Source organism: Diadema antillarum, unplaced genomic scaffold, assembly GCF_040938485.1.
Source record: "Diadema antillarum isolate AM-2024a unplaced genomic scaffold, OU_Dant_1.0 seq00000767_RagTag, whole genome shotgun sequence".
NCBI lineage: Eukaryota > Metazoa > Echinodermata > Echinoidea > Diadematoida > Diadematidae > Diadema > Diadema antillarum.
This window is the reverse complement of record NW_027271657.1, coordinates 63526-207704: the sequence shown is the minus strand read 5'-3', so window position 1 is coordinate 207704 and position 144179 is coordinate 63526. Positions and strand designations below refer to the sequence as shown.

Genomic DNA, 144179 nt, shown 5'->3' with positions numbered 1-144179 from the left:
GGTTATGTTTGTTATTCCGAAGGTTCATTAATCAGAAAATGAAAGAAAAGTGCGTACTAAATGAAAATGAAATCTTGTTCGAAATTTCTTCGGAATCACGAACAATATTTCGTTTTCAGATTAACGAACCCTCAGAATAATGAACCTTATTTCCTTTTCAAATTAACGAATTAACCTTCGAAATAACTATAAGTTGAAATAACGAGGTCTGTGTGATTGAAAAGAATGATCAATCAATAGATACATTAAGACGTCAAACATTTCGCTGATTTACTTAATACTTAAAGATAATTTGCCATATTGTACATAACTAATTTGGGACCGAGATGCTGTTAGTGATGTTACCTGACTAATACATATTTTATCAAAGCTCACACTCTGTGAAACTCTATTTATTATTCTCTAGACGATGTGAAACAATGTATTAATGCAGCGTATGAACTGTATCAGTCCAGGGACCAACATTGTGTCGTATTTCCATTCATTGGTTGTCAACATGGTATGAGTTTAACGGACAAGTTCACCTTCATGTACATGTGGATTGAGTGAAGGCAACAATATTAGTAGAACACATCAGTGAAAGTTTGGGGAAAATCCGACAACCCGTTCAAAAGTTATGAATTTTTAAAGTATCTGTGCAACCACTGCTGGAGGAGAAGACTACTACAGTGTATGATGTCAAATGCGTACAACAATATGACGAAAATAAAAAGAGAATTTCACAAAACTTGACTTTTTGAATAAAGTGCACATTTCTTCGACATGTTACTGACTTATGTTAGGGGTAATACTATTTGCCCTGATTTCTGAAAGAGAGAAGTCGAGTGTTCTTTTATTTTGTGAGAAAAGTGAGAATATCTTGAATTTTCTTTATACTTTCTTTATATGGTTGTACTCATATGACATCACAAGCTATAGTTGTCTTCTCATCCAGCCATGACTGAGCAGAAACTTCAAAAATTCATAACTTTTGAACGGATTGTCCGATTTTCCTCAAACTTTCATTGATGTGTTCTACTAATATTGCTGCATTCACTCAACCCATATGTCTATGAAGGTGGACTTGTCCTTTAACCCGTTTTGTTTATCTTTCTCTCCTTTCTCTCACATGAGATATGACATACAAATTTCAATATAGTACAGTAAAACAAGACATGATCATGTAATTCAAAAAGTTCTTGTATGAAGTACATCATAATAGCTGATTTACACCAAGGCTTGTTTAAATGACTCCCTTGAATTAGCATTTTGTGTTTATAACAACGTGATTTTATATCTAGAAATGCAAACATTAATTTACCATAATGATGATAATGATAACAACTCTTCGAATAATAGCAGAATAATGAAAAAATGCCAGGGATTATCCTTACTATATCATTGCCATCATTGTAGCAAATATTGTCTAACTTTATTGTCATTAACTTGGTCAACAAACAATAACAGCACAAAATCATGTCAAAAGGAAAAAGAAATGATAATTAGAGCTGGTCTGCGGTTGATAGAATTAAACATAGGTTTACCGTCTTGATTCCAAAGAAAAAAATTGTCTTAAACACCGTCACTTAAGTCGGAAATGATTCGAGAGAACGCAACTGCGCCAGGCTGATTGTAATCGCGGTACGATGATATGACCTTGTCGAAAAAAGAAATACGAGTTTTTGAATCAGTCACTGGATTTGTCTGTCGATTAAGGGTTTATTTTTTTGATGATTCGTTTCCATTTTGCCGCTCTAAATCCAAAGTGATTCATATCAAAATCCAGCAAAATTCACCCTTACCCCGTGGCGTCTCGACGGAGCATGTAGTGGAGAAATGAAACAACTTTGATCTCGCCTCTAGCCTGAACGATTCCTTAATCAGACCCTGCATCTTGTTGCGTGATATCCACAAATTAGTAATCTTCCTCCTAACGATTCATCCAAAAGCTATCTGTTCGATACCATCATATTCTCCAAGAGCAGTTCTAATCCCAAGATTTATCGCGTTGAAACATATTTTCCCCTTTCTCCGTGTTTTACATATTCATAATTTTTAACAACAGTGAACTCGTCTATGAACACTTCTCATTTTCCTCCTGACTTCGTTTCTTCCTAGAATGGAGATTCAACTTTTGTTGTCACTGCAATTAAATGGTGGATCTGGTAGGTTTATCTTGACATGGTGTATGATGTAGGCCTACATAGCAAGGGCCGTGGAATGGGGATGCTGGGGGTGCAGCCCCCCCCCCCCACACACACACACGCACACACACACACACTTGTTTGGCTCTTAAAAGACAAAAAAAAAATTGACACGACCTAACCACGAGCGCTCCCCCGATAACCCCCTCCCCGCCTTCCACACATTGCACACAAACTAATAAAACTTTCCGAGACCCCTGCATAGAAATTGGTCCTTAAATTTACAAATTAGCACCACCACATTAGCTGGGAAAAGAAAGTCAAACCTTTCTCTTGAGACATTATTGTTTATAGATCGTTTATTCAAAATACATGAAAACTCATTTTCATCTGATGAGTAAGAAGGCTTTCATGTTTTGCTACATTCAGACAGAATGACAAATATCTTTTGTGGGTCTATTCTCTCCTAGAAAAAAAAAATGCAGGGGCGCAATGTGCCACTGTGTATAGCGAGGCGTGAAAGTTCTCCTTAGCTTCCGTATTCAAGAAGTGCATAATCCAGTGTGTGCTGCCAAGATTCAGATCTACTCTAGAGACAGATTTAAGTCTGCTTATATGTTCTATGAGTCATTTGGTAGTGGGATAACTTCGTATCAAGGCTGTCGGCAAATAGACAGACAGAAATGAATCAGTAATCAGACTATAATCTCTCTGTATTGATTGATATAACATTCCATCACTCACTTCAAAAACTGACTACCGAATTTGTATATCAATTTACTATTACTGACTAACAAAACAGACTTTCAAAGAAATAGTCTGAATCGGTTTAGCCTCACATTCCATTATATTCCCGGCATTCCATAAATACACCTTAGTGTTAATGGAGATAATTTTATTTAAAGATTATGAATCTGATTCCGAATTTGATTCCATTGCTTGCGTATGAAAATTTACACTGCGTGAATATTCATAGTCATAATGCCATGTTGAATCAATTGCCTGCTGGTAGGTTGTAATTTCATTCAGATTGTTACCATTTTTTTGGACATCGCGGAAATGATGCCAAAACAAATATTGATGAAATAAACAGATTGATAATAAAACAAAAACCAAAAAAAAGATGCTGAGTGACTGAGTGACTGGCTAAATTGAATGAATGAGTGGATGGATGGATGGATGAATGAATGAATGAATGAATGAATGAATGAATGAATGACCGACCATTCTAGCTAAGAAACGAAGGTAATTGATAAGTGAATGAAAAATCAATTTACGTGACGAGACTCGGGGATAGGTGTATTGGTATAACATTGGATCTGTTTCCTAAATATTCAGCCCAGACAGACAAGGCTGCCGTTCAACTGAAACTTAATAATGTCGCATTCCTGGAGGCACGAGGTTTCAATAACCACACAGGTCCTACTTCCCCAGGCAGGTTTATAGTGAAACGTAGCTGCATGGCCTTTTCAACCACGTTCAACTACCACATGAAGTTCACGGTTAATATGAGGCCACTTGCTGATAACCATCCTCCAGCTTTTAATAACCGAACACACGGGCATCAGACGCTCGTGTTAATTAAAATCCAAATATGACACAAAGACAATGATATCGCATTGAGGCGTACCTTACAGCTGATGAAGCAAAAATGAAGCCCAAAATCAAGCTGTGAAAAGAGAGAGAAGGGGGCTGGAGGAGAGCTGATATTAGTCAGCTGTATCTAAAGCTATACCCTTTCTCGTATAGGCATTGAGTCACCGCTAGGTGGTTTGCTACCTTCAAGGTACACCAAGAATGCATCATTATGACGTCACTTTCCGAACCCTCACCTCAATCCTGATGGTTCAACTTCTCCGCTCAGACTTATTGCCTACCAACACACCCTGTATGGCCCACGGTAAACATACCTTGGAGTTTGTTCTAAGATCTCTAAAAATCAATAAATAAATAGTTAGATAGATAGATAGATAGACGGATAAATAGATAAATAAATAAATGATAAACATATACATATGAATAGATAAATAGATATATAGACGAATAGATAATAAATGAATAAATGATAAATATATACATATAGATAAATAAATAAATAAATAAATGAATAAATAAATAATGCTGGATGCTTCCGAAATATCATATATCTCTTTCCTAAATCTATATGGATTGAGTTTTCAGTAATCCTCTTTCTGATTGAGAAAAAAAAGTCCATAACGAAAAACATCAGTGTAAATATAAAGGCTTTTTTTTTTGCATGTTTCAGCATTTTTTTCTTATCATCTATAATAGTTGTTTCTAAATAGATGACGCAACATCAGTGTGTTGACCTCATGGTACACAATAGTCATGTTGTTATTGTTATTGCCATATTGTTTTTTTGTCTTCGAGTGATCCACGTTTTACATGCTCAGCTTTTCAGTATAGATCACTTTTATTCTACCTCTATATTTACTTAAGATCACTCTTATTCTACCTCTATATTTACTTTTTTTGTTATCATTGCAGATTATGCATTGTTTCTATGCATTCGTTCATATATTGTGTACTAAACTTTGTAATTTTTCCTTACAAATTGTTTACAATATGATTCACTAAATGTATAGTTTTTATTTGTATTACATACCCTTTCTTGGGTGGAAATAAAAGCACAATCAAATTGTCATCACTTTATCTCAGTTGGTGTCGTTACAAGAAAACGCAAAAAGAAAGAGAAATCTTGAAAAGAACTTGAAAAGGAAAAAAGATTTCATGAAATACCGCAGGTGAGCAAATTTCAGTGTGCCTGATATACCTGTGTAGTTCCTGAAGCTGGATTAGGGGTTTAGATACCAATCTTCCATCATCTTATCTTGTCACTCATTCATGTGTAAGACATTTACACCAACACAAGTTAGCTCACTCTAGATCTAAGAGAGACATAATACACGTTTTTATGTCCTCAGCTGAAAATAATACCCTTTGTAGCTGACAGTGTAATCATTACAAACACATACGCAGAACTTGTTGAAACTTTTTGCATCGCACATGTTTCTCATTCAGATGTACTTTTTTTTAAGCGTATCCTAAAAGATATCAAATGATCACCGAAAAGGTTCATAAATATTTAGTGAAGTATATTTATATTCACATGGTATACTGTTGTCTATCATGTCTATATCTCTTTCAGTCAAGACAAATATAGTGGCTATTGGGTTCAATTTATTGTCTACTTAAACCGCTTAAGTATCAGCATATAGTTCTTTGATTTATCGAACAATTGAAACAATAGAAGAAGAATATTGAAAATGAACGTTTGTTGCTCTTTATTGTCAGTCGTAGGTTGCCAAGAATTGGTTGTTGTGGTCATTATCTCTGGAATCCCAAAATATTCAGAGAGATCCAACTCGTTCATTCCTGGATCTAATAAAACGGATTAACGGACAATGCACACGCCTTGGCACAGAATGCCAATACACACACCAGTGTTGATCTCCCCATAAAATGCGATGCACTTTCGTTTAGTGTCTGATCTAAAATTAGATCGCATATTTTTTTGATAACCACTGAGGGCAAATTACGTCCCGTGAATGAAGGCTTCCTTTCTTTCGGTAGAAGATACTGTAATCATCACCTAAAAATAATCGTTTCTAAATGAATCTTGTTTCCCTATAGCTCCTTTCCTTTTCCTCATATTTTTGAGTCGAAACGAATTTGTTGTTGCTGTTTATCTTTGAACGTGCACGTGCTCAATCGTTTTCTGTTGAAATCAAAGGTCATGTTTAACACTCATTGCTACATGATAGTACCGACAGTTTCATTGTAGTATGACCAATTTCCGATGTCAAGTTCATTCCTCTGTAACATAGCTACACAGTGATCAGCCTATAGCTGAGTATACTATATATATATATATATATATATAGGACTGTCATCTCATAAGATGTTTTGTCGCTTCTCTAAATGTCCAGGGCTCTGTTGCAGAAAGGTTGAGATCAAACATAAGTCAAAATATATCAAACGTAAGTCTTTGAATTATACTAAATTCTGATTGGCTGATGTCTGACTTATGTTTCATTTTCTGGCACATGTTTGATTGCATCTGTTTATGCAGCAGGGCCCAGGTTTCATGTTTCTCGCTTTCAATTTGGTTTGTTTATTTACTTCATTTTCTTCTGCATTTTCAATGAATTCATGTGAGGAATAGTTCAAGTTCTAATCAAATCAAATCACATCATGTAAGAGGCAAATATGACCCTTTGTGTTGATACTACACCTGCTGACATGAGAAATAGATTTTGTATATTACCCTGCCCCTAGTCTTCCGTGCATCTCTCTCGAGCTCCCTTTGACCGGAAGTGGCCCTCTCGACAAGATTGTTTCAAAGGTGGCACTCTGTTGTCTGCATGGAAAGATAATTGTGAACTTGGACATGTAAAGTTCCGTTAGTTCATATCTGCCCTTGACACTGACCAGCCAGCATCATACTGGGTGACGGGCGTGCAGTGATTTGTCTTACCATATTCGGCGTTGACTTCTAAAGTTCTTAATAATACCCTTTGGATTTGTGAGCGAGTGTTTCAGAGGAAAGCTCCACTTTATCTTTTAACTGTCATCGATAAGAAAAGTCAACCAGACAAGACGGCAAAAGTTTCATTGTCATTCATTAAGTTAAAATCGATCAATTAGAAAGTACTTGAATTTTGAAGTGTAAGGTGTTTTCGAGAAACAATGCTATCAGTCACAATGACATATACAAAAACATATAAGACAAATGAAGCCGTGAAATAAATTTTCAAATTATTTTTGTCTATTTCCTTGGTTTTTCTGTAGACATATGCAGTTAACTTGAATACAGGATGGAGTGTCATTGTGTGTTACCATGAAAAAAAAGGGATACCACATTAGGGTCAGTGATCTGCTCTCTGTCCACCCCCCCCCCCCCTGCACCCCCCCACCCCCATCTATCTAATGCTTGCTTTTCACAGGATTCTCCTTCCTTCTGCCGATAGCATAAAAGGTCCAAAACATTATCAGAGTGAAGCCGTGCCAAACATAGTAGGTAGACAGGAAAACGTATGTAAGGCAAGTATCTCGTTGAGCAAAGAATAGACAGATATAACTTGTTGACATACGGTAGATATAGGATATCCTCCTATTCAATACGGAGTCATGTGATACGCCCCAGATGGGACGAAAAAACAAACTTCGAGCCTTAAAGGTTGCTTAACAGGCCAGCTTGAACCATTAATCAAGCTTATTCCACAATTTTCCAAACAAGTATCTCACAATGGTTTCACAGACAAAATATAAACATTGTAGAAGGGCGATTCTCATCAACATTAATTGTGTTCGTACCACAAGAAAGGGTTTTTTTTTCTATGTTGAGTATGTTGAACGCTGAAAGGCATATAAATGTGATAGAATTTCAGGCTTTAACTGTACAAAGTAGTGACTACAATCTCATTAGGACAAAAAAAAAAAACTTTTGTGCTGATGTTACATCAGGAAAGTGCAATAAGCGAGTACACGAATGTAACTCCGCCAGCCCTTAAAAAGGGTGGAAAATTTGTCCAATATCGACGGAGTACCAGCTGCATTTACGACATATCATTGCTTTGTTACCGTTCCTGATACCATAAAGGTGTTGTTTTACCACTGGGAGCAGTTTTGTTTTTTTTTTTTAATGTTCGAGTTATCACATTTGATGCATATGTGTATAGGTCAGTTGTATCACAGAACATTCTACTATATAAAATTTTGCAATTAAACTCAAAATATAAGGAGATATCAATATTATTCTCAATAAACCCTAACTGTAGACGGTTTATTCTAGAAACAATATTTTATTACAACTATTGTTCACATTTTGTATATTCAACAATACTTACCATTTATCATAACGTTTTTGCATTGGTTGTTTCTATCCCTAACTCACATTTTAGAACTATTTTGAAGCTCTAAAGTTGGGTTTTTGTTTCATCTGAAATTGGTAAATAGTGCCTTTAGGAAATCCTCTGCGGGTAGGGAATGGGGGGGGGGGGGACTCGGTACCCACTACTAGTCTGTCGCAAGGCCGAAAATGCAGTGATAGAATCGATAACGAATGATATTGTTTTCTTGGCATTGTGCAATTTCAATCCTTTAAGTTGTACCAACTAATTGCAAGCAAGCATATTGTATGCATATTACTTTGTATATTCTATTGAAAAAATTAATAAAGAAAATAAAGTTTGAATTGAACTGTTGAATTGAATTGACACTGCAAGGAAACAACTTTTTAAGCATTGCAGCATCAAAATTTGAGATTGCATTAATTGAGAATGAAGCTGCATTCATGTTATGTGTGTGTGTCTGTGTAGGTGTGCTTTAGGCTGTTTTTATTATTATTAGACATATTTATGCACAATTTGTATTTAGCAGTGTATTTTTAAAGCGCCAAATTTTTATCAGATAATCCGTAAAGCTAAAAATCTGCTACGTGGAAAGAGGGGTAAGTTGTGAAGAAAAACGAAAAAGCACAGAGGCTGTATTCTATCTCTGTAAAACTGATGTACACCATGAAAAATTGGGTGTCCCAATTTCATACTCTCGAACCTATGATAAGATGCGAATCCAGAGCTTGTATTACTCACAAAGTTTGAAGTGGGAATGTCCTCTAATAGCACGGAATGTTTAAGATCACAACATGTTATACAGTTTACTGCATATTAAAATGCTGGAAATAGGTCACAAATAAAAAGGTGAGTAAAATATCGATGAGTAAGTCGTTCACGTCACACACCACACTAACTAGGTAGGTAAGTTTCACTCCGGATATAGATCCAGCAAGGTTAGGAGCTCAAAGAGCGACCTGCGAGACCTCAAGTCACTTCTGCATCCTTTCAGGGCCCGTGCGTGCTTCCTTACTTCTCCACCTTAGTCCCGGGCTGATGGAGAAAAGTCCCAGGTAATTCCTGGCTGAAACTCACCCACAATCAACGGACACACTCCTTTCTATACCCCATCCCTATCATTGCGGTTAGGGTTTTGGCGGCAAATCGTAAACTTGCTGAAATGAAGCGTAACTCCGCACTGCCGATGGCAAATCTATCCAAAAACAAAACAAAATAAAACAAAATAAAACACGACAACAACTTTTGATTTTGCAACAGAGTTCGTGAGAGGATCGATCACATTAGACTCTCCATCCAGTCAATTTACGTTGATGGAAGAGACTGTCACAACAGGCAAGACCTCTGCTATGCACGTTGTAACTTTGTCACGCTCAATTACTGAATAGTTCCGATGGCGTACTGGTCTTTGTTTGATAACCATTCACGATTTTCCAATGGGCTTCATACAAATTCAGGTAGTGCAGCTCATGTAACGTATGTTGTGTATGTAAGTATACTGTGGTGTCTGAGAATGAATGAAATGCAAATCGACAGGAGGAAAAGTATTAAACATTCCTTTTGAGTAGTCAGTCGCAATACGGTACATTGAATCAGTATTATGGAGGATTCTTTCTATACTTACTGATATTCGTGGTTTCCAAACCCATTCAGAGTCTATCTGACAAACGCATACCTGGGACAAATTCTTCATTGAAAGTGAAGCGCGTCACTAAACAACATTAACTACAAAAAAAAATCATATAGAGATAATGGCGAAATGAAGGCAAAATATCCTTAAAAACAAAACGAGGCACTGCATGACGAATTGTTAAACACGGATGAGGTAAAAGAGCCCAGGAAATTTTATATGAGCAAGCGGAAGTAAGAGTGAATTGAACAAGATATCGCCGGATTCAATGAAACGATTGAAAAGATAATGGAGGAACTCCTAAACAGTGATCCCGGATACAGATATTCTGAACGTGGAAGTCTTTATGGAATACTTGATAAAGGGCGTTATACTGTGAAAACGCATATCTGTGAATTCTGTGGTTTTCGTCTCCAGGTACGTGTTTAGTGAGACTAAAAGGTCTAAGGAAAAGAGAAAATTTGTTGTGAGAAGAAAGAAACCAGGTACCTCAGGGAAAGCACCTGGCAACAACGTAGAATCCCATACCTCTGATATATGTTGTGAATAATATCCTTGCTCGCTGGTCCAGTCTGCTGTACTGTGATGGTTACCGAGCTCGATCATTCTCAATGGCAAACATACCAGAGGAAGAAATATCCCACCAGAAATGGAAGTCATTGGTGTTGGATTAGAGTGATTAGTCATGTTGAATTCAAAAGGAGATAATCATTGCAAGGTGATTTACCGTGACAGTGGATAGGGTTGGTTTTTTTCTTCGCAGCTTATACAGTATCTCCAGTCCCATTATGCTATTGAAACAAAATTTATTTATTTTTTTGCATTCTTTGTCATCTAGGACGATTTTTAGTATCTGTGTATTAACAAATATTGGATGATTGCAGGAGGAATCCCTGTGAAGATGAATTAACAAACACTGAAATTCCCTTGAATGATCAAAAATTCATGATAGGCCCTACTTAATTTCATGATATTAACAATAAACTACACGAAATAACAGTGGTGCTTAAGTTGACACTGTGTGCGGCAGTGGGTAGGGCCGCTGCCACACTTCAATATTCATTTCTTTGTTGAAGGACGGTAACAGGTGTTACAGCGTTTGAATTTCGGAGTTATGAAAGGAAATGCTCTAAATCACATTGCAGTCATGCACAATCATTGCACTCAAACAGTCATTTCCGTCGGTTTTTAACTCTCAGATTATGATTACTGGTCACAACCAAAATTAAATCAGGTGGTCAGTTTGAGGGTGATCACTGCCCACACCTGGTCAACCAAAAATAACCACGAACACGTTATTTTGTGATAGCCTTTCTTTGTTAAAGTGATATAATGTGTTTAACATACAGTTGTACTTAAAGGGATAGAATCTGACGACAATTGAATTAGATGAATTAGGCGCTAAAAATATTTTCGGATTGTCTGCGAATATAAACATCAAATCCGAGTGATGAATAAACTGTATTTACACGTGACACCTATACTTTCCCATGGATACACCCGGAGTTCATCTAATTGCGGGTGTGTGTGGCCGTTGGTCCGTCTTTTATTCTCTGGTGGAGTTATTGGAATTTGTACACAATATCTTGTCATCTGACTTTAATACACTACACGCCATCCTCGCACGACAAGAGATGAATCTCCGTTCCCTTACGACTCAATTTTGAGGGACAGCTTTCTTTATTGCTTTCTTTTAAACTTTCTTCAACAACATTCAATCATTAAAAGCAATAACAATGGACACAGTTGGCAACAATATAGGTTAGATTACTCCAGGTTTGGATGATATGACAGTCTTTGCCCTCTATCAAATATTTGTCAGCCGACAAAACATGGCCTGGTCGCCATTACAAGTTTACTTATTTAACCTACAACTGCAAACCCTTCCACCAAAGTTAACCCTAACTGCCCTTCCGCCAAAAATCGATGAATTTACGTGGCTAAAGACTGGATTTCTTCTTTACCATTAAGTTTAGGCTTCAAGCGTACGTATGTATCCTTGTTTTGCTACAATATTAATATAACAATTTCGAGCTGCAAAATAATCGTAAAGTTTCCTTTGCAGATGTGCTATCGCTGTCAACACAATGGTCACGAAATATGAAATGGGGACCGTAAAATTTGATCATAAGAAACTTGCTTTCACCTAGCAAAGGATGTGTGGCTAACGTCACTTCTTTTAACTTCTCCAGGTTTCCGAGGGGACTTTTTCTTTGAGAAAGAGAGAGAAAATTAATTCGCACCTGCGGGGCTATTAAATGTCCGGTCGTCTAGACTATGATTTGACATAAAGCAGGCGAAAATGGTGCAAGTTTGGGAGACGTGAGCTGTGACCCGTGTGAAGTCGGGGCAGATGTCGCTTATAATTACATCCTATTAATTAAAGGACTGAATTAATCTCTTTATCTTGTCGAAGGCTAATTTAAGGCAGAACTCAACTTTATTTCGAGAGTTCACTGTTGACTTGCAGTTTCCAAAATACTTTAAATGACCCGGCGTGTACAGGTATTGATTATGGAGTGGTGAGAATGGGCGCTTTCTGAAAATGTTCAACATCTGTAAAAATAAAGTATCGACCTTTGCCTGTTGGTCTCCACTTCCTTGCAAGGCTATTAGTTCAAGATGAAAACATTAAAAAAAAACTCTCCTAAAGTACTCTTGATATTCATCATTTAATGCTTTAGATTTTTTGTATCAAATGAACACAATCTCTGTCACATTGTTTTTGCTGAACAAATAACCATGCATTGCATATTCGGAACATGAAACGTTAATGAATTTAGTTGGTTTGAACAGTAATCTAATGAAAGTGGTTAACTAATGCGGTTTTTCACACATTTTATTTTCATTATACAGGAATGAAACCGTGTATCTCAGCAACGACTGGCAGACTTACTTACAATGCTGCTCACTTCTCCACCAAGGCTCGGCCTGTAACCTCGGTAAGAGATCTTAACACTTCGCTGTTTTGAGCATCGATGTACTGGCAGTTTCAGTGACACGTTTACTCTAGTTTAGATGATTAAAAATGATGGTATTGTTGACAGGAATGATGATTATGGGGGATGTCCCTGATTGGTAACAATAATGATGATAATAACATGGAGGTTGACGATAATGATGATGATAATGACAACTTTTTTCATTTGATTTGATTTGATTTGATTTGATTTCTTTATTTGTCCAAATTATGTATAAAAAACATGGCATGGAAAATTGGTTTTGTCACGCATTCATCATGGACACATCGTGACAACAGATAAAAAAAACAGATTACATTACATACAACATTGAATGGATACTCATAAAATACAAGGAACTAAACATTCAATCAAAACACAAACTATCATCGTATGGTTAACGTGCAAAAATAATTGAAATTGTGATCAGTTGTTTGATCATATCTAATGTCAACGACACTCGATATACTTATGACAGTAAGGTATAAGTAATGATTGTACTCACGAGCATGTCGATGTTAGTAACCCTATACAGCTTCCTTGTTGATTATTGAAACTCAGTGCTTCCAGGTATTGATTTGTCACGTGCATCAAGGCAGAAACAAGTAACACTAAACATGCCATAAAAATGAAGTAAACAACAAATTAACGCTACCATCATCTATACATCGTTGGCACATTTTACGACCTTCAAGGTCGTTCATGTTTTCAAAATGCATAATTTTGCGTAAGCAGTAAAAAAACATGAACATTTAGAAATAGAATTAGCAGTGGTCTATTGCATTCGATTGGTGACGTCATTGCGACGCGCCATGTCTACAGATACCTTACGAACTGTTAGTAATGTCACATGTGTAGTAACTATGTGATGTGGGGTTATAGTTTTACACTAGGAAGTCTACATCTACCAGTCCTGATAGATGGGGAAGTGTTGTGAAATAATGTGATGAGAATCTTAAGATTCCTATGTGTACGGAGAAAAAGGCTAAGATCATATCGTAGAGGTCTAGCAGATATATACGTCTGGAGATGATAATTGTTTCATGTGCAGTGTTGTTCCGGGAATATTACATTTAGCAATAGTGTACTTTGAATCACTACCTAGGCCCCTATCCCATACCGTTTGTATCGTGAATATTCACCATCTTTCGATGGTAAAGGAGGATGCTTCGCTTGGAATAGCTTTGAATTATTTGCTTCCATTTACGCAAACCTGCAGAGTAGGTATTGAATTCCGTGTGGTAGAATGTTATAGCAGCGTGGATTAACTCTTATGGGTCCACAACCCCAAACACTGCATATAAACAGGATGGGGTAGGACTGATAGTGTTAATAACCACAAAGCAGTATACGTAGGCCTATCTAAAGGGACTAAAGGAAAAATTTCGACTCATTAATTTTGACTTACTCAATATAGTTGACAAAATATTCATATCTATCGGGGTAGAATTTTTTTCGACTAAGCTAATATTTCGACTTGTGCGAGATCGACTGTACTTCTGTTTCTAGAGTTTTATGTTTGTTTGTCTGTCTGTCTATTTGTCTGTCGGTTAATTTCTGTCTTTCTCTTCGTCGTTCTGTCTTTCTAGATTCTATCTGTTAAGCTTTCTGTCCATCGATCTCTATCACAGTCCAATTGTCCTTATAGAAAATACAATTAAGGATAAGCTCCTATTACTAAAGGGGAGGGGCATCGGGAATAATTTTCAATCTCTACTCTCGGAACCTTGCAGAAATATCAGCTTCTATCAAATAGAAGTTGATATTTGTACCTATTTCAACTCAGTCAGGTATCAAGCTGCTATACAAATAGCCCAGGGATAATGAGATCATGACGTAATCTACAGAAATGACCTTGATCATAACTAGTAACTATCTTGCCCCACTATCTATAGCAAAGTTCATCTGCCGTAATGTTCACACAAGCCATGCATACCTATATAAACTCCTCTTTTCACTCGTGTGCTATATTTTGATCCAGAGATGAAAATATTAATGGGCAATAACAAAAATACACTCTTCGTTTTCAGTTACATAACCAGAGGGAAACGATATGCAATGCTCTTGGCAATTGCTATTGATTAATTTCCCGCTATCAATCTGAAACAAAGTCGGAATACACTTTGCTGATGTGAAATAGAACTGAAGTTCGACTACCCCTAGTGACTTTTCTTGTTTCGTGTTTCTTTTGCTGCAGCATTCCCGTGCAGAAATGGCGGCGAGAAGTCAAAGGATGGCGCTATATGCGTCTGTAATCCTGGCTGGACGGGTCGTCACTGCTTGACGCCGTGCGTCGCCGGGCGGTTCGGGCAGGATTGCAGCCGACGATGTAAATGTGGCGAGGATGCCGACTGTGATGCTATGACCGGAGCGTGTACTTGCCGAGATCCAAATCGGTTTGTCGCCACCTCTTGTTTCACACAGGACAATGTCATTTGCAGAAAGTAGATAAGAAAATAAAATTGCACTGTGTCAATGGATCAATACAATTCTACTTTGCTATCTTCTGAAACTAATCACAGAGCTCGATAAATCGACATCAAACTCTCCAGTTCCAAGATGTAGAAGCAGCACCGAGGCATTGAATTTTATTTGGCTCTATATAATATAATTATTCTACTGCCCTTCAAAGCAGTTTTGGTAAATTGTTTTAATTGTGTTTTAAATATTGGCAAGAACAGTTTCAATATCGGTATAAGTCATGGGATAATTCATGCAAAATGTGTCATGCAAAGAAATTCCGGCGCAAAATGTCTGCCAATGTGTTACGTCGTCACTTTCTCTTTAACGAATTATTTGATTATCCCGTTATATCTCTCTTGCGGAATAAACCAAAGAGATGTGGCTTTAGTACATCATATCTATCCCTACGGGGCAAACAGATCCCCATTTCCGACCCTCCTTCCACTCCCCTCTCTCTCATTTTCTCTCTCACTCTCCTACCCCCCTTCTCTCTCTCTTCCTCTTTTCCGCAATATTATGACAATACCCCCCCCCCCCATGTTAAAAAAGTTTCGTTTCTCATCCTGTTTAATGTTCTCAATATCTCTCACAGCTGCACAACTCGATGTCGCAGCGGCTATTGGGGTTCAAGCTGCCACATCAAATGTCGATGTTCAGAGGGATGCCAGTGTTCCCATGACAACGGAGAATGTTTTTGTCGCTCAAGACCTCCTCGGGATGGATTGTCCAGTCCTGCTAGTGAGTGGACATAACAACAGAAAAATTTAGGAAAACAATCGAAAACGCCTCATATGTATATAGCCTACATATAAATATGTACAAAGTTTGACCGCAAAATGAGCTAAGCGTCTTTTTTAAAAGTAAGTCCATCATAAGATAGAGCAAAATAAAACATGGTAAGAATGGTTAAGTCGTTTTGCAATCTAACTTTTCATATACGTGTGTATATAAAGAGTTCAAATGTAAAAAAGAAAAGAAAAAGAAAATATATCCATTTCTATCAAGTGGGGATTTTTAAGATTGAAACCGCTGGAAAAAAACGAACAAAGAAAACAATTAAGATATACATGATATAATTTCATGTGATCATTTTTATGATATCTTAAAAATATTTCCTGTTATTCAGTATCATTCAAAAGATTTCATTTTTCCATTCGATGACCTTGCTTCAAAGAATTGAAAATGGTGTTTATCTGCTTTTGCAATATAAACTCATCATACAATTAAGATGTAGGGACCTATAGATATATATATTTTATTTCTTTTTTGGGGGGGGAATTGCTGTCTATGCATTAATTCCTATAGATTACATACGGAGGGTTAGGAAATGGTCAAGACTCTTACAAGATTCTCAAAAGTTTAGCCATCCATTCCTGCCTTCAAAAAAAGGTGCTTAAATATGACATTTTATACATAAAGCTTCCCGTAGAGGTACACCGCCTCCCTTCCTGACGAGCATTGCACAGTTCACTTCTGAGGGATAAATCTTGGTAGCCCTTCTCTAGTCTCAGTATGGTTGTATTAGATTGTTTTCTGTCCTTATTATCTTACATCTTACGTAGTAACATGTAATAGATAGACTTTACATAATTGACCAGGTTGATGCAGTATCTTAGTTCATTATGGTGGAGATCACCCTATGAACCCCTCGTCTCATTCGCTTTTCTTCTTTTTTTTTCCTATTACACTATGATCTACGTTAGATCTGTACGTCGCTACACAAACTCAGTCGCAGAACGCATGTGGAGGTGAGTGTCGTAACGGGGGAAGATGTCGCCCAGCGCTGAGAACCTGTCGATGTAGGTCCGGGTACAGTGGTCGGTTCTGCGAGAATAAGTGCCCTCGGGGATTCTACGGCAAAAATTGCCAAAACAGGTGCAGGTGTGGGGAAGCTGCGACGTGTCTACCGGAATCGGGGCTATGTTTGTGCCCGGACTTCCCCACGTCGTGAGTACACAATCACTGGACATCGTACTAGTTAACATTTCCGTTTATTATCCCTACGATATATATATATATATATATATATATATATATATACTTGTATATATATACATATATAATCTATATAATATATTTTGAATTAGGTTACACATTATGACAATTATTTTACTTCTACTTGAAATGATTAGACTAAGGCCTTGAAAGGCATTTCGTCATTTTTGAAGAATATTACCGTCTAGTTGCCATTGAGGCTTTTACTGCCGTTGCCATGGCAACAACCTCCCAACGCAACATTTATAATAATCCACTTGGCTGGAAAATTTGTGTGTAAAATGCTTTGGTCCTCAACGCTTGATAACGTATCAATATCTAGAGTTGTCATGAGTTTTCATAACCTCCAACATGTGCTTATAATTATTCAATCTGTGTTTAAATCAGATGAATATAGATAGGAAAACACTAACAAACACACACATACACACACACACACACAAACAAACAAACACAAAGGAAACTAATCTCTCATATCGGCTCAGCAGATACTAACTAGTTTTCAAGGTAATGAATAGGCCTACTACTCGCCACCAAGGGAAGCGCAGTTTGAAAAGTGGAGAGAAAATAAAACGTTATTATAATGTAATAGGTTATTACCTCATCACAATTGATTTCAAATGTTGATTTTTTTTTGTTTGCCCTTGCACCATCTTCCCCACTCCACGCAACGCTATTCCACCCGATTCGAAAAATCTCATTCTCTCTGTTCACTAATCCAAATCCGCTTCCCCTAATGCTCCTTATCTTTCGAAATAACCAACCACTAAAACTCAAAGCCAATCTAACCAGTCAGGCGATATTGACGAAGAGGGCCATGTAGAGGACAGTCAAGATGATGATGACGATGATGATTCGGATTTTTACGATTCGTCGGCTAGTGATCTCGATGTAACCCAAGCCCCTTCGTCACCATCACAATACAGCATGTTTCACTGCACGGGTCGTTGCCCGATGGGCCGCTACGGGCCGTACTGTGGACAGCAGTGTCGATGTCCGGCCGGTCTGCTCTGTAACGACATCAGCGGCGACTGCGAGTGTCCCGAGGGGAAAGTTTGCACTGGTATCCAGACAGATTCGTCGTCCACTTCTTCGTCAACTTCGTCGACAACTGTGGGATCAGCTCCAGGTGAGACCAACCGTACTTTTGTAGTTCCTTTTTTTTTGGGGGGGGGGGGGTTATTGTGTATCATCCGCCGAAGTAATGTTTGCACCCATTTAATTCATAATGATTTCAATAAAACATTAATTTTAAACTTCTGGGATAAGCTTTGTAAATTTCTGACAGAGAAAAGTGGTATTCTCTTGCTCTTTCTATGTCACGCACCAACAGACAAAAAAATCGTAGATAATGCAGGGTCCAAAGGATTGAAACACTGTTTTTGTTTTTCATTTATATTTCATGTTGATATTTCCCAAATTCCATAACTTTTTTCTTCTCTTTATTATGTAAACGTTGTTTTCTTATGTTCTGTCGGAAACAGAAAAGATCATGAATCTGTACTTGCAAAAGGAAGTTCACTTTTATTGAATGCATCTTTTTCAAGATATCAATGCTTTTTAAGCTGGCGTTCTGACAACATTTCGTTCTGTTCCCATGACAACCTAGATATGCCATCGACTCCAACACGCCGTCTTCCTGTAACAGTCGTGCCAGCCGCAGTGAACCCCGACAAGGCAGAGGGAACAGCGCCCTCGGCGGCAGGCACAGCTTCGTCCAGTGTCAGTAGCAAGTTCCATCACGCGTCTGGGCAAGGCGACGGGGAGGGGACAAGCAAAGCCGCCGGCGCGCCCGAGATATCCCTGAAAGGCGGCGACGCCGTGCTGACGGGAGAGCGGCGGGGGCGCGGCGAGACGATGACGCTGTGGGCGGTGATTGCGGTGTCGAGTCTCCTGCTGCTCGTGGTCGCCTCGGTGCTCGTCGGCTTTCTTATCAAACGACAGCAACAAGGCGCTGTCGTCCACGCCCAAAGGTGAGAAGTCTTTCCCTCCCTATGCTATCTTATAACATCAGGATCGTAGTGTTTGTGTTCCTAACAGCTGTAGCCCTATTTACAATAATTTTGCCACAATGGATATTTGTAACAAAATTTTACTAAAAACGCAGTTATGGCTCTAATTGAATGAAACTATATATTATGGTAAATTGATGAATAACCAAGCCCAGACAGAAACGAGTTTTATCATTATTACTGGCAAAGTGATACAATGCAGATTTTATTGGTCTCCATAGCAACACGGGTATCACAGTACCGTAATTGTAACTATTATAAAGAGTGTACTAAGAATCTAAAAATGAAATTAAGTTACACTGTACTTTACAATAATGACCAATGACGATGTATCGTCGTCATTTTTGGCCAGTGCATGAATGGGTTCACCGATTGGCCATGTGAGGATTGGGAGCCACTAAGAAAAGCTACCGACATATAACACTGGGACAAGAGCTTGGTCAGGATGATTTACAACACATTTTGTTGTGAACAAGTAGTAATGATTTATATACCTAGTATGCTATTCAATCATACTAATTGGGTGATTTCAAGTTCGGTGCTAGTGCTAGTGCTAGTGCTAGCCCCCGAATAACAGCGTTAAATCGAGCTCCAACACCGACGGTCAGATTAACGAGGCGATACCGATCAAAATTATCGATCACCAGCACTAGGTGTTGGAATCACAGCACCGCGAGCTCCGCGGGAATTGCGCGACGAAAAAAGTGATTGCGCGTGATTACAGTCAAATATTAAAAGATGTAGCCAAAATTGCTTAGTTTTAGGGACATAGTGGGGAAGAAATATTAAAATGCCACAAATTTCATCCACTCCCCAAAATACAACTATCTTAATTTTGCTCCCAGGCTCAGATTTATGAAGCCATGTCGAGAGTGTTCGTGTACGTTACGTGGGCGACCACTGCATTAGCATAGACTTTGCATGTAAAACGTGCATCTATTATGGACGTGAATTTGAGTCTCGCACGGCAACGCTAACACCAGCACCGAACTTGAAATGACGAAAATGTTAATCCCTAGGGGCTAGTGTTAGTCAATGGCGAAAAAGCACGTAAATCGCTAACACAATCGGCGGAGCTCGGTTCAGCAGACGACATTCAACACCAAGCCCAGCACCAGCAACCGGAAATACGTCATAATTTTGAGGTCAACTCCCAACACCGACGTGATTTCAAGTTCGGTTTTATTGCCGGTGCTAGTGCTGAGATAGCACTAGCACTAGCACTAGCACCGAACTTGAAATCACCCATTGTCAACGGCGGCTTAGCGATTGAAAACATGTATGTGCGTATGTGTGTTTACTGTGTGTTCCTGTGAGCTTTTAGTTTCTATGTTGTTATCTGTCTGTACGTATTATATGTGGACATATATACATATATATATATATATATATATATATATATAGAGAGAGAGAGAGAGAGAGAGAGAGAGAGAGCGAGAGAGAGCTTGTCTCCAAAAGGCGCTAAATCCATCATTTTTCAATGGATTTAGCGCCTTTTGGAAGCAAGCTCTTCATATATATATGTATATACGCTTGTGTTGTTGTTGTTGCTTGAGTGGAGAAGGACTTCTAACTTTTGGATATAGCAAGTGGTGAAGCGGAAGTGACTCTAATACCGATCAATCATAATCCATGGTCGATGTATCCAGGCCCCTAGACGTGGAGGTACCATGTTATATCTACCAAGGCATTAGACATTCTACCAGGGATTGTAGGTCTCAGTCTGTTTCCTCTCTTGCCAGCAAAGAAGAAAACTTATCGACATAAACCTGGTTAATCTCTCACCAGGGGCCCGTTTCATAAAACTTGTCATAAGTGACAAGTTGTCATAGATGTGACAAGCTACTGAAATCCTTGCATCTGATTGGCTGAGAGCAAATTTGTCATAGAAATGTGGCACTTGTCACTGATAACAAGTTTTATGAAACGGGCCCCAGGGGTGGTAAATGGGTACCTGGTAAGATTAAAGTAGTCCAGGTAGTTGTTCGTTGATAAACAGTAAACCAGTGGTAAAGTCAGGCCGGTGATGAATATCATCATAATTATAATCACTGCCATGAATTCATTCACAACTTCCTAAGTAAGTTTAAGGAAAGCGGAAGTTGATGTGTAGAACCTTTTCATCGGGACAAATTTCGACCGACAATAGATATTATTGAGTCTTTTGTTCTGTATTCGAGAGCACTTAAGAGAAAGAAACTCATTTGCAGTGATTACCATTACTTCATTCCTTATACGTTGTGTTATGACGCATACAATCATGTAGGCGCATACGTGTGTGTGCGAAAAATCATGTTTTGCCTGTATGTGCGTGTGTGAGAGAGAAAGATGGTGTATGTGTATGTGTGTTTATGTACGTGTGTTTGGGAAGTGGGCCTTGTTGGTATACCATTGTGTTGTGTGCTGTCAAAATGAAACTCCTATTTCCCATGGCTGGTCTTGTTTGGCGCCATGCCAGAGCGATCTTGATGACGAAACTGTTTCTTGAAATTACGTCACGAGACTTTGTTGTTGTTTTGGTTCACCATGTGTCCCATTATGTTGCCAGTGTTGATAGGAGATTCATATCTACGCCATCCAGCAAACCACGGGTCAACGCGATGGCGCACCTCTTTCAGCTGCATCGAACTAATACAGGGTTGCACAGGTCCGCTCGAAATTTGCTTCAGAATCCATATAGATAGAGTACTCGTATGTCTCTCTCAATCTCAATCTTAATCAATCAATCAATCAATCAATCAATCAATCAATCAATCAATCAATCAATCAATCAATCAATCAAGCAACCAATCAATCAATCAATCAATCAATCAATCAATCAATCAATCAATCAATCAATCAATTAGTAATCAATCAATCAATCAATCAATCAATGAATCAATCAATCATCAATCTATCTATCTATCTATCTATTCACATATTTCTCTATGCATGCATGTATATATGAATGTATGTATGTATCTATCTCTTTATCTATCTATCTATCTATCTATCTATCTATCTATCTATCTATATATCTATATCTACTTATCTCTAGAGATCACATTGTCACTTTATCTCCACGAGACAATGAGTGTCACCCACCTACTCTAAGCCGTATATGTTACCAATCACGCCAATGGCTGAATAAAACTTAAAAACAAAGTGAGTCAGTATGTTTCGCTTTCACTGAGCTTACAAAGATGGATATAGCATTAATGTCATAAATTCTACACAATCTTCAAAACACAATGTGTTATGTCATACAGCATCACATTTTTCCCGTGAAGAATTCAGTACCTTATTCAATTCTGTTAGAGTTAGTGTTGATTTATCCCACAGAATACAAATTTTAGAAATGACAATGATGTGGTATACATTTGTAAATACAGGTGTTGTTTTAACACGTGATTACATTCATTCATTCATTCATTCATTCATTCATTCATTCATTCATTCATTCATTTATTCCTTTAGAATTACAAGCCAAGCTTGTCGCAAATGTGTATATTGTGATATATGTTTATTGTGAACCCCTGAGAGGTAATCTTTGAAAGAAAGCGTAATCATCATAAACGTAAAAAGAAAGTATAAGGTAAAAGAAGACATGAATGACTCTAGAATATAGAACAAGACGGTTAACAGGGTTATTAAAGCAGACACGAAAGCAAAACATGTGAACTATAATGCCTACAAACTCTTCATCCTACTTTAAAAGGAAGTCCCCCTTTCCGCGTAATTTCCACCGCTAATATATCTCACAAAGTACGATATTTTTATATAAATGAAAAGGAGGAACAATGCATACTCTGTAATGGTCACAAAAGTAATAGCGATAAAAAGAGTGATCTACTGAAAAGTGGAGCTTTTAAGACGTGGAACACTCTAGAAACAATACCAAAAGCCTAATTTATATCCAAGGTTCACTTATGTACAGTTAGAGCATTTTGTGATTTATTTCTCTCCTTGTTTCAGTTTTAATCCCCCAGGCAAACACTTTTGATGATTTTTGATGATTCTGTGTGTAATAACATTAATTCGTGAATTCATCACACTTCGGGGGAAGTGTTTATATACATTCTATCTTCCACTCAGGAGCAGTTTAAAGATTTGGTGAGATTTTGAAATTGTTAACTTCATAAGCAGTCACTTGAGTCTGTAAACTAGAATCGCTTTGGTTCACAATGAGCTCTTACAGATTTTCATTTTTAGAGACAAGTTAGCCGATATGTGCATTTAGCCATCGACTAATAGCAATTAATATTGTTTAGGACCTGAGCTCTCCTGGAATTTTACGAGAACAATAAAATTGTAATTTCTGTACTCTGTTTAGTTGTAAACAACTGGACAGAGATGATAAGGGTTATCGTTTCATATCAAAGATCAGTTTATAAGGAGAACCGGAAACGGCACCACATAAAGTTTAATCTCCACTCACAACATCGTTAAAAAAGACGTTAACAATTAACATTGTTTATTTCTAGAATAATGGGGGAAAATCTTAGGAAAGTCGTTCATCTGTATAGGCTGGAGCGTTGAGAGTTAAACATTCCTGAGGTAAATAGTGTGTATTGAGATTAAAAGTTTAACACCATCTTTTTTAAATTTCTTGTCATGTTTTTTGAAGATCAAGACTAGAAAGCACTGTGTCTGAGAAGCAAGATTTTGAGGAAGCAAATAAGAAGAGACTCCTTGGTTTCATATTCATGCTGGCACTTATAGCCTCTTAAATATCGGATTTACGAACATCTGGGTTTTAAGAATTTGAGTGTTTCGGAAAAATGAATAATGATAATGATAATGATATGACAAAATCATATAGCGCCTTTGACCGAAATGTTTCTAAGCCCTTTAAGGCCAAGTGTAAGCTGCGCTGTAGGGTGATCTGAGATTGTTGAGATTCATACGTGTAGTCAGTTTGGGTATAGATGAGAACGGGCCTGTCCATATAAGTACGAGAGTGGCAGCGCATAGTTATATTCATATACAGAACTTATATACCGCATATCGCTATACACCGTGAGTGTCTGTATGCGCTTTGAGGGAGAGGGTTGAAACTGGAAAAGGAATGTACTGTATGTACAGATGTACCGTAGATGTTGCGGTTTGCAAGAGCAAAACTCATTCTAAATACTTTTTTAAACAGAAATGTCTTGAGAAGACTTTAGAACTGTAACACTGTGGAAGCTTCCTTTATACAACATGGAACAGTGTTCCACATCGTGGGAGCAGCTGCATGAACAAAAGATCACTCGCCATAAAACTTAATGGTTATGGATGATGTTAATGTAGGTAGGTGATGAGAAGGATCTTGATAATGAACCTTCAGAAAAACAAACTTCATCCAGAAACACACCGGCGAGAAGAAAATTTAACTACCTGGTGATGTATGCGTGTACAAATGCACGTATGGATATAAGATGCGAGCAGCTTGCGGGTACCAAAATACTTTCAATCTTGTCTTCATTCTTTATGTTTTGTTTGCGAGATGTTTAGACAATGGAACGTGCCAATGTCTCAAGGACTCATACGGTTTGAAAATGAATTCAGCACTTAAGATCTATAGCTTTGGGTGTAGCGTTTTGAAATATCACAACGTTATACAAGTAATACAACGTTATACCCCGTTGAGGACGAGTCCCGAGTATACTCGGGCACGTGTCAAGGGGAAATGTGTGTTGTAGCAAAATCAGTCTGTCCTCAACGAGTTAAGAAGAACGCTTTCGACTTTCAATGCATCTGCCTCAACGAGATTTTGATCCTTTAAGAAGAACCATGAACCAGAGACCTCGTGCATCATTGTTGCAATGTTAGAATGTCCGCATCAGCTTTGCAAAGCAATGAATAAGATGTCCTTGATATCAAATCCTTCTTCTCCCCGCGCCATGGCCAGAATTAACTCTAATTGATTTAGCATGTCCTTCCCCTTTCCTTCCTCCTTTCTCTTTCTACTTCCGGGTTATGATAAGCGACACCACATCTTACTTCCGCCTCTGATAATGCTCGTAAATACATTGTCTTGTTGTGGTCCCGGATTATGAAGCAACCATCTCTAGCAAATGTTGCGTTAGTTTTGGCATGCCATCACTCTCGATAAAAAGCGCCGAATGTAAGGCAGTAATAGGACTGCATTTAGTTCCCGTGATGTGAAGCTGTCTCAATTGTTTACTTTCCATCTTTGGGGGAGGGGATATTGGGGTGGGGATCTGTACTGGAGTAGGATGGGGGATTCCCCCATCGATGTGTTCTTTAACGAAACTAACTTTTCAAGGATTATTTCACTCACTGGAAGTGTAAATCACGTGAAAATGTATAATTACATTGTGATACAGGCCTTAGTATCATAACTATAGGATCACTCGTCTGCCTGGAAAACAATGGACATGATAGGGATCTTACACTGACTGAAAAAAAAACTTTGTATGTTAAAATTCCCTTACTATTTTATGTAATGCTATGATTCTATATCATTTTACATACCGGAATATTGTCAGGGGAAATTGTGGTTCCACCAAAATAAATGCGAAGCTTACTCTCCCCTTCTTACTATTCCCCTTCTGATTCCCTTATTATTCTATTGTACTTTTATTTTTATTGACTGAATTATACCGATTGAAAACAGAGAAAATTAATGATTTTCCTATTTTTCAAACTGCTGTTTTTCTTCATAAGTTCACATTTAGTCGTTTTTCTATAACTTTGATTGTTTTTTTTTCGAACATTTTTATTTTATTTTCGCTACAAACTCAGCAGTACATTCATACCCATCCACAGAATGTCAGTCGTCTGATTATCTTTTAAACCCCTGGATCATCGTAGTCTAAAAATAATCAAAACATCATGGGCCAAAATGAACCCTTTGCTTTCAATCTAAAACAGTGCCCATCGCAAAATATTTTCGACAGGGAACTTTAAAAAAAAACTTTATATCCCAATATCCTTCCGATATTCCTACCTAATTGAGTATGATATTCATACCATATGTCCCAGCTACGCTAAACAATGATTTTACGACTATCATATTATTATACAATAATGATATGTTTCTCACATCACACTAGCATACATTATAGTAAAGTGCTTCCACAGAGCAACATTATCCCAGCACATCACAAGGTTCATGATGTATTTTACAATAGATTAATTAGTGTGTTTCATGTTGCAGCATTATAATATGGTCATCACACTCGTGAATCTATGCTTATGTATATGGTCCGCTACATTGCAGTTATTTTTCTATAAACTTCTTAAGTGTTCCCTCTTGTATTGCTGTATAAACATTCAACTTAGCATTGCTTTATTTCATCACTTTCAACGTTTTCTCGTGTACTGCAAAATAATATATTTTGATTTTGGATGAATAATACAATAATGCTAACACTTTCTGAGCTTTTGTTTCACTGTAATGCATTGGAATGCAGAAATAAAACTGAACATGAACTGAATTGAACTATGACTCCAATCTAAGGTGTACAATATCGAACACTAAATTGATTTAATGGCGGGAATAAAAGTGACAATTCGCCAGTATATAGAAGGAAACCAGGCTACAAAGTTCAAAATGGTTATTTTCTCTCATCAGCTGTGTTTTCCGCCCATGTCATGTCAAAGAAAAAAGTCAAAGCCGTATATTCAGTTGATATTTTTCATGTTTTCTGCAAGTATTGTGTATCACGCATTTCAGACGTCATCAGAAAGGTAGTCACCGGTTCATTTATTCGCTCTACCAAGTGACAAAACACAGCAAAATTGAGAACAACCCGTATATACTAATGATGAAATACTAGTACCAGGTCCTGTGTGTGTTGAGGGTGGTTCTGGTGTCATGATAGGTTAGATTTGCCACAAATCAGTCTTCATTTTAATAACATAAAGATGAGTTATGAAAATAATCTTTCGTATCTCACATCGTCACACTTATATCACTGTCATGTTAAATTAAAAATGTTTTGGTTTTTATATTTTACCGTCCTTCTGAATTGCAAAGCTATAAATTGTATTTATTGTGCGTTGCAATATCAATAAATAAGCACAAATTTCTGTAAGAATTCATATTCATGTTTCTGTTGGAGATGGAAAACAAACAAATGGTGTCAGCTATTCAAGAAAAAAGCATGTGAAAAAAAGAAAAAAAGAACAGTCTGCACGGAATCAAATTTAGCATCAAGGAAGATTATTGAAAGCTATTCATTTAAGAATGTAGTCTCCATAAAATGCACTTTCACTCCCTACATTCAAGTCGGCATAAGATATAAAGCAACAAGAGAGGTAAAATTTTCCTCGAAGTTGGACATATAAGAAATTTACATCAAAAAGTAGAGATTTCACTGGTTTTCACAAGAAACAGTGCATTTTATAGTAGGAACCAGAAATACGAAGAAGGTGAGCTGATAATGTTACGCCCTCTGAAGTCACTTACTGATTGATCGATTGATCGATTGATTGATTGATTGATTGATTGATTGATTGATTGATTGATTGATTGATTGATTGATTGATTGATTTGACTTGACTTTATTTCCGTTTTGTGTTCACAAAATGAAAGAAATAGACATAACTGAATAACAATGATTATTACTAAACAATAACATTTTGTCCTTTTGATGACGTAAAAAGGTAATCGAAACGTAGACATGCGCTCAATAACAAATACTTTTGTTACAAATAGTAATACGAATAGTCATAAGAGCAAAAGTGGGGGGGGGGAGACTTCAATTGAATTACACGCACATTTTCACCAGTTTATTTTCTTTAGACCTGAAATAAAAGGGAGTAGTGAACATAGATTTGTTATATGTTTATATATGTACACACACTCCTCACACACACACACACACACACACACACACACACACACACACACACACACACACACACACACACGTATATCTTTGTCTTTCAAATCATGCTTTTTTTATGATGGCATTCAAGGGAAGGACGGTAGGTGCTATGTAAAGTTGTCACAAAAAAGTCATCTTTTCTTTGTCACCCAAAACAGTGAGAGGGTTTGAGGTGACGATATCATAAGCTCATTTATCAATGTGGTTTTCTATTTGAAATCACAGAAAACTGTAAAAATACATGTAACCTATAAGTTATTATATTTTTCTTCTTCACGTCCGATTTTGATTAAACGTTATCATTGTCTGATAGTCTGTAGTCATTAGTTGTTGTAGTCATTGTCTGTAGTCATTAGTTAACATGATGTGGAATTTCAATGAAAGAGGAAGCGATGGATTTCTGTTTAATGAAAACTGTCCTTTTATTCTGATTCATCAGGGTTGACTCCAACAGGGGGGAAAAACTTCCCAGCACAATACCAACAACTAGACATTTTATTTTGATAACAACTCACATATAAGCTTAGTCTCAGTGGAATGGTGTAATTAGAATCTCTTGAATGTGTTGCCAAAACATTATACGTAGTACTATTTATCATATCTACGCGAATTATGGTCTAAACATGCTTACTGCGCAATTCGAGCAAACAACATTTGATACTGAATTACATATCTGTTCTACACAATTAATTCACTGTCGTGAAGGTTAGTCAACTCGTTATCATTACGCTAATCTTAAATACCCACAATACTGCTGAGAAACGGTACAGTAGCTTGATACACCTGTAACTGCATCGCAGTGTTGCAAGCATACATATGGTGGTGAATGCTATTAAAGCGAAATGATGAGGCTAGATGGAAATGGAAGTTATGACGACACGTGAAAAGAATTCCCACGCAAGATTCATTTCCATTGAAGAGACAAGCCCTCGGCAAGGTCAGCCAATTGTTCCCGTCCGCTTTTATCTTCAAGACACCGTGACAGCTTTTTAATGCGCGCTCACAATTGTTTAATTGTTGGCGGAATGTGTATTCTGTGTTTGAGAGCAGTAGACTGTATTGACAAAGGCGCGATACGGATTTACAAGGCGTACTGGAACAAATCTAATGAAGTCCCATTTAACGTTGAATGGACCATTTGTAGGCCCACATCCTACCGGGGATTATTTCTCAACCAATTTGCAGTTGTTAGCCTTGACTGTGGAGAACAGGTAAAATCATACCATTTCCATTTTCACTTTTCTCTCCTTGTTTATAGTGCTCTTCTGGTAAAGGTGTCGAACATCTGAAGCAGTAACTAACGTTTATGTCTTGATTCGTCGTTCTAACGAACTCACAAACCACCAATGATAATCCATACCTGTACTGCATGTATAATGTTTGTAGTGTACTGTTACTGTACTTATAGCTATATATCTTCATTACTTTATGATAAAGGATATCTATTCCAGAAACTGTTATGATCTGCAGCATGTGCAGTTATCTATCGATACTAGCTTCCATTTTCCTTAATTCTGATTAATCTACATAGGCATTCAAACCTCAGCGTGTGGTAAACAGATAAATGATGTGCTAACATGGCAAACTTGAGTGGGATTCACTGAGAAATCGCTGAGACATATAACCATCGGAAATGAAATGATAAACCCAAGGTACCTAATGTACCGAGTACAGAATAACAACCTTTAGTTTTACCTTTATCTTACTCTGAATTTGAAGATTGTTTGCTGTGTAATCTGTTCGATAGAATTATCTGCGGACAAAAAAAAAAACCCACACATTTCTATTATATGTTCATTGTAAAATTTTGGTATTTACGTCATTTTGAAGACCATCTGCCTAAAAGAGGGATCAGCTGCTCCGTCGTCACACTCGGCTGTTAAAGACATTGTTTACCATTTGCAGATGAAACAAAAACCCAGCTTTAGTGACTTCGAAATAGTTCTATGATAAGATGTGAGTTAGGGGTAGAAACAATCAGCGTAAAAAAAAAGTTAATCAGTATGATCAATGTTAAGTATTGTTGAATGTACCAAATGTGAACAATAGTTATGATAAAATCGTTTCTAGACTAAATCGTCTACAGTTATGGTTTAGTGAGAAAACAGTGATATCTCCTTATATTTTAGGCTTCATTGCAAAGAAAAAAAAGAATATATATGTATATATATATATATATATGGTAGGATGTTTTGTGATACAACTGACCTACACATATTCATCAAATGCGATAACTAGAACACTTTTTAAATTACTGCTCCAATGGTAAACAATATCTTAAAGGACAAGTTCACCTTCATAAACATAAGGATTGAGAGAATGTAGCAATATTAGTAGAACACATCATTGAAAGTTTGAGGAAAATCAGACAATCCGTTCAAAAGTTATGAATTTTTGAAGTTTTTGTGCAGTACCCGCTGGATGAGAAGACTACTGCAGTGTATGAATAACTTAGATGTCACATGCGTACAACAATATAAGGAAAATATAAAGAGAATTTCACAAAATTCCATCTTTTGAAAAAAGTACAAATTCCCCTGACTCGTTACCGATAAATGTTATGGGTAATATTATTCCCCCTGCCTTTAGAAAGAGGCAAGTCAATTGCTCTTTTATTATGCGAAAAAAGTGAAAATATGTTGAATTTTCTTTTATATTTTCTTTATTCTGTTGTACGCATATGACTCACAAGCTGTAGTAGTCTCCTCATCCAGCGGTTCCAACACAAAAATTTAAAAAATTAATAACTTTTGCATCGATTGTCCGATTTTCCTTAAACTTTCACTGATGTGTTCTACTAATATTGTTGCATTTTCTCAATCCTTATGTTTATGAAGGTGAACTTGTCCTTTAATAAGCACATACATTATATACCATGCAACGACAGCTAAACACAAGCACAAACACAAACACACACACACAAACACACACACACACACACACAAACACACGCATCATCATCGCCATCATCATCATCATAACACACGCACACATCATCATCGTTCATCATCATTATCATCATTATACATACAGTCACAGGACTCCAAAAAGCGTGTCGCCTTACAAGTTTATGTATCACATGGATGTATAATTTGAGGAGGCCTTTTTCCTTAAATGTTTCATCCTCGTCTTTTAGTCCTTATCTAAAAGAAATCGATTCTATGGACTATTTCTAGTCACATTTGAAAAAAAGAGAAAAAAAAGAGTAAAACAAACAGTTTCAGAGCTTCCTAAAACCGAATGATAACGTAAAGTTGAGGCGTTGACCAATCAGTCTTCTTAAAACTCCTCCTTCCCATTCAGATGGGTGAAAGAGAAGCTCTTAGGTACTGTTCCTCGCTCTTTTATGAGAACTGTCAGCATAGTATACTGATAATCATCATGCAAAGATGATGCAAGACACACATATCTTATTTCTTGGGGGGGGGGATATTCTATAATCATGTGTACCCCCTCGCCCCTCACACACACACACACACACACACACACACACACACACACACACACACACACACACGGGAAGACAAATATTTCGATAAAGTAAAACACGGCGTCTCGGGAGTGGAATTAACAGCGATGATACAGATTTATTGAAATCAATGATTCTTGTGTCGAGTTTTTTTATGGCAAATGAATGGCATCGTCATAATTGTTGTCGTAAAAATCGACTTGAATGACTTGAATGACTTGAATGACTTGAATAATCGGTGTTTTTTTACGTCCATGAAGGGCAATTTTTGTCAATCAGTTGCAATAACGAAACAGATTGCCTTAAGGTAATTTTAGCAATATGTTGAATTCACCATTTACCACATCTGGGACTTTTAAAATACATGACAAGGTCACAACGCATTCTGTGCCATTTCAGTTTGACTCACAATTCAATTATTCCCACATAAATCATAATGCGGTATCTGTGTATTTACGCAGCAAAGGAGTAAGATATGTAGTTCTAACTGGAAGTAAAATAAAAGACCTCAGGTTTAGACACAAGTAGCAAAGTCATTCTGTTATATAGAAGCAATTAGATGGGACCGGAGCTGCAAGAAATTAAAGTAAATGTTGTAAAACGCACAAATAAAGGAAAAAATACATTCCTATTGCAAGTGATGCTGCTTATATCACTGGTCAATCAATTTCAATCCGTGGTAATGTTATTGCTTACTTAATAAACGCAAATCCAGAAGAAGCGGATTTCCTTGTCACTGTTCGAACCCACAAAAATAATATTATGGTAATGTTACCTATAGAGGTGACTATTATTCGTTTTACCAACTCCTTGAGATGATATGGGTTACAAGCAATCAGTGTTTAACCCTGCGAGAAACTCAAGCTGGGTTTCATAAGTTCGTCATCTCTATTCATCTGTTTCCAACATTTTTTATTTTCAAAGAATCGAGTTCATTCTCATGAAAATGCTAGAATAATATGGTCTCGTCCAAGCTTATCACAACAATGCTCTAAGCAACGATATGATATTAGCCAGAAACATTATATATGTATCATACAGAAAAAAAATTAAACATTGTTTTGAGTCATGATCATGCGTTAGATATAAATTTTCTACGCAGTATATATGCATGGTATTAGATTTATTAAACTGGCAAGTAGGACTAAAAGAAAGAAAGAAACAAACAAACAAACAAATCAATAGCAAAAGAGTTGAAATTTGTTGAAGCCCGCTTACACCAATGATGATAATAATGATACATAGATACGATTTCTTTTGCGCCATCTTCCATTCTGATTAAATGCTCAAGGCGCTTTACACCGAAGAAAAAAGATTGAAAATACATGAACCATAGAAGAAGAAGAAGAAGAAGAAGGAGAAGAAGAAGAAGAAGAAGAAGAAGAAGAAGAAGAAGAAGAAGAAGAAATAATGAATGTCTGTCTTCTAAACGCAAGGTTTAAAACACTGTTAATGTACAACGTGACAAGGTTGTGTTCGTGTGGGACGACAATGCATTGGTCATCAGTCAAGTTAATTGTTTGGGAATAAAACGTTGACCTCAAAATGATTTTCTCAACGCCAATCTTCCAAAATGTGTTGGATTCTGTCCCATTTAACATTTAAAAGAACGGAGACTTCGGAATTGCCTGCGGAACTGTTGCCATGGTTTCATGGTTGTTTTAATTATTATTGTACCTAGCATCATGAAATCTTTCATGCATGCTTTCTTTTACTAGTCAAACAGATGAATCGGACCATACACGTGGTGAAATGCAACGTCCTTTGGTTTGCTGGATGTTATTTCAAATCACAGGACTTCAAAAATTTCCGCATATTAACGCGATTATATAATGTCATCACCAAATAGATGGTCATTGATTACGAAGAGGCTTTACTGTTAGATTTCGTTTTAATGTTTTGCTTGTAGGGTGACTTTCATGTCATTAATCGCAGATGAAAGATCGTAATAGTATTTTTGACATCATAACTTTGACGTATGAGCCGTATCATGATCATGATAATGCTGAGTTGTATAATGTCATTATAATCAGAGCATTACGTATCAAAACTAGGTTAAACTATAACTTTCATAACGCTATACATGATCGAACCCCACCAAAGAAACCATTGTGTAATGAGCAAACAACATCATTTTAACCTCCTTTAATTCCCTGGTAACCAGTCACAACAAGCAGTTTTGTTTCTTTCTTTTCAATCGAGCTTTCTTTTCTGCCTGATGATGGATAGAGGTTGCTTGGTTTACATGATCTGGGGCTCTCGATGTAAAGGAAAGTAATGGATTCTTTCTCAATCCAAACCTGATGGTGATCGTCATACCGTTAACGAGCAGTTCTTTTGTTTTACAACGCCTCATCGAAACAGTGTCGTTAAGTTTGTTTTTTATGTTAAGCACGCACAGTGCTCTCTCTCTCTTTCGATCTATCCCTCCCTCTCTTTTCCTTTCTTCTCTCCTTTTGTATGTCTCTATTTCCTCTTCTTTCCCTTCATTCTGTCCATCATTTTACTATCTCCCTCTCGAGGTCCCTCAACTCTTTCGAAATTATTGCGCAGTACTTGATGCCTTGTTGCTCCAATCTAAGTGCCCTTCTAGTATGCGTATCTCCTGTACTTGTGTTTCATCATTGTTATTCTGTTGTTGGTTTCGACAGCATCTTTTCACACGCATTCACATTTACACTCATCGATTATTGAACTCATAAGGATGACACCATGCACATCAAAAAAGAAACGCTCCGTTTAAATGAATGAAAATATCAAAAGGGGTTGCAAATCATGATTATTGTTGACTATACTACGCAGAAGTTCTTCCACGTGCAGTTATACGTGCAGCAATAACCAGGGTTGTGACAACTTAAACGGGATGAAATTACCTCCACATGACCTCAGCTAAAAGTGCATGTAGGCCTATGTGATTATCAGTTCAGTTTTTATCGGTATCGTTATTAGGTTATTTCTTTTATTATTCTTTATCGCTTCTCCCTCCTATCATTTTCTTTTTGTTTCTAATTCACTTTTGATTCATCTGTCCAGTTCAAGTAGCTACATAGAGTGCTGTGTATCAGCTGGTGTAGTCATGAGACAGACCATGCAGCCATGACAACCACCGTTTCCGGTGAAAGTTTTCCCCACCGTCCGTCTGGCTGCGGTGGGTATAAATGAGAAGTGCTGGCTTGCTATCCGAGGCATTAGCGCTATATCACCACCAGGAAAGGGGAAATTGCCAGTAGATCCAGCTTACACGGGTCTCGTGGCTATACTTGCTCGATTCGTATTTTTTCTGCTGGTAGATTGTTGTCGTACATCACGGTCACGACGCTCGAGATCGCTCAGCCCAAAGGAAGGATATTCGACGCTGAGCTGATCTGCTTTGTGGGTTTTTTTCACGGATTCAGTTGAGATATTCGTTTGCAGTGCGCGCTGCGTTCTCTGGACGCGGTTGCTTCGAAGAATGGCGCCGGAGTGTGTGGCGTACAAGAGAGAGTGGAAACATGAGAAGGGACGAGTTTCAGCTGGTACTAACCTGAGACAGTTGTTTTCTTGTTTCCGATCCTGTCTTCCATACAGATCACACAAAGTGGGACTGGAGGAGACAAACGTCTACGAAATCGTGGAATCAACGAACGGTAAGTTTTTATTATTATTACATAAATATTCCATGTTCGTTAGTACCGAAAACGTTTTAGTGAATGGCAGATAAATAATGTCAGCATATTTGACCCGAGAATGACACAAAACATGTTTAAAAAACATGCCAAGAACCACACCTATAGGTTTGCCTGTGTTGTAAACCTTCCAAGTCAAATTATCCCCTACCAGGATCATTCAGAGCGTAGCGACTTGTCACATGTACTCTGCACAGGAACACCAATATTCACTTTCACCGCGAATTCTATTTGAATTTCCATCCGAACTTGCAGGGATAGTTCAGTGGAAATGTTTTAAATTGTCTATTCTGTCTTTTCAATTTTCCTCGGCATTCTTGAAGTAAATAAGTCCCCTATCGTCTAAACGAGCACACATAAATCGTTTCTTTTATGGGTTTGACATCTATACTCCGTTGTTTACAACCGAGTACAGTGATTGATTGATTGATTGATTGATTTAAAATATTACTATGTAAAACTCATTTCTGCAATATGCGGTATACGATTCAGAGCAGCATGTATCATTTTGACAACCAGTGAAATGTTTCCCCTATGGGATATAAATTATGAGTTGGTCATACTAGGCCAGAAAACGAGGCGACTAGTTTTGATGACCTATATTGTTTCGTGTTACGTTGTGACGAGATCAAATCAAAACCAATTGTTCGCTTGTATAGCTAATCTGTGGGCAATACAATGAAGAATTTCAGAATTTTTATATGCGAACATATACTATGTCGCTGTATCCTATTATAAGTCTCGTAGGACATCGTCTAGCATTAGAACGACTGACTTGTATCAAACTTTGAACTCAAACTATTCGTGTTTAGCAGTGGGAAGAAATACATTTTTACCTCTTCTCATTTTTCTGTATCCTTTCAAGATAAAGAAATCTTACAGCTGCCAAACAAATGTTACTCGAAACCATTCGTATTTTCACGTTTTCCACAGAATATTATGGCACATCAACGATTCCATTTCTTTGCATTTGGTCCAACTTGTTTCTAACAGACTTCAAGTTGCAAATGATTGACAAATTGCCATTCATCGATCATTCTATGTTGTGAGTAATAGCCATGATGAAAGAAAAATGGACATACAACTCGGGTGAAATTCGAACCCACGACCTTCTGAGTTTGTATCTATCAGTGGATGCCCGTGATTTTTATCATGGCTATCACTAGAAAACGCTGAATAATCAGTGTTATTTGCGTCGATGAAGAGCAATAAATTGTCAATCAGTTGCAATAGAAAGTACTCGACGCAGGAATCCCTAATTTGAATAGACTAAAAGTTGTTCCTTCTCGTCATAATATTATGACGAAGAAAATTCGTAAGATGACATGTAGACGCAATGATATAAATCCAAAGTCAAGCATGTAAAGTGGGATAACATTCAAGAGCAATTCCACACCTATGACAATGACCACGTGGATTTTAAGAAATATGATGGGCATGACAAGATACGATGAAGAGAACGATAGAAGTATCTACAGGATAGGATTTGAATAAGAAAGATATGGAGTTTAAGACGAATCATTGAATAGTCTTACTTCAAGATTTGTGTTTCCCCAAGACTTCGCGAGCACATAACTACAATGGAATTTGCCTGCATGTGGGATTTTAATGTCTTCATGATTTGAGTTTCATTGCTAGTTTAATCATGTATACTTCGTTGTATGTAAACGGGTGCATGGAGAATCCATCGTAACACAGAAAACAGCTGTATATTATACTAAATAGCCAATACGCCTAGATCTGTTCTATTTGAATGTGCATGGGATGTTGATAAAGAGAGGGTGGTTGAAATGGAATATGTGTGAAAGGAAATGGGACTTGATATGTGTGTGGTTTTTTGTCACAAATCAGGAAATTACTCTTCGTGTGACCCTAGTTCATATTCTCATCAGGATAGGTATATTTCCTGGTGAAACAAGCGGGTTGCTTTTTTCCGATGGTAAGAAGAAAAATGAAATGGTTCTCATACATGTGGTATACATATGATACAAAGAAGGCGACAACTCTTTTTTTTTCTTGGATAGTGGCGCATATATGTCTCGCAGAAGGGAAAGATTTTTGTTCGATAATTTCCTATTTTTGCTAACTTCCTCCTTCCATACAGATCCCCTGCCACGAAGATAATTGCCTACGATTGCGTATAGAAGTTTAGGGTCTTGATTGGCTACGCAGGGGGTGGTTTGATATCCAACAGAGGAAAGTCCGGCGTCACCCCATCCCCCCCCCCTTTCCCCCCCCCCCTTCCTATCTTTCCCTCTTTCTCACTCTCTCCCTCCCTTCCCTGTCTTTTGCTCTCTCTTTCTCTCTACCTTTCTCATTCTGTCTATCAGTTTCTATGATATGTGTTCCTGTTTATGTTGTTTATTGTGTCGTGTTATTTTTGGGTGGATATAATATGTGGGTGGTTATGGGTAAGATGACACGCAAGCAATGTTCCCAGATTTGGTATAATTATTGAGTTGGGTTTAGAATGTGATATGATCTGTGATAGAAAAAAAAAGTGGAGTATTACTTTCAATTCCGTGGACTATCGGTATAAAAACAGATAATCATAACAAAACAAAAACCAGGAATAGTCCTGAATTGACATGACGGGTCGTAGCAGGACAGGGATGAAGTCTGTAGTCTATATCGCAGTGTCCTAACAATTTAAATTTTGATCAGGGAAATTTATAGGCAGTAAACATGTCTTGGAGTGATTTTGGATTGGATGTAAGTGTCTCAGGCAGTGGTTTATTGGCACAAAATACTGAAAGGGTTTTTACCACATTGATAAGTGTATTATGGCGATGACCAAATTAAAAGCAAATACACATTGATAAGTGTATTATGGCGATGACCAAATTAAAAGCAAATGAAAAAGTGGGATATTCGATAATGGGAGGGGGGTTATAACGCAGCCCTTGCATATTATGAGAATAGCTAATATGCATTTTTAAAAAATTATTTCTCATTGATTCGATGCAGCCCCCTCTCCAACTTCCCTCCAAACATCGCTCTCTGTGTCAGTGTAACACCAAACACCAAACACCAATACTCCAAAATCAACTCATCGTCCATGAACACTATAAACACAACAGAGAGATGTACATGACTCCCAACTGCTCATCTCTACGTAACTATCAAAATGTGTAACACTAAGTGTAAAACCTAAAGAAGAGCTTTGACACTTTAAAAATTGGGTGAATAATGATGATAGGACAGTTATGAACGTCCCGGAACATTGATAAAAAACGAAATGTAGTTTCAAAACAAAACCGAACCAACCAAAACATAATTAGTCAGGTTCAAGGCACTCTTTCAGTATAGGCCTACACTAATTAGAAGACGTCAGTTTGACGATCACTGGACCCATTAATGTGAAATGAAATATCTTTCAGTTTTCGTGCTTACTTTGCAAACATTTCTGTTTTCTTTCGGTCTGGTGAGGAAAATTTTTGTTTAGATAGTAGGAGTCCGCTGAATGAGAATTTTTGTGTAATATAAAGAGTCATAATCTTCCTGTTACACCATGCCGGTAAAGGCAAACAAAATACTTTATAGTCGAATCTAACTTGTAACATTCAATTCAATTCAGTTCAATTCATTTCAATTCATTTCAATTCAATTTAATTCAATTCAAATCTTATATCATTTTGTAATGACATGCAAAAACCTAAGCATATGACCCTTCAATGTCAAACAAGCATCAGGCAGTGGTGTGCTATATGTATAGGGAGATTTATTGTTTGGTACACATTGCTTTTTTTATTTTGTTTCTATAAGAACAAATTAAAATCAATTACAACATTTACAACAATCATTAAATGATTACAAATCACACAAAGACAAAATGGTTACGCAGAATACGTCAGCAAAAATATAATACCCTTAATTAACATCCCCCATCCCCCCGCCCCCCCCCCAAAAAAAAAACAAAAAAAAAACAAAAAAAAAAACAAAGTGATCATTTAATATAAGTTTAATCAAAACAAAATTAAGTGATTTAGTAAAATTTAGAAAAATTACAAAAAAAAAAATCATGATAAAAATAGCTGGAATTATGCAGTAGTTTTCTAGCAATTAAATGATAACATTGATAGACACTATAGCTGGTCATAAAAAAAAATATGCATGTATAAAAGTTTCAATTACTACATCAAATGAACTGAATTACAATTACTAAGCATGAGTTGCATGACAAAATATGAAATATGTCTACAATCAAGTACTGCTAAAATATACACAGAGTGCAGTATCGTAACAAAAAGGGAACACTAGACCTCAACAAATTGTTTTATTTGAAACATTAAATAAAACAATTATATCTTAATGACCTTATGATATGTTGACTGTAAGGAAAAAATTATATATCAAATCACCATTTTTTCAAGTGTGCAGGTAACTTATTTCTTTTCTTGGCTATCAAATATTCTAGGTCCTGTTGTTTTTTCACAAATACTTTAAATACAGCATAACTTGGGAGATTATTCTTAAATTTACAAATATAAATATGATACTTCAATAGTAAAAACAGGTATGAAATGAATTTATCAGTTGAAATTCCAAACATTTTCTCAAATTTAGTGACATTTATTTGAACATCATTTGGGGAAATTTTAGAAAGGAGGGCTAGCCAAATAGGAATAACCTTTTCACACTCACAAAATAAGTGGACCATTGTTTCCTCACTTTTATCACACAAAAAAAAAACACAATTAGGTGAATCCTTAGATTTAATCTTAAAAAGGATTGGTACACATTGCTTAACAGCCATGTATTATCATCACTCCTATAACAAGGGCCGGGGTGTCTTTGATAGCTGAAACTTGCTTTAAGCCTGTCTAATACAGCTTAAACTAAACGCAAAAATGCAAAGTTATGAAATGCATTCACAGGATCAGATAAATCAATATGATGCGTAACTGTTAAGGTCGGGGGTGTAAATATATGCATACATATAGCAGGGCTCGACACTAACGGTGGCCCGGTGGCCCGGGGCCACCAAAAATGAAAGTCGGGCCACCAAATTTCAAAAAAAAGGCAAATTTGGTGGCCCGAGGCGGGCCACCAAAATTTTTTGAAAAGTACGTACGTCAATTAATTCGTAACTTTTTGCGCCGGAAATTAGCAGTTATATTGTTTAAAGGATGCATGAAGATGACTGAATGAGTCCCTGAGAGTGAGTGTTGCGAGTTTGTTGAGGTTTATTTATGAGTAGATATGTCCAACTTCCAATTCTTACTGTGACTGGATAAAACTTAGATATCTGACTCATTGAAAAAACAGGACTTTAATGTGTTTTTTATTGTTTTTTCAGGGCCACCAAATTGTTCTCTCGGGCCACCAAAAATTTGAAATTGAGGATTTTGGTGGCCCCATCGGGCCACCAAACAAAAAAGTTAGTGTCGAGCCCTGCATATAGTTATTTGAATACATTAGTAAACAAACCTTTTCAACAATATATTCATACACATGGTGTCTTGCCCGCAAGTCGTGAATTCTTGGCACTTCCGTGTTTCACAAGTAGCATACGAAATCAGATATGTGATATCATTGACCTTATCGGACACCAACACTTTCAATGTTGTGGTATGGTAATGCCCAAGACTCAATCAAAGTACCGCAATTCGAATCCTGCCAAGTGCATGCGTTCTTGAACACAATCTTTTATTCAAGATCTTTGCCAGAAAGAACACAGTGTCCCACAATCTGTTCACAATGTGTTCACATGGTTGATTGTGTGAAAACACCCGAATTTAACAGTGTGAAGATGATTTCACACTGTGGTGTAGTTTTTCATAAAGAGTTCACTGCATAGTAATGTTATGTTTCACACCGTGTTTCACACCGTGTTTCACACCGTGTTTCACACCGTGTTTCACATTGTGTTTCAAACTGTGATCATTCCAGTAGGGACAATTCAACACTCTCAGCCTTGACCCTATAGGTAGGTACTCGGCTATGCTGGAGTAATACGAATGGTCCGGCCCTTTGGAAAAGCAGAGTTGTTTAACAATAAAATGGATACCCTTCATAGAAGAGAATAAGATCATTGTCATTATGGTGACGTTTGAAAGCAGCAAGCTAGTAAATATACATCACTGTGGGATGGCTAGAGGATTATTGGTTGACACAGCGGAAAGCCATTATACTCCTCCGCTTAACTCGACTCTAACTTTGGCGAGACTCCAAAAAAATGGTTATCCTCCCGAATACTGAACAGATTTCCATCTCTTTAGTTTTCATATAAGAAAGTTTCATATTTTTGGAAAGTTGACGCCAACAGTTCAGCACTTTGGATAATGCGGGCGTTAGGGTGTCTGGCCGTTGCTAGTGGTAACTGCTGTATATCTGTTAACGTATTCAAAAGACAGATATTAGAACGCTGATGCAGAAGTACAAATGCAGTATCGCTCAATCTCATTTTTTTTTTCAGATATAAAATTTCGTTTGAAAATAACAGTTTGTATGCAAAGATCCTGTGCTCCAGTATATTCCTTAACTCTCCATGGTCTTAGCAACTACACTGCAAATTTAGAATCTATTTAGTTTCATTCCACTGCTTTAAGTCATTGCATTAGTATCATTTGTCGTTTAACATGACCCGAAATCACAAAATGCTTGCATAACTGCATCAGATTGGGGTTTTTTTCTCGCGGCAGTGAAGTAGTGTTGAAATCTTGATTAAGTTTTTCAGTCCACAGTGTTGAAACTTCCGGCGAAAATTTAAGTACACCAACGCTGTTAACTACCATTTTAGAGTAGCTTTCATTAATTTGTTTCTTGTTTTAAAATATGTTTTGTGTAAAAGTTTGCTCTATAACTTACTTGGCTCCCATTCAGTAACGTAACAGGGGAAAATGAGAATTTCGTGTATAGAACTTTGCTGGATACTGCTGACTTATCTTGACTCGGTTTGTAACCCCAGGGGTTTGTAAACAGCTATAATCGTACAAACTGGGTCTGTCTTTTTCGTCCTTAATAAATGCATCGGAACCAGAGGATGTCTGTCACAAGATAAGTCAAGCTGTCGATATGGCATCCCGTGACAAAACTTTACAACGGAAAACTAAAATCACCCAATTGTGTGACATTTTTCACACGATCTTGCACGAGTTTGTCCGCGCTTTGGAGAGAAATCCCCTTGAAAAACGCCCGCGATAGGAAGAGCGCGGTAGATTCAGGCGGGAAGGACGATCGTCTGTTGTTGGACTAAAGAGGGGATGTTGTACCTGAATATATCTTTTGCTAGTGACGTTGAAGGACACTATTCGGTGTTCCAACTGGTTTAGCTAGCTTCCAAAGTTTGCCGGGCCTGGTACTTACCACATGGAGCCTGGAACCACTTCCTCTGTGTTTAGTTCACACAGACACAAACATCCATCACACATTTATAACAACACAGATATACTTGATGTAAGTACGCACCATAAAGAGAATCATCATGTCAATTATTATTATAATTATTATTCATTTGGCATTTAAGTCATATTACATGATATTTAAGAATATGGTGATTCTAGGTGCATACAACTGGTTGCCAGGGAAGGAAAAGGCAAACTTTATCCCCGCGGCTCGAGGCCTTCCTCCCCGACCAATGCATGCACCCAGAATCAGCTATACAACTGTTAAACAATAAAAAAAAAATACAAATGATATTTTATAACACAAAACAAATATACATTTAAAGTACAAATAAATTCAAATAGATATAGGCATACAAATGCAATCAGTCACATGAAAAATAATGAACGGTTTATGTAATCTCACTTCAGTAGGCTCAAGTCTGCATACCATGCTTTTATTTTGTTGAAAATCCAGCATTATACTTGGACCCCTTTGGGTGGGGTCAATGGCATCTTGGTTGCAGCAAAAAGAGTTAGACACACTGTAAAGTGCATCATGCTTGAAGTCAGGACCTCTTGGTTTACAGCCAGACCCTGGCAAAGGGCTTCCAAAATAGTATCATTAATACATCAGAATATGCGAAATGAATATTTGAAAACGGTTTGAAATGGAGATAAAATACCCTTTCAAATGCACTCCGAACTTTCCCTTTAAATCTAATAGAGAATTTTTTTTAACAAGTTACCATTATTAAGATGAATAGACTGTCATGATTCTCGATACCATTCATTGTGTAAGCTGGATTAAAGAATTAATGTTTTTAAAATGATATTGATATGAGACGGGCCCAAATTTCCGGCAGTATTTTGCTTGAGTGATTGTAAAAGAAACAATGATAATGAGAGTAATACTATATAGTAGCAGTGACGATATTAATGATAATGATAAGATATTTATTAGCCATTATCATAATGGCATTGATAATCATTATTGTACTAATAATGGTGATAGTAACACCGTATTTCCTCAGAGCGTGTGTTGTTCTTGGGCCTATATCCCTTCTCTAAATGATTGATGAACGAAATAAAGGTGACAATAGTAGGCGTGCTTTTACTGCATGCCATTTAATACAAAGGAAAGTACACTCACTCTATCATACAATATTCATTAGCCCAAGAAACGGACACACAATTGATATCCTTCTTACTTTGCATGGTATGTTCAAAATCATTTCCTGGATCATCTGGATTTAATAACAGTAGTGTGTGTGACTGCGATCTGCTATCCGGCAGACGTATGCACTATCATCGATTTCCTATTGCCCGTAGAAATAATCACATTTTAGAATCACGGGTGCTTTGTAGACGCTGTTATATGTAATGCCCTTTGAACCATTCTGAGTGCGAACATTTCAGTTAGATGACCGCGCGCGTGTGTATTAACACAAAGACTTCTCTCTAACTACCATCAGATTTTACCTTTGCACTTTTGCAGGAACCTTCATACTTGGTATAGCATGGCATGACACGGAGTCATTATTACCATCATTTATGACAGCTGGAATTGACATGCACATGTGGTAATATAATCCTTTCCGCTTTTCTTCCCCGCATTTTCTATCATGACTATTTACAGGCCGTGTGAGGAGTAATAGCAAATCACTGGACAAGCTCGCGAAGAAATCCCGGGAGCGAAGTGAATCAATCCGTGCCAGGGACAGCATCAGTTCCATCACCAAGGAGATCTACCTCCTCCGCACCTCCTCCCTGAGTAATATGTCCACCATGGATATGACGAGAACTGACACCAAGGCTACCGAGCTCTTCGCCAACTGGGCCAACAGCCTGCGTACCAACAAGTCTAACTCCAGCAAGGGCAGTGCCTCTCCAAGCCCGATGCGCTCCCGATCGAACTCGAATCCGAAGCCTAGCACCACCAAGGTCACGCTCGACAACGACTATGACGACTACGCCGAGCCAGTCGATCATGTCTCGACGCTCAGCTCGGACGCTCCTTCCAAGCGAGCTCTAACGATGACGCAATCTGATTCGAAGACGAGTGATCGCGGCTATCAGTCTCTCTACACGTCGTCTAGCTCGAACACCTCATCGAATCGGGTGTCAGAAATTTACAAGCCGACGGACGACAGCGACTACGACGAGCTTGATGAAGAGGTGCTCGAGAATGAACGACCAAAGCAGTTCCGCTTCACGCGCTCATATACCTACTCGACTCCTTCTTCGCAAAGCAGCGAATACAGCGTTCTCAACAGAGGGACGGATAGAGGGAGTGCGGGCAGACGAGCTGCCGAGGGCGGGAAGAACGCGACGCGAGGGAAGACAACGCGCGGAAATACAGGTTACAGCAGTGCATTAAAAGTTGCCGAGAACGATGGTCAGTATTCGCACCTCAACAGGCCGTCCCAAAGACTCGCTCCCGCGCCAGCCAAGCGGGTGCCGGCCCCGACGCTTCGTCATGACGACGAAGACGACTACGACTATCTGGAAGGAGACAACCAGCAGCCCGCAACGACGGGCGAGCAGACGAGCCCCAAAAAGCTCGGCGGTAACGGTCAGCTGAGACAGCCGCAGCCGTGCCCTGATGGGGGTTACGACGTACTGCACAGACAATTTAAATCTCAGAACGATCAGTACGAATCTATATGGCCCAAGAAGAAATGAATCTTTGATTCCACATCAAGATTTTGTGTTTCGACGAAACGGGGAAGCCTTAGTTAATCACGAGATTGATCATAACTTTTTGTTTAATTTGTAATTGACTCGCGCACATGGGAGAAGGCATGTCTTTCTAGATAACCCATGATAAAAATAGTCTGCTTTCACCATCTCATCTCTCTTTATTCCTAGCCGCAGCACTCGTCACGAACTCTGTAATGTCATCAGGTGTACACGTATTAATCCTCAGCCCACCTGCATATTATGATAATTTGTGAACCCGTTGACACAAACTGCTCTGATGAAACTATGCATCCGTGGAGATTTCTTATGTTACGTAATTGTCACGTGTACTGCGATTTGCGCTCATCGGCCGGACATCACAAAATGCTGTAATGATAACTGGAAGAGTGCCGTCTCTCTACGTTCACCTTACATCATAGCCCATAGTAACAATAATTACACGTATATCTCGCGGCGTCTCTCAGACGTACCGGTGTACTAACCTATGTCTTCCCACGTAAAATCAGACAAGTGTGTGAACATGAAATGTAAGGTTAAAGTTCAATGGAAGAGCATGGGAACATGCAACAAATATAATATAGCATCAATTTACAGTCATTGCTGCAAAAGAAAATATTTGGTTTGCTGTTGTATGCGGAAAGGGTTCTTTCACATTTCAAAGTCAGCTGTTTTACTGTCGAAAGAAAACAAAAATATTTATTTAGGTATTTATTTTGTTTAGTTTAATGTGTGTATTTATTAGTTTTTTGTGTGCTGATGACGGGGAGTTTCTTGTGACATCATCTGTAGCTCTAAATACAGACTGCATGAGCAGGCGTTAGTTGCTGAAACAGACTGAACATGTTCAAATCAGTGCTTGCCTGTTACGTTAAAATGTGAAGACTTAGGAAGACAGTTATTTGCATGTTGAGGGAAGCATTCTGGTCTAATTATGTTTTAATGCTTCGTCTTTGGCGAGGATTATACTGTCAGATGTTACACACACACACACAAGCACACTCACCATCATGACCGTGTGGTATAACGGGCAAACGAGATACAAACTGTGTGCAGGTATTGCGTTTGACTTTGGTGGTTCTGACAGTGCTTCTTTCAAGCTTTTGCTTATGCCATGTTCTCACTCAAGTCGCTGTTTATCAACTTTGTATTGTATGTGCCTGACTCCAGCATTCCTTAGATGCCAATGATGTTAAAGTGTCATAAAAGATAGAGATTCTTTCTACAAAATGAAATGAGATGAAATTATTTCAAAGTCCTTGGTGCTTTTGAAATATATTTTCTTTTTATTTCTGGGTGAGCAGCATGTCTTTTTGTGATTTGACCTTCAACAGTAAACTAATGATAATGTCTTGTGCAATTTTTGTTTCATTCGCAAGAGGGGCACAGAGACCTTTGAGGAGAATAAAGAGGACTCTTTCAGAGAGAGAGAGAGAGAGAGAGCAAGTAAATGTGATAAAGAAGAAAATAAGAGAAGATTGAGAGGAATAGAATGAGGCCCAGGGGTAGACGGGTTAAGACAAACCAGTCAAACGAATGTTTCACTAGACTAAGAGTCAGCCTTTGCTCGGAAATCACCCGTGACATAAAATTGATCGCAAAGTCATCACTAAGCATTATTTAATTCAAGAGCAATTAAATCCTAGCTGCGTCTAAGACTTTCCTGTATGTGGCGAGGGTCGCCATCTTTAGTCAATGTTTAATTACCTGAGATCGCTGTCCTATAGACCTAGGAAACATCCCTCATTCTCTATTTCCATGATTTCCCATAATGTCAAACCTAGATGTCAAAACTCGATTTATAATATTAGCATGTTTTTGCTCTTTTTGTAAAATTAAAGTTGTGATCCATTCCAGTCTTCCGGTCACGATATTGGTCCCAATCTCATCTCATTGTTATTCAAGATAGTCATGATTACAAATCGACAAAGCAGCCCGCATAGCTGTTCTGGAACTGCTTCAACTTGAGATGATCAGGGTTCAGAACGTCCGCCTCTCCCCTTGATTCTGCTTTCCCTGCATGGTATTGTCAAAACGATGCTACTCTTCACATCACGTTCATGTCCCACGACTTCAATCTGTTACAATTTAGTTTAGCCCAATATGCATGTAACATCAGACTAGATATCAAATGTATTTCATCATATTTTTGCTGCATTCGAAAAGTTCAAAATAATGATCCATTCTCCCCAACTCCTACGTTGTCTAGATGAATCAGAAGATGTCAGATTTTGTTAATTCTGATGATGTAGGAAATCTTTCTTGAGATATCAACAAATGTAATCCTTTGTCTGTGTCAAAATCATTCCTAAATTCACTGTGTCCGGTATTTTTTTTTTTTTGTGAAGATAAGGGAGAACGATGCTGAAAGATGTCATGTCTTGGGTGAGATTGTCTGACATATGGAAGTGAAGGAAATCTTTATCCAATCAACCTTGTTGCCTTATCTCTTAGTCGTCTTCCGTAAACCAACCGTGTGCACATTAGCTGTAGACTAACAGTAAGTCTGAGTACACGTTTCACCACGTCTGTCTATGGCGTGAAAGGCTATTGCAAGCTAACGCGCACGAATCCAAAGCCGCCCACCCGCAAAATTGCTTCCGAAATTCACAACGTAAATATCTAAATGTACATAATTATGTAATTACGCTCAAAGTTTCTGATAAACCCACCAGTCACACAGACAAGCGTTGAAAAAAACAAAAGGTGCTGTCTTATGAGTTGTATCTTCTTGCGTCACATCCTATATAACGTTTTGATATGATGCTTAGTGTGACAGATTTTATTTTGGTACAATTATGCAAGTGTCTTGTTTTATAGTAATCTCTTTTTTTCCCCTACGTGTGCACGGGTCGGCTGTGAAGTGCAATTAAGAAGTGTACCACCCATGCAGCATCACTATGTCGATGTGGCGGTGTGTATGTTCAATACTATGATCATTTTAGTAGCTTTCGTTCTCGCGAAGTGCATTATCTTTCACTACTTTATAATCCACAGATTTTGAGAAGGAGAGACTGTTTATATATATAAATTTGGATGTGTACTCTTTATCATATTGCTAATAAACGTTCACGATCACAATTTTAGCAGTCATTGTTTGTTTTCTATATTTGTCTATCCGATTAAATATGTATATCTATATGGATATCTGTAAATCTCCTTGCCTCGAGTTCTGAGTAAATATGTAATGATTGCCATTAGTTCAGAAGAGAAGAAAAAATACTTTCAAACTTTTGAACTAAAGCACGTCTAGTACATCATGATACATGATGAAATGTGCAGTATTAAAGTTGACAGCATCAAGTACACGTTATTGTTTTTGTTTTTGTCTTTTTTACACGTTTTGTAAAGTCGAATCAAGGGAGAGGAATAAAATTTTTCATTTCAAATCAAACAAAGACGAAGAAACCAAGGAACTACACCAACTGGTTAGTACGGGGACAGGGTGCTTCCTGTATCATGTGTATTATGAAGCCAATGAAAGTGTCTTTTTTTTAAAACACAGAATGGCTTGATCTGCCCAATCACATGGAATGTAAGTCATCTGAGTCATGTAAATAGAAATAGGGCGAGATACCAAACTATGCTAGGATCACAAGTCTCACAATAGATTCCACACATTCTTTCACTGAACTCTTGAAATTTTAATTCTAATTTAATGAATTGATAAAAAAAGACGTAATTCCATCCATCAACTTATTCTAGAGGTGCAGTGACGAAGCAGTGATGCTCATAACATTGGGAAAGTATAACTGTCAAATTAGTGCGAGAAATAATTGCCGTGGGACCATAATTTTGGATAGATTATCGGGAAATTTCATCTCTCTATTTCATTCAGTTTTACCCTGTTTGTTACTGTATGGCAACATGAAAACCGAGCTGAATTTCCTCTTTGGAAATGTTTATGTTGTGCAGGTGGTGGATAAAATAATCTGCGCATGCCCAAACGCTGAAGCGCATTCCGCATGCGCAAAAGGCGAAGATGTGCCCTCATCGACGGGTTGAAAAAAAAACAACAACCAACAAACAAAATACATGGTCTTACTTTACAATGCCTTTGTGGTGACGAAACGGTTGTGACATACAATCTATAGCATTACAGCTATCTTCCAACATGTCAATTCAGGACGATAACGATTCAAACATAATCAATTTTCACTTGGCCTTTGTAGCATAATGATAATAATCCTATGCCTCGAGATGACGTGCCATATCATTACTGGTGTCGGGAATTGATGATTTTCTTTCGAAGCAATGCGGTATACATTTTTTTTTTTAATACGGAATCAGACACATGCATTCCTTCACTATTACCACTATCAACATTATCCAGGCACACACACACACACACACACACATTACATGACAGTATTACAGACACAAGCGTGTTATAAACGGACAGGTTAGCATAGCCTGAGGTCATTAATTTTAATGATTGACAGAGTGTCAGCTTCATCACTTCTAAAAATGGGGTAGATTTAACATAATCAAAAGTCAGAAAATACTCAGTAATTTAAATTTAAATAATCATGTTATTATGCGTGCAGTGCACGGAAAAAATTTATAAAACTAACAACTGAAACATGAGCTGGCTAGACTTTCTTCAGAATTTATGTCCTAGAAAAGTGCAGTCAGTTTTTTCCCTGTTTTGGTAAGGTTGTTGTTCTTTCGTTCCTCCTTTGCTGTCTTTAGAATTACATTGGGACGGCCTTCTTCCCTCTCCTTTCCTTCCTTTTCTTCTCACAGAGTAAAGGCTAATCTCGATGCAGCATTCTGTGAACGTCTATCTAATTCAAAACATTCTCACAATTCCATACCACTTTAATCAAAATTTATTCACGTTTGTGTGTTGCTTGAGTACGTATTTTCTCCAAGTGGCAATAAAACAATCCAATTGGCCTACGTGGGGAATCCCCTGAAAGATATCATCGCCATAGTTTAAAAAAAAACACAAAAACAAACAAAACATACTTGAGTAAAAGGAGTACACGACATGCTATATGATACATGTATTTGAATCTGACAATACAGTAACATTCTAAACTTTTTATGATCCCCTTGATAAATGTTCTTTTTGATTTGTAAATAATATTTCAGCTACTCACACACGAAAATACTATGTAGGCCTACGTACCTACATAATACATTTTTATTTGTCTATTTGTATGATAATTTATAATTATCCTGGCTCATGATGAATAAGCGATATAACCTTAGAGCACATGAACATCGGCATTCTCGAAAAAAAAATCACCGAGGTTGTGCTACTGCACACATTGTTATACTGTGCACACATAATTATCTTTAAGAGAAACTGTAAGGAAAGGGTGATTGTTGTTGTTGTTGTTGTTTTGCTTTAACAGTACAATTTATCCTAGACAGAACTCATGACAAAAGTTATTTCACTTTAAAGTAGGAATCCACTCCAGAATTTTTTTTTTCAATTTCATAAGAAAGAGAGAAAAAAAAATATCCCTGCAGAACGTTCCAAAAATGCACACAAAATTCGGATGAGAAATTAGAAAGATATGACATTTTGAAATTTCACATTTGGGGGGAAAACATTTCTCGACCAGTCCTTATGGATATTCAAACGAGCGGGTTGATGATGTCATACGCTCATAACTTGTCATGTACATTATACAAATGATGCACAGGATAGAGTGCGTTAGTGGAGATGTAGCGCACTCGAGGGTATTTACAATTGTGAAACATGCACTACATTGTAAATACCCGAGAGTGAGCTGCATCTCCACTAACGCCACGAAATAATCCTGTGCATCATTTGTTTTATAAAATGGGTCGAAAACTAACAGCATTTTTCACGTACCTTTGTGGGTCAATACCAGTCAGCTACATGTAGCACTCGCTCAAGAATCGATGTCCGAAGATGTTCGTCCCAAACATTTACGCACGTCGCACTCGGAAATCCCGCACAGGTAAGTACTGTACGTATAAGAGTATACGTACGCCACACATGTTATGCACACAAGCAGAAAGGCCGGCCGGCAGCCCGAACTAGAAGTTGTTTACAGGATTGACAGCGCGTATAGTAGCGCGCGACGCACTTGTAACAACTGATTGAGTGCGCACTGCTAGTGTAAACATTGTGACGTCAGGCCGTGCATGTTAGTGAGGAATTAATACACGCACACGTGACTCATTTCAGCGCTTCCAATTGGCTGCATTCTTGAACCCATTTTATAATATGCTATATTTGAAATTCAGGAAAAAAAAGTATTATTCTTAGCTTATACATGTTGTACAGATAAAAGCATACTCCCATACCAAAATGTCCATCAGAGGTAACAGGTTATAGGCAAGTTTTATATACATGTATACACGGCTGAAATATGAGATTTTTGTCATTTCTGTATATGAAATGAAAATTGTGAGAGCATGACATCGTCAACTTGCTGATTTGAATATTCATAACGACTGGTCAAGAAGTGTTTTTGGAAAAATGTAAAGATTTCAGAATGTCATAACTTCCTTATTTCTTATCCGATTTCAATCATAATTTTCCACTGCTCTGCAGGAAACTTTTTTCTGTTTCGTATGAAATTGGTAAAATCCTGGAGTGGATTTCTTCTTTAAGAAAAAGGATCTGAAAGCTTTCATGAAACGTAATTTTCACTTCTTTGCTTTGTTTCTACTCTCAAATGCAGTGCACAGTACTTTCCTAATCAAAATGCATGGTAGCGCAAAAGCCTTACTGAAGTTGAAGGTCGGGGTGAAAAATTAATGTGCAAGTGTGTGTTGGTGCGTGGGTTGTGTGTATAAACGTATCATAACATTCTAAACACCAGCAGCAATGCAATACAAACACACACACACAGACACACACACACACACACACACACACACACACAAGATCAATTCACACCGTTTCGCTACAATATTTAAAACATGTTTTACGTGGGCCTCTGTAGCAACATACACAAAGAGAAAATAAAAACGAAAAGTAATTGGTGTTAAACTTTTGATCTCAATAAACATTATTTACCTCCAGAATTTTCAGCTGTCAACGCTAGAGCCTTCATCAGCGGAAGTTGAACACCAATTTTAGATGAATTACCAAAACAGATGAGCTGCTACTCTGAGATTAAAAGTAGTTTCAATACATGTGCATTGACTGAGTCAGCATGTATCACCTTAACAGGGATTCCCAGAGCATGACAAAACGTACAAAATGCACTTTGCTGAATATTTTGTGATTGTTGCTGTTTGGCTTCATCTTTGTTTCACTTTTCTTCCTGTCTTTTTTTTTCCTCTTAATGCATGGAGGAGAAATGTGGTATACAATGTAGTTGGTGACAGTGGCCCTGGTCTCTTAATACCCTGTGCAGGAGGTCACCACGGGTGTTTCCCAAAGCATTGAAGTCGATCTTAAAAGTTAAAATCAACTTAAAATTATGGTATGCTGTGTGTCTTCACTGGTACTCTAACTTTCCCATGAAAATGAAACATTTGGAGACTTTTCATGCAGTCATTACTATACAAAATAAAATAGGTGACGACAGAATTTGAAAAGCACTAAATAAAAGTGAACAGGGAAACCAATGGCATACTATAATTTTAGGTTGACCTTTAACTTTAACTTAAATTCTCTGTGAAACACCCTATTATGACTACTTGCCACCGCGTGCCGCCTGGGATAGATCGTTCTACCTAAGGTGTACCTCTTCACCAACCTGTAAAAATGCTCTCTTAGGTAGTATAGCTACCACTGCAGAGGCTACCCTGGGTAAATAAGACCATTATTACGATCTTTATCACTCATAAAAATAAGCAACAAAATAGAAACACAATATAACTTTGGTTCGACTTTTATCCACTTTATTCATTTATGTGGCACTGTGCAGATATATATTTAGTAAATACAGTGTTTGTAGAAAAGATTCAAGGTTGAAGGATGATAGGAAACCGTCTACGACCGAATCATTACAAAAATATGAATTGACTTGAAATCTATTTCAGCTGCACTTTTATATAAACTTCAACAATATATACAGCTAGGCCGTGTGCATACAAAAACAAGGTAAAGCAGGGCATAAGACAAGTTACACTGTTATATGACTTACCCACCAAATAAAACACTAGGCCAACTTGAGAACAAGGCAATACTCAAAGGGCTGATGGTGGAATTAATAACTATGCCGTGTTGGGGTACATTCACATGGCGATGCCTGGCCTGATAATGCTGATTCTGATTCTGATTCTGATGATTCTGATGATGATGATGTTGATGATGATGATGATGATGTTAATGATGATGATGATGTTAATGATGATCATGATAATGATATGATAATGATAATGACGATGATAATGATGATGTTATGATGATAATGATGACGATGATGATGATAATGATGATGATGATGATAATGATGATGGTGGTGATGATAATGATGACGATGATGATGATGATAATGATGATGATGTGGTGATGATAATGATAACGATGATGATGATGATAATGAAGATGATGATAATGAAGACAGAGAAAACGGTGATGATGATAAATCTTATGACAGTACCGAGAGATATCAATGCAGACAATTTTGATGGTGGCCGTGATGACAATGACTGTGCTGAATTAAGGGATAGTATAGTTTTGGTTGAGATGGGGAAATCAGATTATAAGTTTCATGAGATAATTAGAAACCACTTGTGAAATGTGAAGAGCATGCGATTCTAAGAGGAAGTTTAATTGATGAAAATTGGTTTTGAAATGGCTGAGATATCCAAAAACAAATGAAAATAAAGTGGTTCTAATAAAAGATGGGTCCAACCTCTTATTAGGACCTCTTTGGTTTTGGATATCTGGGCCATTTCAAACACAAATTTCATCAAATAAAACTTTTAATTCCTCTTAGAATTGTATACACTTTCATATATCATAAAAGGTTTGTCATTATCTCACAAACAAGTTGGAAAGCTGAAGTCCCATGTCAACCAAAACTACATCATCCCTTCAAGTGGGATTACAAATGAAGACAGCTTTCATCTGGTCATCACCATCCCATCACCATGCCAACACCACTCAAAATCTTGATGATGATGATGCTACTGGCAACCCTGAGAACGCTGGTAGCATTCTTTACTGCAGTTCTATTAAAGTCACTGATGCTACAGTGTACATTCTAAAGATAACCATTGAGCTTAGTAGACATTATTGCAATAATAAATACTGTGATAATATTACTTTTTGTGCAAAATGTTATGATCTTTACAATATAAGTCACTATCATTAGCAACACTCAAAGTAACCGTTTATGTGAGTGCCTTACATGTAATTATAAAACGCTCAACAATTTCAACTGCTATATTAGCAAGATAGCACATATAATTGGATGATTGTTCATTGTCCTAGTGAGAAGAAGTTATATCGACAAAAATCAAACACCATTTGCATCTTGGCAGTGATTTTGACTAGAATGAAGGTTGAAAGAATACCTATCAACCCTTATCATTAGATTTTGCAAATGATGACGAAGCTGTCTGCCAAAAGGAAAATAAAAATTACAGAATGACAAGTTATTTCCTGAAAGAAAGATTAAAATCATTTGGTCCTACGTCATCTATAAGCTGTGTCACAAATCATTTCTATCACTCCTTTATAATTATTCAGTACTTTATCAAAGTGACTTATTCTTCACAGGTGCTGGATTTCTACAAGCCTTGTATAGGCTTGGTGTCTGATTAAAGACAAATTACGACAAACGAAGACAATCTAAGATCATCCTTGACAATCTGAGACAATACAATACAATCAACATAATCAAAAACACAATCTTTCTCTTCAACACAAGACCACATGACATGTGGTATCATTCTCTGCTGAACTGAGAAATCACATTTTCAAGAATGATGTGATGTCACCATATCAGAGAAAAAAGAAAAAAAACTAAAGAACCAACAAAAGTACATTTATTCCAATGGTGAGAAAATTTTCAATACCTGTTTCTTCATTCGCATTCTCTGCATAGCCTGTAAGCAGTCTTGCATGACATCAGTTCATAGAATAAATACGACCCGCAGTCTAACCGAACAGGCATTGGTACGATGCCAGGCTCTGTAGCACACTTGAAAACACTTCATGACTTTTGAAACCACAACCATACTCAAATAAAAGGCCTCAGATTATCATATACTTGCCGCCCTAGAGGATATAGAAACAATTTGATGTTATGATTACACCGTGTCTTCGACGAAACATTGATACCACATCCAACGATGATCATTAATCAAACTTTTTAATGGCGTACTGTAACCTCGTTTAAACTTCACTTACAATTTTTCTCATGGGATCTTAAAAAAAGAGAGTAAATTCAAGCAAGGCTTTTTGCAATGATCTGGTCTTCTCACAATATTCTAGTCAAGCCATAACCTAAGCAAGGAGTCAATGATGATAGAGGATTACAAATGAAGTACAGGAATAGCTCTGGCATGGTCGATTTCTCATGAAAGGTAAATATTTCTAGCACTCCAATGAAGACAAAAGAGCACAAATCAAACCATAAATATCTGACACAGCATCACAAACATACTTACTTTTCTTTCATAATGTTCATAACACACAATAACATATACATAAGGGTTGTTTTTTTCTTCCAATCATAAATTCCAGCTTAATACATATCTTTGGCTAGACACACATTTGCATAACATGTAGACTTTAACAAAATATACAATTCAGATAAGCACATTCACACATTTCAAATGTAGGCAAATATTTCAATTTCACTTCTAATTCAAACGGAATATCCAATTCCATCAAACATTTAAGAGATAAGAAGCTGCCCTGTGGTAATGTACAGAAAATAACCTACAACAATAACATTTACCATTACTTCTCTGTTAGCAATAAAATCACTGGTCTGAGTGATTCAGATTTAGCTCTGAATTATGCACTCACACTTACATATGATCTCCATATTAAAATCACTAAATACTAGATTTTACATGAAAAAAAAAAAACTTCCCTAGAGAACAAATATAGTTCAGTTATTTGATCCAAATTCCCCTTTCAAGATATATACAATTCTGCCTGGGGAAATAGTACTGGCAACTTGAGCACAAGAATGCCCCATGGCAGAACGAGCATGTCGGGTTGCCAATTTGAGTATGTCAACATTGACATCCATGTGTAAGGAGATCATGACAAGACCTTCCATACTCGAATCAAAGAAGAAAATACAGGCACAAGGGACTCATCTTATGTGAATATTTCAAGAGAAGCAAATGATATGACAATGAAGACAAAGGCAAGTTGTATGAGAGGATGTATGACTGCTGAACACAAACATGAAAGGATGTCATAAATATTGCCTGCACACTTTGGGACTTTGTACCGCTCCTCCTATAATATGGTTTCATCTGTTTGGAGGTAGAAGGCATTAACTCCACAAAAATCTAATTTCCTCTGCAAACAAAGCTGAGACAAAGAAGATACTTTGACTTTTATGCAAAATTGTGTCATTACAGCTAGATAAAAACAGAGTGGTCTTGATGAGAAAAATGATGATGTGGATAAAAACAAAAATTATGAATTACACGTAATAATTGTATTGTGGGGGCACTTCATACCAAACAGATGCTGTGGCAGTCATTAAACTCACAAAGTATTAACACGTATATTGTTATTGCTAGTATGGTAAAATGTGCCATAGTGATATGCCTTATGTCAGCTCGTCTAGTCAAGACCAACTAATCACAGTGAATACCGGAGATAGAATTTGAGTCAAGGCCACTGTTATGGGCTGAAATACCATGACCTTCACTGCTGTGGGCAGCGATGTAGCACATTATTGATTGATAATAAATATCTTTGTCACAATGATACACAATTCATCAACAACACAATTCATGATTGTCTTTACTTTTTCCACTGTTGGACAGATATGCTTTACTTTCACATAGCACTATATAAGTATACACTTTGAGCTTTATCTTTGGTTACAAAAATTTCACTAAAAACAATAAAACATACACACATTATGTAGGGGTTTTTTTAAAATCAAAGTTTGTAAAAGTACATTTGCTGACAGTGATATGCAGCCATAACAACATGTAATGACCCTGAGCATTGTTACTCCCCAAACAGTTTATTAAACTGCTAATATTCAAAGTCGCTCTAAATGGGGTGTTCCATTTTACCTGTTTGTCACATACAGTACCTGTCAACTTTCTCTCTATCTATTTCTATCACTACTCTATCTCTTTCTCTCTCAAGTATCACACAAACTATCCCCACATAACAATTATACCTAATCTGCCTCAGAAGTCGATAAATTATAAACAAAACAGCAAAAACACACACATAGTGAAATAGAAAACATACATTCAGACTTGAAGGGAAACACATCCCTATGTAGACTCTTTTCTCTTATAATGCATAGAAAACTATCAGCCTCTATAATAGGAACAAAACGTTAAAGGAGTGTAAAGGGACAGGTGCTTCAATAGGCAAATGCCAAATGGTATGGAGCAAGCAAATGATTTTAGCCAGGGCAAGTGGCGTGAGATCTAATTGGAACTGCTAGCCCACACTTGGCTAGCAAATAGATCTGAAAAATGAATGATAGATAGATAGACAGATAGATAGATAGATAGATAGATAGATAGATATATAGATAGATATATAGATAGATAGATAGATGAGATGATTACAAATCATCACATTGACTTGCAGGCAATCCCCTACCTTTTCTCTTGTTAGCTGTAACCTTTGAAGTACAGAACACATTGTACCTGATGTAAAAACACACAAGGCACTTCACACACTTCCATTGAGAGAGTTCAATTCCTTGTTGTTTTGTTATGTCTGCTTGCTTATTTGCTTGTTGTAGTGTTTCTTTTCTGAGGTAGATATCTTCTGGCTTGGGCGAGTACATTGTGTGTACTCTAAACTCACTTGCCCACTTGGACAAGCACTAACTCTAAATTTCCAAAGTTATACATTACATGCACTATATGAATGGGTCTAGGGCAATTACCCAGACCCTTTCCCTGGCCCTAATCCTGAACCTAATCCTAACCCGAACCCTAACCCATAACTCCTAACCCTAAACCTAAACCTAACCCTAATCTTTACTCTAACCTTACCACTAACCAGTATTTAGCCAGGGGGTGATTGCCCGGATATGATATGAATAACTATTATTATCATTATTATTATTGAATTCATCATAATCATCATTACAAAGCCCTTTAGGGATTTGTTTTACAGCCTCTTTTGAGATGACGGACTCCATGTTTTTTTGCTGGACTGCATGGTTGGGGATCTAAATGAGGGAAGAAGTGGAAATGAAAGGCCTTGAGTTTGAGCCAGAACACCATGCACTAACTCATGATCACAAATGAATGCCAACTTCAGTCCAACCACCATCATCAGGCTATGTCGGGACCAGTGCTCATCCAGATAAATGATATAGCCAAATATGAAAGATGTGCTGAAACATGACACTTTGAGCTAAGTTTTGTAGGGGTATACATAAGGCATTGTTAGCTTTACAATATTTACTACGATGATCTATATCATACCTGCATGTTTCATAATTCAAACAATATGAAAATAAAATGGAATGTACGTGGAAATACCCCTTCCTCTTGATCTTTGTTCCTTCTAGAAACAGTATTTGGTTGGGTATAAATACATTGTATCATGGTGATCAATATTTTTGTGCCAATTTCCTTTTTTCCTACTATTTGCAAGAGAATAATTGTTGCTTTGTACTTCACGGAAAGTTTTGCAGTGAAAGTGCAGGGACAACAGTGTGCCAGTCCATGTCTGGATTTAAAGTGATCACGAAAAGTGACGGCAAGATTAACAGAGGTCAAACTGTATGTATATTCCAAGACTTAGTTAAGAAAGGAAAGGAGGGTGAGAGTAGGCTGGGAGGGTTCAGTATGGCTCTCTTCATTGATTGTTTTCCCCATTAACCCACCGGCTGTGGGTACGTGGTGGTCCATGTATAAAGTCTATGAGAGCTGTAGAACCTTGAGGGGGAATGGATTAAACAACATTAGAGATATTCACCTGTCTATGTCACCTACACCGAGTCACAAACTATCACTTTTGTGCTGGGCAGAAAGTACCAGTGGCTATTACACCTATCCATGCTGCTGCTAATAGAATTTTCCTCTGTTTTGCTTCAGTTTGTTTTGCTGAAACCTGATGCAAGCAGGGACAGGAAGAGATTAAACCTCACACGGAACCCACCACCGGTAATTGGGGTGAATCCCTGCATGGTGGTATCGGGTACGCACAGGAGGATGCAAGGTGGGGGGTGCAACCTACCACCACATTTCGGGAGGGGGGGGGGGGGATGAGGAGGATACGACGTGGAGTGAAAACTACCACCATATTTTGGGAGGAGGAGGAGGATGCAAGGTGGGGGGTGCAACCTACCACCACATTTCGGGGGGGGGGGGGGGGATGAGGATGCAATGTGGGGTGAAACCTACCATCCTATTTTGGGAGGAGGAGGAAGAGGAGAAGGGAGCAATGTCACTGTCAATGTCACACTTAATGTCCTCGTGCACTTTCAACGAGAGGACACTCAAGGTGTCTTTAAACCGGAAGCAATCCACTCCAGCATGCCTTTCAACATTTCCTGTATGGAAACATGAGAGCACGCCCCAGTGAGAATCATACACATCACATTAAATATCTTAGTACTGTAGTACTCTCGTGATAAATCAGGTCACCCAAAGTATAATCTTGAAAGTGAAATAAATGACCTCAAACACCACTTTAATAGCCACCAGAAAGGTTTTGAGACCCTCGATATTGTACTCAATATCCAATTCTCTGTATCACAACCACCCATCAAGGCAGTCATCAGTGTTATAAATCACAACAACTTTGACTGGTACTGCCAACAAGGGACAACAAGATTATCGTCTCATGTCTTTTTTTCCATGTTCATGAGACAAATATGGAGAAACATAGAAACCATTATCAGGAGAGCAACTACTGACATATAAGAAATTTATTCAAAAAGAGCAGTCTTTGTGGGTTTGTTTTCCTTATTAAATACCAAAGCTCTTTAGTTTGAACTCTCCTGGTCTTTCTGCTTTAACCTGTCACACGCACAAAATGTTACGTTCACTTTTTCATCTTATCACAACTAGAAAAATCAATTCTTGAAAACAAGAAAAACTTATTTTCAAAACCAACAGCACACATGACATGCGCTTTGGAGTTTACAAAGCAGTTAAATTCAAAAGCTCCTTCTGATGTAGTGTAAGTCAAAATTTCCAAGAAAAGCCTACAAGCAGCCCAGTACTTTGAATATGTCAGAGTCCACAGAATGTATCTTAATGGTCATGGTTCAGGGGAAAATTTTTTGTTGTATGCCTTTGTGATGTACAGAATATATGCATATGTTTCTGCTTTTCCTCTGTTGAGAATGAGAAGGGCGTTAAGTGGTCTTGAACACTATGGCTTTAGTGGCAACTTAACGCCCTTATCATTCTCAACCGACGTTTTCATTTGGTATTCTATCTCTCCACACCATTTGTACATGTGAAAGTGACTTCATAGTAGGGAAAAATTCAAACACTTGCCATCAAACCAGAGCGCTATTCATCCCTCTGCAATTTTCAAGGAATGGCTTTCATATTCCATGGTTGAATGCTATGCGACATGAGAAAAGGATAATACATGAGTATTGCGGAAGTAAACATCAGTAGACAGTCTGTCAGAGACAGTGGACAGTGTTAACTGTCATCAGAGTATGGAGAAAGAATCACAAGTGATTTTAAGAGGGTCAACTGACAACTGTCCTCACACTTCTCAACACAGCTCCACCATCTTGTAGCCTGAAATCAAAATACCTTTCAAGAGTGTCTACGTGTCCCCCTTCGTACTGTTAAACTTAAACAAGTTTCTTGTTCAATCGATCGAAAGGTCCTTGTCAGCGAAGAGTTTCACATCCTCACAGCAAACCCCATCCTTGATGTACGGAGATAGCTAAAGAGACTTTCACTCCGACTGATGCCCAGGGTGAGCTCTCACTGGACGAGGTGTGTCCTAGCCTCAGATATGACCAGCAACAGACACTGATGAGGATAGCTTCCACAGACCGTCAAGTTTAGAAACCCTAAAAAAACATGTCTAGAGACCCTGAAGGAGGAAGTTTTGAGACCGTCGAGGAGTAAATTCAGAGACCCTAAAGGAGCAAGTCCATGCTAAAGGCTAGACCATCTCCCTCATTCTCTATTCATACTCTCATCTTCTCCAGAATACATCACTCTTTCCTTACTCCTGACTTTATTCATTCCTGGGCAGAGAGATGACAGGCCAACTGGGGTGTGACAAGTCAGCCTACATGGGTGCAGTCTGGGCTATATTTTGGTTGAAGGAAAATCAGCCAAGGAGAGCAAGGCACAGACATCAAGGCACACTGGGGGAAAAAAATAAGGGAAGGAAACATCGTAGATAACAGAGATTTTCCTGGAAAGTACTTTTCATCTCTCGCAGAAAAAGACAGACATTCTGCCAAGCATTCCGATGAAGTACTTGAATTAATGGAGGGATTCCCTGGAAGTAAAATATGGCAGAAATGAATTATCTCCTAGGGGCAATTTCTATTCAAATTACATATAATTGTTTGACTTGACAATATATGACATATATGGCAGCACATGTTTTTGTAATACAATTGAGTAAGAAAACAGTTTTCAAGCAATCTTATTTTTACCAATTTCTTTTTTCTTTTTTTTTTTTTTTTTTTTTTTTTTTTTGGGGGGGGGGGGGGGGGGAGGGGGTTAAGCACAAATTAGGGCAATACTCTACCCAACTCTCACATGAAGTAAATGTTCTATAATGATGCTTGCAGGCCATGATGCAAGTAGTACAGATGTGATGTCATTACGTTGTCAATTTGAGAACTGAATTCAGGTAACAGATTGCAACCAGGATAAACATAATCCATCAACAAGAAATGTTTTTTTGGATATAGCCAGAATTGAAATGCAAATAATCCTCATGGAGGGCTTTACAGACTATTTGAAATACAATTTTATTGGAATTAAAGCACAAAGATTGAATCTTGCTGGCACAACATCTATTATGCAAATATGAAGAGCTACATGTAGGTATTGAATGATTGAGTACTGTGAGGATACAGTATTCCTTGATGTAAGGTGGGTTTTACAAAATCATGGAGTCAGAGGAATAAAGCAATCTTGCATAGTTTGCAATAACAGAGTGTTCTATGATAATGGTATCGTCTGTCCCTGGACAGGACAAGCAAAACAAGAGATATCTTCCAGGTAAGTACTCCATGTAATGGAGATTAAACAAGAGTGGTATGTTCATGTTGAATCCGGGATGGTTTCCTCATTTGTGAATCAACATCACGTTGTCTGATGACCCTCAGATGACCGTCCTAACCCCACAGACTACGGCACAGGCTGGCTACCAAGTGGTTGTACAGACTGAACAATAGCAGCTGACGTGGAGAGTGTTCAAGTGTTTATATCGAATGACCGGAACTGGGTGCTTCAGACAGCGAGGACATCTAATCAAATTCCCAGGATAGTGATGCAGCATGGGATAGGACATAGAGAGATTTCAGATTTACAAAAATACTCATTTGTAAACCTGCTTACAAATGTGTTTATTGTGAGTCACGTTATTCCTGTAAGTCTGAACACAAACCTTGAATCCCAATATTCCAATTTATGTTGGCCGGTTGTCATGCAGAGGGTTCCAATCAAATTTTGCTAAGTTCTAGATCATAGGCATTCACAGTTTGAATGGTTAAACCTCTAAAACACGATATGGGAGCTGGAGCTTAGATATAGCTCACATCCACTTCCACCCTGGTTCCTGTATACAAGTAAACGCAGCTGGTTATCAAGAGTTGCATACAATTGTATTTCACGGACAGGCCATGGAGTGTGTAACACAGCAGTTTGCATGGAAGGTTTTTTGCAGTTATCTTCAGCCAGGAGACTCAGTACAGTATCTGACCACTGAATACCTCTAGACACACTTAGAAACACATTTCAGGCATGTAAGTAAAAAAAGTCTAAAACCTGTCATTATTCTCAGCGTATCAACCAAAGACAATGTCATATCATATCTAACAAACAAGACTTCATCACATGATGACCTTTTACCCCTGAAATCTTCCCTAACTCTTTGGAAGCAGGCAGTATCATCATGATCAAATGCCATAGGAACTAACTTGTCACTGTGGCCATGAATAAACACATTATCACTGAAAAAAAAAAAAATATATATACCACACAATGAAAATAGCACATTTGAAATCCCTGTTCACAGTATTACCAAGTATGGAATATGCATAGGGTGGTGGCAGAGATTGTTTGATAACAGAGAAACAAATTACATTTCTCTTTTTGTGGGACAGGTCAGTTTAACCTACAGGAGTCTGGAATTCCTTTCTATGAGGTCCAAATCTAAACCTTTTGTGAGACTTGGTCACTAAGATTTTTGTTCTCCCTCTGGCAGCTTGAGTCTCTGTACCCATGAGAGAAGTGAGGAGAACCATTCCAAACGGATGCTGAAGATGGTGATGGTGACAGTGGTGATGATGGTGGTGGCCACGGCAACGGGATGCATCACAGATAGCAGATGTGTCTGTCCGAGGGACTCCCCATAGATGCATTCAGAACGTCTCCCGTCTCGCCAGTCTCTTCATCCTCTGAGCTCTCATACCTGTACAAAGACAAAAAATGATTCAAGGAACGTAACCATGAACGCAAAGTCTGATTACCCTTTTTCAAGATATCCAGTCGTAAGTCTCAACATTAGCAAAGCATTACATAATGTGAGGTCAATAATTCCTGACTTTCATTTACATCAGTATCATGACAGCGTTAATGATTATGATGCAACCATTTTAATGTGGCACATCATCCCTTTGACAAAGTTTCTGTGTGTTTGAAATTGGAGAATAAAATAGTCATGGCAATCATAGGGAAAAAAGACTACCACATCAACATGGCCATACAGCAGAACTGGTTGCTTGGAGTGAAGTATCCCACTGTATCATATTCTCATTGTTAGGTTGTAATATCAAGACCCTAGAAGCATAAGAGGAGCTCTTATGATGAGAGTGAATGCTTGAAACTTAGGATCTCTTTCAAGGTAAATTCTGAAACATTTGGGAGAAGTTCCAAAATCAACATTTTGACTCTATAGCCAAGTCGTAGATACCATTATACCAATGTAAAAATTGTCTAACTTGCAGAATTCACTGGCATAGCTCCAAGTAGCAACACCTGGCATGCTATAATCTCGTAAAAATTCATACATATGAAACTGAGAAGGGAAGGAAACAAAGTTATTTGTTGCTTGTACACTGGAAGCAACTCTTCTTCTCATATATTCCATGGTCTTTATATTTATTTATGCATTCAAAACAGAAATTTATGCACAAAAATGTTTTACTTTCACAAGCACTATGTCAGTTTCCAATCTGGCACTAAAAATAGAAACCTTCATTTCCACTGAATGAAACAAGTTTACAAAGCCTTGGATCTCATCAAGCTTTTCTTCTAAAAAAATTCCCTAGTCATCAACATTGATTAGGCCATGATGCATTGTCAAGGCACATCATGGGGTTTTGCATGAAAGCACTGAAAAGTCCGGTGAAAGTTTTTGCTCATGTTCTTCTTCGGAAACTAGGATTTCCCGTGCAAACCCCGTTGAGTGAATATCCGCAAACCTGAAAAACACTCCTTTTATCCACTTGAAATGACAATGCCCTGACATCCTGCTAAGACAAAGAAAACAGCTTTACAACAACTTTCCCATCCTTAGTCTGACAAATCCTTCTCAGAAGAGCTTTCCAAATGAACCTCAGTATCTCTTTCACATGTTATGACTATGCAGACACTTTAACAGAATGGAAATATATTTTAAAGAAAATACAAAAACTGAATGATATGTTATAATGAGTTCAAAGCCAAGGACACGACTCTCTGTGATATACAGTAAGTGGCAATAAAAACCATTCTCATAAAGTGGATCATACCATTGGCAAGGTCTCTATATGCATTTGAATGAAGTGAATATGAGATTGGAAAGTGAAGAAAGAATGCTGTGTACGTATGAACCGATAGTACGAATTGTTGGGATCAAGGTGTTCCTTGCCTCACAACTGCATCTGTACCTTTGCATACTTTGTGTGAGAACAGATAGTCCTAATAACATGTAAAATTTCTTGAACATTTCTAAAGGTTTGAAAATACTATCTGTGTATGAACGCAAATGTACCTATACACACAATGAACTAATTCAATGTATTATCAGACTTGTGCAATATGCCACGTATTCAGAATAAAAGATGTTTTCAGTGAAAGTGTTTATGGATAATTACTTTGACTAACTTTATCATTATCATACATTATGTAATGAGTCAAACCACAGTGCTTCATAAGCATTTGTGAAAATCAAGGTCGAGCAAGTGTTTTGGAACTCTGAGAAAAATGTTTGCCCAAATTAGGCAAGCAAAAAGTTTTGAAACCACCTTTTTTCACTTTTCCCCCTTCAAACCTATGAAGTCAACATACTTAAGCCCAAAGATAATGACTGTTGAATGATGCAACAAGCTCTCATTTCATTTCAGCAACTTTCTAAACACTGACGTGAAGAAGTCCCAATGCAATGCAACCAATACTCAAACAAACCAAGTTTGTTTGTGTACTCCAATAAGTTTAAGTGTGTGGATCAATCAATGTATGCTGTTCATTCAAATGATGGTGTTTTATCAAGCCCTTGACATACAAGTGATTTTCTATATCATTTTCTTATATTTTTGGACTTTCGTTTTGGGCAAGCGTTCTGCAACAATTTGAAAATCTGTATGCCAGACCGGGCAAGTGCTTAAAAAAAAGAAGTTATGTAGCACTCTGCAGACTATGAAACAAATCATTCAATATATTTCTCTATCTGCACTCATGACAGCTTGACATTTAAATGCAGAGTATTATTTGTCTTTGTACTTAACAGACTCCTCTCAATTTGAGACTTTAATATTTGGGGTGAGGATATTTTCCGCTGATTGCCTTCATTTTCATTCATTCTGTATTTTCCTACAATGTTCAAAACTGACCTACTTTAAGGACAAGGCTTTAAGAGCTGTATAAAGGTAGGATATATGTGCTCTCAAAGTTATGACAGTTAACTGCAGCTACTCCACAAAAGGCTGGTATCTGCGTGATCCCGTGTAGAGAACCATGTGATGCACCTGATACTCACGTGACAGTTTCTCTTTTACGACATGACTGTACACATCAGGTTTGTATTGATCTATTATTTGGGGCATGTAAAATAATTCAATATTTGTTGATTTAGTCTTTTCCTTCAAACATACAACCAAAGTAGATTTCAGTGTCATGATTCATGTACACTTTAACATCACAACCCTTGCAGCTTGTCTGTAATAGCTGTTATCATGACAACCAGTCCAGTCCCTCAAGCTCATTGGTTGTTGCCTAGCAACCTATCACAGTACCTACAGTTCTTCAAATAAATGATTTTTGTGTACAGTTGTTTTTAGTGCAACTGATTGACAATTGCTCTTCATTGATATGTAAACAAACACCAATTATTCACTGTTTTAGGAATAGCCAAAAATTTCAAAATTGGGTCATGATCAGAATGGCATCTTGTACATTTAGCATTCTCACTGTCAAAAACGTTTGAAAGTTTTTGCGTTGTGATTATTTGCAAAGAGCTGACCTGTGCGTGTACATGAGTGGCATGCTACAATGTTATGTACATCACAATGCCGAACCAATATACGCCACGTGCCACAGCTGGTAAAAATAGCAACACATTACATGTGTGGTGTATTGTGGGATATAAAAATCTCACAATTTTTTGCAGTCACCGTTCTCACAGCACAACCATGCATCTTTTTGCCGAAGAATTGCACTAATTTGTGCAATTTATATTGTGACCCAAATTTCACCAAAAAATTCCATTCTCACGATAAAAATTTTCAAAATTTGGGTTGCAATCAGCTAGGATCCCTCACCCCCCCCCCCCAAAAAAAAAAAAAAAATTAGAAAGGCACTTGTTTGGATTTTACTTTGTTCAGATGGCTGAGGGGGCAACAGTTAAAGATGCTGGCAGAGTGGAGACAGTGTACATTACCTCTGCACTTTGAGAAACAGGAAATAGGTTTTCTACTTCCCTGTAATGTGAGCTTTCTGCAGGTTTTCTACCAGCAAAATGTGGATAAATGAACATCTAACCTTGTCTAACAACAAAAGCACTCATTCCTTTTTTTTTCTGAAGCCATTAACATGGTTGGGAAGTTAAACTGAACTAAAGGATCCCAGTTCATCACCCTGCTGAAAATCTGCTTTCATGAAATATAACATGACATGAGACTGATTTGTGATCAACCTCTAAAGAACAGTCCAATCAGGGAACACCCGTTAGTCTCCAGGTTACACCAGTAGGCTACTAACATCTATTTTAGTTTGTTGACCCGAACATAATATTTCTTTGCCTCTCTTATAAATCTTGAAACAATGATGCTAATATATTCCTTCCTAACCTGGGAAATCTCAAGTTACAAGTTTATGGGGGTAAAAGCACTGCAATAAGCTGACCTACAATATATAGCAAGCTTTGACATGAAGGAAGAAACATTAGGCAAGGTGATATCAACTACCGGTAGTCAGTTTTGATGACGGTGCTGAAGATTTACCTACTATTTGCTTTATCAAATACATTGTAGATGGTTGTTATTTTGATTACAAGTAATGCAAACATTTTTTGAAGAAAGTGGTCAAAATTGAACTCATGCTTATGGCAGATATAATGTCAAGAAATAATTTGAATTTTTATTCTAATTCTGTGTTCTCTCAGACCCAATGTTGCATATTAGCAACACTTCATACCCAAAGAAGATCATGATTACTTTTTTCATGTTTCTTTGGAGATATGAAAAATCTCGTGTTCAGGACAGAGTTAATACACAGTCAGTTTAAATCAGTTTACCAATGATACACAATTCTGCAAAAAATTGCACTGAAATAATTCATTGGATCAGAAGTGATGCATGGAAGTGGCCCATTCCTTTCCTATCACTTTTCTTTGGCTGCATAACAAATCAAGCCAACTGCTTTGCAAATTACACTAGATGGCAGGTTTATGCCATGAAACATAATACACATTACACTCTTCATGTCTCACCTGAATGATTTACTTATTTGGCAATTATTTGTAAAAAATTATCTTAATGAGGGCTGCTGCTTTAAATAACAATAATTACTATTTTCCTGAAAATCTCACTTATGGTGTACATGTAACTGATGAAAAAAAAAACAGTGTTAAACATTTTCTGTCCTTTCTGCCTTCAGCCAAAAGAGAGACCGAAGATTAAACAGAAGTTACTTCCCACATTGCAATTCCATTCCCTTACATGTCACATGACACAACAAAAAGGAAAGTTATTCACACTTCCCTACTCCCCCCCCCCCCCCCAATCAACTAAAGATGGGTCAATCACCCTGTAAGGCCTTATCATCTCCAAGAATGCATTAATCTACTGATCCCTATTCTGTTCTCCCTTCTATAATCTTCTCAATAAACCATGCAGTTAAATTGTAAAACTGTTCAAACTTCTGCTGTTATCACTATTTGACATAATTTCATTGCCCCACCCCCTCATCCTCACTGTATCTACAGGTATATAATACAGTCTTCAGTTTCCATATGTTAAACGAACAGATTCCTATTCGGGGCAGAGAATTCTACAACCTAGAAGGCGATATTGATTTCATAAAGTTAGGGTTGTGATGCTACGCTTGCATTCATTAGTGCAGTGTTACTTTCATTCTGGTAGACATGTTTCTTGAAACAGACTCTCAGCCACTATTTTTAGGAATTTGCTGAACCTGCAACCCTAACTTTGGCTTATGAGGAATGCAAACAATGCCCACACGGTAAATTCAATTTTCCATCATTTGTCATATCAAATCACAATATCATCTAATTAAGTCTTGTTACTTTAAAGTTTCATCTCACAATGACCCCATACTATTCCCTCCCCACCCCCAAAGTTTGGTTTGCTCCATAAGGAAGCCCCCTTTTGAGGGCTAACACAATGGCAATCAAAGCAGATTAGACGACTCAATAACAAAGGAATGCAGCAGGGACAAAAGAGGGGGAACCCTAGCTGACTAAACGGGGAGCTGTAAGGCCCATTGTTCATCTCAGTATGCCTGGTAATTGTGACAGGGTGTAAAGGGGGAGGCAAGCAAACAACACCATTCTGACACCATCTCCCTCCTCCTATCTCCCCCCTTCCATCACCCCCCTTTCCCCTCTTCCGCTCCTTGCCTGCTCCTAGTGAAGACTCGCTGTCATGCCAGAGCTCTCCTGTAAATTTGCACAGCTCCTTTCAGAGAAAGAACAATAATGAGTTCTTCAAGAGTTCTACCTGAGAAGACAAAAACCTCAACTGCTTGTTTCCTGTGTTACATTTCTCCTTCTTTTCTTACTGGTTGAAATCCAACACTATTTGACTTGCATGAATAGGCAGCGGGACAGGTTCTACTGCAACTTGCCTTTGCTCTGCTAGAGGTATAGCTTTACACTCAATTGTAAGGTGTAGCAGCGGTCCACTGCACATGGAGACGGATATTGATTTCGGGAAGCCCGATTCCTTCACGCTGCACCTCAAGGGATACCACAGACAATGCAGGTGTGACGATGATGCGTGACAAATGCCACCAATTACATGACATGTAACACACCTGTGTGGAACACATCACTGACAGACTTATGGGAAAAGGATGTCATTTGAGTACATGACTCAATCAAGAATTTCTGCATTATCCCTAACACTCCCTATTTAGAGAGGACCAACATACATGTATGTGCATTATCTACGTAATTTGAGACAAATCTATAAAGAAAGTTCCAACTTTAGATTGCATCTAGGTAGAACTTTGAAATTATCATTACAGAATTCTGTGAAGTTCATTGTGACTTTTGATACATAATGAAAACCACTCTCCTCATGCATTGTACATTGGCTGCAAAAACGTTGGATTCAGAAGTGTTTTCCTTGACACTTCTAAAGCTTTTCTGTGGTTTTTAGCCACTGTATTAACCCGTTGAGGACGGGCTGCTTTTGCGTTGACACACATTTCCCATGGACACTTGCCCGAGTATGCTCGGGACTCATCTTCAACAGGTCATCATGAATATTCTAGCTTGGAGGGGTTTTGGTTTGTTTTGATTTTGCTATTTTCACCCCAGTTCTCCCTACTCTTATGCATGCAAGCATAGGGATTACGCTTACCTCTCGCATGTGTTCGGGATTCTACCAGACAATCCCAAGAAAGAGGGTATGTACACTACTTACAAATCAAAACACCAGAAAGTATCCATGGCAAGGAAATCCGCAGTTTTTGGTTACATTTTTGTTTCTTCACCACTATCAAAAGGAGATCAAGGAAAAACAAAACAAAACAAAACAAAAAATGCCTTCACCTTTTCAAGTTAGGTTTTTGCCAATGTAAATAGGCTTGCTGTCATAAGAGGCAGTCTGTGGAAAACTCAGAATAGAATCGGAGTGTACTCTGATTGCATTACCTGGTACGCATCTCAATTTCGTATCTTGTAGCACTTGCACGCTTTCCAAGAAGAGAAACTTTCTTTATGCCTCTACTCTAGAAATAGACATCAAATACTTCTTAACATCTACTGGCAAGAAATAGCTCCCTCAATACATTTATCACAAAAAAAGAAAGAATGATATCTGAAATCAATTTTTGAAATTATATTGAGTAGCACACTGACTCAAATGACGGTTCAGTTGCATGCCAAAAAAAAAAAAAAAAATGTTTGTACATTTCTCTTCCTCAAAATCTACTCCTCATGCTGATCAACTTTTATTTCACAATGCAGTAAAGCAAGGAATGATTCACCTTGTTTATTTCAGACCAAGGCATATTTTTACATTTAATCTCTTGTCTTGTTGTTTACCAGGTCAGCCGTCCTTGACACTTGTTGTAAAACAAGCAGAGTGAAAATCTATGCCAGATTACTTCTATTTTGGTTTTACTTGCTATTACTCCATTTAGAGATACAAATAAGACAAGAAATAAATGTTAGGACTAAAAATAGACTTAATCTGGCATGTAAAATCTCAGATCTTTGAATTTTGGAAGACATGTAATAACATGTCATCATCTATGTCTAGCATGGTGTAAACACAACCACCCCCCCCCCAACAACAACAACAAAAAAAACATGCCTACAGCTGTCTTTGTACAATGTACATAATCACTGGTTTGAAAAGAAGTATTCTCATTGAAACTTGTAACAGATCTTCGGCATATCACACAGTCCGGTCAGTAAAAGGAACACCCACTTTATGTCATGCATATAATTCTTCCCCTTTTTACTGCAACAACTCAGAAACAGCCAAAGAAATTACAGAAATTACAGAAATACTTAATTTTGTCTCTGATACACAAACTGGCTTGAAAGTACTTTAGGTTTAAATATGACTCATGCCACTATAGCATCTGGTCGCTAAGAAATTTTAAAAAGGACTGACAATCTTTAACAAAGCACCATGCTGAATTTCATGATAAATTGTCTGCTACAGTCAAGTCATTCTTTAGTGGGAAAACTTCAAAGAATAAATGGAGCAAAAACTGAATAATTCTTGTCTAAATTTTGGGGGTCTAGTTTTTACGACACAAAGGACAACTTTCTGAATATCATTAGAATTTTAATTGCAAAAAGCTGATTTATCTCTATAGACTTGGATATGAGATATACAATGGAGTAAAAAAGACATAGAAACAGGTGCTTAGCACAGACATTTCTTAGAAAAATAAAAGCATGCAATTTTTTTTTCTCTCTGCTCTTATTTTGTTTTTGTTTTGTTTTAGTTATTATTTTTTTTTTTGGGGGGGGGGCATGGGTGGACAGCATGTAACTTGTGTGCCATTGAGTTGAGCCAATCTTTTGTCAGAGACAAGTTTGACCCCATATTGGCTACCTAGTTAAATTTAGCCAAGGATAAAGATAAGTGACAGCAATTAGAAGGGTTACTTTTCACTACGACAATCTTTGAGAGGGGATGTGGTAGGAAATATTGATTTTGCCCTTTCAGAGCAATGGGGGAGCGAGTGGAATTTCAGGCATTGTTCACACTAATTGTTTTCTCATGGATTACTTGGAAGAGAATAGGCATCCACTATTGCCCGACCATGTAGGCACTAACAAAACAGACATCCCTCTGTAAGAATCCACTCTAGAAGCTGCGCAAAAGTAAACTTTGGAATTATCGCCCGGAGGCTCTGAATAACTTTCGGATTCATTCTGGAGAGGTGATCGAGAAGACCTCTTTTGTCAAGATGACTGTTTTTTTTAGTTGACCCCTGATCTGAAATATTCATGACCTGCTTTTTCAAGCCTCAGAGAGGTGGAATTTCAGAGGACAAACAAAACTTTGGGTTCAACAGGGTTCAAATGAGACATTGTACAACATGTTGTATGATGCCATGACAGTTTCAAAACTAAGAAATGTTATCCTAAATGTTAGATTACCAAGTTTTACTATATAAGGCACCAACGGGCTAAAAGTCATATTACTCTCAATCTAAAATACTGTCTTGCACCTGGATATCAAAGTTGTCTTCATGTACTCCTAACAACACATCTTTGTACCAACAAAGATTATAGTCCAACTGAATTAAAAATTAGCAATAGAAGTACTATTGAAAATGAAAGTGTAATAACCCTCTAAAGAAAATATATGCCAAGTTGTAAACATCATGCTCAAAAGTTTGCAATAATGACAAGATTCTTTTTAAAATGAAAATTTGAGTTCACAAAGAAATCTTAATCATCTGTTTACGTTTTTCAAAATCAAGCAAAATGCACTTGATTTTAAAGAACAAAATTATTACACTCCGCACAAGCTACCCCAACTTTCTCCACATTGATTTCATTTTAAATACTTAATCAACTGCCACCATAACTATCCATAGCTACTATACATGTAGTACAGTGTAGGTTTGGATCAAGTTTAAGACTTTGTACTCAAGCCAAGGGATTAAAAAAAATGTTTGTACCAGCACAATTTCCTCAACATTATACCTAAACAGACAATGGGTCATCCTTGAGAACGTGAACGTGACTTTCATCTCTCGTGCCAAATGAGATACAAGCAATCCCTCTCTCTCCAGCTTCTTTTAAAGGGCAAGTCCATGGGAAGTCATAATTTCACATTATGTACGTAGTTCATAAATCAACAGCTCCATGTATAGATTTGTGGAATTTATTGTGGTCCTTGAGCAGAGAAACCATTACTCTGAAAACCTCAAAAAACAAATTACAATGTACAAGGACGCTGACACAGGAGGCTCACATACACTTCAGAAATGTAGCAATGTAATTCCACTACAATTCTGCTGGCTTTAGGAAAGTCCACCGGTGCAGAATTTATGCATGCTTTCTTCTTTAAATTTTTTTTTCTTTTTTTGCCTTGAGCCAGCACTTATGCATTCTTATGGTGAAGCTGCCATGTCATTATCTTTGTTCATTGTGATAGTTACATTTGAAAACATTCTTATTCCTTATCCTAATCGCTATAAATTCTGAAACTCTGTACCCAGTACATACACTGTAACTAATTTATAGTTGTTCAAATGTCAAAGTCTGAAAATCATCCTGAGGTCTCCTTTAAGCTCACACATGGACTACGTGTAAGGTCACGGAATACAATGTCCTCACATCTTTGTAGTTAACGACCACTTTCTCATCTTTGTAGTCAGCAACCACTTTCGCATCTTTTCAAATCTCAAGGATAGTGTTGGTGAAGGCACAATGACTGGTATCATCCAGAGGTGGGGAGTTTAAAGGTGACTGGCCTGTCAAGGCTGATTGGAGCCTGGTATTAAAGCCTGCAGCATGTGTGAAACTATGAGTAGACGTCACTGATGTGTCATTCTCATATTTGCCCATTTGGGCAAATGACTCAGTAAAAGGGGAATGAAAACCAAACATACATGTGGATTGAGTGAATGCAGCAATATAAGTAGAACACACCGGGGAAATTTTGAGGAAAATTGGATACTCTGTTCAAAAGTTATAAATTATTAAAGTTTAGATGAGATGAGAAGGCTACTACTGTAAAAGTGGAAATTTTCATGCACCTAATTTTTCGCGCTTGGCCGGGTAAGGAGAGTTTCGCGTGTTTTTAATTCCATGGAATCAAGACATCAACTACTGGAACATATGGCATTCAAAAATATTTGCGTGCTTTAATTTCCGTGCTAGCTTCTAGTTCAACACCGTGAAAATTTCCATTTTTACAGTATTGGTTAATAGTTCTGATGGCTTGTGACATCACATACGAACAACGATCTAAAGATTGATGAGAATTAAACAGTGCTTCATTTTTCTACCATAATGAAAGAGAAATTGACTTAGCTCTCTTTAGAAAGCATGGGGAATAATATCACTCTTATTAAGTCAACACCAAGTGAAAGGAGCATGTAATTTTCATCTATAAGAAACCAGGCTACCTGTCTGGATCTGCATATACTGTTTTCTGGGCAGTGACACAACCATTATGGGCTATCCCTGATTGCTGGAAGTCAGAAAATAAACTTGGAACAAATACCAAGGCTCTGAAATCCTCACATTGTTAAATTTTGAATAGTTCAAGGTGGACATGGCTCATCAAGTGACAGAAAGACAATATTGATGCAGAGAGAGGAAGATGTGTTACAAGAAATTATTGTCATTATTTGTATTTTTCCCCATTTTTCCTAATTTTGTCCTGATCAAAATGTTTGATAATGCTTCCTGAGTACACTTTTTTTTCTTTCTTTTTTTTTTCTTTTCCTTTTATGTCTGTTATGCAGAATTTATCTCTGAAGAAATATAAAGTGAATGATAATTTCAATAGTTTTTCTCTTTGTTTATGTGAGCATGTCATCAAATCATTTTGCAATTTATCATACTCGAACAGAACTAATTTTGTTTTACAATGATTTGATTACATAGCATGACTCTTGTCTTTAACAATGTAATGCTAAAGGCCAATGTGTTCTGTCAGTCATAGCATGCATGTGTACATGTTGTAGCCAATGTGATGCAAAAACCCCTATGGAAATCATCACATTCCATGTGGCTTAATGTTTGAAATAAAAGAAAAATATGCAGGTAAGTGTAGAAATGTGGCTTGGCAGCGACAAAACCACATGGCTAAAACTTACTTGGCACAGGTCACCACAATTTCATGCAGGCTTTCTTGGAAATATTTTGTTATCTCCCACTGGTCAACCACCAATAACAAAAGATGAAGGCTAAGAATGGAACTGCCCAAGTCATTTCTTCAAGCTGCTAAAATTTTCATGATAGCTACATGCATGTCACCCAGATTAAATATACACGTATATATACATTTTCCTGGAATTATTTTCCAGCAAGTGAGTTTCAGTTACAGCTCAGGAAATTCAACATCATACTGCTGACCGATACCTCAACTCTGTCCCACTTTAATAGTGATATAAAAATATCACCAGTGTGGAATATTTTATGTGTCAAAAGTCATTACTGAGCAACGTAAGTTCTGAGAAATGCTTTGCCTTAACATTTTACTTGCTACCCAACAGCAAAGCTTACTGTCCATGAGGATATTTTTCCGTCAAGTCATCCTTGCACTTACAGTGTAGCAATGTTTTTAGCAATGTTTTGGAGTGCCCCTAAAACAGAAACTCTAAAGACTCATTCACTCGGGCCTACTCGATATACTGTGAGTGATCGCAATAGCTTTATACTGAAGCCATTTGGCTCAAGTGAGCTTGAAAAAGAATCTGACATCTTTTGGCTGACCATGAGATTATACCCCAAATATCTAATCTCCACTCTTTTCCTTGAATCTAAAGGAGTATGCATAGCAAGGCTTAGGAGGGAAACCATAATCAAACTACTATACGTATAAACATTAGAGACAGCAAAAAAAAAAAAAAAAAAGATTAATGAACAGACAAAACATGTCACAGGGAGGGAACAAGCATATGAGTACCCTAAAAAGCATGGGGGGGGGGGGGGGGAGGGGGATACAAAAGTAGGAGTGCAATATGCCAGCTGGAACTGTGGTTAATATCTAATTCATACCATCAAAACAACAGTTCCTTTTGAATATAGCTCTCATGAAGTAGCTGCTAAGTATTGCATGCCAAGGTTCAACTCCTAGGACTTCAAATAAGTACTGTAACAATAATAATCAAGTTGTAATGAATTAAATCATCAAAACACTAAATAATAAGCCCCTCTGCATTAACCCTCTTACAAATCCTTTACACTCTTCCCAGAAATCTAAATCATTGATAAAAATTATGGGATGTGACCATATTATAATCTAGCACAGAGGAGAGAAAATACTCTAGAATGTTTACCACTGTCTTACCCTTTTCCTGTACCCAACCTATTGCTGCAGACACCCACATTATTTCCTACACCAACCCTAGCAAGCCTGAGAAAATCATTGGCAAGACTTGTACACAAAGAATCCTCACAAAAAAGAAAGAAAGAAAATGAAGCGATGTTGACTCAATGCAAGTGATTCAAAGGACAGATTTCCATTTGTTAGGATTTCAGATTCATACAAAATATTCATCAAATATCTAAGCAATGTTTCCTGTGATAAAAGAGAATTTAAGTATCTTTTAATAATAGCAGATGTAGAGAATGATGACCAGTAATGTATTTCGTCCATACAAGACATACCATACACACGTATTACATATTACCGTATATGGTTTGTTGGTTGTTGTTGTTGTTGTTCTTTTTCCATCTGTGAAGATGGCTGGATAGCCCATATTCAGCTACACTAAGCTGGTCTTCCATGGGGTCCAGTTGGTTGTGGGGTGGGACCACTTCACCGGGTTAGACACCCTGCTCTTTGCGATGAATGAATGAAGCGGGATCTTTTACGTGCATGAGCTGTGACTCTCTCATACACGGGACCTCCATTTTATGTCCTATCCGAGGGACAGAGTGTTTTTGCCTCTTGCTAGAGGGGACGGTATGTTTACACACAACATTGCTCAGTCCAGACTCGGGTTCGAACCCGGGCCGCGTGATCGTGAGGCAGACGCGCTACCGACTGAGCCAACTCACCGCCCTACACCAACCCTTGGTAAAAAGGTTTACTATCAAACATATTAAAATCTTATGCATGCCTTTCTAACAATGGTTCTTCTTGAAAACCTGAAAGCTTGCCCTAAGTTTGCCTGGCATAGCAACAACTAATGCATGCAAACTGGATTTCACATGCTGAAAAGTACTTGTGAAGTAAAGGTTAATAGAATAGCTTGTTATTATGTAAAGATGTAAGAATTAATTTGAACATGTTTAATAGCAAATTGGTCTTTTACAATGGCCATTTTTATTTCTGTTGTTACAAAAACCAACAGACAATTTCTAGCTGTCATCATGCACTGTTTAATTGCAGCTGGGCCAAGTCACTGCAATATGAATAAATATTTCATCATAATTAATAATTATGATGAAATATCATATTCTACATTTTTGGCATGCCAGTGCCATTCATTACATGCAAGACTAGTAATTGCCAGACATCATTATAGTGCATAATGATGCTATCAGTACGAAAAAAAACCAACCCCCTCTAAACTCTAAAAAAGACAAAAATTATTACACATATGAAACTACAATGTAAGTTGACTTTCTGAATTGGATAATATTACAGGCAAGTCCAAATTAATGGCATGTCAATAGAGAATGCATGCTGCCTTAATGTGAAACTTTCAAGCATTCACAGCTGCATTCAAATGTGCAACTATCTTAAGAGTTTGTTTCACTTTTGTGTTCAGTCCTTTGTGTACTACATGTATCATTTAAACTACTATAATGTCTCATATCACTTTGGCCAATGGTTCCTATTACACTCAGCCTCACTACGACCTTCAACTCTTACATTACAGATGCCAGTCTCTAGATTAGCATGCAGGGCTCACATGGCTAGACAAACAGTGCTCAAGTTTCAGTCCAGAAATAAAACGACAAATAATATCACCAACAAATTGTGTAATCATAACAAGATTCGAGGTAATTATGATGATAATATGGATTACATTCCAATTATCACATGCACATTCTTGTTTCATTTTTTGTTTAATTCAGAATTTTCCAGGCATATTTTCTTTTGTTTCAAGGCCACTATCCTTATCAAGCTGTGCTTACAAATTGTATATGATGGTGGTATCCTGCATTTTTTTTTTCTTTCTTTTGTTCCCCATTGACAAGATGCAATGAATTTGTTGTGATAGTGTGTAATTCATCTTAGAATTATACCAATGAACTAATCTAGGTTACAAATCATAACTTTAGATGATAATTGCTCAATGACTATAGATGTTTTTGTACATCAATTTGTATGTGTCATATCATTGTTATATTTGTGTTCATGATTTTCAAGAATAAAAATGCAGAAACAATTATAAAGGTAAAAATATCAATACAGAGTCATATCTGTTGTGTTACTTGTAATACTTAAGAACTCCTCAAGCTTACCACTTTGTTTCATATCAGATGATCACATACAGTAACCATACGAGATAGACTACAGGTACAATTTAACACGTTGAGGACGAGTTTGAGTATATATACGGGCAAGGGTCTATGGGAAATGCATGTTGTAGCAAAATTAGCCTGTCCTCTATGGGTTAACACAAGACCATACCACACTACTGGAAGGGTTACTGTAAAACGAGAAATTTTCGTGTGCATTTTAATTTCGCGAATTTCGCGAGCGCCAAAATTCGCGAAATTAAAATGCACGCGAAAGTTTTTGTCTACACTACATGCATTGAACGCCAGTGGCAGTTCGCGAAAATTTCATGCCGCGAAAAAGGCTGTCAGCTCCAATTCGCAAAAATTTCATGCCGCGAATATATCATGTTTTACAGTATTCAAACAGATTAGACTTTAACCCTAAAAAGGCTGGGGGGGGGGTAATCAACCCCCCTCTCGACGTTTTTCGTGACTACTCCGCCGCGCGAAATTTTTTGACCGCGCCGTTCGCTGAATTTTTACTTTCAAGTCTCGCGCATCTTTTGACACCATTTTTTGCGAAAATCGTGCATACCGTTACGACGCTGAATAACATTTTATACATGCCTGTCAGACCGAAAATGGCTCAAAAACGTAATTTTGTGTATAAAGTCTATGCAAATAGAGTTTTCTCTTCTTATTCACAAAGATATGATTATTTTCACTTTTATAGGCTGAAACTAATTGATTTTAGCATGATTATGCTTGATATAGGTTCTGTCATAAATTTTGCAAAAAAAAAAATGATAAAACAAAAGATCGAAAAAACAGAGAAATACATAAGAAATTCACAAAACAATAGAATACATAAGAAATTTATTTTGATACCAAATTTTTTTTTCAAGTACATTGTTAGGAATGCTACACAGAATGTTTTCACCAAAAATTAGGATTCTACGAGCTTTAATTTCTGAATTAGAGCAAAGTGTATGATTTTATGCATATATTAGCATAATTAATTATTATGACGAAAATTTCCATTTCTTTTTGTATAGCTTGGTAGATTACGCAGCAGGTAATGCACGTGCCAAGGGGGGGGGGGGGGGGGGGCTGAATCAACCCCTCCCCGGCCACAGAACACCCAAAAAAGCCCGGCCTGGTTAGGGTTAAAGGATAAATGGGATTTACACAGAACACATTTCATTTGATTCTTCCACAGTAAATGCATGGTTTCATGGTATGATGTAGAATATGGGGTGGGGATGACCTGGTGTGTGTGGAATGCACCTGCACTTCAGTTCTACTCATGAATAGGTGAGTATTGCGGATGTAGGTTTCACACTAGTGGGTGGGGGTATAATGAAGAGGAATCCCATTCATCCAGTACATGTTTCATTCATGGTGGCGGGCAAAGCAGCAAAGCATGAAGGGGGAAATCAATACAGGTAATCGGGATATTTCTATTCCCAGAAACAAATATCCTGTCTGGAATCTCTTGACTGTGACATATTTTGATGGTTCACCCACACCATAAACCTCTGCAGGAATCATGTGCAAAGGTTTGTCTATTCATGACGTTCATGCAACTAAGATCTAATTGGTTCAACCAATGAATCTCATGAGAATGAATGCTTCCCAAAGATGTGAAACTACGGACAAAATTGATGCCATTTGCACCATCACATGACTAACCCTATCATATTTGTAATGCATTATGCAATGGCCGACAAGATCTATCCAGTGTACAAATTCTGTGAGAACATCCGTTAATTGGTATCGTAGTGACGTACTTTCACATGGACATTCAAAGACTTGCACAATGCCTGTCACCCAAGAACAGCATTTAATGACAATTGTGGATCCTTGGTCTATTAAAAAAAAACCTAATGCTAATTTTCTTTGAAAAAGAAATTCACCTAATTGTTACTTTTTAGTTTCTATGGGCGCTTATGGACTTTTGTGACCTTGAAGAGGAGAGTAAGGAAGACTTGCCATTATTAACCCGTTGAGGACGAGACCCGAGTATACTCGGTCAAGTGTCTATGGGGCAAGCGTGTTGTAGAAAAATCAGTCCATCCTCAATGGGTTGAGACATTGCTTTCAACTGCACATGTGTTCTTGTCATCACAGTTATTTTCCCCAATAATTTGATTAGAAAGAAACAGACATTCACTCCTCTCTTCTCATAATTTTGTAAGACACTGAAAGGCGAATTGAGAATACTGCTATGGTGTGAATGAAAGAAGAAGCCCTAATTGGCAAGGGAACATATGTGGAGATTAACTGAAATGGGCATTCTGAACTTATTCAATGCTACCTATTAAAGACAGCTGCAATTTGAATACTGATTTCTAATTCCAGTTGTCAATGCAACATTTACTTAATGCATCATGCAGCTACGGAGTTAGGGCATTCACAGAATATGAAAGGAAATTGGGAGAATATTTTCATAGCTCTAAACTGTAGATGAATATGAGCACCGTTCAAGCTGAATGCATGAACTTTTCATTCCAAATGCAAATTTCACATAAGTTTTGAGGAAAAAATAGTTTAGCATGCAGAGGGTTAGTACTTTGATCCGTCAAACATCACGCAATCATTGGTCATTTATTCACTTTCATATGGCAGTTGTGCAATATCAGAAACAGGAGAAACTTGTAGGACTTAAAATAACACCTTGCACAAGTCTATAACCTATTACACCCACATACAGTGTACCCTTGCAGTTTTACACGCACCTTTAATTATACAAACATAAAACCCAATAACTCCTGCATCCAATATTTTGCAATGTTTAGATAACTACCAGGTTTATGAAATGGTCTCTAACAAACATTCAAATAGTAACAGGATACGTTATGACCTTCTCAACGTGGAAAATTAAATAACTCTGAAGTAGGGCACGTGTATTTCCTTCCAAGTAAATATACACACACAAATATCCCCTACGCTTCAGCGCATTCATAAAAAATAACAGCGCCAAAAAAACAGCAACACAACAATGTGTCCTTCGTACCTTTGTAGTGATACATTACATAATGGAAGTGTGTTATGAGTATTGATACAACTATTGTTATGTCATCTATATTGTACCTGTACTTTTGCAGCAATGACAGAACAAACACACAAACAGGACAAAATACAAACACACAAACAAACAAACAGGCAAATAGTCAAACAAACAGGCAAACAAAAACCCTTCCTGTCCCGCTCCCATAAAAAAGACAAGCGATTAATGAAAAATAAGAGCATAAAAATTAAACACGGTCATTCTACTTTCCTTGCATAAGAAAGAAAACTCCACAAGGCATGTGTAGTTGTGGAATGCATTCACCTGAGCAAACAATATCACCTGCCAATTATTGCATAAGATTGCACATATGTGATGCAACATACCATGTGTGTAATTTTAAATGTTAATTTGACCATAGAAAGACTTTAATAAACACACAGTTATAGCTATGTGTATGTAAATCAAAGTCCTGATAAGGCGAAATATACCTGATCTGGGTTAAACTTTGACTAAAGGCTTGACTTAATTTCACTGTTTGTTTGTTTTTTCCATGCAAAAAATGTATTACTGGGGTGTTGCTAGGGAGTTTCACAACAGTAGTCCATCATTGATATGAATGCGTTTGTTTTTACAGTGCTTATACCTTTAACTCGTTGAGGACGAGTCCCGAGTATACTCCGCCAAGTGCCTACGGGAAATATGTGTTGTAGCCAAATCAGCCCGTCCTCAACTATTGTGGCAAAATGAAGTTTTAAACACATGTGTTTCTTACCAAAATCTGTCTTCTCCGTCCAACAAGGAATCCTGCTGAGCAGTCCCATTGTGATTCTGCACAGATATATAGCACATGACAGATATTTGAACCTCTCTTTCTACATCAACCTTGTGTGAAACACATTTTGCTTTGCAGACTGTGAGAAGCTATCCATTCTCTAAATGCTGTGTTGCTATTCATTCTGATATAAATTCTTGCAAATATCACAATTAATGCACTTTCGTTTATTTCTCTCAAGAATCATTCAACTATACTTTAATATTGAGAACAAATTGTAAAACAGCCTGCAACATCAGAAATTGCATCTATTACTTCATTGCTGAAAATGTCATGATAGAAATATCTATAGGACTGTGCAAAATATTTCACAATGAATCCTATTTATATTCAATTGACATATTACAAGCTAATATGCAGAATATCTTGACATGGTGAAATCATAGAAGCAAACAGAAAAACACACATAACATAAAAGAATCTTATCCTCATCTGAATAGAAGATGACAGAAAATCAAGCAATTCTGCTATATTTTATCAGGAGTTCTATAAAGTAATTGAGCAGAAGTTTCTTAATAAGACTACTACAGTCAGCGATGAAAGTAAATCAAACAATTCTACTATGAACACTTTATTACAAGTTCTATGGAGTGTAGCAAAATTAAGTAGAAGTTTCTGAATAAGACTAAACTACACAGGGAGCTCACCTGTTCTTGGGGTTCAGTGTTGGTTCCATCCCCACTAGGAGCAATGATGGGAGGACTGTCCTGGGGTGGGGGTGATTCTGTCTCATAGTCATCATCACTGCTATAGTAGTTGACTCGGTACTCACGGTGACCCAGCATGATGGCGTTCAGGTTGCTCGTTGGTGGCGATATCGCTGGAATGTCGACTGGCGCGGACTCTCTCTCCTGTTCCTTCTCCCGCTGCTGACGGCGCGACTCGGATTCATAAATTGGGGAGAGATCGCGGCGACGGTATGATGAATCCGGTGTTGGGCTCGATGGCGATTTGTCCTCGTCCAAGGCAAACTTGATGTGGCGATTGCGAGACTTGCGATTCCCTTCCCCAGTCCTGCGTGTGCGGTTGAGGATCCCCGCCCGCTGCTTGTACATGGGAGCAGTCTCCTGACCGTCTTGACGGTCAGTGTCTGACCAGACCACGTCCGAGGACGTGCTGCTCAGACTCGAGTCCGAGTTCAGTCTCGGGTGGAAGGTATCGCCATTGACTTCAACGCCCGCATCACTAGGGCTGGCTGCCACAGGTTCCGCATGCACACTAACCTCAGCGCTAGGCTGTCTCGCTGTGGGGCGAAGCTTCCGCATGAAGCCAGGCACGGACAGCACCCCCAGCCCACTGTTTGATACCGGTCTATGCAGCACCTCCTCCTCCCCGCCGAGTGGTATCTTTACCCCTGATAACACACTGTTCTCACTGCTGTGTCTCACATGCTTCAGACCACTCATGCTATCTTTCCCATTTGTCAATCTCAGTCTTGAGAGAAGAGGTCTCCTCTTGGCTAAACCGCTACTACTTCCACTACTGCCTCCTCCATGCCACGAACTAGAAAGGTTGCCAAATTTGCTCGATTTCTCTCCATCTGCTGGCAAATCCTGACTCACTGGACCATCTATCAGATTAATCACATCAGGGAGGGCACTCTTCATACTCATCAGGTGACCGCTATTAGCCTTGTTGCTTAGCAACACACTAGTTCTATCTGAGGGACGGTGATGACTTGTAGGCACTGTATTTATTAACCTTGCAGCATACACACCTTCGATGGGTGAAGAATTAGTTGGCGTTGCATAGCCTTTTTCATCATTGGTTGATGAATAATACTGGTTCACTTTGGAAGACTGTGACTGTTTGCTATCACCATGACTACTAGTTTTCCCTGAGATCAAGTCATTCAAGTGTTTTGTCACTTTAGCCTTCAGTTCCTCTTGCTCAGCGCGGTGCTCGGCAGTGAGATGCAAGCCATTTTCCACCGGCTTAGTCCCTCCACTGGTGGATGCTGAGGACTCCCCTGATTGGCGTTGATCCTCCCACGAAACCTGCTTCTGCAGTGTGGGCTTGGCAGATGCCATCGGACTGTTCCACATGAGGGAAAGGGAGGAGGAGGAGGAGCTGAGGGAGGTGTAGCTGCTGCTGAGGCTGATGTCATCCTGTTTGTCAGCGAGGGAGATGTTCATGATGGCAGGACTGGCAGCTCGCATCAGGCTCACTTCACTGAGCCTTTCCCTGCACATTAAAAAATGAAAATTCATCTTATACACTGTACCAGAATGACTGTCCCTGCACATTGAAAATTATGGCTAACTTTTTACCAATTCCTGCACACTGAAAAATCAAAGATTACTTTATACCTACCCCTTCACAATGAAATATTAAGACACATCAAATACCAGGGTGCCTATCCCTGCACTTTGAAAAAATTTCAGACACATCTCATATCAGGTTGCTTTTCCCTGCACATCAAAAAATTAAGGCTCAATTTATACCTATCCTGCATACTGAAAAATTAACACATCTTACACCAGGATGTCTATCTCTCCACAGTGAAAAATTAAGACACACTTCAGAGGCTCCAACCCAAGCACCTTCTGATCTAGAGATTCTCCCGCCCGATACCCCTAGCAAACGGGAGACTCCAAGTTCATGTGTGCGAAGCGCGAAGTTCCCATAGGGTTCTAGATGCTCTCTGGTGCTATCTAAGGCTTATTTTTTCAACATACGATAGCAATAAGTAAGAAATCCTTTCGAACGGGAGACACAGAGCCAGGGCGGGAGAAATTAAATCTCAAGCGGGAGAACGGGAGCTTTTGCTAAAATGGGTTTTCGGCGGGAGATCTCCCGTCGAAAACGGGAGAGTTGGAGTCTCTGACACTTTATACCTCTCTCTGCACATGGGCAAATTAATTCTCCCTCACTACTCTTCTCTCTGTACAACATTAAAAAAAAAAATGTAAATCAAAATAAAATCACAATCAAATGCACTTCCTGCACATTGCATTGCACAACAACAAATTAAATTGCATCTTCAGCACTTACACAGTCTCTAAACTTCAATCAGGATCACAGAATAAGACATCTTAACATTCATGTCATATTCTGTATTAGATTCTGGTTCCAAATGGAGTAGGTCATTTCTCTAGCCAGTGTGAAAATGATCTAGCAAATGAGATTTAACCTTGTGTACAAGAACTCTTTCCCTCTACTGAAATATCTATTAGTACGGACATGGCTTGGAAGCTGGAGAAAAAGACAAATAGTCTTGAAGTCAGGCTAGTGCCCCTTCCTCAAGATCTTGATGCATTTGTATGTTTACCTCATGCTCTTAAGATGCTCCACATCAATGCCACGTTCTTCAAAGCGTGACCTTTGACCTCTGTCCTCCGACTCCTCGGCTTGGTGCTGGAGTTTGTGTAAGGTCTCCTGGATGCGGGACAGCTCCTCCTCCTGACTGGAGGATCTCCTGGTCTGCTCATCCTCCAGGATCCTGTGACAGGCCTCCTGGAGCTCACTGGCTCTCCGCTTGCACATCGTCACTTCATCTCTGCAGGTTAAAAATCACGCAAGAAGACTGCCTAGTTACAACAGTTGAACTTAGATAATCTTAGAACTTTGAACTTCGAACTTAATGTTTACGCCATATATTTAGCGAGTCTAAATTTTCGCGAATTGAGACTTCCAGACGATTTCACGAGTGGTTAAATTTGCGATCATGGAGTCTTGTACTGAACAGAGAAATGTACACGCATACATCACATTCATATTGGGATGAGAGTCAATATTTTCGTGTGTCTTTAATTTCGTGAATTGCAGCTGACTCGCGAAATATTTGGCAGATACAGTAGATGGATTTTCATCAGAGAAAACTTTTGTTTCACAGCTCTTCATATAATTAATCTAAGTTTGTTTGGTTTTTTTTCTTGAAGGTAGTATCTAGAATTGAAGACAGTATGTGCACAATTTAGCTATGCACTGCTGTAGTGTTAATAATAAAATATTCATAGCATTCTACAGTTTTTTAGATTGAAATGGAAATCTGATGCCTTTCATGGCTGAACATTTACCAACTAATCCATAAATGATAGCAGACTACGGTCGAGCAAATCATGCTAGGGGTATACACATGTTATTACCAATTTATCACTCCCTTGATACCTAGCAACTGTCCGTTTTTACAATAACACTGCTAATAAAGATGTCTCAAATACTGGTGAAAACAATAAATCGCAATAATTTCTGCTTCGAAAGCAAAGTGTTGATTGTTTTATGTCCATTTCCGCGGGTCTATTTCACTCCCTTGTCGGTCTGTAAACACATGATCATCTTACTAATCTTTCAGCTACAACGTTGAAGCAGGATTAAGTTACAATCCATCACAATGATTAGAATATGTCTTGCCATGTATTTGCATGATATTGGGATATTGGTTGAATGTGTGTTTATTTTCAGTGAGATTTGGCATTGAAAATACATGAAAATATTAAGCAAAAAAAATCTTGTCAGCCAGTCAACGTCCAGATAACAGAGAGATCCCTTTCATCGATGGCCGTATCGTCAAGGTCGGACTGTATATGTGTTTATGTAGTTTACTGTTCGTCTATGATGAAATTTTGATATAGCAAAATAAAACTGCTGGTCCTGAGGAATTTGTTATATCAGGAGTTGCCTGTTTTAAATTACAAACAGTTGAGTTGCATGGAGGTTTTAGGAGGAACAGGTAAATTTGACTCACCCAAGTTCATCAAACTCAGCACCACTCCGCCCAGCTGATGCCATGAATGAGTTGGCCCCACCCCTCTGCTGGTGCATATCATCAATGCGCTTCACCAAAAGGTTGGTGAGGTCAACGTACTGTCTCTGGACCTCATCAATACGCTGGGCTGTGTCCACTGGCTGAAGTCTGACCAATGCCTCACTGCATGCTATGGCCTGATGGCGCCAAGAGTTGAAAAGAAAGCATAAAGGGGTGAGATGTTTGCCTTTTGTGTCCTCAAGACTTGATCATCATTTGAAAAAACATCATTGGGGATTTCCAATAAAAAGGAGCTTTTGAGTAATGTACCTCATAAAAATGGCTAGCCTATAAGTACACTACAACATTCACTTCACGGAACCTAATGAGTAATTATCTTCATATTGTGTACCCTATCTCTTTCTCCAAGCCTCTAGCAAGCACCTTTTAAAGGTCCTGTTTACCTTTGGGAGCAGTGATTTAAAAAAATGTTCAAGATATCATATTTCATGCATATGTGTAGGTCTGTTGTACCACAAAACATCCTACCATAAACAATTTTTGCAGTAAAGCCTAGAATATAAGGAGGTATCAGTATTTTTCTCAATAAACCATAACTGTAAACAATTTAATCTGGAAACATTTTTATTATAAGTATTGTTCACATTTTGTATATTTAACAATACTTAACATCAATTTTACTGATTCATATTTTTACAGTGGTTGTTTCTATCCCTAACTCACATTTCAGAACTATTTTAAAGCACTAATGCTGGGTTTTTGTTTTATCTGCAAATGGTAAATTATGCCTTTAAAGTCTTATGAAAAGCTAATAATACCTTGGTGCTTGAAACTTCTGTAACAGTAAAATTCTCTCTCTAGTTTCATACAAACAAAATGTGTTGTAAGAGAAACAGTCTGCCAAAGGGGGCAATTTAATTTGAAACTATACTCTACATTTGATGGTATTTCTAACAAAAGGATCTTCTGTTTTCATTACACAAAATCATATCCAAATCCTTGAGCACAATACCAAATAAGTTCATTTTTTGCATCTGGTTCCTTTTTAGAACAAAACAGAGCGAGCAATGCAGACACTGAAATAATGACACTTCAAAGAATGATTTGGCAGCCTGTCAGACCTGATCTTCCTTCACACATAATGACAAACTGTTTGACAATATAAAATCCAATTATTATACACTTACATCATCCAATCTTGCTTTCAGCAATGATTTCTCCTGATGGTATCTGTAAAAAAAAAAAAAAAAAAACAGAGACTAATTACATAATAATCTTGGTAACTCTCTCAAGAGATAATATATGCACAAAGAGAAGGAATGTACAAAGTTTGTTTGAGAAGTCACACCTCTTTATGAATATCTGAATTAAGTTTTATTTTGTTTTTGCATTTATCATTGCAATTAGAAGGCCACAAAACAAAACTAGAAATGTCGCTCTGGCGACTGGTGTATGCCTCCGCCATAATGCATGGTTCTCCTAATAGGTCTATAGTACAATGTCTTGACAATGTGTGATGACAGTTTCACACAATTGGCAAAATATTAAAATGACAGGTTTGCCACAAATGTACTGAATGTTCACTTTCCTAGAACTAGGTTCAATTGGATGAATGATTAAAACGTCAGAGTGCAGGTATTTGAAGGAACTGATGATTTTTACTTGACTTTTGACCCTTTTATAAGTTTATGCATTGAGTAATTTTCAAGGTATTGAGAAAAAGTATAATTTCAGTATCAAATGGTAAAATAGTATTATCTAAACCTGGCCTTTGACTTTTGACCTCACAGTTCCAAAGAGAATCACTGTTAGGTAGAACATGTATAAATATGTCAGTTTCATGATAATACCTTGAGTTATTTTTGAGATATGGAGGAAGAAGTGCAATTTAGCACTTTCACTTGACCTTTGACCTTTTGACCTTTGACCTTTTGGCAAGAAACTTCCCACAGAATATATATTGGGTTATACATGCATACATCAAGTTTTAAAAAAATCCTTCAGGCATTGCACAAATATAAGGAAAGTAATATTTTGAGGAGTTGACCTTGACCTTTGACCCCCTGACCTTTGACCCATGACCCCCAACTTCCCTAGATAATCACTGCCCATCGGTACATGCATATATACTAAGTTCCATGAAGATACCTTGAACCATTTGCGAGATATGGAGAAAAACATGAAATTTCAACCTTTTTTCACAAAATAACCTGTGACCTTTAACCTTTGACCCCGTGACCCTAAAATCCAAACAAAGTATTATCCCCCCAGGATATACCCTCATACCAAGTTTGATGCAAAACCACCTCACGGTTCTTGAGATATCGACAAAAACAAAACGGGACGGACGTACGGACGTACGGACGGATGGACGGACGGATGACCCGAAAACATAATGCCTCCGGCTACTTCGTTGGCGGAGGCATAAAAAATTAACAACTCGCAAAAATGTTCAATCAACCATCACTTGTAGGAAAATACATATATATGTGGAAATATCAGCATGTACAGCATTCTTGATGCAAAAGCAACTTCCCGAAAAGCATTCATGCTGTTACTTTTAAACTTACAAATATCAGGACTGCTAATATTCATACGTAGGTCAAAAAAGGGGAGGTCTTCAAGAGCAATCACGGAGATATTTGTCTTTCCATGCATCTCAATTGGCAGAAGTTATTTCCAAATCCAGAAGGCTAACATAGTCTCCTCTCAAGACACTGAAATCTTCAGGGAAGTTTTTGACAGACTAAAAGAGATTGGCAGTTCTGAACTGCATTATAACTACATTGTAAAAACATACATGTAAGTTTCATATCAATCTTTTGTTTGACAATTATTTTCCTAATCACATTCAAATTTTGTTGTTGTTGAAAAAGCTGCTAAAATCCTTTTCAGCAATCACTACCAGAGCTATATTCTTCATATTTGACAATAAAGGCCTCCTGAAATGAAAACCTCAAAACGCTAAAAGCAATTGGAAAAAAGAAAAAAGAAAAAACAAACAAATATTAGAGTACAGAGTATGCATTCAGTTAGCTTCAAATTTGTCATGAAGAAAAAAGAGTGAACAGGTTCATGTCATACTCTCTGAGATCCTTCCTGAGTTGTGTGACTTGCTCGGAGAGTGAGATGCAGGTTTCCGTGACGACCAGAAACTGGGCACAGGTGTCATGCTGGTATTTTGTGGCCAGGCTGCAGGCTGTGTGTTTCTTGCCATTTGCCATTGTGATGTCACAGTTGAATTCTACCAGGGTCTGAAGAAACACAAATTGATTGCCTGTAGTTCATATCAAATTCTTAGAGGAAGCATTGGTGAAACCTAGCTATCTGGCACATATCTTCTCTTCAAATCTAATAATATATCCAACATCCTGGAAGAAGACTAGATATTTAAAGGATTAAAAGACATTATAGATACAAAATGTAAGCCTGAGTATAATGCATCTGCAGTTATAGGAGTAAAAATTATGTTTGTACGAACAATCTACTCTAAAGAAAAAAGTGTGGCTGCAGAATACATGACTTGACTAGTGATGTTGAAAAAATGGGAAAGGAACATTTTGGTCATGATAAAAAAGGGGAAAAAATGTATCATCTATGATTAGACATTATAATTCTAGAAGATATAACAATCCTGACCAAACTCTTTGAGAGAAATGCTGAAGATGTATGAAATGAAAGCCTTACATTCTCCTGTCAATTATGAATGTGATAATCCCATAAAAAGCTGTCAGTTTAAAATCTACTCTTCAGCAGCAATTATAACAGTCTTGATCAGAGACTAACACCTTAATGCTACCAAAAACGGTCACACTAATGAATGTAGAACAAATTCAGTGACAAACTCATTTCGGGGAAACCCTTTACAGTTGGAGATAATCTCCAATCTGTTGTCACCTTTTTCCTTTTATATGTGCATTCCTCGGAGGATTATATCATCAAGTGTCCTTGCAGCTCAAGAATGGGACGGTGAATAATTCATGTCAAGACACTTCATAACTTTCTCAGGACAAAGGTATTTACGCGGTAATGCGTACAACAGGTACAGTGTGAAAATAATGACCCCAATGACAAGATCTGAACTAGGCTTGCTCCAAGGAACTGACCTGCAGACAACGAAGATGACCATGTCTGGCTGCAAGGTGCACTGGTGAGTTGCCATGACGATCTAGCACATCTAGATGGATGTCCACATTTTGCATGAATTGCAGCAGCCAGCGCAGACATGGTTCCTTTACATCAAAGCAGGGGAAAAAAGTTTGAAAAGAAAAAGAAACATGAAGAGAAGGAATGAACAGGGTCCCGTTTCATAAAACTTGTTATCAGTGACAACTGCCGTATTTCTGTGACAAATTTGCTCTTAGCCAATCAGATACAAGGATTTTAGTAGCTTATAACAACTATGACAAATTGTCACTGATAACAAGTTTTAAGAAACGGGGCCCAGGTGATATTTCATACAACAGTTGGTGGACAATATATCAAAGACTTTCGGCAAAAAAAGACTGGTTTAATGACACTCCAATTTTCACGAATATCTGTGACAATAACAGTTGTTCCTAATATTCAGAAAGCCAAAACTATGGAGCAAAAACTAACACACAATGTATGTGATCTGGATTCCAAGATCTGAAATGCATGTATTCAGCGGCAATCACAGGTTGTGTTGTAGTGGGTTGCATTCGAAGTGTGAAATGAAGATTTGTTCCAGTATAAGTGTCTCCAGCTCATGGGCTTTTACTGGACAACAAAAATCTACATCATATTATAATAAATAAGAGTCATCCCAAATGGATAGGGTGCAAAAATGAGCCATAAGGATAATTAGGGCAACTTGATGAAACATACACTATATCTCTATGCTTTTCAGTTAACACACGTGCAGTCTCTTGAAACTCGTAGGCATAATCTAAGCTAAAAATTTGTGAAGTCATTGCTAAAGTGACAGCAATTCAAGGACTAGCCAAGGACTTAAACAAATGCAGTATTTGTTTTATAAAATGGGTCAATGAACTATTTCAGACAACTGTGCAAATCAAAGCAATTATTTGGGCTTTTGCTATTTGCATTATATGGTGATGGGTAATCTGCCACAGGATAACATGCAGTGCAGTTATACTTTTCTGCTGCGCGCACTCCCTTATACATGTATGTAAAGTGAAAAAGCAAAGAGTGCACATGTGACTAATTTCAATTCAATGTCACTTTGAAATGGTGGTAGTTAGGAGATTAACTCACCTGCCCAAATCTGGCAGCAATGTGGAGAAGGGACCATCTGTTGTCTTGAGACTGGAGTTCCCCTCTAGCCTTGGTCTCACTGATCATCCACTCCACACAATCCAGTCTGCCATACTGACATATCAACAATAACAACACAATAAATGTAGATATTTTGCAATTTCTATTTCAATTTCGATTTAAATTTATTTAAAACCAAAAATTGAACACATATCTGGGATTACACACTGTAGTAAATCACTGTTACACAAAAATACATGAATTACATATGGAGGTTAATCTTTTAAGATGGGCTACACCCCAGCCCTTCCCCATCCATTCTCCCTCAAAATGTGCAAAGATAGATAGGTTTGTAGATGTAGATAGATAGATAGACAGATAGCTAGCTAGATAGATAGATAGATAGATAGATAGATAGATAGATAGATACAATAGATAGACAGACAGACAGACAGACAGATAGATAAACATATGATAGAGAGATACTTGCTACAAGTAGATAGATGGATGGATTGGTTGATAGATAGACAGCTATAAACACTGCAGATAGATAATTTTCATGAATTGGAGCCGACGGCCTTTTTTCGGGCATAAAACTTTTGCGTATTGCCACATGTAGGCATTCACTGGACACAAACATTTCTGGTTTTACAGACTTCAAAAATATCTTTTTACCATAAGATACTAGATTGTAACAACATGGTGGAAAAAAAAATAACTTGCAGATTCTTTCTAAGAAGATACATTTGACAAGTTTTTGCGTGTTTCTGTACATGCACCACTTCAGAACATACACTTTTAAGTGGCTGTAGTATTGTACAGTATCATGTATGAATTCATGCTACAATGGAATCCCTTGGCAGTGTCTCCCTTCTATGACTACATGACCCCTTCACTCTTACAACTCTATTCAGAGAGGCACATTTCATAAGACATGCACAATGGTATGATCTCCAAACAGCACTCAAAAGGCTTCAAAAATGGCTTCACACAGGGCCCTGCCTGAAGTGTTTTTTGACATTTAAAAAACAGAAAAACAGGATGAGAGGATTAGCTCTATTGTTTATCTATCACATTCTCTCCCAAGCATCCTCTCCAGTTATCTCAAACTCTCTTGAGCATGTATGTGGGACTATGAGATACAATGGAGGAGAGAAAGCCAGCACACAAACGACTGCTCCAGGCGAACTGGGTGTATTGTTCTCCTCCGTGCTATTAGCACAATAAGAGGAACCCCAAACAAACATCAAAATGACAATAGTTTTCTCTTAAGAAGCAATCCTCTGTAATCAATACAAAAATCAATACAGGCATATTTGTGGTTCATGGAACAAGCATACCTGGCTTGTCATACGGGATTTTGTCTCTATTATCTTGTCTGGTTTCCCATTCCCTCATAGTGTGTACCATTCATACACAGTCTACACCCAGTGGAGAGAAATTCACTGATAGGCTATTTTTAGGAAATTTACCCAGCTCACATCTCTCCATACCATGTGTACAGTGTACATCACACACACACACACATACACACAAACACAAACAGACACACATTCAAACAAACATAATTACATATGTTCACATTTATATCTTTTGCTGATAATCTAATGACTTTTGTCATTAATATCACAAAAAGAAAAGAGAAACATTTTACAACAAAATTTGATGAAAGTTCTTTGAATCGGTACAAAACATTAAAACGGGTATTGAAATGCACAAGCGTACACGATTTATTGTGTCCAACCTCAGAGAGAAAAATAAGATTTAGAATTCAATACAAATTATCAGTATACGTTTAATCCCAAGTCCTTTTGACTTGTTTATGTTTTGATATAGTGTAGAGGAGTGGTAAAAGACTGGACATTTACAATGCCCTCCCTCCCCCCCCCAAAAAAAAAAAAAAAATGCTGAAAAAGAATGAGGAATTCAGTTTGATATCTCCCCCCCCCCCCCCCACACACACACACACACACTTGCAACTTGCACAGGGTATGATATGTTATTTTACCCAATGAGTTAGAGGTAAATATTAGAGTATTATTATCAGGCATTTAGATGAACACTGTACGAGTACAACTACATGAATATCATAGAGCTTACAAAACAGGCATGTACACAAACAAAAGAAGATACATAAAATCATTAAGACTGAGGAAAAAAAAATGGAAGTTTTAAATACTTTCTTAATAATGTGCACTGAACTTGTAGATTTGATGAAAGTAGAGATTTTCGGATTCATTTGTTGCTGACTATAACAATGAAAGTATGTTTCCCAGCTTTTAAACTAGTTTGAGGGAAGAAAAGACGAAAGGGCTTGGTACTAGAATGTACATTCCTATTAAAGAGGGCTATATCTACAGTACTCAACATTTGTATTCTAGATAAGATGAAGACATTGATGTAAAATCTTTTGATCATAATAATAATAACAATAATGAAATAAATAAATGAAACAGATCTATTACAAATAGAATCATGCAATATTAAGAACAAATAGCCGAATAAAGAAATAACTGAAGCATCGAATAATCCATACAGGTACTTGTACATAACTGCTGGGGCGGGTTGGATAAACTTTCGTTCGTTTTAATTTGTTTGCATGAACCTCCAACCATCTTTACGCTAGAGGGCTCTTTTAACACTTCATTAAAAGTTTCTTTACATTCTCAGCTCTGTGCTGAGGCACTGTAAACATTGTGTGATAACTATGTACAGTGTACATTGCAGAATTAATTAGTTTTCCTGTGGGATATTCTCTATGTCCTTGTGTCCTTGCATTATTCTTCCACTCAAACTATCCATCCTAATGAAAGACAGAGCTAACAAGGACATTCACTATAATTGAAATATATTCCACAGGATTTCAACTTCTGTTATCAAAAGCATTTGCCTTTACATATCATTGCAATGCTGAATACAAACAGCAAAATGAAGACAAAGCATTTGACAGAAACATAACAGCTCTGTGATACAATGGTACTACTGAGTGTCAGAGCTTGCAGTGCAGTCTACAAATTTCTATTCTCCTACATGTACAGGTATACAGCTAGAATTAATCATGCGCAGCAGTCTTGAACAAAAAAATGCTGAATAGTAAACACACGACACGCACAGATACATAAGATACATGTGCTGATGAGTAAGATGACGCCATAGGAGTCAAAGAAATTCCTCTAGGAATTAACATGTTGACATGTACAGGGCTTTTTAAAAAACATCGAATGCTTAATAAAGAGATTTGCATCAAATTCCATAGGTGATTCAAATTTGGTTGCACAAATAAAATGGCTGTAAAGCTTCCTTTTTTTATACTACAGTATTGCAGAAAAAGGGAATTTCAAAAAAATAAGTCGCTAACACGATTATCATATTTCAGGGACAGAATGAGCGTCAACTTACATTGAAGGGAAGTTTTGCATTGCATTTAAACACAGATCATAGTCTACATGGTAGGTATTTTAGTAAGTACTTTCAAATACGGCTCCATGACATTTGCTCCTGTGACAACTACTCCCATAAAATATCTGCATGCTAAGCAAAACATAGTTTGTAACTACAAATATAACCCCAACCCTAATCATAGTCCTCACTTTAAACTAAAACCCTATCACAACCCTATAAACCCTAACCCTATTGTCCTTGAAAAAAGTTATGAGCGGAGCAACTGTCGCAAGAGCAAATGTTGTGTCACCCCAAAAAATAAACAATTTTTGAGATCACATATAAATGTTCATGTAATTCTACCATACAAAATAACATAAAATATGTTAACTCTCTGTAAAAGTAAAGTCGTGGAAAGAAGAAAATAAAAATTATGCCATGATGAGCATGATCAACTTTGGTGTTTATAAAGCCCAAAGTGTTTTTTGTAATTCTTAAACATGATAACATAAGCATTATTAGGCATTGCTTGACATCTAAACAATGTCTACAAGTGTACATTGAATGCTCTCTATGCCCTGCTTCTCAACTTTTTCCAGCTTGAGGCCCACTTTGGCTGCTACATTTTTTTTTCCCAAGGTCCATAGTATGATAGTTACAGCTGTAGCTCAAATACGAATCTTTTTGCATTTCACTTTGGGCCGACATTGTGGCCCATTGATAAAGAAGCACTGTTTAAATGTATACACATATACAGTGCCTTTACCATTCTCTCGATACATGATTGTAAATACCAAGAAGTTAAAAGGCTTGCCTTGTACGTACTTCCTTGATAATACTAACAATCACAGAATAAGAACATACAGGACAGAGAGAATAATCATCAGTACTTCACTACTGAGTAATGCTCTGCAGACTGGGCCAAAACGAGACATTGAAAATATCCAGAAACATGAAATGTAATAACTACACTGTATGTCTACACACATGCACAGTCTGTAGTTGTTTTGAATAGTGTAGTTTCACATGAGTGTCACAACATATCCCACTAATCAAGAGATGCTGTCAACATCTACTTAACATGATTGACTCTCTGATTCTGAATGCAATTACTCCAATGGCAAAGGGTGAATACTAAATGGAAAATGTATGTGTTAAAAAGGTAATTAATACAGAGGAGTAGAGCTTACCTTGACAGCCAGTGCAGTGGGTGTAAAACAGCTGTTGTTCTCCAAAGTGACATGGTGTCCACAGAGGCCTGACGCCAACCACCTGACACTTTCTAGTTTTCCTTGACGACAGAGCATGTGCAGCAGTGTGTTGCCAAGGTGATCTCGAGAGTCCCGGAGGCTGGGATTACTCCGCAGGTATTGCTCCTACAAATATCAAATCAATAGTTTGGAAATTTCACTACACTAAGAATTAATATCAGGCCTGGAAGATTTACATGAGGGCAATCCTCAAGTATAATGCCACAACACATTGTACATCAAAAAATTGCTAAAATGCTTTACATAGCCTAATGATTAAGACGTGATGATAATAGACTCAGTCTGTGTTACCAACAGCCAAATAAATAAATAATGTAAAAAATACTAAAAATACTACTGAAGATATACATTGTAGGGGAAGTGCTTCATCAGTATACTGTGAGAGTCCCCTTTAAAGGTATACTTCCTTTGTCACCTTAATCAATCATGTAAGGGTAATGAAAAAGCACACAAACAACGTACTGTAGTTTTCATATGAATTCTGTAGGGGAGAGCGGGGAGAAGTGGGACATTATTTCAAGTTCGCCGATTTTCTTTTTATATCTTTTTCTAGAAGAGATGATTACATTTCCTTTCAGGCTTGCATGAAGGTTCATATGGTAGGTTACATAAAGAGCTATAAACTGGGGGTGGCACTGTTCTCAATTTTCTGCAGTTAATGAAAAGAAAAAACCTTATTTTGGGGGAGAAGTTGACCCACCCGTGGGTATAGTGGGACAACGGCAAGGGAGAAATGAGACGGTGTTGGTGAAGTGTGACATCCTATAGAAATGTCGGAAATGTCAAAGTTGGAGGGTGTAATGAAACATTGGTAATGAAAACAGTCAAACATGCTTTAAAATGATCTTTATTTCAACAAAACAAGTTTGAACAACATGTTTGAAAATCTCAACGTTTTTACATGTAATGCTATTATGAGGGACAAATGGGACACGTTGTCCCAACTGTCCCTCACATGACATATACATAAATATGTACGACTGCTCAGTAACCATGCAGGCATTTGTCAAAAACAAGTTATATTAGTTGCATATCAATAAGGCTCACCACCAGCTTCAATTGTGCCCTTGAAATCATGAATACAAAGACAACAGGTTAATTAACCTGATTTCAAAAAAATATCATATTTTGGGGAAAATTTTCAATACCAATTTATACATAATTAGAATTTGCCGAACTGCCTGGCTTTCTTAGTGTGATGTATGGTTGCTAGGGGCTTATTGTAGATATAAGCCAACCGCTGATTGCTTGAATAGTTTTTGATTCAGAGAACGTGTCCCACTTGACCCGCGTCCCAACTCACCCCGCTCTCCCCTACTGATGCCATGACATTTTCCTTTGGTTGCAGATGACCTAGAGATGAACTGAAATCTACTTGGTATAAAACTATGCATCCCTTTCAAAAGTAGAAATCTGATTCAGTATAGGGGCTTGAGTGGGAATAGAAATTGTGATCTGGCTCACCAAAGCATTCCTGTCCTCTTCCACCGCTACATGGAACAGCCTTGCTGTCTGGCCATCCAAACCGGACAGGTAGGTGTCCCATTTGGGGCTGTTCCTTTGACCATTGTCAAGTTCTACCCCCCTTGAGCACACAGAGCTTGGAACCACCATGGGCGTGGCAGTGGATACCGGTGAAACGCTGTCCTGTGACCCATAACCCTCACTAGCCTGCCTCACCAGGGCTTTCTCCTCCCGCCTCTTACTCTTCTCCTTCATCTTCTGCCGGCGCAGGAGGTCTTTCTGGCGCTCCTCCTCACCCCTAAGGGTGGGGCTTGCCATGGCTGGGGAGGATTTGCTGCGAAGGAGGCTCGCCATCAGCAACCGCATCCCCCGCATCACCTTCCGGTTCTGCTTCGCCTTGACTCCGCCTCCCACACCCTCGCCTGATGCTGAGCTGCCATCCACAGATTCCGAGTTGCTGGAGCTGACAGAGACGCCATCTTCCAGCTGTTTGGCCCCAGGGCTCTGGCTGGCATTGAGCAAGTCAAGGTCTCCATCACTCTGGAACTCAGCGATGAATCTCCGCAGCTCATCCCAGTTTACATCCACGGACTCCTCCCCATGAGTGAGGACAGACTGGCCAACAGAACTAAGTAGAGAGTCTAAGAACTCCTCGCTTGTTCCTGGACCTGATGGAGTTGAGGACGCCACATGGTTCCCAGGAGGTTTTGATGATTTACCTCCCTTCGTTTTGTGACCATGGCGACCAGCTTTGCCTAAACAATGATGGATCAAACAGAGAGTACAATACATTTTACACAGCATGGCTTGATGGTTACTGAGACTAACACAAAAGCATGATTTAAATGCAAATGTAATGGATATTTAAAAAAAAAAGAAGATATGATCTAGGTATCAATGACACTTGAAATGATTCTTAATTTCTGATATCAAAAACAGTATATCTTCTTCCTTTTAATATAGCATTCTCAAATAATTAATTTCAGCCAGCCACTCCTATAAAGGCACAGACCATGAATAAGTACACTATAAGCTAAAAAAACAAATAATAGCAATGGGAGGACAAGACTCATGTACACATTATGGGTAAGATCATACAGCTTGCCATACTATTTCATCATGTGGTGAATTAGGTAGAAAAAATTTCTACTTTGTAGTTTTTTTTTTTTTTTTACAAACACATTGTACAACTTATAAATATATCCAGAGAAGCTCTGCTGTCTTTTTTGTTCATTATAAGGAAACATGAACAATTTGGGACAAATGTATAAAAAAAAATATTTTCAACGGAGAGCTTGTGTGAAAAGTTATGATCTATTACACTGAATGTTCTTTAGTTGTACAAAGTTGTAATAACCTTCAAATGTACAACGCATACCTTTCTTCTCCTCCCCATAGAGGGCGGCTTCCAGGAAGGTATCCAAGTCATATTCTTCCAGTGGCAAGGATGCCTGCCATTTGAAAACAATGACATGTGTGAATGGCACCAAGGTTCAGAAAAATTAATCTTTGGTTGAATGGCCAATGCAAGATCGAAGGCCAGTTATTGAAGCATAATATCAAGCAAATGAATAAATCTGAAGTATATATGTACAGTCATGAAATGGACAAATTATAGTAATTACAACATTGTGACAAGGCTTAACACTGGCACTGGTTTGACTGTGCCAGACCAGTAAAAATCACTGTCGGGCAAGTAACTTTTTAAGAATAAAACTTTTTAGGAATGGCCAATATACTGGTCCAACACGAACGGTAAAAAAAGATATCATTGTCTGGCCCGTCGAAAATTGAACAAGTCTGATGAAGGGAACATAGAAAGACAATCAGATGGTTCAACAAGTTTTGCACAAGTGATTGCATCAGTTTTTTATGCATCATTACCACTGTGGCAGACTTACTGATTTCAGGGGGATTAATAGAATCAATAAAAAGAAAAATGGAAAAACTGGGTATTTGCTGGTCTGACAGGGACAGGTCCGACAAGCAGAAAAAAAAAAAATGGGTTAGTGTGCAGCCCTTATTATGATGACTTCATCAAGCTCAAATTCTACATTCTGACTTTTCTGTGGAAAAGCCTGAAGACTTTACTACTTGGGTACACATGTACTGTACATGTATATTACATTTAAAGGGATGCACACTGTTCACAAGGAATTAATGAAGCTATCTGCAAAGCTTGAAGGATGACATCCCATGGCACGATTGAATCAGAAAGGATTTTTCTTTCTTTTTTGGTTCAAGAGTTATAATCATACCATTTACTCTGAGTGAATTTACATGCGTATCAATACAAGTGTCCCGATGTGATTTCAAGAATGTCTTTTCACAGGCACAAAACTATCTCATCCTCACAGATCCTCAGCATTATTTGGAAGAAATCACACAAGGAGATGACTCAGGGTTTCCTCTCCCAAAACTTTTTACCATCGCCGATGAACAAAAAACTGCAAAGACAGCTTAGAGGATAATCCACACCAAAGAGGCATTTTTCACTAACAATGTACTTGTTCTGCCCGTACATGCCCCGGACTGAAAATGGAGGCTTGAGAAAGCTTCCAAATACATCCGTCAATCTCATTAGGATGAGTGGAACTTTGCTTCTTTTTTAGCTTGGATCAGAGAGGCCATAGAAACCTTACAAGGACTACTTGAAAGCTCTGAGAAGCTTCCCAGCACCTCCTTCAGTGGTCGGACAAAGAATCACTCAACCATGACCACTACTGCAAAATGGAGTGTGGGAAAATTAAGTTCAACTCGATGTGCACTGATTTCTTATCAATGCAACAGGGCAATGAAGGTTTATGTGAAATCTAACAAACAATAATCAATCAATATATCATATGAAAAGATATGACAGTTCATGCTATACCAAAATTTAATTACTGAATTACAATGTTTTATGTGACATGTTCCTTGAAATAGATGTATTGGTCAAATAACTGAAAGGTTGCTGATATACAGAATTCTTCATTTGAAAAGTAATAGATATTCTAATAACTAACATAAAATACATTGTAAGATCCAAGGTTGCTGATCAATACACAGAATTCTTCATTTAATAAGTAATAGATGTTCTGAGAACTAACATAAAATACATTGTAAGATCCAAATTTGATTTTCTGGAAATGCTGTATAATACATGTACACTGTACAGTGTATAATGTACACTGTACATGTACTGTTATGTACACATGTGTGTTGTAGCATGCACAATGTATTGACATAAATTTTTTAAGTACCATACAAAATATTTTCTTTTGACATCTACGACAATCTCATGGCACAATCTACTGAAAAATTGAAATTGATAACATTTGAAACATCAACAAATTTATGCAAACTTTTAATCTGTTTAATAACAGACTAGCAGTTGAATGACTAGGAGTGGCATTTTTTTTTTTTTTTTTATGCAGGTGCACGCCTACACACCAAACCAAATGACTCCCAAGAAAATTACATGTAGATGGCCAAACCATTTTATATAGAAATGATATGGTAAATACATTAATTCCCATTCTTCATATTCCATATTTCCATATTAAGTATTGTAATTATATCTTTCAAGTGCTTGCCTACACAGTATGTTTATGTTTTATACTGTATATTTTTAGTGCTGACAAAAGAAAATGCTCATGGTAAGTTAGTAATATACATTTATACATATTTTCTTCTTGTTCAGTTGAAGAAATATCTTGCACCCAAACATTTGTGTCATGGATTTAAATATTACGAGTTTCTGAGCTGTTTCCATCATAATCAAAGTACACGCACTCCCTATTCCATCATTGCATCTTTATCACAAAATTGGAAAAATGTTTGTGTAAGTTACAATGTGTTACAAACTGCTCACCTCTGGTGAGGATACCCCCAGCAAATCATCGATGTCAATCACGTCGCCATGCTCCATGACAACGCCAAAAAAGGTAGCATGCCACACCCCCAGGGGGTCATGTGACTAGTCCGAGCATATCTCCTGGAATGTCATTGGTCAGTTCGCTTCTTGTGGCAAGTGCTTCAATGGTAGATTCTCTGTAGATCCAGCATATACTATGATGTACTGTAGTCTGTTTTCATTGCTGTCTCATATCAGACTGGTTTGAAGCATTCAAAACTGTTGTTCACTGTCTGAAAAAAAAATGGTCAAAGTACAAAATACAGTGTTTCAAAATTACTTGTATAGCAAAACTGTACATAATACAATCCATAAAATTGACTGTGTCTTATATCATATATAACAAGACAAGGAAAAAGAAATTTCTTTTTTATTTCTCCTCATATCACACATTAAATGAGTATAATTATAAAGGGACCAGTTCAACAAGGAAAGGATGTCTCTGAGCATAAGGCCAAGTAAAAAAAGAAAGTAGTTTCTCGTCCGGGTTTTTTGAGCAAGGCGATGAGGGAGGTCCTTACTATTTGATATCTTACTATTTTTTCGAGGATTGTCAAAATGAAAGTAAAATGTGTTTCTCGTCTGGTAATTCTGAGAAAGGTAACGAGAGAGGGCTTTACTATTTTCTATATCCAATTTATGAAATGAAATATCACTCTGGTAGCTGTGTTGTGAGAGACCAGGTCCCAAGTTTATGTCTTGCCTGCACTCTGTGCATTTTCAACCAAATAGATATACATGTAATACGCTATGTACCATACTTGAAATGAAACTTCATGAATGCAGAATTGCTTTTTCTTTCCACTACAGATGTCAAGGGAAAATGACCATCTTAATACTGGTATTTAGTGTTGTAATGGCATTCCTGATACCAGTGTACTTGCAATTCGGATGTATTGTGCTATTAATTGAAACAGGTATAAAACATTCTATCAACAAATGTACGACTGAAATAAATTCCATGATATTCAAAACACTGCTTTATCATTGTGTTTGTGACTTTTTGTGTCCACACAGCTGGTATATTGTATCTGCATCTCTTCACAGTACAATTGTAGCACATTCAACTGGAAACTGGCTGGTACAATTTGCAGATGGATGTCAAAATGATACTGATATGGCATTATAGCATTAAACATTTAAAGATGATTCTTCATACTCTAAAAAGACATTTGATAATCACTCATCATTTGGATGATGAATTGATTGTATCACACTACAGGTGATACGACTCACGGCCGTGTCCGTGAATTTACATCGTAAAGAAAAGTATCCCGCAGAAATACGAGACAAACCAGAATCCGTGGAAAAGTTATTTATTTTGTAGATACACCCATTTAATAATTCTACATTTGCTGGAAAAGCACATTCATTTTCTCTTCAAAATAGAACAATACATCGCCGTCAGATGCAACGTTAACAGAGCAGTGTTTGGGCCTCTACACATTCGAATGTGTTCATGCGTGCGTGCAGACAGCTGACAGACCAGGGGGATGGGGACCCTGGCAGCTAGCGACAGACACGCATACACGCGGCCGGCACGGCCACTGCACTGGCACCGTACCTTCCGACACTGCACACACGTGCACATAGTCACAATGACATGAAAATGTAAACTCGATACAATCCTCACAAGCATTTGTACAGTACAATTCATCCCTTTAAAATATGAGAAACGGGGAAAAATACGAACAATGCGCGAAATATAAGTGGAATACTAATATCAGCGATCGTTCGCAAAAGATGTTGCCGCTATCGCGTTCACGACGTACCGAGTGCGCTGTAACAGCCCAGGCCCGCGCCCGCGCGCCCACCCAACTACAGTTCGACTGCTTTGTGGGTCATTCCTTCTTGCCGAGCTCGCAGTGTGAAATGCATGCGTTATTACATACGCACTACGGAAGCTACAGCTGTACTCCAGCTAACATAGAGGACGCGTACACATCACGATTGGTAGGTGAATTGTCGATTTTGTGTTTTCGGCGGCCGAAAAAAATAGTAAATATCAGAAAAGTCGATGCGGCAACTGAAAATCGATGCGGGCGGAGAGCGGGCTGGGACGAGAATTGTGAATTTCTTGGTATTTTCAACGCCATTTTGAAAATAGTAAATAGTAAAAAAATCGACGCGGCGGCCAAAATCGATGCGCGCGAGGACGAGAAACTGGTTTCTTTTTTTACTTGGCCTAAAATGTACCACTTATATGATTACTTTGAACTACATAAATCACATCCTTACACTGAAAGGTAGTCATTGAATATTTTACGTACATGATATGAAAATGACATTTTAGTAAAGGATTACAAACTGATGACGCCGCCTTACAGTTCTGAATGTTTGCAGAAAATCCAAAATAATTAAAAGAATCAAATCTCTTCATGATTCTAGATGGATGCAGATTAACTAAAACTTGGAACTTTTCATCATCATACCCATGCCATCTGCTGGTGAAATTCTCATGACTACAGCAGCCCTTTTCAAAAGATGAATGCAACACAAACTCTTAAAGGTATTTAAATACTGGTCAGTACTTGCTATGCATTATAAGAGCATTACTGAAAACAAATGCAAGTTTGGTCATGAAGGTCTATATTTCAATTTGATTTACAATGTATCAACACATTCTTAATGCTACATGTAGATACTTGCAAACACCTTGGAAGGGGTAAGAAGAGTGGAAATTATATTAAAGCTGTATCACTCATTGCGCGAGAGCTCTTGCAATGCTAATATGTTAAGAAACTTTCTAAACCCTACAATGTATAAGTCCAGGCTATGGGACCTCTACGCGTATTGTCATTGTACTTTTAAATCAAGTTACATTCTTGGAGAGAGTTCCATGTACAAAACATGTACCTCAACTCAAGCTGACCTCACTAACCCTGATCTTAACCCTGAAAATATTATATCCCTACACTTGGACTCAGGATTTTTTGATTTGGTGTTGATTTGCTCTACTTACAAGGTTCTGTAATCAGCATTTCATTGAGAAAGGCTAACTCCAACCTCAACCCTATGGCTATCTCCTTACCCTCACTTCCTACAGTAGGACTGCAAGAATAAACTTTTCATAGGTACAAGATCAATTTAGTGGAGGGGATATGTATGGAACTCTTGGAATAGTCACTTCACTTCAACCACTCATTTCACTCCATTTCAACCAACTTTATTTCAGGTTACTGCATTTGAAATGGGAAAAATACATGTCTGTAACACCAGCAAGCATACATGTACATGTACTTCAAACCTACTAAACGGGTAATGCATGGTTCATTTCGCAGTTTTTTAGTTCGCTAGTCCACCAAGATATTCACAAAATTGACAAATTACAATAAGTACTGTTTCAACAAACACAAATGAGCTGTATACTTACAAATGTACAGTTCACATACAGATATTGTTTCCTATATGTACGCTGTAGGTTGGAAATCACTGAAATATTTCTTCTGGAAAGGGTACAGTATACTTATTTCTAATTATATTACTATACATAATACATCTACAAATGTAGTTCTTGATTTTTTTTTTTTATGTCTTGCAAGACCTACATGGTAATTCATGATATCGTTTGCAAAAACATGGAATATACAGTGCATTGCCATGGATAGACTTTGTAGCGCATGTTTATTTTGCTTGTTTTCCCTAAAAGTTAGATCTGAATCTGAATTGTTTTGTTGGTAATAGCAAAATGTCCTCAGTAGGCCAATCCACAACATAAATATCCAAAACTTGGTGTATGAGAAATGCACTGCATGTGGAATAATTGTAGCAAGATTGTTCTAGCTTTGACCTAAAGCATGGGTGTATGCAAGGGGGGGTCGGGAGGGTCGTACGACCCCCCCAAATTTTCAAAAGGTCCACTTTTTGTGACGGACATTTATGTTTTTCGAGGGCTTTTTACCCTGTATACAACAGGGGAAAAAAGTGACCAGGTGGTGTTCTAGCAAATTGTCAAAAACGTCCTAAATTTCGTAACTTAGTTTTAATCTGCCATAACTTATTTCTTAGGCTTAAGCCGCGCTGCCATGTTTATTGATTTTCCTGTCTCCCATCAGCAACTCATCGAACTAGTTGCCTAGACTACACACTTACAGCCGGCCTTATTACTCGCGCCTTACCCTATGACAACCGCGGCCGTTTGAATTATGGCCTAACCTATATTGTCCTGTAAGGAGAATGTTATAATTCATACTCATGTTTTCAACTCCTGTCCTTTTGGATTGAGATTGAAGTGCATATTCTACTTTCTTACTATGTTTGGAGGCAAAGTTAGGCAGGATCGACTAGCTCTGGGAGTATCGTCAACTCTGGAATACTTGTATTAAACGGTCCGCAAAACTTTTTACTATTTAATACTCTAGGATTTAATAGGAAGGTGTAGCTAGTCAGCAACTTTTTTAAATGCAGTTTTCAACTTACCGATTGACAAACTTGTAAGTGACCAACTCAGGTTTTATCACCAGTTTTAACATAAATTAGTTTTTCTAAGTATGCCGAAAAAGTCACTTTTGTATGCACCAAATGGCCCCATTTTAAGATATAAAATTCAAAACTCCCCACCGTGGGAGGGGGGACACCCCCCTCCCACACCCTCCCCCGCTTGGTCGCTCCGCTCCCTCGCAAAGGTAAAGGTTCAAAAATTGTGATTACGACCCCCAAGAAAAAATCCTGGCTACACCCCTGGACCAACTCAGGTTTTATCACCAGTTTTAACATAAATGGGTTCTTTTCTATGCCGAAAAAGTCACTTTTGTATGCACCAAATGGCCCCATTTTAAGATATAAAATTCAAAAACTCCCTAGCGTGGGAGGGGGGGGGGGACACCCCCTCCCACACCCTCCCCCCCCCCTCTGTCGGTCCGCTCCCTCGCAAAAGGTCCAAAAATTGTGATTACGACCCCCCCAGAAAAAATCCTGGATACACCCCTGCCTAAAGGTACTGTAGATGTTTCCAAAGAGGGACTCGTTACAATATTGATGATTTAGTTTTCACAGTGGTTACAATTCAGTGACAAAGAATGAATCTTGAAAACCTCTGGCCTTTGTGGTGGATCTGGTGGAATTTGTGGTTCTCCCAAGTCCTATTTATAAATGTTAAATGAACTCAATTAGTTGAACATTCTATTCCACTTTTCATCTTGTAAACTACACACAGCTTCTGGTCCCTCCTTTTCCTTCTGAAGGGATTCCCATCCAAGGTCGTTCTGGGCCTTGGTAACAAAGCCCTCTTCGGTGCTGGTGCAAAATTTAGCAGCCTGTCGAACTCTTAACAGTGATTGAATATCTGTCCGCATGTCCCAGGTGGTAGATGGATCCTAGAAGCTGTTGCTGCATACTAATATTCATGAGCAGTGGTTTCATCAGGATCAAATCTAGGCAATGTGGTCTTGTCACAACCCCAAAGATTCTTTCAGATGACATTGGGTGATTTCAAGTTCGGTGCTAGTGCTAGTGCTACAAAAGTAGTAGCTCCAAAATAACAGCCTTAAATCAAGCTTCAACACCGACGGTCAGATTAACGATGCGATACCGATTGGAATCATCGATCACCAGCACTACGTGTTGGATTCGCAGGACCGTGAGCTCTGCGGGAATTGCGCGATGAAAAAGTGATGGCGCGTGATTACAGTCAAATATTAAAAGATGTAGCGAAAACTGCTTTGTTTTAGACACGTAGTGAGGAAGACAGATTAAAATGCCACAAATTTCGTCCCTTCCCCTAAATACAACTCTCTTAATTTTGTTCCCAGGCTCAGATTTATGTAGCCATGTCTAGAGTGTTCGTTTACGTATTACGTGGGCGAGCACTGCATTGGCATAGACTTCGCACGTAAAACGAATATCTACAAAACTTGTACTTATGGACGTGAATGTGGGTTCCGCACAGCAACGCTAACACCAGTACCGAACTTGAAATGACGAAAATGTTAATCCCTACTGGCTAGTGTTAGTCAATGGCAAAAAAGCATGTAAATCGCTAACACAAACAGCGGAGTTCGGTTCAGCAGACGACATTCAACATTGAGCCCAGCAACCTGAAATACGTCATAATTTTGAGGTCATTTCCCAACACCGACGTGATTTCAAGTTCGGTTTTATCGCCGGTGCTAGTGCCCAGATAGCACTAGCACTAGCACCGAACTTGAAATCACCCATTCAGGGTCCTCTGTGCTTTGAAAACTAATACTTACTAAGTTAGATGAGTCTACTGTATACCAAGCAAAACTGTCAAAAGTTCTGATGACATATTGAAGGTATTACCTACAATGTACGTGAGGTTTTTATATGAGGTGGCCTAGAACTACACAATTTTGTAAATACATCTACATGATCTAGACTTATATAGAGTAACTATACACAGCCCTGTCGCTGTAACATTAGAACACAAGTGTCGCAGCCATGCTTTGCATGGCATCTGGTCGGACTGCGTGTAAGAGTAGTTTAGTACAGATGTAGTTATCTAGAACCCAATGTACATTTGTATTCTACAGATCTAGAGAGTAATTCGTTGTACTTGTACGGTCTACTTCAGTACTTGGCAGTCTACAAAAACATCTGAAAGACACCTGTCACTTGTTTGTAGGGGGACATCTGACAACATACAGAATGACTGATGACATCGACACCGGGATTACGTAAAGTGTTTCTTTTACTTCTGCCAACTCGGCACACAACATTCTTCTTTCGTCATTATCCAACTCGCATCGATCCTCACACCTCGTAATCAATCTACAACAGTAAGCCTAATGTTACACTTTGTGAGTTTGTACAATATCAGTCTATGTTACTATTCCCCATTACCATGAATGATTACTATCGTCTATAGACCAGTACATCTTGTACACACTTCACTACATTAGTACGTAGCACCAGTATCAGGTAGAAGTGGAAAAGGTGTTGATACTGGAGCTTGCACACACATCACGACATAGACCTCTATCATGCATACAGTACAGTACAGTAGATCTCTAACATTTGTTAGTAATTTTTATCTCACTTTAACTTTGAACATAATTTCATAAAGGAGAAAAGTACCATCAAATTTTATAATATTATGTGGGGACGAAAGAAATGACTCAACATTCCAGATAAGTTAGGTCTAGAAATCCTTCATCATATTTGTACAGAAACAATCAATAAGCCGTGAAAAGAAGACGGCTTCGACAGTCATCCGCTGGCTGCATGACAGGTGTTTACCACAAAAAGCCAAAGTCACGTACAGCTACAGGTTGTGGCCAGGCATCGCACGGGGGGCTTTACCGATATGAAACTATCACTACTCCGTAGGTGGCACCCCATGATTTATTGGCTACGAAGTGTTTGTATGGTAGTTGTACAGTGTTAGTTTTGATCTAGCTAGATCAATTCAATCGTGATACAACACAAGATTTACGCTACGTCTACGCCAACAACCTATCTCGAAATATCCTGAGACATTAATACAGTCTCAAGTGTGAAAAAACGTGAAAATTTACCTCTCAGTTTTGTTGCAACAGGTGACTTTCCGGTGTCTGTTTAGCTCAACAGAAATCTCACTTCGATTTATCGTCGCCGTGTAATCTTATCTTGGCGATGGCAAAACTTCCGTTCATTCACAGTACACACATTATAATAGCACGTACACTGTGGTGCACGATACGCACAAACACACACACTCCATGAAATTTGACAGCTTACCCGCGTTGACGTGCGGCTTCCCACGCATTAGAAACCGACGGAAAACTCCTGTGTTTGACTTTTTGTCACCTTGATCCTTTCGCGGTGTTTAGTTTCAACGAACTAAAGATGGCGGCAGACATCTTAGAAAGTTTGTCAGGAAAATAATACTCGAATTCAGTTAATTTAGCGGAATGGTGCCCAAAACAACCACTGATCTCTATTTCCATAGTATGAAAACAACGCTCGAATTATTTTGTGTCATAACTATCTTTTTTGATCGGTAATAATCAGAAAATTTGGATTATTGTATCACGGCAGTGTTCGAAACAGTGTAGCCATGTGTATTAATGAAGCGGGGATTAAAGGGATGGTGCAGTATTGGTGGAGATGAGAATGGGGCTTTTAACTTTTTGCGAGATACCAAGAAAACACTTATGATATAGTAGGCCTACAGAGCATACCATTTTAAGAGGAATTCAAAGTTTATTGGATAAAAATCGGGTTCGGAATGACTGAAACATCCAAAAACAAAGTAAAACAAAGCGATCGTAATAAAGTGTGGGTCCCACACTATTAGAATCGCTCTTTTTTTGATATCTCAGCCATTTCAAAACTAATTTTCATCAAATAAACATTGAATTCCTTATAGAATTACATGCTGTTTCATATTTCATAAGAGGTTTCTCATCATCTCACCACTTAATAATGTTAGAAACATGAAATTAGATCTCAACCAAAACTATACGATCCCTTTAAAGGCACATGGTCCCACAGAACTCTACACACATCCATCCAATGGTAGTTACCATTGGATGGCAAAGTTACCATAATACATTGTATACAATACACATGCATGCAGATATACTACAAAGATAGACGGTAAGACAAAATGAATTTCCACATGGAGCATGTACAAGATATAACATATCAGGCACGAAATTATGACAAATCCCCCAAAATATCTTTACCAATGTATGTTCCACATCGTCATCATCTGACACTAAGTTTCAAATCTACAGGTGTATTATATTGAAAAAAAGTCATGTTTACACATTCAGTCACTTTATAAACAATGCTATCATACCTAAACACATCCATAATCAGAATCAAACTTAAGAGGTATTATTCTTAAATGGAATTTTATTGCACAAATGGAAACTTAGAGCAAACATAAAAGTAAAACTGCAGGCACTGGTAGTTGAACATAATTATGCTGCTGGTTTATGGTGTTGAGTGGGAATAGGCATGCAATACTGTACTTCCAACAGAATATTATGAAGGGAGTCATAAAATGTTTTGGTGTGCATAATGCATATTGATTTTAATATTTTAACATATGACAGGAACCAACTCCACTTTGCTGTTTCAGGCTATTATCACTATCAACGTATCTACATCATCAACACGATAAAGATCAAATCTATATGATGCATACATGTTAAGATCAGGTTTACACAAACACTCAATCATTCTATGCATATAACACTATCATAAGCATTCCTAAATACAAATCAGAGTCAAACTTATAGGCATAAGATATTCTGAAATGGAATCATATTGCAGAAAAGAACAAGTATGAAAAAGAAAAAAAAAAACACTGTAGTCGGTAAATCCAAGTATATGTACCACATGGATCCATGCTCTATCTTGGGGGAACTGTGACGCTAGATATTCTTCGGCAACAACAAAGTCTGTACTTTGTATTTTGTGCGGTTTTTTTTTTCGATTTGTACTTTAATAACAAATATAGACTTTAAATCAAAAGCATTTTGTTTAACCTTCTCTCTTCAGGCAACTTTCTTATAGACCATCCCTGCACTACTGGGAATTGTTAAATGCCTCTCATGACTCAAACAAAGGCCGAATTAGAGTTACACCTGTCTTTTGTATTTCGAGATCGAATGGACATCTTTGGATGATCCAGCCCTGTTGGATGTCAACTAACTGATTGACTGCTTGCTTGCTTGCTTGCTTGCTTAATCGATTGCAATTGATTGATTGATTGATTGATTGATTGATGATTGAGATGATAATCAATGATTGATTGGTTGATGATTTATTGATTTTATTTCTGCATTTCTTTTTTTACGCACAACACAAAGTTGATTGGACAAAGTTATTCAATAGGTTACAGTATTATTCAAGCTGTGGTTCCACTTATTGCCGAAAGATAGGCATGTTGCTCTAGTTTTCACACCTCACTCAGCATAAGTTGCAGAGCCGTGGAACGGGGAGGGGGGGGGGGGGGTACGCCCACGCCCCCCCCCCCCACCACCACCACACACTGAAACAAGAATAAAGATAACCACGGAAAAGGAGATCACAACAAAACCTACGAGTTCCAAAGGGTTGCTTCATGTTCGTCACAACAATGCCCTAAGAATAGTTTCATCTTCCTAGGATCATAGGAAGGTTAAAGTCAAGAGACTCTAGCTCTTCCACCTCCCTGACTCGATCTTCCCTTCTTGGACACCTCACTGAGTGTCCTGATTGCAAGAATTCCTGCACATGGCATCTTGGCGCTGACGACAATAGAATACGTACAACAGTAGGCTAGGCTACTGCTCGTTGTCGTTGTTGTTGTTCTTGTTGTACGATTCGTGTTGGGATCGGGAGACTCCATGATTATGTAATCGTATCGTGCGTTGAGTGTGTACGTGTGACGTGTGTACCCAACGTGTGTGTATACCTGTACTGTATGTAGTGCAGTGCATGAGTCGAAGGCTCGGATCAGATTCACCGGCGAATGCTACACAACACAGCTTCATAGGCACAGCGGCGTTTGAGTTTGGATAAAATGGCAACTTCACTGGCTCAGCAGGCGGCTGAAATACACAACAGTGGTAATGATTATCTCAAACTTGATTAAATATGTTTTATTCGTTGATATATGTCACACTTTTATTTAAGAATTATCCAACATACATGCATGTGGTTATAGTAGTCCCACGTACTTTATTTCATGTTGGTCACCGCAACTTAGAGTAATGTTGCTGACGTCTCGTTTTATCATTTGTTTATCATGTTTATGGAGGAGGACGGAGTAGGACACAGCCCTGTCGCTGTACAGCAGAAGTCTGCTGTGCTTCGCTCGGCGTCTGGTGGGACTAGCGTTATCTCACCCATTTGTAATTAGATCTATTGGATAAGCATGCATTGTAATTATCGCTGAAGATGTGCAATTTTACCACTATTTTACCACTACCAGCCAGCCGGCAGCCGGCAGCCGGCAGCCCAGCCAGGCAGAGTAAATAGTCTAAACCTTTAACCGTGTTAGACCAAAAGAGTCTAATCTAAATTGCTTGAGACTAACCAGTCTGGATATGAAAGAGATTTTCATTAACTTGATCTACATCTAGTCTAGATCTAGGTAATCAAAGAGTGTAGGATCTTTGATGTAATTGTATTTCATTAAATTCTTCTTTCCATTTTGCGATATAGGTTCTGGTGGACAGCCTCAAATTCCTGATGATGTTGAATTTTATCAACCATATGAAGGTTTGTTGTCATTGCCACATTGTCTCTCATATTATGAATTTGAACATGTCTGTAAAAATTTCAGAATCAAAGATAGAGTGTGTAGAACTCTAATTGAATTATTGAAACTGAATTAGGTGTGAAAGAAAGAAATATCTTTGGCAAACACTCTACATATAACCTTTGAAGCATCACATTATGCCTTAATTCAGTAAAGTGATCACAAAATCAATTAATCATAAAAAGGATAGTCAGCTGTGTTAAAGGGATCATACAGTTTTGGTTGAGACCTACAGTAATTTCAGGTTTCTAACATTTTTTGGTGAAATAATGAGACACCTCTTATGAAATATGAAAGAGCATGTAATTCTATGAGGAATTCAATGTTTATTTGATGAAAATTGGTTTTGAAATGGCTGAGATATCCAAAAAAGAGCGATTGTAATAAAGTGTGGGACCCACACTTTATTACGATCGCTTTGTTTTACTTTGTTTTTGAATGTCTCAGCCATTCCAAACCCGATTTTCATTAAATCAACTTTGAATTCCTCTTAAAATGGTATGCTCTGTACTATATCATAAGTGTTTTCTTGGTATCTCGAAAAAAAAGTTAAAGCCAAATTTTCATCTCCACCAATACTGTACTATCCCTTTAAGCTTCTGAACAAGTCTGCAATATCTCACAATTAACTGATTTTCTGTCTTTTTTTCTTGTTTCTCTTGGTGCACATGTATTCCAAGTCATGTTGTGTATGTGTGATGCATTGAGCTGCATTGTATATTATGGAATGCTTTATTGAACTCTATGGATTTCTATTAGAAATAAGAAAAGCTGATATAGCCCATAATGACAAGAATTTTTTACCCTAGACTGTGGATTGTGAGCATGAAATTAAATGGAATTACCGAAGCATTTGTAAGCTGGATGTTTCTTTCATTTCCCAGTGGACCAGATCACATTGCCTGAGAGAGCGCAGTGTCTTGCCGTGAAAGCTTTCCTCAAGATGTGTGACATCCCATTTTTGATCAAGCTCAGAAGCAATGCAGAACATATGTCTCCTTCAGGTAAGGTGTGATTATGCTCAGCAGTTACACCAGCAATAACATACTCTCTCTGGCATTACATTTCTTTCACACTCTCAGTCTCATACTTTCCATGTCTTTCTATATTCATCATTGTCGTATCATGATTTATATTTGTATCTGTCCAGCTATCTATATATCCCTATCTGTGTCTATCTCTTCTGTGGAAGCTATTTGCTGATGACAGATATCTGAGATACAGTTTGTATCTACACAAATAATGTTTGCTATCATTGGACTATGTGGATAGAATTGGCTGAGTAGAGCTTACCCTAATCCCTGATTACTAGTTGGTTCATATCATATCTAGAAATCATTTCAGCCAGGTGTATATCCATTGACAGAGCATCATTTAGTTATGCTTCTCTTTCTATCTGCACATTTCTAGTATGCATTAAATAACGGTGCAATTCTGAAGTGGAGATCTATCTCAGTGTTGACAAATTATTTGATGAAGAAGGTTATCAGATCAAAGTTACCGGGAACTACATATAAATAGAAAAAAAAAAGTTACCGGAACTAAATTTTCTTTTTCTTGTTCCTAGGAGTTGTTCCCTTCATCAAAGCAGGATCCCAGATCATCTCAGAATTTGACCCAATTGTGGAATTTTTGTCAATGAAAGTAAGTACACCAGCTTCATGTTGTCAAGCAATACTTTCTAATTTTGCCAGATACTATTGAAATATCAGATATGGGCAAGAATGACCAAGTAAAATGTAGAATGATTTGATAGACGTAGCAAAGACTTGGATAGCTAAAATATCTTGTTCAGAACTGAAGTGAGATTTGACTGTATACACTATGTGAACCATGGATAATGTTTTAAGAAGAGTTGTGATAAGTTGAGTATTAATACAGAAAAGAATGACTGCAAACAACATTGCTCAGTAATAAAACTCACTGGGACTCAAAACCAAGCCATTTGAAGGCATACCAGCTACAGATTGAGCCATCTCACTGCCCTTTATGTCATTTTGTTTGAGGTAGGGCAAAGGAGAAAACTACTTGACATTACTTAAAGTGATCTGTATCAAAATGACAATACTTGTATCACTTTTTACATCTTCATCATCATGTGCTCCCCCGTCTTTTTCTCTTTCTTTTTCAAGGGTGTATCACTGTCTGAAGAGCTGAGTGGTGGACAGAAGTCTGAGATGAAGGCATACATGGCATTATCCATCAACAGACTCTACTTGGCCGAGGTAAATTCAGATTTTAGTCTGAATCCAGATACAGCGTAGAATCAGGATAGAGGGTAGATGTCATAGATTTATCATTGGTTATTGTTATTGCTTTTTTGTATGTATGTTTGTGTGTGTGTGTGTGTGTGTGTGTGTGTGTGTGTGTGTGTATTTGTGTGTTTGTGTGTGTTTGGGAGGCTTTTGCTATTTAAATATCAAAGGGTTATGCAAGCGTTCTATTTGTCTTAGTGTTCTGCTTGAAGTTACTTTTGGCTGAAATTGGACACTTTCGAGCAGTTTCATGAGTCATCAGCTTCCATAATTTATCAGTGGAAGATATCCAGGTCATTCATTACCAGGGTGTCAAAATGATGGTGATAGGTGATTTCACCTTATAACGCAACTGCAGACTTGATAACAAATTGAAAGGGAACACTGCTGTATTCTCTCTTGTAGCTTTGTACAAATTATGCTTTACCACGCAAATATGAACATCATAATAAGACGTTGTGTACGCACACATGCTGTCAAACCTTGCGAGTTTGATGATAGCAATATTATCGGGATTGCCACTGACTCCTGTTCCTGTGCCAACTCAAAATCTTGTTTGTATTTATATCTTGTCCCTGTTTGTGTCTTCTTCTCCTTCATCACCTTTACCATATCTTCCTTGTCCCACTTTCCCTTCTCTTTGCTCTCCTTCCACATCCTCCTCTTCCTATTCCTCATCATCCTCCATCTCTTTATCTTGTTCATCCTCCTGATTTATCTCTTTTTCTTCTCCTCCTTGTCAACCCCCTCCATCTCTTCATCTTGTGTATCCTCCTGATTGTATCCTTTTCTCCTCCTCCTCCTCCTCCATCTTTTCATCTTATTTACTTATTTGTCCTCCTGATTCATCTCCCATTTCCTCCTCCTCCTCCTCCTCCTCCTCCATCTTTTCATCTTATTTACTTATTTGTTCTCCCGATTCATCTCCCATTCTCCTCTTCCTTGTTGCACATTCAGTTGTTTCTTGCCTGGAATGTAAAGAAGACTGCTGACGAGGTTACAAAGCCCCGCTACGGCTCCCCTTACCCCTGGCCCCTGGATGTCATCCTACCTTTCCTGAAGCAGCGAGAAATCATGGCCTACCTGAAGGCACAAAGCTGGCATGACTTCCTCCCTGAACAGGTAAACTGGTGGCAGACTTGTTGACACAACATTTGCTCCTGCGACAATTGCTCTGGTCTTGTTTTCTCCTCCAAGGACTTAGGGTTAGCCATAGGGTAAGGGCTGTAACAGGGCTTTAGCTTTAGTTTGATGTGAGGATTAGGATTAGGGTTAGGGTTACATGTATGTTTGTTAGAAGAATTATGTTTGACTTAGTGTACAGATATTTCATAGGAGCAATTGTCACAGGAGCAAATGTCATTGAACCACAGGCTCACTCCTTCCAGTCATGGAACGGAAAGTGAAAGTGATATGAAAACAAGACAAACTAATCAACACTATTTGAGTAAAGCAGATCAGTGTTTGTGCCATCATGTTTGTGACAAGACCTACTGATCCCCGACCCTGTATGTATGTTTATTCAATTCAAATCAACCATCCTTCAATGCTAACTATAGACATCAAAATAGTCTAGTTCAACAGGAAAAGCAAGTCATGCTTATTGCTTGGTTAAATCTTATTTGTAAAAGTTCATGTAAATGTGCATATATTTGGTTTTGTTAGATTAGGTCTGTCTCAAGCATAACTCAGACATTACCAATCTTTTGCTGTATACACATTGGAGTTTTCATGTGATAAGAATATGCTAGTTGAGTGGTCCTATACATTGTAGTAGGACCTGCTTTAGACATCTTAGAGACTAAGAGAGAGCTTGTTCTGTAGAGATTTGTTTAATTTGTTTTACAGTGTATTTTTAAAGCTATCATTTTTTCAGGTCTGGGCCTCAGTTTCCTCCATTGGCTATACAGCTCTAGACAACACAGATGTCTGGTTGTACTGTTTGTTGATGATATGTGTTTGTTTCCATTTTATCTCTCAATCAGGTGTATGACGAAGTCAACCTTTGTTGCAAGGCTCTGTCTGACAAGTTGGGCGAGCAGAATTACTTCTTTCTTGACAGGTTTGTACTAGAGTCAGCCCATGTCAGCACCATCTTGTCACCTACCAGTGACATAGAGGGCTCTTGGAGGGATATGTTCAGGATTGGGTGGATGTGTACAAAACGTGGTCATAAATAATGATTTTAAAGAAAAATGATTTTATCAAGGCAACTGGAAGGAGAGACAGATGTTTGGTTTGCATAAATTATCAGAGGAAGGAATAGAAGTAGAAGTGGCTGTGTGCATTTGGTTCAAATATTTGAAATGTCTATTTTAATACTGATAGAGTAGGAAACGTAAGCAGACAAATGTGACAATATACATATATTGTATTATAATGATAGGCACAATGTGAAGGTCAATGACCCTGTTTTCACAGGTTGTACATGGTTTTTCCCAGTGTGTTTTGCTATACTCAAAGTGATGTAGTCTTCTAAATGTCTTTGCAGACCGACTGAACTGGACGCTCTGGTCTACGGCCACCTCAAGACTCTTCAGATGATGGAGGCAGAGGACGAACGTCTGGCCAGGATGGTCAACAAGTACGACAACCTGGTGCGCTTCTGTGACCGCATCAGGGACCGGTACTTCATCGAACGCGAGAGGAGCAGATGATTCCGTTGCCAGGGAAACAACGTTGGCGCATCGTTGACTCTCAGACTTATTTCGTGTGCTGGTGTTGATTGTTGATGTCAACGACAAAAAAGTGTTGTGGGTCAAAGACTTTGGTGTTGCCGCCACATCATTTCTCGTCAAGGCTGGACTGGAGTATGTTATCGTTGGATGGATCAAACCTGGCTGGGCATGTGTGGTAGTCAGCTCTGTAGAGGGATCTAACACACTCTAAGTCTCTATCTTATCTGCATGCCCCTTACATGAATTTCTGTGATCACTGTCAACAAGGAAGCAACTACTCTTGCCGTGCCAAGATTGTGTATTTCAGTCAAATGTTTCTTACGTGTAGTGTACGAAACTTTGCTTGATTAACATACTGTATACACAATACATGTATGTATATTTCATGGGCGTAGTATTTTGAAACTTGGGTTGCCATCTTTGAGACAGCATACTTTGCTTCTCTATTATGAGAGGCAATATTTTCATGAGGTTATAACTTTGCAAATACCAGTTGCCTCATGGAATTCATCCAAAAACAAACAGAAAAAAACCAACAAACACTATTATGCCATATACAGTGCACACTTTCAAAGAATTGTTGATGATCTTGCATTACAGGAAGCTGAAATTATGAAGGGTTTTTTCTTCAACTAGATAGACCCACTCATGTCAATCTTGAAATTGATACTTTAATATGTAATGACATCTTATATTCTGTTTTTGCATTGGTGCAATGAATATTCATGATGATAACGGTCATTTTGTATTTGGGTTGACTTTAAATAACCATATCAAGAATTAAAGAGTAGAGACAGGGTGATGGAAGGACAGGAGTTGCTGGGCTTGATTTAAAGTTATTTTATTCTTAGCCAGGTTTAAGGTTTTTGTCATTCATATCTGTATGGATGCCTGGTGATAAGGGCAGAGTGTATTGTGATGTTGTATCCTTGTCCATGGTACAGGTTTTAATTGTTGCACCACAAACAAATAAACAACTACTATTGTGGTACAATACTGCAGTTTTCACAAGGTTTTTGTTTTCTTGTCTCTGTCCAGGGCTTATTAATAGATTTAAAACATCATGTAATTCATGACTAACTTTAAGAAAAATGTTCAGTATTCAAAGGCAACATTAATAGTCATAGTACTGAATGACTGTACAACCTAGTGAAATGATCCATTTATCTATGAATAACAAAAAGAACAAATACATTCCAAATGAATTTTTTAAAAAGACACTATACAGTCAACCTTGCTTAAGTCGACCTCACATTTATAAGTCTAATAATTGCCTTGAAGTCGAAGGTCTTTTCAAATCCTCTTCTCTTTATATTCTGTTAATTTTAATCCCTCATAAGTTGAATTTTCTCTAAGTCATAGCTATTTCTTCAGTCCAAATAGATTTGACTTAGGCAAGGTTGACTGTGTGTAAATTTCCACCAGAGTGTGATTGTTTGTCAACTTGAATGAGGTTGGCTGCTTTTTCTGCAGATGTGAAGATAAAATGTTCTGCTCTGCATGTACTTGTTTTAAGACATTCCTCACATTTTCAGTGATATTTCCTTGTGGAGTCATGACATTGCTCACAATCTACCTTGTTCATGAAGAATGGCAATGCACCGTTTTCAGAAGGGAACGGTGCAAACCAAAAACCTGTAAAATGAATTTGAAGTTCCACTTTCATTTTTTTTTAAATCTAGTAAGCCCAACCAAATCTGTAATGAGCCATATAAAATGATTTGATTATTGTATACTACTTTATGCAATGAAAATCATGAGTATTTTAGGAGTGAATGCATTGTATCCCTTAAAGTGAAAACAAAGTTCTGGTAAGGGCTTGAGAACCCGTCTGGCACCATTTCATATTTGCTTGCAATATATCGAAAGAGTCTACGTTTTTGGTTAATATTTCCCACTTTCGTCATTACCCATTGAATATCTTGTTATTACAGCGTTATTCCGCACATTTCCTAGGCATACGTTCACATTTTGGAGCAAAATTTGACAACTTTTGCAGGCGCACCAGAACTTTGTTTGGGGTTTAAAAGTCTATGTTACATTGTATTATGCTACAGTAACGTGGACCAAGACATGTTGTATATACTGCACAGAAATATGCATTTATAGTTTATTCCCAGCATGTAAGGGCTGCTATGCCTGCAGTTGTTTGTATGTATGTGCCATGTGTGGTGTGCATGTCTGTGTGTGTGTTTTGTGTATGTATCTTGACCTGCTATCGCAGGATCAAGTATGTGTTTGTGTATGTTTGCACATGATTGTGGTATGTGTGAGTACAATGCATCTGTGAGTGTATACTCTACATTTCTCAAATAAACCATACAGAAGGAGCTGAGAAGATGAAATGCGAGGTATAGAGTTTGATCGCAAAATGAGTCAAGTACATTCTTGTTAATTTTGAATATTTGGGATTTAAACTGCTAAAAACCCATGTAAGAAAGTATGGAATATTCTTGATCATAACTTCAAGAGTATACCTTGTTATGCGACAAGTGAGGTATTGCTGGAAAGATTTTATTTTGCTCAATATGATGAGGGACTTACTTTAAATTGTCTAAAAATTGCATTTATCTTGTTTTTTGCTGTCAAACTCTTCATAATTATTTAGGTAAAGATAAAACGTGAGAGATCTGCGAATGCATTTATCTTAACCCCGGGGGGCTCCTTGTACACAGTTATGTTGGTCGCAGTTACATTGATCTGTACATATACAGTGTATTTAAAAAGGTTTTGGCATTTCAGTTTAGATTTTGCTCTAATCACAATATATATTCAAAGTCGATGAATAGGTTTTATATTCTCTTTCCGACAATGACATATAATCTCATGTACAAACAACTGTAAACGAAGAAATTTTCGTGATAAAATAATTTTCGCGTATTTCGCGCTACTTTTGGCTAGCGCAAATTGTATAATAAAACCAGCGAAAACAGCTTTCACCCACTTTTCAACTTTCAACAATTTTCCCCTGCACATACATGTTGAATAGGTTGACAATTGCCCAGCGCGAATTCAAGAACCCGCGAATGTGTTTTTGAGCTGCTCAGTGCGAAAAATTAATCGCGCGAAAATATCGACGTTTACAGAAATGAGAGAATAATGAGATGATGACGTCATCACCTCGGTTTGTTTGACTATGCGATGGTGACTGACGTCAGTGTTTCCTGATTTTGATTTGTCACTATTCAGTTTGTTTGGATTTTTTTTTTAACACGAAGCCTATAGTTTCCCTTTAAAGTACGATACAAGATTTGCCCTTATTCTATTTTGGTTTGGTAGATAAGCATCGTTGATATACCAGTTACAGTAGATATAATCACTATACTTCATCATCCAGGCTCCCTTTCTTGCTCTGTACGCACAGACAGACAAACAGAAACACACACACACACACACACACACACACACACTCAATGCATCACATACGTTCTCGCAAGAAAAAAAGTGTAAGGTCAATGGCATTGCGTCATCCTCTAACAGCTCAGACCACTTATCAACAACACTTCAAGGAAAACCATTAAACTCTCCCAGGTCCAAGTACATATAGGACACACTCTTCCAATAACAATGACAAAAATGATAACTAAATTTAACAGAGGAAGTGAAAGAGAGGAGAGAGGGAGAGCGAGAAAAAAAAAACATCTCGAGGGGAGAGAGCTCAGAAAGAGAAAACAAACTTGTACGAGTAGAGAGAGAGAGAGGGAGAGGGAGAGAGAGATTCGGTACAAATTTCTATCACGCTATTCTGGCATTGTCTGAGATGCTAGGTTTTGATATACACACACTACACCTCTGTACAGAAAGAATCATAACACGTAAAGCTGATATCTAATGCTGCATATAATTCTACTTTATTCATTTAAGATATACTTTTCTTCATCTCTTTTTTTAATTAGTCACTGAATGTAACATTCTTATCTGTCGGTACAGAGAGTTAAAAAGTCCTTCTACAAATTTGACATGCGTTTTCTCTTTTCATCAACACATACATTATATGGAACCAGATGTGGCAAGGAGAAGCGTGGAAAGGGGAGGGGTATAGAGATAGCGAACTAGAAACGTATGATACCAGTGCTGATACAGCGATCTTCCCTACAAAATGGCATGAATTTATCATCGCCTGAATACTTCACGGCACACAAGAATGTGCAAAGTGCTTATATACGTTAACCCCTGATACTCGTTGCGTCATAATTCAAAGCAGTAAAACACCTTAGTTTTATCTTATTTTGACTTGGAAAGTCCAAAGTGGGAAATACAGTAATTTACCAATACAAATGTCGTTTTTATTGGCATTCGTTGAATGTCAAAATTGTTTTGACCTGTTAACAATCCTAGCCTTTCGTTAAGATACATAAGCACCCTTTACATTAATACAAATTAACCGTGATAAACGACACAGCTATGGCTTTGTTTTTATTTTAAAGAAGTTGTTTGGAAGTTGCGGTAACGTCTCTTATATCAAAGGTTAATAAATCAAGTCCAAGAAAAAAATACTTCTATGATTAGAACCTGTATTTTCCTCTCATGATTTTTACCCTTCGTTGCTAGTATTTGAAGAGTTTGATTCCGAAACGAGGTAACTCTACTCTTTTTAATTTCAGATTAAAGCTGTTAAAACCTAGGATATATTTGAAGAGCTTGTTTCTAAAAGGCGCTAAATCCATTGAAAAATGATGGATTTAGCGCCTTTTAGAAGCAAGCTCTTCATTTAATCATGACCTAAAAATATACCTAGTTATGTGACAACTGAAGTATCACTGGAAATGTTTAATTTCGTTCTAGCTGATGCTTGACTTCCATTAAAATGTTCAAAAACGACACATAACCCATTTTTAAACTAAAACTGAAAATAAACTCTTTATTTCATCATGTAAAATGAAAACTGCTCTGTCATTTAAGCCCTATGGGTCAATGCCACCGTTTACTTCGGGATCACGATGACCAAGCATCTCTAAATGGCTACACTTTTAACTGATCATTCAATTGAGAAGACCACGTTAACTTGAGGATTTGTCTCATGTTGACTTTGTTTGTGTTTTTTTAATATGAATTTAAGCAGTTCTCCTTAACTTTTCGCTTTATACACAGATTGTGGAAGAAATTCACATTTGCCAATAATACTGAAGACGAGATGATAATCATCGTGAACATATTGTTTCAGAATCCCCCGTGGCAGTAGCATTGGTCAGAATTGGCTTTAGGGCTACAGGGCCCTCCTCTTTCAAGTTGGTTGTATCCGAGATTTCGACTGACAAATACAATAGTCTTCAATTTCTTAAAGGTCCTGTTTACCTTTGGGAGCAATGATAATTTTTAAGATGTCACTTTTGAAGCGTATGTGTAGGTCATTTGTATCACAGAACATCCTGATATATAGTTTTGGGTTTGTTTGTTTGTTTGTTTGTTTGTTTTTTGCAATGAAGCCTAAAATATAAGGAGATATCACTATTTTTCTCATATAACCATAAAAGTGTGGACGGTTTAGTCTGGAAATATTTTTACATAAAAGTTCACATTTTGTATATTTAACAATACTTATCATCGATTATACTGGTTCAAATTTTTACATTGGTTGTTTCTATCCCTAACTCAAATTCTAGAACTATTTTGAAACACTAATGCTGGGTTTTTGTTTCATCTGCAAATGATATATTATGCCCTTATCGTCTGATTGGTCAATTTCACGTTGTCTAACATTTTGCATCGGAGGGATCTCTATACTACTCTGCATGCATTACTTTTCTTTTCAGTTTCACTCTGTCGGTGTAATGGAATGCGTAGATTATTTTCAATCGATCATTAATATTCTCCTTATCCCTGGCAATAGGGTTCATCTCCGTTCGTGGTGAGATAGAAGGCGCCCTCACCCTTGGATTTGTCGGCCCTGTAGCCCATTTGTGGGCAGTCGGAGCTCGTGCAAGCCACAGCCAAACCGTCGTTGATGTCTTCCCACGTCGCGGCTCTCTCTTTGGCCGTGAATGAGCACGTGTTCGAAATGCTCTCGATGTAATATTCCACAGCTCGACTGTGATCACATGTTGCCGAAAAGACCGAGCAACCCGGCATGTCCTTTCCTCCATTGGGGTAGAAATCCTGATGGCCGAGCTAAAATGGCAGATAAACGGCACAACCACAAAGGTGAGTATGATCAAAATGATACAAATACCCCTATACTTTTCTCCGCTTGTCTTCATTTTCCCCTTTTAACAAATCTACCCATTATTGAGTTGAATTGAATTTGAATTAACATTCTCTTTAAAAATGAAAATAAAAAAGAATCAGCAACATTTCTGAAGAAAAAAGAAATAAAAAATCAAAATGAGACATGTTTGTTGACGGGCAATGCAAGTAGTTCCCAAACAGAGTTGATTTCTATTATAGTTAACAGTTTATTGTAGAATAGAAAATCTGGACATTATATATATATATACATATATAATATATATATACATATATGAGCTCCCTCGTGGACACTGTATGAGCTCCCTTAAGGAGACATTGTGGTTACTTAATATTTCTGTTTAATATCGATAAGATTTATTTGTTTTACATTAGTATTGTCTGGGGCAAATTATTTGTTGGGGTATGGGGCCCCAATTATTTCTTTCTTTCTCTTTCTTCTTTAAACCAAGAACAACAACGTTGGTGGGTTTTTTTTTTCGTCTCAGGTTGAACGTGTTAGAGCACCGAGGGCGCTGTAACCAAAACGATAAGCAGCTAGATTTTCCACGACACACTGCTGATAAGAACCTAAGCCACACTCGAGAAATATGACTCGGATGCGTGTATTAAGAGTGTTACGTTTGCAACCTATAATGGTCAACATCGAGAAAAACAATAGAAGTCTACGATATTATTGACCACCAAGACATTCCCACAAATTTGAACGAATCAGTACGCGGGGTAGTCATCATAAAGTTTGCAACTGCATTATTTTATACAGCATTAATGGCAATGTAAAAGGCAAATCTATATGGCAGGTACTGCTAAAACATAAAGATGTCATTTCAAGCGAAAATACTCTTCTATACAGATTATTTTGTAGAAAATGCATTTAATGATAATAAATGCAGTTTTCAGAGTGCACAAAAAGGGACTCTCCAAAATTTATGGTCTTGCTTGAAACTATATGATTTCGGAGAGGGCTGACGCGAGAATGATCATATACTTTCTCCCGCTACACTTTCAAAAAAAAAAAAAAGATCATCATCATCATCATCATCATCATCATCACGAAACTGGCTAGAATTTTGCTCGGTAAAACCCCCGCAAACATAATACCGCGAGGACAACGTACAACGCCAATGACTCCATGGCATAATGTACTGCGGCTGGCTCGTCATCCAAGGGATACATTGATTTGGACACCAGGGACGAAGGCTTTTGATTTTCTCTTGTTTACAAAAAGATGCGGATCAATTTGGCTATCGTGTCGATTGAGTGGTTACCAGCATCACATGCTCTTTATTTAGGCAAATATTTCTTACTTTTACGCAGCAATGAATAGTAAGGCACATAACTGTGCATGGATGTTGTTAAGCTCAAGTGTTAGAGCAAGATGATATCACAGGTGGAATATGAGATGATCAGGGTATTGTTTTGTTTGGCTTTTTGGGGAAGGGTTTTGAATAACAGGGAGCACCAAAAAAAAAACAATAATAAGAGAAAAATGTATGACAATATCTTATGATGCATATTTTCTTGAAGTCTATTGATTTGGCTATGTACAGACCAAAATTCATCAATAGCGGTCAATATACTTGGATGGAAGGGACATTTTAAATGCTGGAGTGTCTGAGGCCTAGTCTAAGACCAAACAGGCCTACCTCGTCCATGAGTCCAAAGCCACCAAGTGCGATGAGGTCACCGTCTGTGTGAAGCACATCGACGAAGAGGGCGTCTGTCGGATCCAGTCGACACTCCGGTTCCAAATCACCACCGAACTCCGGACCGGCTGGATCCATACCTATAGATCACGGCAGATTGAAGGAAAAAAAAAGATTTAGAGATGGAAAAGCTTAAAAAAATGTTAAGACACAATCACTATTGTGACAAATTACGTTGAAATTTCCGAAAAGATTGAATAACGTGAAAAGTATAAATCAATACTTGCCATGCCACGCAAAAAAAAAAAATGATAATAGAAATAAGCTTGGATTGACAGTCCTTTCTTTGTCCTTTTCATGTTAATATGCGAGACAGAATTACAGACAAAATGGTTCATAACATGCTATCCGTTTTTGCATTAGACTGATTCAAATAAGACATATTGGGACTACCATGCCATTTATGCATAGGACAGACCGTGACTGTTATGTCTGTTACTGCGTGAAAACATCCTCCTGTGAGAGTATAAACATGTATGCGGCATGCAGTGGCGTATCTAGGGGGGGGGGGGGGGGGAGGCAAGGGGGGCACGTGCCCCGGGCGCCACTCTTTGGGGGCACCGAAAACGAAAAAAAGAAACAAAAAAAGAAAAAAAAACGAAGAAGAAAAAGAAAAAAAGAAGGAAAAAAGAAGAAGAAGAAGACGAAGAAGAAGAAGAAGAAGAAAAAAAAAAAACTCGCCCGGACCGGGAAGGAGGGAGAATGGGGGTGGGGGGGGGGGGGGGGGGGGGGGAGAAAACCAAATCAAACAAGATGAAAACAAAAAATGACAATATTTATTGTGTTCACATAGTTTGTTGGTATAGATCGTTATCTATAAGGCCGTCACCATTAATTTTCTTGATTAGAATTGTAAGATTTAATAAGCAAAAAATGACAAGATTTCCATGTTTTGTAAGCTGAAGTTTCGGCTCGCTCGTTGCTCTCGCTCGCCAAAATTCATATAAAGAGAAAAAAGAAGATAAGAACAAAACGTGATGATGACGTGGACAAAACGACAATGTATATTGTGTTCACACATGCCATCGTTAGAAGGCAAAATGTTACACGGAGCAGCGGCTGCAATTTTATTTCTTTCGTTCTGAAGCGATCGCCCATTGGATCAAACGAGGGCGCCAAAGGTGTCGAACATACGGCGGGGGGGGGGGGGGGCGAAAATAACCAAATCAAACAAGATAAGAACAAAACGTATAATGATGACGCGGAAATATTGACCGATTCGGATTCGTTGAGGGCAGCAGACATTTTACGGCACAGGGCGCAGCCATAGTGGGTGTATCAGCCGACCCCCCCCCCCCCCCCTGCTCTCCCCCACCCCGGGGCGCAACATGTTTATCACGCACTTGTAACAAAGGTTCGCGCACTAGCAAGCATTCGCGCACTCAGTACGAGACGCCCATTGGCTAAAGCAGTTTTTCATTCTGCGCGCGTGCTAATGTAGGGAGAGGGGTGGGGGAGTGCGGAGGGGGGTCGGCTGATACACCCACTATGGCTGCGCCCATGCCAAAAATACACATAGCGCGTCACAGAATCGGTCAATACAAATTTCGGCTCACTCGCGCCTACTAATTTAGAGTATTTTTTTTTTCAAGTCCTCAGTTTGTTGGTATAGATCGTTATCTATAATGCCGTCACCATGTTTTGTAAGCTGAAATACAAAAATTTTCGGCTCGCTCGCTGCGCTCGCTCGCCAAAATTTATCACACACAAAAAAGATAAGAACAAAATGTGATGATGACGCGGAAATATACAAAAATTTTCGGATCGCTCGCTGCGCTCGCTCGCCAAAATCTATCTAGATTTATTACATTTAAATCATCCTCATCTATAAGGCCGTCACTATATCTTTATTATAATTGTAAAATTTAATAAGCAAAAAATGACAAGAATTCCATCTTTTGTAAGCTGAAATACAGAAATTTTCGGCTCGCTCGCTGCGCTCGCTCGCTAAAATCATCTAAAAAAAAAAGAGATATAGAACAAAACGTGATGATGGCGCGGAAGTATACAAATTTCGGCTCATTCGTGCGTACTAATTTGGAGTATTTTTTCAAGTCCTCAGTTTGTTGGTATAAATCGTTATCTATAAGCCGTCACTATATCTTGATTAGAATTGTAAGATTTAATAAGCAAAAAATGATAAGAATTCCATCTTTTGTAAGCTGAAATACAGAAATTTTAGGCTCGCTCGCTGCGCTCGCTCGCTAAAATTTCTCCAAAAAAAGAGAGATAAGAACAAAACGTGATGATGTCGCGGAAATATACAAATTTCGGCTCACTCGTGCGTACTAATTTGGAGTATTTTTTCAAGTCCTCAGTTTGTTGGTATAAATCGTTATCTATAAGTCCGTCAATATATCTTGATTAGAATTGTAAGATTTAATAAGCAAAAAATGACAAGAATTCCATCTTTTGTAAGCTGAAATACAGAAATTTTCGGCTCGCTCGCTAAAATTTCTCCAAAAAAAAAAAGAGAGATAAGAACAAAACGTGATGATGGCGCGGAGGTATACAAATTTCGGCTCACTCGTGCGTACTAATTTGGAGTATTTTTTCAAGTCCTCAGTTTGTTGGTATAAATTGTTATCTATAAGCCGTCACTATATCTTGATTAGAATTGTAAGATTTAATAAGCAAAAAATGATAAGAATTCCATCTTTTGTAAGCTGAAATACAGAAATTTTAGGCTCGCTCGCTGCGCTCGCTCGCTAAAATTTCTCCAAAAAAAGAGAGATAAGAACAAAACGTGATGATGTCGCGGAAATATACAAATTTCGGCTCACTCGTGCGTACTAATTTGGAGTATTTTTTCAAGTCCTCAGTTTGTTGGTATAAATCGTTATCTATAAGTCCGTCAATATATCTTGATTAGAATTGTAAGATTTAATAAGCAAAAAATGACAAGAATTCCATCTTTTGTAAGCTGAAATACAGAAATTTTCGGCTCGCTCGCTGCGCTCGCTCGCTAAAATTTCTCCAAAAAAAAAAAGAGAGATAAGAACAAAACGTGATGATGTCGCGGAAATATACAAATTTCGGCTCACTCGTGCGTACTAATTTGGAGTATTTTTTCAAGTCCTCAGTTTGTTGGTATAAATCGTTATCTATCGAAGGCCGTCACCATTAATTTTCTTGATTAGAATTGTAAGATTTAATAAGCAAAAAATGACAAGAATTCCATGTTTTGTAAGCTTAAATACAGAAATTTTCGGCTCGCTCGCTGCGCTCGCTCGCCAAAATTTATCACTGCACACAAAAAAGATAAATCCCTACCGGGATGGGGTTGGGGTTGAACACTTTTTTCAGAAATTAGGGGCGCAATTTTCGTGCTTGCCCCGGGCGCCGTTTTCCCTAGATACGCCACTGGCGGCATGTAAGGGATTGGAGGAAAAGTGCAACTGAAAATTCAAGTAATCTTCGCACAAAAAGCAAGCCAATCAAAGAAAGAAAGAAACGCAATCGAATAAACAAAAAGACAACCAAAAATCTCACCGGAAATTCGACCAATCACGCCGCCACACGCCTCCCCGGCGTAGCCCCCCGTGTGGGCACCGAGGCTGTGGCCAATGATGTGCATAGAGCTGAGGGCTGCTTGTTTCACCGTGTGGAATGCCTGAATGAGCGCGGCTACTTCTCGCCCCACGACTCGAGTGTTCGCCCTGCTTTGAGGATATCCGCGGGATGCACCTGGGTTCCAGTCAACCATCACAACATTTACGTCGTACTGGTCGTTATTACAGTGAAGCAGGACAGGACAATAGACCATAATGGGAATTAAAGAGCCAAAGACAAACATAGAGATGGATGAATCATGTGCAAACGTAATTATTAAAATCAGTTGTTATTGTCTATTGCTCTTAAAGTTATAAGGCTCTGGAAGAATATAACACCGTCTTGTATGAGCGACATGGTGCTTGGAAATCAGTTCAAACAGCGGAGGGCTCGAACAGAACTCTACATACATTGGCAGCCAAGTTTGGGATATCACGAAGCTATTAAATCTATGGCCTATATGATAGAGGGGGGTTATCGACGAGTTGTGACCTCATTATGGCTCGATCCTCGTTACTTTGCCTGACAAACTCCAGAAAGATATTAACGTGTTTTGTTCGGGTGCACTGTGCTTAACAAGTAATGATTATAGGGCTAGTTTGTAGCATGTCAGCTTTAATATAGTGTTATTTCATAGGAATATAATATGTATTATACACACTCATCAAAAAAAAAAAGTAAACACTTTTTTGAGGTAATATTTTTCATAGAAGTTATACCATATTAATGGTAATTTCTATTACGCTAATGGGTTAATTACAAAGAAAACTTTACGCATGAGTGAGCACATTCGTTTTTGTCCTCCAAGGCACAAAATAAAAAATTGCAAAAATTGACATGTTCTCTTTCATTTGCAAATGCCCTTCAAGATAACATTGACGACAAAAGACCAGTTTAACACACTGAGAGACATGAATGATATAGGGAAAATAAGTTTTTGTTCTCTTTATCTCTTTATGACCTCTAAGAAAAACAAAGTGGACAATAAAGGGGGAAAATAAGAATTTTCTGTCAAGTCAAACTTCAAATGACATAAGGTATAACAAACATAAAGATGATTAAATGAGCAGAATTTCTTTGTTTATTTCTTTAAATCTGGTGATTTAAAATCCATGTGACAATTCAAAAAACCAAACATAATTAACAATTTCCTAATTTGAAAAAAGCTCAAATTTTAACCATTCTTATGAATTATTACTTCTTCTCTTATTTCATTTGTAGATGCGTGACATAAGGTGCTTTATTTTCCTCCATTATTTTAGCCTTCATTGGTCTTCTGGGCTTTAAAGATATCATAGAGATCCAAGGGTTTTTTTACAACTTAATTCATGTTTCTTTTTGTGTGAAATGCTTTGTTTGTTCTTATTGCTCTATGGAAGAGCACATACGCATGAATGACAACTTGTTCAATTTTGCAATTTTTTACTTTTGTGCCCTGGAAGAGAAAAACAATAGTGTTCACTCATGCGTAAAGCTTCCTTTTTTTGTTGACATACCAGGTTGATAGCCAATTAAATTACCTTCAATATGGTATATAATACATTAGCTTTCAGCCAAATATTCTATGAGAAATCTAAACTTGAAAAAGGGGTTACTTTCTTTTTCTGCTAAGTGTATATATACATAATATATAGAGAGTATTATATATACCGGGTGTCCCAAAAAAAGCGGAACGGTGGATTTTCAGTATCTTGCGGTCTAAAAGTTATATATCTTTTGACATCATTAGAAAGAGTATCGTCCGCAGAAGACTATGATACCAAAATCATCAAATTTGGTTCAGTACTTTTTATTCTACGCCAATTTCTGAAAATGCAGTCATTGCCAAATTTCGCCGGATTTTTTCGACTTATGAGATAATAATTAAAGTGCACTACGCGATCCATACGGTGAATATTGTGTAAGCTCGGTGATCCGTGTCAACAAAAGATACAGCTTTCACATTGGGAAACCCGTGTGTGTGTGTCTATGTGTGTGTTTGTGTGTGTGTGTGTGTGCGCGCGCTCCCAATATGAAAGCGTTATCTTTTGTTGACATGGATCAACGAGCTAATACACAATTCACCGTATGGAACGCGTGTCGCACCCAAATTATTATCTCATAAGTCGCAAAAAATTGAAAATGACTGCATTTACAAAAATTGGCGTAGAATAAATAGTGCTGAACCAAATTTAATGATTTTGGTATCATGGTCTTCTGCGGAAGATGCTCTTTCTAATAATGTCAAAAAAAATGTATCACTTTTAGAACGCAAGGTACTGAAAATCCACCGTTCCGCTTTTTTTTGGGACACCCGGGTATGTATGATATACTGTATATATCGCAAAATACCATGTTTAGGTGAGGAAATTAACACTCTTCAACAATTTTTAAGAACATTCCAATGAGATGTACTGGAATTTTTCAATGTCTATTTTGGCCTACTGTGGGTGAAGTCTCAACGAACAAAATACAATAATAAAGTACAAAGAACTATAAAGTGCGAAATAATCTTAAATATATTTGAAGGACATTCTGCAAACTATCTGACCGTACTGACAAAATTACAACTACACAACAACAACAAAACAAACTTCATTATTGATGGTTTTTTTTTCCTACGTTTTGAAGAAGCGTGTTCTTCATCTCGATCCACGATGTTCCCCCCATGCTGTCCGTGTAACCATGGATCAAAAACTTCGTGTCTCTGTCTGCTTGGAAGTGTGAAGCCGTGATGGTTGCTGCGTTCTCGTGGTCAATGGCGTCGCCAGTGTTTGGATTGTCTTGGGTGTACAACTCGAACGAGGTGCCGACATTATCGGGCGAGTCGGGTGTTTGCCAATGACATGCACGGGAAGTTTCGAAACACCAATCATCGTAACATACTGAACCTAATGAAGCTGGGTAAAGGGGAAACAAAAGATAGACAAACAAACAAAGGCAATAAGTCTAAGTAATCTAAAATGAAACTGATTAATCTCCATGAAATTCAGTCCAAAGACCAAAAGGCCCTAATATGCTGTGTTTACCCCCAGATCCCGGCGGCCATGGCAGTCACGTTTCCGGCCACCGTGAACAAAACGGAGGGCGTGAGACAGCGTTGGGGGACGGTATTGACAAACGTAACAGGCCGTCATTGCCGTGGAAGCCCTGTCAGATTTTTAAACTGTCAAAAAAAAAATAAAAAAATCTACGGCAGTCCCGGTACTTATGAGATTAAAGTTTTTAAGAAAACGGGGTGAACGAAAGAAAAAGAGGAAAGTAATAATTAAATCTAAAAAAAGTGACAGCATTTAATATGTCGTAACAGAACTTGGAGGCTCTCCGTACTGGGACTGGACAGGAAATATTGAGCGTTGTTGAGGAGCCTAGCCTGACAAGACGCTTTAAGAATGGCGTCTGATAGCTGCATGTTCACCGGAGCCAGGTCTGGACAGAACGAGACTAGAATACGGAGGAGGAAAAAAGAAACCAAACAAACAGGAGAATATCTCATCTACCAACGGCACTCTATAGCTACGTTCTAGACAAGCGTTGTTAGCCTTGGGACATTACATCTAAAAGACATAAATAACTTTTTGACGTGTAACTTCTTCTTGAATGGAAGTCATTTCAGAAAAAAACTGATGAGTTATATTATGATCCAATAAAGATTATGCACTTTTGTACCGCTATGAGGAGAGAATTGAATGCTACTTTGTGGTATCGTATTATGATAATAAATAGCGATGGATTATTATCATTAGGGGGCGGAGTCATTACGTTGGGTGTTATCGACACTAAGATTTGTCATGAATGAAATTCAAATTTTGGTTATAGTTAGCTGAATACCATCACAACTAGCCAAAATCCACTGCCGAAATCCACTATCGGAATCATTGCATAGGCCTACTTATTTCTTCCATTTGTTGACATATTCCGACAGTCTGACAGATAAAACAAAAATTATTATGTCGTGTCCATAGAGAGACCATGGAGATATTATATCTCCATGGGGGGACCAGATCAGGGCACGGTTTAAAACTAAAAAACAAACAAACAAACAAACAAAACAAAATAAAAATGCCAAACTCAACGGGGCACAAACCTGGACCAGGCAAGTTCAGCCGAGCAGCGCAGACTCCGCGGGTCTCCGCAACTGTATATATATATATATATATATATATATATATATATATAACAATACATACCGTTGTAAAATCACTCCCACCCTCCAAGACTGAGAAAATAATTTAGTGATAAAAATGATCTCATGAGAAAGGCAAGAATTTGTAAATTTCTTTAAATCTTTGTCACTCGTGCGGTAGTAAAAAGATTGGTGTTCAGTTTACACTGTTCGTTAAAGTATCGAAATCAGTCTCTAAAGTCTAATTTTCCTACTCGTCAAACTAATTGTGCCTCTTCAACTTACAACTACTAGTTGGGAGCTAGTAACTTTTAACTACTTGGAAAAAAAAGACAGGAAAAAAGTCTTCCAGAATCGCAGAACTTACACGTTGCAATGCAACTCAAGATTGCTATGGCAAGTCCAGGAGATTTCATGATGACGGTAACCAAGGGTTAGCAGCAGCAGCTGTATTGAATCTCAGGATATTTTCTGAGCCAAGGCTGGAGTGGATCTTCTTTTTATACCCTTCACAATCTCTGTAACGCCTTTTCTGGCCGCAGCTAGTGACGTCAGCCAGTGTAAATTCTGTTCACAGTTTATTCTTGTCACTGAAAACCCACGCGGTGGACAGGAGGCGATTATGAGATAAGTGTAGTTATAATTACTCATTAATTTCCAAGATATCTATATAAGCTGCTGTTTTACGTATAATTACGACGTAATGACTGAACTCGAATGCGCTAAGTTATGAGGCCATTAGTGGTAATTGTGTATTGCTATCACACACACCACCTGTGAAATGTTGGAACATTTGAATGTTTTCACACGTTGTGTTCCCGTTTTTTGTTCTGTTTTTATTTTTCAAGACGCGACGGATGTGGGTCTTAGCTTTGACCCTACTAGTTTACGCCCTTCTTTAATTTCAGCTTTAGTTTCAACTTTTGGTACAGTTCAAAATATCGAATCTTGACCTTCCATTCTACAATGATGTGCACATTGGAAGCAAATTTGAATGGTATGATTACAAATTCTTACTATGAGTATTTATCTATATAAAATAACCAGTTGAAATTATTGATGGACACATCAAGTAGTCTGCTCCCCTCCCTATCCTTTAACCACAAGTATTGTATAAATATAGGGAAATAGAACTACGAGAGATGTAGGCCCTACACTGCACACAGAGAAATTAGGGTTCTATTAGGGTTCATATTTCCACCCTACGAGCAAATCTAACTAACAGGCACCTTATAGGGTTCGGGATGGGTGTAGGGGTGCAAATCCGAACCCTAAAGGGAGCCAAGTCTTAAGGGTTCGAATTTGGAACCATTCCATAGTCTTTCCCGAAAGCTGACATGTGGGTGTTGAATGGTGTTTGCTTGAAATGCCACACTATTTTTGGATATTATCGTATATTTTTATTTGAAAATATAACTACACGTTGTTAAAGAGTAACAGTGTCATCAGTAATACTGTACTAAAAAAATTACTACTTGAATTAAACATTTGTTTTTTCTTCTCGCACCGGGATCAAGAATATCATTTCAATGACGTTATCATAGAGTACACGTATTATGCGTGCACGCGTGGACCGTTCAGCACTTGGTCAATGGCAAAGCTAAAATCGCATGCGCACGCCGCGCCGTTGGTCGCGCGGTATACGTACGTACGTGCATACTACTGACGTTCCTCGTTTGAAATGGACAGACGACCGTGAGGTTGGGATGATGAATTAATCTTTTTGATGAGCCAAACGTTGTGAGTAGATAGTTGTACTATAATTCCGTTGAAAATATTTCACAGTAATCGATGATGATATGTGTGAATTATGCTAATCGAATGCTGAGTGGTGAAAACTGATGCGAAAGAGTTGTATCGAAGTACATGTGTACTAACATGTCAGAAGTGCGATCATTATCAGGTACATACAGTAAAGCATAGCGAATAAGTCAATGAAAGTGCACGGTAATACGGAAAGCCTCAACCAAGGTACTAACTACGACCAACAGCCCCATACGCATAGCCATAGCGTAATTACGCTATGCGTATGGGGCTGCTGGACGCAGTTACCAAGGTACGTACGTAAATAGGTGACCGGATATAGTCGCATCATATTCGTTAATAGGAATTATTACGTTTGAGCCGAGTTGAGGCTCAGTTGGATATTGGTTTCTGTGAAGTTGACACGAAGAACGATGTAGGCATGTATGATGTGCCTAATGAAGAAAAATAGCGTTCCTGGTTCATTTAGGAGAATTTAAGACATGTATGAAGATTGAAGTCAGAAAATTTAGGTTGGCCTTGACTCCTTGTTGTCTATCAATGAAAATAGAATGTGTGTTATAGATTAGCAATGCTATAGTCACAGTGCATAAGCAATGATACACGATATGTGAATTTAGATAATATATACTGGAGAAGTTGCATGTGCTAGACATGACATCAAATAAGTCACACAAACAAGGTATGTAAACGGTAAATCACTTCAGAAGTACAACTACTTGATCCCATACTTTAGCAGGTAGATATTCCAATATTGATTGTATGTTGAACTTTGTTTTATTCAATTACAGGTTGAGCCTTGCTGATCCATGCTGATGCATGGTGTTAGCTTGGTCTCATACTGGGCCAAAGGGACCTGTGATTATTCATCATCGAGTTCACTATGCATCAAGTTCAATAATGGTCTTCAGGATGAGTGATGCAGGTCAACCTCGAGAGACTGGTGAGCCATATAGGATGCCAGAGCTGGAGATGGAAGATGTTCAGGATGTCAATCCTGGTTCCTCGTTGAGTCAGTGTGGAAGCCATGCCAGTCCTTCTGAGAGTGATGGCCAGAAGGGCATACTATTTGGCAGCTGAAGCAGGTGCTATAGAAACGCATCAAAAACTAGAGCTCGAGGAGTTTCGACTTATGCAGCGTAAGATGAGATAGCTATGAAGACCAAGCTGCAGGTTGCTGAAGCAGAGGATCAGATATACCTTGACTACGAGAACAAGAAGTTGGGAGTCGGCTTTCCTGTGAAAGCAGAGGATGAAACCTTGCTGTACCCAACTGAATGCGCCAACCAACCAGTACACACGAGTACACCGATTTCCCTGACTAGAGAAGTAGCAAAAACGTTATTTTCAAATTTTCTTTGACTTTTAGCAGATATAGTCCAAAAGCCAATAAGATCATCAGCATCATGTAGTATCCCTGAACCAGGTTTGATGAAAGCCCATCAATTTTTCCGTAGATACATCCGCACAGACCGGGAGACAGACAGGCAACCTGAAAACATATGCCTCCGGCACCATTCAGGGCAGAGGCATAATAATGAGACTCCTATGTCATAGGCTATGTCATGTATGTTTAAACCATATAAAATTTGAGACGGGTCACATTGAATCCCCCCCCCCCCCCATTAGAATTGCTAAACACCACGGCTCTAGAAACATCTTTCCATTTTAATCCAGAAAGTAATCACCTCCCTGTTTTTAGCCGAGGGTGAGCATGAAGCCACTCCATGAAATGAAGATTAGCATTTTTTTTTTGCAAAATATATGTGAAAATGTCTAATTTCATAGATAACGATAACTATTTATTCTGTCTTCTAAACTGTTGTCAGGTTATTCCCTTTCTTAGAATGCACTGGGCTTGAATATTTACAAGAATACTCTAAAGAAATATATAATAGAAAAATACAAGAGAACGAACTGGCAAATTACAAATTTAAACACAACCTAAAGAGAACTTGACTTCTATTCACTTTTATCTTTTTTTTTTTTGGGGGGGGGGGTGGATTATGGATGAAAATATGAATCTGCTAATGGATATGAAATACTCAAATTATGCTTTCCATTATATTTCATACTAGATGGGGTTAGTTTGTATTGTTCATATATTAGATATTTCTTCACCATCGATAGCCTCAGTGCTTCAATAACACATGCACACTTTGAATTGATTGTTTAAGTAGGGAACAAAAAAAAAATAAGTCGCCTGCTGTTTCTTGTAATAGACAGCCACACAATGTATGTCAATTTTGGGCAATCTCTGGCAATGCAATGTCATAAGTGGAGTAGCTTTGTGACACTTGACAGAAGCATGATTTTCTCACAAACCCTTTATGTATATAAGGATTGAAAAATAAGAGTTTGTTCCAAAACCTGAGAAAACTCAACATATCATATCTACTTTTTATGCCTCCGCCACGAAGTGGTGCCGGAGGCATTATGTTTTCGGGTTGTCCGTCCGTCCGTCCGTCCTTCCGTCCGTCCGTCCTTCCGTCCGTCCGTCCTTCCGTCCGTCCGTCCTTCCGTCCGTCCGTCCTTCCGTCCGTCCGTAATGAATTTTGTGGACAGGGTAACTACCAAAACATTTTGAGGTATCCTAATGAAACTTGGCATGTATGTGTATTAGGGGGTGAAGTTGTGCCTATCAACTTTTGGGTGCACATGCTCAAGGTCAAAGGTCAAAAGGTCAAGGTCAAATGATTAAAATTTCACTATTTCCCCCATATCTATGCAATGCCTAAAGATATTTTCTTGAAACTTAGTGTATACATGTATTACCCAATTAAGATTCTCTGGTGAAAGTTTGGGGTCATGAGGTCAAAAGGTCAAAGGTCAAAAGGTCAAGTAAAGTGTTAAAATTTTACTTTTTTCTCTGTATCTTGGAAATTGTTCAAGGTATCTTCATGAAACATAGTATATATGCATGTACTGACTGGCAGTGGTTATCTAGGGAATTCAGGGTTCATTGGGTCAAAGGTCAGGGGTCAAAGGTCAAGGCAATACTTCAAGATTTTACTATTTTCCTTATATTTATGCAATGCCAGCAGGATTATTTTGTTTAACTTGATGTATGCATGTATAACCCAATAGAAATTATCTGGGATTTTTTTTTTGCCAAGACGGTCAAAGGTCAAAAGGTCAAAGTGAAAGTGCTGAACTTGCTTCTTTCTCCATATCTCGGAAGTGGCTCAAGTTATCTTGAAACTTAGTACATATTTATGTATGTTCTGCCTGACAGTGATTCTCTTATAAATCAAAGGCCAGATGAAAATGATAACAATTTACTGTTCAATACAGAAATTGCACTTTTTCCCCATACCTTGAAAATTACTCGGTGCATAAACTTATGAAAGGGTCAAAGTCAGGTTAAAGTTCTTAAATCCCCAAATACATGCTCTCCTCCAATTCATCCAATTAAACATACACGTGTAGGTCAAGGAAGGTAAACATTCAATACATTTGTGACAAACATGTCATTTTGATATTTTGCCAATTTTGTGAAAATGTAATCACACATTGTCCACATGTACCTGGTACTATAGACCCATTAGGAGAATCATGCATTATGGCGGAGGCATACCAGTCGCCATAGCGACATTTCTAGTTTTGCATATAAAAGAACACTGGACTTCACTCTTTAAGAAGGCAGAAACTACATGTATTATCATTGCCCTTACATACGTCAGTGACTTGTTGAGGAAATATGCATGTTTTACCTAAAAGAAAAAAATAGTGAAATTCTCTTTAGGTTTTCCTTGAATTTTTCTACGCATGTGACATCATAAACTCTTCTCACTCTGCTGCGACTGCACAAATGATTTAAAGATTATTAACTTTTGAACTGAATGTCCGCTTTTCACTTTTTTTACTGATGTGTTCTAATAGTATAAGCCAGTTCGGGGTACCAGTTTGAGCATGTGCGGAAAAAGGTTATTTGTACCGAGAGACAGGTTGGTTTTTTAATTTCACTGAGATAAGCATCTGTAATGCTAGGATTATTCATGGAATCCTTATAAATGGTGCCTGCCAGTACATCCACTTGACAGCAAGCCTGGTATTTGGCAATGTTAACACACAAAAAAAAGTTTGTTAACATATTCAAAACAGCACTAAATAAAATAGATGATTCCCTAAGTGTTGATTGACGAACCATACTGGTCACTTCATCTACACTGGTTAGGTTCATTCTTTGTTTGAATATGAGTTCCATAAATGGCTATGGTGGGCAAGCTGCTGCATTATGTCACTTTGAATTGAGTGAAGTGCCTAACCAACTGAGAAAAATGAAAGGTCAGTTGTACCTATGTGCACATGAGCTATCTCCGGACTGGCTTATTGCTGCGCATTCACTCAATCCACATGTAGGTCTATATGAAGGTGGACTTGCCCTCTAACTCTGATTATAATTTTAAGCTTTCTTTAAGTAGGTTGTATAAAGTGCTGATATATTTGTGTAAGGTTTGGTGAAAATTAAGTGTTAAAATGATTGGAAGAGTTGTGAGACTGTAACATCAACACTTGAGGTATTTCTCATGCATGATCATAAATCTCTGTAAAATATTGATGGTAATACATGTAGTAATAATGATAATGATAATAATAATAATAGTAGTAGTAGTAGTAATAATGATGATAATAGTAATAATAATATATTTTGCTTCTGATCATTATGCTTGTGATGGTGCCAATACCAATACCTGCTTTATGAATGTGAAAAATCGACTGCTCTTTACAATATTTTGAATGTTGGGGCTAAACTGCATACATTGTGTAATTATATTTATGGTCTACTGAGTACAATGTGCTTCTTGTTTCCATCGCTTGAAAAAACAACAACAATGTATCAAAAAAATTGTTTTTAAACTTGTCTCACAAGACATATTCCTTCCTCTTTATGTCCAGTTTGTCATACCACTGATTGGTTAACTTTATTTTCCCTTTCTGAGGTTACATTTTCTGTGGAATTGTTAATGTTAATTTGATGCAATGAAAAGTGTTTTCAGATGTGCTATTCTGCCCAAGATTTATAACTGGGACATATCTTTAGCTGTGTGCATAAAAAAGTAACCAAATTTAGATGTGCATTCTTCATTTTTTGATTCTTTTTTTCACCTTTCTTATCATTGGTGTAATTGTATATGAAAAACAAAATGTGAAGTATACTGATTGTATAATGGCGCACATTCGCTAGCTCTCAAGTTTGGAATCGGATGGAATATTTCAGTACAAGTAGTGAGTTTCAAATATATATGACAGAACTTTGCCATACCCTTCATTGTTTTGGCAATAACTTGTGTACGAGAAATCAGAGTTGACATATCGTTGTTAATGTCTAAGAGCGTCATAAAGGTGCTTTTGATTACACATAAAGGTGCTTAAGATGTACCGGTAAATTCAAGGTACATATCTATGATCCATTCTAGAAGTAGAAGGACAATGTGAAAGATATTTGTCACATAGTTTACTATTACTCTGCACAAGCTTCAGGGATTTTTTAAATAAAAAAGAATTAGTGCTTTTGTCAATGTGGTAACTTCCTTTAAAAGAAGAAAAAGTAATCATTTGATGGAAAGAACAAATATTTTTTTCTTTTTCAATGTACTGACCAAATTTCATACATTTTTGATTTACATTGCCCTTTTTATGACAAAATATGCATCTCGTATTAGAATTTGTAGAAATACAATGTATATTTGATGTTCACTTTAAAGTAAACCATGAAAAAGAAAATCGCTGTTAACTTGTCCCTCTTCCATTAGACATATATTAAAATGTTAATAATTTATATGTAAGTATGCACTGTGTTCATCATGTTTATGTTCTATTTGTTGTTGAATTGAAGTCTCTGACTTCATTTTTCGAAAGATTGTGGATTTAATTGACTGAGAAACTGTGTGTAAATCTATGCATGCTATTTTGCGTCATGTCTGGAGTGTTGCCTTAGGTAATTGTTTGTGAAGTCAGTGAAGGCATCCAGTAGACATTAGGTAATTGTTTGTGAAGTCAGTGAAGGCATCCAGTATATAATTATTTTGGTTTAAAAAAAAGGTTATAATTTTCACCATATGGGGTGCAGAAAGGTAACCCTATATAGAGACGTGTGCAAATTGTATTGCATCCTATATTGCGGTGACTTTATCACCCCATAGGGTGCAAAATTACAACAATAACAATATGAACCATAATGGGTGCAGGTATGAGGTGCAGAAAGGGAACCCTGTATAGAGGTCCATATTTGCACCTTATAGGGTGTTAAATATAGGGTGCTAAATAAGAACCCCCCAAAATAGAACCCTAAATGGAGCCGCTGGTGTTACAACGATATGAACCAGAAAGGGAGCAAATTTGCACCTGAATTTTTGTTCACCATATGGGGTGCAGAAAGGGAACCCAATGTAGGGGTGCAAATATGCACCAGATATGGTGTTGAATATAGGGTGCTAAATAAGCACCCCCAAAAATAGAACCCTAAATGGAGCCGCTGGTGTTACAACGATATGAACCCTATTGGGTGCAGAAAGGGAACCCAATGGAGGGGTGCAAATATGCACCATATATGGTGTTAAATATAGGGTGCTAAATAAGCACCCCCAAAAATAGAACCCTAAATGGAGCCGCTGGTGTTACAACGATATGCACCCTGTAGGGTGCAAATTAGAACCGTAATTTCTCTGTGTGTGGACACTGTTGAATGTGAATGTAATGTCAGTTGAAAACTGTGCATGCCTCGGGAAAAGCAAACGAAAATCGAGAGACTGCTGCTGCGCAGTGGGTTTTCGTGAGTGTGTTTCTCCTATAACTGAGAGATAACTAGTTAAAGATAGATGTTAACACACATTTCAAATGAAATCCTATTATGATGCAAAAATTTAATCATAATACAAATTACGCCCAAACATGAATTACCCATGTTACCAACTTAACAGTATCATTGCATCGGTTTGCTTTTTGTTTTTCGTATGCGTGCCATCGTGAAAAAATATGATTGGCTGATTTTCTTCCTTTATTTGAATAACCAAATGCTACAACAAATGGCTCTAAACGTATTGCCATCATTTTTCAAGACGGAGTTATTAATAACTACAACGTTTTGCTGAGACGAAGATTAATTGATGCAATAATTACCGTCTCATTAACTTAATAGCTGCACTAATGTTGCAGGTAAGAGGTATAATTGATGAAGCCGCATGTGTTTTATGTCCTGCATTCACACACCTGTTGAACTAATTGTAGCTGTGATGTCATTGGCACTCTGGCGTGTTGAATAGAAGAATTTGAAAAGATGAAAAATGGGTTTGTGATTATTATTCTGTGCCCATGTACATGTGTGGGTAGTATACTTAAAGTCACAAAAGGATGCTAAGAATTTAAAAGAAAATAATCAAATCATTTTCCTCCCATATAACTCATGACATGCAAAGAGGCAACAACTAACCTCAAATACACAGCTTTAAAATGTTGTACTATTGAACATTCGTGCTGAGCGTATGAACTTTGGAAATCTGAAAGAAAAAGAGACACCCGGCCACATTAGGGAATAAAAGATTCCAGCAAACTGAATAAGACATTGTTGTAGATGTGAACTTTTACTTAACGTGCTCATGAGCTATGGAATAGCCAATTGGCGATCAACAAATCGATTCATTGTTCTTTCAGTCCATGCGACCACTCCTCCATACACCAATAGGTCAATTAACTGATTTACTGATTCTTCAAAAGCAGGGTCGTAACTCTGAGTCAAGACTGATCGCTAGGTGAAGTAAACAATCACTCAAATCATTGGGTAACAGGTCAAATGATATCATGTCCCGTGTTTGGACGTTCATTCGTGATGTAGTACAAAGGAACATTGCTTCGGACATGACATTGTTTGATTTCCTTTACATACAATGCATTATCAGAGCTGACTCAGTGCAAAGTTGGAATTATCTAGCTTTTTTTTCCATACCCCTCCCCTCCCCTTTCTCTCCCTCTCCTACCCCTCGCTTTCTCTCTGCATCAAATCGCATGAGGGCGTGCTCCAAAGAATTCGTAATTTGTCTATATCCTCGGACGGACGAAGTTTTGATCCGTGCCGCAACACATTTCGATGCACTCAGTGACTTGCTCTGTAGTTGCAACGAAAAAACAAACAAACAAAGAAACAACCGTCAAAAAGTCCAGAATCTAGACTATATGTTCGTCCAACATGCAAAACAAAAGTAACATTAGGAGACCGAGCATTCGTGCCTCTGCAACTCCTGAATTGTGGAATGACCTCTCATTATAGAAGTCTGGAAACCCCCAACTGACATACTCAGTATTTGTTTGTTTGTTTGTTTGATTTATTTTTCTTCCAACACAA

At 37.9% G+C, this 144179-nt stretch overlaps 4 protein-coding genes across 4 annotated transcripts in view; 2 read left to right on the top strand and 2 right to left on the bottom strand.

Annotated features, from left to right (window-relative positions):
- Positions 1-45211, top strand: part of LOC139738750 (uncharacterized) — a 72527-nt gene extending 27316 nt beyond the window's left edge. The window contains exons 2-9 of the mRNA XM_071649390.1: positions 12483-12568; positions 14784-14982; positions 15642-15787; positions 16753-16996; positions 17971-18173; positions 18654-19017; positions 34912-34970; positions 43974-45211. Coding sequence (XP_071505491.1) covers positions 12483-12568; positions 14784-14982; positions 15642-15787; positions 16753-16996; positions 17971-18173; positions 18654-19017; positions 34912-34970; positions 43974-45019 — 2347 coding nt within the window. The 3' untranslated portion in view covers positions 45020-45211. The remainder of the gene's footprint in view (positions 1-12482; positions 12569-14783; positions 14983-15641; positions 15788-16752; positions 16997-17970; positions 18174-18653; positions 19018-34911; positions 34971-43973) is intronic.
- Positions 45212-63640: 18429 nt separating this feature from the next.
- LOC139738749 (uncharacterized) lies at positions 63641-109961 on the bottom strand. Its single transcript, XM_071649389.1, has 14 exons — positions 109874-109961; positions 102357-102631; positions 99882-99954; positions 98504-99258; positions 96959-97144; positions 92388-92501; positions 91256-91381; positions 90234-90403; positions 88337-88379; positions 87129-87325; positions 85713-85940; positions 83089-84625; positions 82382-82437; positions 63641-63737 (listed from the first exon to the last, which is right to left on the bottom strand). The coding sequence occupies exons 2-14, from the start codon at positions 102411-102413 to the stop codon at positions 63641-63643; spliced, it is 3639 nt and encodes a 1212-aa protein (XP_071505490.1). The 5' UTR covers positions 102414-102631; positions 109874-109961.
- Positions 109962-112781: 2820 nt separating this feature from the next.
- On the top strand, positions 112782-118761 carry LOC139738763 (metaxin-2-like). Its single transcript, XM_071649404.1, has 8 exons — positions 112782-112900; positions 113499-113555; positions 114480-114599; positions 115163-115239; positions 115728-115820; positions 116808-116972; positions 117836-117912; positions 118342-118761. The coding sequence occupies exons 1-8, from the start codon at positions 112855-112857 to the stop codon at positions 118505-118507; spliced, it is 801 nt and encodes a 266-aa protein (XP_071505505.1). The 5' UTR covers positions 112782-112854; the 3' UTR covers positions 118508-118761.
- A 5581-nt stretch (positions 118762-124342) lies between these two features.
- Positions 124343-134490, bottom strand: LOC139738748 (pancreatic lipase-related protein 2-like). Its single transcript, XM_071649387.1, has 6 exons — positions 134442-134490; positions 133279-133392; positions 132571-132848; positions 129910-130141; positions 126358-126497; positions 124343-124636 (listed from the first exon to the last, which is right to left on the bottom strand). Exons 1-6 carry the CDS (start codon positions 134488-134490, stop codon positions 124343-124345), a joined length of 1107 nt encoding a protein of 368 aa, XP_071505488.1.
- Positions 134491-144179: the final 9689 nt, after the last annotated feature.

Coding starts and splice junctions, on each gene's coding strand:
- LOC139738749 (XM_071649389.1), bottom strand. CDS start 102,413: ATGGAGCATGGCGACGTGATTGACATCGATGATTTGCTGGGGGTATCC. Junction 92,502..96,958: donor CCACTGCACTGGCTGTCAAG/GTAAGCTCTACT, acceptor TTGATATGTCAG/TATGGCAGACTGGATTGTGT. Junction 91,382..92,387: donor TTGCTGCCAGATTTGGGCAG/GTGAGTTAATCT, acceptor TTTGATGTAAAG/GAACCATGTCTGCGCTGGCT.
- LOC139738763 (XM_071649404.1), top strand. CDS start 112,855: ATGGCAACTTCACTGGCTCAGCAGGCGGCTGAAATACACAACAGTG. Junction 113,556..114,479: donor ATTTTATCAACCATATGAAG/GTTTGTTGTCAT, acceptor TTCATTTCCCAG/TGGACCAGATCACATTGCCT. Junction 115,821..116,807: donor ACAGACTCTACTTGGCCGAG/GTAAATTCAGAT, acceptor TTGCACATTCAG/TTGTTTCTTGCCTGGAATGT.
- LOC139738748 (XM_071649387.1), bottom strand. CDS start 134,490: ATGAAATCTCCTGGACTTGCCATAGCAATCTTGAGTTGCATTGCAACG. Junction 132,849..133,278: donor ATATTTCCTGTCCAGTCCCA/GTACGGAGAGCC, acceptor CCCTTTACCCAG/CTTCATTAGGTTCAGTATGT. Junction 126,498..129,909: donor CGTGATTGGTCGAATTTCCG/GTGAGATTTTTG, acceptor CGTGATCTATAG/GTATGGATCCAGCCGGTCCG.